This window comes from Oreochromis niloticus, linkage group LG15 (genome assembly GCF_001858045.2).
Source record: "Oreochromis niloticus isolate F11D_XX linkage group LG15, O_niloticus_UMD_NMBU, whole genome shotgun sequence".
NCBI lineage: Eukaryota > Metazoa > Chordata > Actinopteri > Cichliformes > Cichlidae > Oreochromis > Oreochromis niloticus.
In genome coordinates this window covers 16,006,959-16,151,137 of record NC_031980.2, presented here as the reverse complement: position 1 = coordinate 16,151,137, position 144,179 = coordinate 16,006,959, and the positions used below count along the sequence as shown (strand labels likewise).

Below are 144,179 nucleotides of genomic sequence, written 5' to 3'. Positions count from 1 at the left end.
GGATAAACACTTGAAGTTTTTTATACTCTTGGCTATGGATGATGTCAGAGCTGTAACCACGGAAACGTTATCCACCTTCTGTTCAAATCTTAAGAACAAAGTTAGATTAAAAAGGCTTGTTGCAAACAGTGGATGGGACTTATACAAAAGTACTTTATTTGAATCCAAGAATCAAATATGGTGTTGGAAATTACAATTATGGGTCCCTTTTAACATTAGCATTGCCAGCATTGGCTTAGACTTGTGGACACATGCAAGAAAGTCAACGAATAAATATTTTAGAAAAACAAATGAGTGGCAATAGGTTTTAACAAAGAAAACCTTCTAAATAACATGATGTAAGAAGTTGTACCGGCCAACTGAAAACCAAAGTGTAAACATCTCCTAGAAAAATTAGTGAATAAATAAACAAATGGCCTAATAAACTAAAAGAACTGTTCAAAACTAATAAATAAATAAATAAAATCAGTCTGTAAAAAATAATCCTACTCAAGCAGAACACTCTGTGCAAAGTTACAAAGATAACTGACATTTGGATAATATCTGTACTTGGTGTGCTTTCTTGAATCTAAATGGATAACAAATGGATCTGCCAGGGAGTGATGAACACTGGCTCAACAACCAAACTTCTCATAACTTTTCATGTCTGTCCAAAGCGTTTACTCTTATTATTAACGCCATACGACCAGCTTCTCGCAAGGACAAACACACATTTGTCAAAACTGTCCCACATTTAAGATCTTGGCTAAAGCAAAATTATGCTGTCATGCTTCCTCTTTACTGATTAAGCAGGCCAGAAGAAAATGTAATTATTTGCAGGCAAAGCAAGCGGCCAATCAGAGGAGGTAAAATTATGACATCACTTCCACAGAAGTTTTTAAGACTTTTCTGTTTATTTCAACAAATATTCAGCCAGGTCTGTCAGGAGATCTTACAATATATGAAACAAGAGAAAAGTTTGAAATGCATGAGCTGGAAAACCAATGGACAATTAAATGATTGGGTTAATAGATTTCAGGCTCCAGTAGATCTGTTGGTTTTTTGTTTTTTTTTCACGTCATTTCAAGTCTACTAGGTCAGAGCTGTTTTCCACTTTCCATTTCACTTTCTGCATAGACAGTGTTAGGTGACAGACTTCAAAGGCTTGAATAAACCTCAAATTTTACCCAACTTTCCAGTGAATTTTGTTAAAGTAAGCTTATTACACTCATTTATGTTTATGTGTTTACAGTTGGTCCTACAGAGTAACTCACAGGTCAAAATAATCCCCATTTAATAGGTCGTTTGTGCAACTCCTCAGTTCAGCCTACATCTGAAACAAGCTGCTTTAGCTTGTGATCGATGAATGCCACTTAAACTTTAAGTCAGTTCTCTTCTGATGCACTTGATTAGGATCTCACATCTGAGGAAAAATTTATTTTGCTTGAAAGAGACAAAGATAAAAACTGTTGTAGTGTATCAATTATAATGCTCAGTGGTACATGGCATGCATGCAAAAAATGCTATTTAAGTGTGTACTACCAAGAGGTGTTCAGCTGTCGCAGTAGTACTCTACCAGGGCAAACAAGGCAGGCAGGACTTTCCCAATTAAATCTAAATACAGATATTAGTTAAAACCTGCAAAAGTGAACTCAGTCTCTCTTTCCAATCAACGTTCTGTCATAAAGAACATAAGCTTTTCTCATTGCCATCCTTTAAATTACTGCCTTCTTGTGTATGCAGCTGGCTATTATTTCTGGAAGCAGGCTTAACTATGTTTCCGTCAGACTTTACAAAACATATTTGGTATGCGTATGTCTCTGTCCCACTAACAAATGCTGGAGTTGGAGAGCTGAGAGGACAGCAGCCTTATACGGTTGTTTGGTTATAAACGTCTGGTCTTTGATGGCAAAGTGACATGTGAGACAAGCCACTGGCTCTGCTTTCACTGCTCTGAGATCATTTATGATCTGTGTGATTTGTGGAATCAGAGATACCATTACCAAGTAAACAAACATGCTATGATTTGTCATCTTAAGAGACAGGTTTCCTGTTACTGATGACATAATACTGATAGGTCAGTGCAGCTAAACAGCTCCTTACTCTGGCCTATAGGTCAGCAAAACTTTGAGCATAAATAACCTGCAGGACTGATGGACTTGCACCTGGTGCCAGTTTTTAGATAATTATGCTAGTTAATCTTACTCATTATAAAGCTATCTAATACAGTAAAATAAAGCATAGAATAACCTGGGCCCTAGTTCAATTAAAAAACATAAGAACACAGATGAAAATGTTAAATTTCTTATTTTCTCTCTCTCCAGTTGTTGCACTTCATAAAGTTCTGTTTTCTTGCCTATAAACAGTCTATGATACACCAGCAGCGGATGTTGTTGTCATCTATTTCCCACTTCTATTTTGCACTCCACAAACCAACCTGCCATTATCATATAATGTATCCATGAAATCATATTTCACCACTTATTACAGAGCATAAAACCACATGGGTCACAATTTTAAATCCACGAGGTTCAAAATGTTTCTCAGTGACTCACGATTGTCCCCGGTGTCATGGCTGAGAACTACGCAGACAAGTTGTGTTCATGTAAGGCCACACAAACACAACCAGCAAGGGATTCATTTGAAATCTGCATGGGGAAGCCAGATTCATAATGAAAACAGATGGTTACTGATATAAAGTAGAAAACAATTACAGCATCACATCATAAAAAGCAAGATTTAAAAAAGTGTGTTCCCATTTATGATTTAAAAAGTCATGTTTTTTGGTCAGTTTCAAAATGTTTGCCAGCCACAGACAAACATGGTGCATTTTTACACATTCGTGTGCACTTTGAATACAAAATGAAAATTTTGAAATCACAGCCACCCACTGATAAACATTTCTATCACTACTGTTGTTAATTTCTTTGAAACTGCTGGGGTGATAAGAATTTTTCACCCCGATTGTCAATGTGATTGATAGAGCTGTTGACTAAAGCACAAAATGCAAAAAGGCCGATAGTTTTTCAAGTCCTGAGGATAGAGTGGAAAAACCCAACTGCTCGAAAACATTTCATACACTGCTGATTAGCGACTCAACAATCTATTCAACAGACTTTTCTATTCAACACTCTTTTAGATGTGTCATTTTAAATAACTGTGCTTGTAGTATTTATTTGGACAGAAACAATAAGTAAAAGTAACTATTCCTTTTGGGATTCTTCAGTGCAAACACACTAAAAAGCATTATGCTGGATTCTTACTGTATTTCTTATTTTTCCAGTTACCAGCCGAGGTTGTTCCGTGGTTTATTCCTCCATAGTTCAAGCACCAGAGCTGAGAATGTGGGTTAAATTAACTGTAAAATGAGGTAGTAGTTGCCTGCAGAGACTTTCCAGTCTCCTGATATAAACACACTTCATATCAGTGATCCTAACACTGGTGTGACCTGAACTCCTGTGATCTAAGTGGCGTTTGTAGTGCATTTATAGGTCATGAGTGAACCTTTTTTTTTTTCTTTAATTATTTCACCGTCCATCCAATAGGTTTCAGGGACAGGCATGATTCTGACCAGATGCCGTCTTCACCAAGCTGCTCCAAGAATCTGACAGAGAAAATGAATGTATTTTTCCCTGGCTGCCCAGAGTCTTACTGCCCCTTTCAACAGCAATTCAATTTGCAGTTGACCGGAATGAAATCTTAGAGAATCAGAGTGAAATGCTGCATTTCTGCCTTTGATGGCTACAGTTCTGTGATGACTAAAAACAAAAACAAAAAAAAATTCCATTACAATTTGTATCAGATTGACAGGTAGGAGATACTATATGTTTGAAAAGCTATAAACTAAGTTTTTTTTCTTCTTTCTGGTTCCAAAAGCTGCTCTGTCTATAAAGTATGTTTTCCATGGTGGCTATATCAAATAAGTATGTTGCTACATTCAATTCAATTTTATTTATATAGCGCCAAATCACAACAGAAGTCGCCTCAAGGCGCTTTATATTGTACAGTAGATAGCACAATAATAAATACAGAGAAAAACCCAACAATCATATGACCCTCTATGAGCAAGCACTTTGGCGACAGTGGGAAGGAAAAACTCCCTTTTAACAGGAAGAAACCTCTGGCAGAACCAGGCTCAGGGAGGGGCGGGGCCATGTGCTGCGACCGGTTGGGGTGAGAGAAGGAAAACAGGATAAAGACATGCTGTGGAAGAGAGACAGAGATTAATAACAGATATGATTCGATGCAGAGAGGTCTATTAACACATATTGAGTGAGAAAGGTGACTGGAAAGGAAAAACTCAATGCATCATGGGAATCCCTACGTCGGCACCCTACGTCTATTGCAGCATAACTTAGGGAGGATTCAGGGTCACCAGGGTCCAGAATCTGCTATTTAGCGGTTTTTTATCTACTTTTAACCGGATTATTCATCCAGAATTGCTGTGCGTTGCTGACCTACAGCAGACAAGAGATTCTGGACATCTGGACTCATAACTCCAACAGTTTTATCGCCGATCTCCGACTCATCCCAGAGAGCTCCAGAACACCGGAGGCTGCCCACTCTCCCCGGCCGGGCAGAAGTGCACGCAGACGGCGCCGAGAACGTAAACAAAGGCGAGGTAGGCGCGGAGGGCTACGGGCTAAGCTAAAGCTACCACCACATCGGCTGCCTTTACCCAGTATTTTCCTCGCCAATGTCTGTTCTCTGGCAAACAAAGTGGATGAGATACGGCTCTCCATCACTAACAACAGACGGATTATGGACTCAAATGTCATGTTTTTCACCGAAACATGGTTGAACAACAGCTGCCCGGACAATGCTATCGAGTTAGCAGGACGCCACACACACCGAGCCGACAGGCTAGCAGATGACTCCGGCAAGACCAGAGGTGGAGGTTTGTGCATTTATATTAACAATGCTTGGTGCATGAACTCCACTACTACTGAGAGTCACTGCTCACCTAATGCGGAGTTTTTAATGGTCAAATGCAGACCTTATTATCTCCCCAGAGAGCTCACTTCGATCATACTCACTGCAGTATATATCCCCCCCGACGCTAATGCTAGGTTGGCCATGAAAGAACTTTCTATAAACACCCCGAGGCTGCTTTTATTGTTGCTGGCGACTTCAACCACACCAACTTAAAGACAGTCCTCCCCAGATTCCACCAACATGTCTCCTGCCACACCAGAGGAGACAAGACTTTAGACCATGTTTATTCCAACTTGGCTGGAGCCTACAAAGCAACACCCCTCCCCCACATTGGGCAATCGGACCATCTCTCCCTGTTCCTCACACCTAGGTATTCACCACTCATCCAACGTGTGAAACCTGCTGTGAGGACAATTAAAGTGTGGCCAGAGGGGACAGACGCAGTGCTCCAGGACAGATTTAAAAACACAGACTGGAATATGTTCACCAACACAGACCTGGACTAGTACGCCTCATCTGTACTGGATTACATCTCCGAAACCACAGACAGTGTCACCACCCAGAAACGGCTGGGTGGTGATGAACCGGGAAGCCTTGGATGAACCGGGATGTTCGTCTCCTCCTCAAGGCCCGCAACACCGCCTTTAGGTCAGGAGATGCACACGCCTACAGTACAGCCAGGGCTAATCTAAAGAAGGGCATCAAAAAAGCCAAACACCATTACAAAAAGAAGGTAGAAGAACACTTTTCCAACTCCAACCCCCGACGCATGTGGCAAGGACTCCAGACCATTACAGACTACAGGACCACCAAACCCTCCCCCACATCCTCTGATGCCTCCTTCCTCAACGAGCTCAACAACTTTTATGCTCGTTTTGAGCGAGGGAACCCCACAACCACAGCCATAACAGACATTACGCCAGACCACCAACCTCTGACTCTCTCCCCCACCGATGTAGGAGCGGTGCTGAGCAGGATCAATGTCCACAAGGCTGCAGGTCCTGATGGTATCCCCGGGCGTGTTCTCAGAGCGTGTTCTGGGGAGCTTGCAAGAGTGCTCACAGACATATTCAATTTGTCCTTGGCCCACGCTGTGGTACCGGCCTGCTTCAAATCCACCTCCATCATCCCGATACCCAAAAACTCCAACCCATCTAGCCTCAATGACTACTGCCCAGTAGCACTCACCCCCATCATCACTAAGTGCTTAGAGCAGCTGGTCCTAGCACACTTCAAATCCTGTCTCCCCCCACCCTGGACCCCCACCAATTTGCATACCGCCAGAACAGGAGCACAGAGGATGCAGTCTCCATCGCACTGCACTCTGTCCTCTCACACCTGGACAACAACACCACCTACGCCAGAATGCTGTTTATAGACTTCAGTTCAGCATTCAATACAATCCACCCCTCACAACTCATCAGGAAACTGACAGACCTGGGCATCAGTTCCCTCATCTGCAAATGGTTACTGGACTTCCTGACCAACCGCCCCCAGCATGTCCGGCTGGATAACCACTGCTCATCTACAATCACAATGAACACCGGTGTACCACAAGGCTGTGTGATGAGCCCTTTCCTCTACTCCCTCTTCACCCACGACTGCAGACCTGCTGATGGTTCCAACACCATCATTAAGTTTGCAGATGACACCACGGTGATTGGCCTCATCAGCGACAACGATGAGACTGCCTACAGGGAGGAGGTGGATCATCTGGCTGAGTGGTGCGACACAAACAACCTGCTGCTTAACACTGAGAAGACTAAGGAGCTCATCGTGGACTACAGGAGGAATGCTGACCCACATCCACCCATCCACATTAAGGGGACGGCTGTGGAGCGTGAGAGCAGCTTCAAGTTCCTGGGAGTCCACATCTCCGAGGATCTCATCTGGACGACCAACTGCTCCAAGCTGGTCAAGAAGGCTCACCAGCGCCTCTTCTTCTTGAGGACTCTGAGGAAGAACCACCTGTCCTCAGACATCCTGGTGAACTTCTATCGCTGCACCATCGAGAGCATCCTGACCAACTGTATAACAGTCTGGTACGGGAATTGCTCCGCCTCGGACCGGAAGGCATTGCAGAGGGTCGTGAAAACTGCCCAGCGCATCGCCGGAGCACCACTTCCTGCCATAAAGGACATCTACAGGAAGCGGTGTCTGAAAAGGGCTGGGAAAATCATCAAAGACCCCAGTCACCCATCACATAGACTCTTCACCCTCCTGCCCTCTGGGAGGCGCTACAGGAGCCTCCGGGCTAAGACAACCAGGTACCGGAACAGCTTCTTCCCCACAGCTGTCAGACTCCTGAACTCTGCCTCCTGACATCTGACCCACGTTAAACTCATGGACTGAACATACACACACCCACAACCACTAGCACTTTACCACTACTGTATAGTTCTGTGTAAATAATCATTCTGTACATACGATAATTTTTAATCCTACAACTCTTTATAACTTACATAGTTCACATTTCTGTATAACTGTATATCTCAGATTTCTGTATAGTTTTTATTTCATATTTATATCCTGTCATAGCTTGTACTCACTACAGCCTGTACATACTTATAGTTATAGAATATTCATAACATACTTCACACTGTGTACATTATAACATACCATAATAGACCCATTTCTGTAATATACTTACACATCTCTATTATTGCTAATATATATTGTAATATATCTATATCACGGCTAAAGCACTTTCTGGATGGATGCAAACTGCATTTCGTTGCCCTGTACCTGTGCATGTGCAATGACAATAAAGTTGAATTCTATTCTATTCTACCTGGTCCAGCCCTAACTATATGCTTTAGCAAAAAGGAAAGTTTTAAGCCTAATCTTGAAAGTAGAGATAGTGTCTGTCTCCCGAATCCAAACTGGAAGCTGGTTCCACAGAAGAGGCGCCTGAAAACTGAAGGCTCTCCCTCCCATTCTACTTTTAAATACTCTAGGAACAGCAAGTAGGCCTGCAGAGTGAGAGCGAAGTGCTCTAATAGGGTGATATGGTACTACAAGGTCATTAAGATAAGGTGGGGCCTGATTATTTAAGACCTTGTATGTGAGGAGCAGGATTTTGAATTCAATTCTGGATTTAACAGGAAGCCATTGAAGGGAAGCCAAAACAGGAGAAATATGCTCTCTCTTTCTAGTCCCTTTCAGTACTCTTGCTGCAGCATTTTGGATTAGCTGAAGACTTTTCAGCGAGTTTTTAGGACATCCTTATAATAAAGAATTACAGTAGTCCAGCCTGGAAGTAATGAATGCATGAACTAGTTTTTCAGCGTCACTCTGAGACAGGATATTTCTAATTTTAGAGATGTTGCGCAAATGGAAGAAAGCAGTCTTACATATTTGTTTAATATGTGCGTTGAAGGACATGTCCTGGTCAAAAATGACTCAAAGATTCCACAGTGTTACTGGAGGCCAAGGTAATGCCATCCAGAGTAAGAATCTGGTTAGATACCATATTTCTAAGATTTTCAGGGCCGAATACAATAACCTCAGTTTTATCTGAATTAAGAAGCAGAAAGTTAGCGGCCATCCAGGTCTTTATGTCTTTAAGACATTCCTGCAGTTTAACTAATTGGTGTGTGTTACCTGGCTTCATGGATAGATAGAGCTGCGTGTCATCTGCATAGCAGTGAAAATGTATGCTGTGTCTTCTAATGATGCTGCCTAAGGGAAGCATGTATAATGTAAATAGAATTGGTCCTAGCACTGAACCCTGTGGAACTCCATAATTGACCTTAGTGTGTGAAGAGGACTCTCCATTTACATGTACAAATTGGAGTCTATTAGATAGATATGATACAAACCATTGCAGTACAGTACCTGTAATACCTACAGCATGTTCTAATCGCGCTAATAGGATATTATGGTCAACAGTATCGAACGCAGCACTGAGGTCTAGCAGGACAAGCACAGAGATGAGTCCACTGTCAGAGGCCATAAGAAGATCATTTGTAACCTTCACTAAAGCTGTTTCTGTGCTGTGATGAGCTCTGAAACCTGACTGAAACTCTTCAAATAAGCCATTCTTCTGCAGATGATCTGTTAGCTGTTTGACAACTACTCTTTCCCTACTTATGATTGCTCAGATTCTTTCCACAGACACTGGTGCGTTCTCAACTGGTAAAATAAACAACTACTTAACTATGGTGGGTGAAGGATGAAGGTTATCCAGTGGATGTTTTCTGGCCATGACCCTTATACCTGTTTTGGTGTACTGTCAGCTAAAATGAAAAAGTGCTGCTTCACTCATATTCCAGCTTTCTCCAGTCCTGTGCCTTTTTGTGAGAGCCACTGATGTGTCTCATTTACTGCCTGCACCGGGTTAGTCACACAGGCCTGTCTCACGGGGTACCTACCTAAGTATCTTGGGGTGTTGTTTACGAGTAAGGGGAATAGTGGAGCGGGTGATGGACAGAGCGGTTGTTCTGGGTGTCAGTGATGCAAATACTGTTCCAGTCTGTTGTGATGAAGAGAGAGCTGAGTGTGAAAGCAAAGCTGCGAATCTACCAGTCGATCTACACTTCGATGTTTTTACCCTCGTCCATCATCACGAGCTTTGGGTAGAATGAGACTGCGGATTCAAGCAGTGAAAATGAGTTTCCTCTCATGGGTGTCTGGGCTCAGTCTTAGAGATAGTGTGAGATTGTTTATTTGGGAGATGGATAGATGAGAAGTTTCAGGCATGTCCTAGTGGGAAATTTGTTTGCTTGGAAACATCTCAGTGTCCTACCAGAAGAGCTGGAAGAGATTGGGGACGGGAGAGGTTATGTGGGATGGGTGGATGGGCTGTCACTACAGGGGTACAGTTCTGAAACAAAGTGTTAACCTACAATCTTTTATTAATCTTAACCAAGCAGTTTTTAGTGCCTAAACCCAACTCTGTAACTTAAAGCAAAAGTGAACATTAAAAAAAACTTGTTTTGTGTATTACATTCAGCATATAACAAAAGTTTTGTTATTTGACCATTTGGGATGAGAACATAGTTGATTCTTATTCATTTGGAACTCACAAGGACTACTGTTGCATACACAGGTGATATTATCCAAGTGTGTGCAGCTTTAATACTCATGTCTTAAGGTGGGGACTGGGATTAGGCCTATAAGAGGAAACATTTAAAATAATATCTAAATAGCATTAGCAATATTTGAGTTACAAAGCATCATAAGTCCCCTTAAAATTAAACTCAGCCCAACTAAACCCAAAGTGAAATGTAAGTTTAAGACATACACAACAACAAGTAGACGTATAACAGTCAAGCTATTTAAAGCAATTTAATTTAGCAAATTTTGTAAGTAATTTGAATTTAATAACACTGTATTGTCTTTACATGTTTTGTTTGTTTGTTGCGTTTCTATGAAGATTTAAATTTCAGACCCATCATTATGGTCAGCTGGAGTCAACTGTTAATTGGGTGCTGCCAAGCCGTGCTTCCACCCACAACCCCATTCACTGAGCAGGCAACTGTGACTTCCTAACCACATCAATAAATCCCATCAGTAAGAAGACGACATCAACAAGACTTTCACATAAACACCTACTTGTTTGCTGGGAATTCCCCAATGCTTGGGCTATGCCATGAAGCAGTTTATAAATTCAAACGTGCACAAATGTGACTCACTTCAACCACTGGTGTATGTTTATGCAGCATGACTTTTTCTTTCCTATAATCGGATGCTTATGGTTGTTCAACGTTTAGTTCTGCTACACACGTTTATATGAAAAGACGACCATCTTCTTGAGCTATATTAGACAACAGTCGCATCATTACTGCTATAATGCGTTGGTTATGGTGACTGGCTGAATATGTGCAACAGGATCTTTTTCAAGCACACTGTGGGAAGACTTACATTTTGGGGGGAAAGTATGTGCTATTTGATCTCCAGTTTGCAGGGTTTTTGGATAAAATGTTAGCAATCTATCACTTTGTGTTGCTTGTGTGTGGTAGGCCTGAAATTTGAGAGTTCACAACCCAAAGACAAATGTTAGTGAATATTATTCACTATTCTCAGTCTGTTCTATGAGTTTTATCAGGTTCTGGTTTTATCAGTAATTGGTGACAATCTTGATACCATGGTTTCCTCAATGTCACAATTGGTGGGATTCTTTTTTTTCCCCCTGCTACTTCTCTATATCCATTGCTTTCTCATTGCCAGCAAAGTTCTCATCTGGGTACAGCCAAGTTTTTCAAAATAGAAGCCTAAATGTGGCAGCACACCACCCAAAACCAGCAGTCAGCCAGTCGTCTCAGTGTTTTTCCCTTATTTTACAGATTTTGTCCCCTGGCTTGATGTGGCCCTTAACAAGAGGGTGGTGGCACAGTGCTTCTGACTTCTTCTGACACTGTGTGTGAGTTTAACCATCAGAGGACAAAACTTGCTATATTCACGTATAGAAGAGTTTGGAGAGGCTTTGGAGTGTAAAAGCGACTGATAATTTCAACTATGACCAACTATGTTTTCACTGTGGCTCTGTGGGGCACAGCAAGTTATGAACTGCATTTAGTTTTCATTTTGAAAAGCAGTACTAAAGCCTCCGAAGGGAGTACGACTCAAAATCATATCCAAGGAGTAGCCTTGACTCAAGTAACACGATCAGATCACAAATGAAAGGCGGTTCTGGAGAAGACGATGTGGTTTCACTGGCTTGCAGTACCATAACGTTAATGTCCCCTCTGCCTTGCAAATCCGTCTCTCTCAGACGCCATGTGTATGTGAATCTCTCTTATTTAACCTCTATTCACAGTCCCACAGTGATGGGAACTAATTGGCATAGACAGTTAAAATTGATAATGATATGAGGCAGCTCCCCTGGACCGTTTCAACAAATCCTGATGTTATGCTGTTTGTCACAGCACTGGGGCTGGAATGCAGGGCCTTCTTGAGGATGAACACAAAAATAACAAAAAATGTGAGGGAATTTTTTTTTTTTTTTTTTTTTTTGATTAGTTGCTTTTTACTTTGTTTTGTCCAGCTAGACCTGAGAAATAACAATAATATAGTTGTGTTATGTTAGCGAAATAAAAGAAAAATTCAAATATTTTCATGCATTCTCTGTTTTTAGGATAGCATGAAACAATATATATCGTAGATCAAAAGTTCACACCGAACTGCCTAGTAACTGCCTGGTAGCTGTAGTGGTAGAGAAGCTTGTCCATTAATCACAGTCGGCTGATCCCTGGTGCTGTGATGGACCAAAATGTCCTTGGCCAAGTTATTAAACCTGAAGGAATGAGAGTGCTTTGCATGGCAGCTCCATTAACTTTGGTATGACATAACAACCATGTAAAGCACTTTGGAGTTGCAAAGGTTTAAAAAAGTGCTTTATAAGTATAGTTCATTTAATCTAAACATTAGCTTCTTAAAAACAACAAAGACAGTCAAACCATTCTGTGTATATCAGTGGTACTTGGGGCACTTTGTCCTTCTTCAGAGGTCAAAGGTCTTAAAGAAGAACACTGCTCATCACAGTCCACTGGGTGCATTTAACTGATCAACGGCTGATGACCGCTTGGATTCAGTCACTCTGCAAGCTGCCAAATAATGTCTAATGACCTGCTGGGTAGTAACCCTCATAGATGAAAGGGCTCTCATGGATGATGCTTCCAGACTACTGGGGTTAAAGTGTTTTTAGAAAGTTCCTTTGTTTTCTTAGCCACTGGAGCTGCACTGGAATTTACCTACGAACTGTGTCTGATATTTTTTTGTTAAATGCATTTTTAACAAAAGAAACAAAATTCGTTTCGGCCTTCTCTTCTAACCATTCACATATTTGCACAGCACTTTTAGATACGTACATATGGCACATTTCCTCTTACATTAACAAATTCTGCTGCTTTGTCTGTAGCAGCTGTGCTGCTTTCTGTCATTTTATAACATAACATACTTTTTACCATATCCCTACTTATGATTGCTCAGATTCTTTCCACGTACCTCCCACTCTTTCACACACACACTTGTTTTGTTTTGGTTCTACTGAATGTCATTTCTCTTACTTCCAGAGCATACCTCCACCTCTCGTACACCTTCCACCTCACTACAGATCACAATTTTCTGCAAACATCATTGTCCACAGAGACTCCTGCTAGACCTCAACTGCCAACCCATCCATCACCACTGCAAAGAAAAGGGGCTAAGTGCAGATTTCTGATGTAATCCCACCCCCACCTTGAACCCATCTGTCACTCCTACTACACACTCACCTCTGTCTCGCTATCTTCATACATGTCCTGCACCACCCTTACATACTTCTCTCTTGGCACTGCACTATGTTCTTTCTCTAGATCCATCTCCATCAACACTCTCAAAGCAAACCTCAAATCTGTAGAGCTCTTTCTAAGCACAAAGGCACACTGCTGCTCACTGATCATCACCTCTTCTTAAGCTAGCTTCAACAACGTTTTCCTATATCTTCATGGTGTGGTTTAATTTCATGATGTCTGAGTTCCTGTTCTAGTTTCTGCTCTTTGTACTCTAACGTCTCCTAGCCCCAGTGATTTTTAGTTACTTTGCTCTTGGGCTTTGTTTCCGGTTTGGATTTGTGTTTTGTCTCTGTGACTTCATCAGCTCTATAAAGGACCTTTTGTTTAACTCCACCTGCTTCTCTGTGTCTGCATTTTGGGTCCTCATTCGCCACACTCTAACAGTCCCTTTCAGATAGTACCTTCAGCTTAAGATGTAGCCCACTTGTGTGCACTTTCCTCCACTCTTCTCTCCTTAACACCCCACACCACGTTATCACCGATGTTCCCTTTACCTACATATCCACTGATGTCTGCTCCATTCACCACTCTCTTCCTGCTGGGACACTCTCCTCCGCTTCATTCAACTTACTGCAGTTTACTTCTTTCTCTTCTAGCAGACACCCAACTTGTGGGGCATCCTCACTGACAACATAACAACACACCTTCAATTTCCAGCTTCAAATTCATGTTCCTGCTTGACAGTCTCTTCACTACCAAAACACCATTCACATACTCTTTCTTTAAGCTTATCCCCATTCTCTTGTTATCTACACCATGGTAGAACATTTTGAATCCACCTCCAATGCTGCTGGCCTTGCTTCATTTCCGCCAGGTCTCTTGAAAACGCAGCCTTCCTTCTCACCATAATATCACCAAGCTCTCTCACTTTACCAGTCCCAGCCCTTACATTTAAAGCCCCTACTTTCACCTCGACATTCCTGCCTTTTCATCTCCCTTGCTGCCTCCAAACACAGCTTCCCCACTCCTCCTTTGTCTTCAGCCAACAGTAGCACAGTTTCCACCAGCACCCTGTTTGCCAACAGCACCGGAGTCAGTTGTTGTTAACACCGGACCTGACCGATCTAGTATGGAAATCTCATTCTTGATGATCCACATGTTTGCTTTGGCAAAGATTTTACAGTGGTTTCTCTTCCTGACGCAAGCCTCCCCATTTGTCCAGGCTTGGGACCAGTACACTGGTTTGTGGCTCCCCCATGGCTGAGACTCACACACAAAAGAATGAAAAACTTCAATAAGACTAGAACAGCAATGAAATCAGAACAAGGCCACACACACTCTAGGAACAGAAAACATTCCTTCACTGTGATATTTATTATATGGGCTGCCACACCGTGTATTTAATTTTGAACTGCAGAACTGCAGCTTTGCTCAGTTTTGCTCACCTTATGTTTAATAAGCCTTAAGTCATTTACAGGAGGAAAAACAAGCAGATAAAATGGACTCACTGTTGTTCCTGTGCTCCCATTGGAATATCTCTGTAACCACTATAGCAGTGTTGTGTATTTAAACTACATTGCACCTCTGAAGACAGAACAAAAAACTCTCCCTTCAGACTGAAACAAGGCCACAGCAGTTTTAATTAACGGCAATAATATCCTGACATTATCAAAAATAGATCACCACTGACCTGCAGCTTAGAACAGTAGCAAGAGTGTCCTTTCAACATGTTTGAGATATTACACAAGTTTCCCGTTCGCCAAAGAGGTGATTGTTAAAAAAAATATTTAAATTATTTTCTTTAATGTTGAACTTTTCTGATCTGTTTCATGGAAGGCTGTCAGATTTGACAAACACTTTGACTGTAAAGTGTTTTTTGCTGACTTTAATTGGAAAAAAATAATTTGTATCTCAGCTGCTTACTGAAGCTTTGATGAACCAATTAATTTAATAAGCAGTGATCATTTATAAAGCACTTCAGTTTGAAAAAGTGTGCAGCCAATACCAAATTAAAATAATGCAGAAAGCTCTATTTAAGCATTTAAGACCCTCTTTACTGTGCAAAGAGAAACACATTCAGAGTTTGACCTTTTCAACCTACAAATCATCTCGTAGCTCCCGCTTATGATCCACGCTACTTACCTCCTATTGAACTGTTTTTGCCATGAAAGATCCATGCTTAGAATGACACATCACAGACACAGCACATACCTGTGGATAAGGTCTCAGCAGGTCTGAAAACAGTCACGGCCCTGATCAGGATCCTGCAGAGCAGAGAGGCCACGGGCTGCTCCGTGTTGTGACTCCAGCTGCAGCCAGACGTTTCCTGGACGTCCTGCACGTGAGATGGAAAAACACATCACTGTCCGCTTCCAATGTGAAATTCACTGCCCTTTACTAATCCACAAAAGTATGTGGATGACGCATTAAAATCACAAAATTAACAGACAGACATACCTGGAAATTAATGGAAAAAACAATAAAATGGGGACATGAGAAGGTTAGATCTTTAAGATGTTTTCAGTTTTCAGAGTGGGTCATATGATGATTACTGTTGAAAAAAGGGGAGAATTCAGTGTAGAGCCTTCATTATTTTATTAGATTTTTATTTTATTAGATTTTCTCGACAGAACACCTGCATAAAATGCAACCATAAATTACACAGTGTTCTAGTGGCATCATCATTTTACATGATTCAAAAAACTAAATAACAGATGATTAATGGGCCGTCTGTCTGCCCCACTTTAATATCTAATTGGATAAACTATGGCAGCAGCTCAGTAGACAAGATCAAGGTGACCTGCTGAGATTCAAACTGAGCATCAGAATAGGGGGAAAAAAAAGGTGATTTGAATGACTTTGAATGCAGCATAAAAACATCCAGTGAGCTGCAGTTCTCTCGCAAAAAAAAAAAAAAAAAAAACTTGTTGGAACAGGAAGTCATAGGAATAACTCAGTAACTCAAATAAACCCTCATTACAAATATGGGCTGCAGCAGCAGACGACCATACAGGGTCACACACGGATAAACATTGCCTGGTCTGATGAGTAAGTTTGTGCTATGACATTCCAAAGATAGGGTCAGAATTTGGTACAAACAACAATCATGGATCCATCCTGCCTGGTATCAACGATTTAGGCTGCTGGTGGTGATCTAACAGTGTGGGCCCTTTACTAACTATTGGACCGCAAAGTATGGCTGCTTCCAACAGGTTAACATACCATGTTACAAAGTTCAGATGATCTCAAACTGGTTCCTGTGATTGTCCTGGGATGGTTAGGATTCCTCTGTTCTCTTCACTAATGTTTTGGCCTTCGTTGAGGATGAGCAAGTCCTGCCTTAGATTCCACCTGCTGATTGAGCCCCCTGGTTTCAGCCTACACACCTGATTCTCATCAGACCATCAGTGACAGTATTTAAGGACCAGCTGATGTTCAGTCTCTGCCAGATTGTTGTTTATTGGTTGCAAGACCTCTTTCATCAACAGAAGGATGCGCTCTCCTCAAATTTTCTCCAAGCTGGTCTGCATTGTCTGGTAAGGAATTGCTGAATACTTGCCAGCCTGTCCACCTTCTGACAACACCTACTACCTTTGGAGTCCTAACCAGTCACCCCCCCTCCATTGCCTTGTTCTTGGAAAATCAAAATCAGTCCGCACATTAAAACTTCGCCTGGTCAGATCACAACGACCAACACCGCTTGTCTTTGACAGAAGTGGCCTCCAGTGCTGTGTTCCCAAAATCCCCAATGAATTTTTAAAGCTCTGTGTGAACTCTCAATAAACCATTTAAACATCACACTGTTGGTTCTGGGCTTTGCTTTAGAGACCACAATCATAACTGTCTTATTTGCCTAGTTTGTCGAACACAACATAAAGTCTTTAAATTAATGAGACAATAAGAAATGTTTCTGGCACCTTGTTTAATCTATGTCATTAAAAAAGTACTAGCAAGAGATATCTAAGAAAGTAACCTAACACAGTCAAGCTCAGCCACTTACCCCAGCAGATAATATTATATTATTATAAGGCATGAAATTTAAGTTGCCTTTGCTCTGAGGTAGACTGGTAACCTGTCCAGGGTCTACTCATCCTTTTGCCTCGTGTCAGCTGGGACAGGTATCGGCCCCCATTCAACTTTAAATCAGATGTATGGACGGACAGATGGACTCTACACTACACTAACTCTAAAATACACTTTAACTCTATAAACACACTGAAGAAGCAGAAAATCTGAGAGTTAAGTTATTCTTTAGATCACCATCAATTAACCAGTTGCATAATGAATGGAATGAGTCTGCTATGTTGAAATGATGGGGATGTTTTTTTGTTTTGTTTTACTTTTTACCTTTTGTTCCTGATCCTTTTGGATTACTTACGGGTATTAATAATCTTCTTTAGCATGTCGAGATGATGTAATAACAGCAAGCAAAATCTCAGATAAGCCGACTTTGTCGTTTGGTGCTAATGACGGGAAGAAGATGAGGTTATCAGCTACTTAAAAAATTTAATGAAGTTAGTGGAGACTTAAATCGGAAGGAATCCATCTACATGGTAAAGTTGCTTTGTGTCTTTCTTTGTAAATAGGCAACAATTTGTGAAAATGCCTAGTATATCAACTTTATGAGGCGATAATAAGCAATTGTTGTGTTCACAGCTGCTCCCAAGTCAGTAAAAAATTATTTATAGTCCTCATAAAGATCTCAAAAAATTGGCCACAGAAGTTTAGCAGGCTATCAACATGTTTTTTTCTTTCTTTCTCACTTTTTTCTTTCTTTCTTTATTTGATCGCTTGTTTTCTTTTTATTTCTTCGTGGATCAACTCCTTGGGAGGAGGGCCTCACGTGGCCACTAAAGGAACTGCAGTTTCTGGCTTCATTTTTCATCCCTGTAGATTGCCAACTGGTGGGGAGGCAAGGGCTAGTCTGCAGTTCTGTATTACAAGTTAAACAGTCAAGATGGTTGTTAATGTATAACTCCAAACCTTTTTGCAGGTATTTCTTCCTGAAACATAAACCCACATAAAGCACAGTGCATCTGGAGTGCACTCTGAGGCAATGCGTGGCACAGTGGCACAAGTGAGTCTTTGTTGTTTAGTGGGTCTTACATCATCTCCAGACTCCAGTTCCTGGATCAGCTACTGAAGGGGTTGGTAAGCGATCCCAGAGGTGCACTTTACCCTGGCCTGAACCCACTGGATTTCTACCTGTCTCACAAAAGCTGCTGTTAGCGGCATTTTAACAGTGCATGTTCCCACGCTATGTTTTTGTGATTCTGTCAACCAGTGAACTAAAATCTCACCTTAATGTCCAGTGTAAGCCTTTGAGCCTTGCTGTTTTCAATCAGTAGCTGCGGGGAGCCCTGCTGGCAAGCAGGTCAACAGTTTCAGTGCTGAAACAGTTGTTGCACGGCAGTATGGCTACTGCTGCTTCTCCATCTCAGCCCCATCGCCTGCCTGAGCTCAGCTTTTCCACCCGTAACTCATTCCTGCTAATTAGGACAAAGGCTCTTGCTGGTCTGTGAGGGAACCACTTTCACATGGGAAGCCCTTCGTTTGTTTCCACCCCCTGTGCCCAAGCACGAGTTAGCCGTGTTATGAGACAAGACTCCAACAGAGAAAAACACAGACAAGAAGAATCTTTCAGCTCTTCCCTGAGGTCACCTTCACTTGGCAAAATAAAATTCCCCTCACGTGAGTGCTGCTCAGCCAAATGTATAAACATAAACAATTGATGGAAACAGCTATGAGCTGCTCATCCTTCATCCAACAGACACTTCTACGCGATCGAACTTGACACACACACAAAAATGAATATGTAAATAATTTTCCTAAACCGCACAAGCTTTGAAACAAGGTGCTATTGATCAGAAGCTGACATGTAACGACTTACTGACATGTAAATGATTCATCATTTCCAAATCTACACTTTTTTTGACTTTGCTGAGCAGTAAAAGAGTTCGGTGCAAGTAACCTTTAGTCCTGTGCTTGCTGAACACACCTCACATTGCCTTGTAAATTAGTGAGGTGTAAATGACCCAATTTAATTTATTTAATTGGAAAAATCAGTGCAGATGGGCGTGGAAGTAAATGAAAAATGCAAATCAGTAACAGGAGTCAATACCCAAAACTGGGTAACTAGTGGCAGGGTAAAGGCAAAAACAAATGTAGGTTTGTAATGCAAGTTTACACAGTGCTTTTCACAGGTATGAAGCCAAAAAGTGCTGTGCAAAAATGTAAAAAACTAAGAATAATCTAAAAAAATATATCATAGAATAATATATATTTTAAAAAAGGAATGAAGGGACATGAATGCAGAATCCCAGAGACCATTACACATTTTTCAAGAGCTTTATTTTGACAGGATTCTCAGGCAAAGAAATGGATACGTTCAACTCAGCTAAGTTGCCTTTCAGCATAGGGACCAGGTGCAAAGTCACCAAGGAACCATCATGGGGAAGAAAGTAGGTAAGTATTGATGCAGAATTGTTAATAAACCTGATTGGAATTAACACTTAATTTTGTCTCCCTTTGTGATCTGCAGCCAGGGAAGACAGGCATAGATCCAAGAAAGTAGAGCTGATGGAGACCAGGCATGCCCAAATAGCTGATCACAGACAGTCGGGAACACCCCACCCCCAGGGCAGGGCAGGGCACCGCTCTACCATGTTTGTACTGTTGGTGCCTTTTTGACCATTTTATCTCTGACTGATATTTTGGCTTGTTGTGTCATAAAAAATGTCCAACAAGTCTGGGTTGTTGTTTTTTTTTGAAAGTCCGTTTTTTGTTTTTTTTTACATTAACCCTCTGGGTTCCAGAGTATAATTGGCAATTCCTTTTTGCACAACCTCACATGCCTGAATTTAAAGTTATTTTTTCATTTTGACATACTGTATTTACACAATTGATCTAAAATAACACAAAAAAAACATCAAAGCTGAGTTGGAAAAAGTTATATATTTTATTATAAAAACCACAAACATGTTTAATGAATCATTTTCATTACTTGAAATGCAAACATGTAAATCTTACATGTAATTCACACACAAATTCTGCAAACAACAAAGTTATGTAAAACTATATATACAACAACTATCTGTGTCTGTTTGAGATTCTTGCATAGAACTATCAGCATTGGCTGATAGCATAGCCCTCCGCACTGCTGTCCAAATCCCATTACCAAAATGCTATAACTGAGGCGTCAGTTAGTAAACAAACCAATGAGTAATATCACAGAGCCCAGTCCATCTTCGACATACAGTCTATGTTTCAATATGTTCACTAGCTAGTTGCTAACATTGTTTGTCTCTGCAGATGACATAGAGCAAGGTTATCAAAGATAAAAACAACTGTACATGGTTGAAAATGACAGCAGCAACAGGGGAACTAAATCACAGCAATAAACTTCTTGTCCACCTAGTCAGTGGGCAAGTATACACACGGCCTCTTTAGTAGTTACACCTTGCTAGTATCAGGTCAAGAATTCAGAACTGCCTGAATTCTTTATGGCACAGGTTCAACAAGGTGCTGGAAACATTTCTTTGGTCCACATTAACAGCGATAGCATCACACAGCTGCTGCAAGTTTGTTGGCTGCACATCCTTGATGCAAATCTCCTATTCCACCGCATTCCAAAGGTGAATTGAGATCTGTGACTGTGGAGGCCATTTGAGTACAGTGAACTCATTGTTATGTTCAAGAAACCAGTTTGAGATGATTTAAGTTTTGTGACATTTTGAATTATCATGCTTGAAGCAGCCAGAAGATGGGTACGCACCATGATCATAAAAGGATGGGCATGGTCAGCAGTTATATTCAGGTAGGCTGCGTTGACTAAATGATGCTCAGGAATAAGGGATCCAATGAGTGCCAAGAAAACATCAGAAGCAGCCTGAACTGTTCATTAAAGGCCGGATCGATTCATGCTTTCATGTTGTTTATGCCAAATTGCACCTTTACCATCTGATTGTTAAGCTCTTTTTCTCTTTTTTGTATCACTTTCTGTAAACCCTAGAGATGGTTGTGTGTGGGAAAATCCCAGCAGATTAGCAAGCTGGGCTGAAATGCTCAGACCCAAAAAACCATGCCATGCAGAGTCACTTAAATCACATTTTCAGCAGGCCATCTTGACAACGTGTACATTCCTAAATGCAGTGAGTTGCTGCCATGTGATTGGCTGATCATCCATTTGTGAAATCAGGGTGTTGAACAGGCAGTGAGTGTACATAATGTTCATATGAAAAAAGAAAAAAAACAAAATTTTTGTACAATTTATTGCACAATATGGATTGGCTCTTTTTTATATAAATACTAAATGTAAGTAATATTTTACTCACTCAAACATGCATTCTTTAGGGGGTGATCAATTTAAGAGTTTTAAATTCAGAAGATTCCCGGGAAATGATTTAAAAATCCCCAGGAAAATAATACAAAGTTATTCTATGAACTCGTGCAGTTTTGTTTACGTTCTATGAAAATGTGGGCCAACAACAAAAAGGTTATAACCCTGTGGACTTCGCTCCTTCTTTTTTTAATGTGCCACAAAATCTGCAAGGTTTCGTGCTGATAAAATTACACTTGGGTAGCAACAACACTCTGAGATTGTGAGAGCCATTGTGCATGTTTTTATATGAGACACAGTAAAGCTGGTATGCAGCAGAGCGAGGTGACTGGGCGGAAAAAAAAACACAAGGAACACGCAGTCTGAGCCACAGTGGGGAATACAGAGAAAGCTGTAAACCAGAAAATCTCCCCTTAAATTACAAGAAGCCAAAGGAACAAGAGATGCGAATAAGAAGCCAAGAGCACGACGGGCAGAAAAAGAAACAAAGAAAAAGAAAATACAAGAGCCAGATAGAGAAAGGGAATAAGTCCTGCAAACATTTAGACAAAAGGTTCTTCCCTGTATAAATTGAAAAAAGAATCAATAAATGTATTTATTTGTGGCACCCTGGAGAACTGTCTGCTGTTAAAAATATATATTGCCCCATCTGGCACCAGCAAATATAAATAAAGCTTATCTTGACAAACAGCTCAGGCTTTCTCGAGCTTCTTTGTCCTGAAACAACCCACTGAAGTGTTTGTTATTTTAAGTGTAATGATTATTATATTGCACGATAATAAACACATGAAACACAGAAACGTACATGCATACACAAGACAAATAAAAAAACAGTCTCAGGGTCTACTAAAAGAGTAACTGTGATGTTGATAAAACTGATTTCTGTTACATTTTATGAAAAGAGGTAATTTTACTGTCACTTAGTCTTTTCAAAAGTCCAGCAAGTCCATCTTCCTGCATGGTTCCTTTGCTAAAAATAACTCTTTTTGGCACCCAGGAGGTGCATCTGGCACCTTGTTGCAGGCAAGTTGCACATATTCATTCTGCCCTCTGCCCCGAAACAACACATTTTCTTCAAATAGACTTCTCCCCAAAGCAAAGCACTGGTAAATCTTTCATCATACTCATGCAATAATGCCATAAATCAGCAGCCTGCAGCTTATGAGCCAGTGCAAGTTTTAAAACTGGGGTCACATACAAATATTTTTATGGCGTGCACTGATGTTTACCCTTTTTTTTTCCAACCCCAGCATATTCTCCTTGCACTTAAAGGAACATGAACGTAAAGATGACTGAAAAATAGTCGTCAGTCCAAGGGAAAACTTTAGCACCTCTGTGTGTTGCAGTGTTCTGCCCTGTTGAATCCAGCAGATGGGGTCAGAACTCCAAGCACTCTTTGATTGGGGTAATTGTGACTTCGGTCTGCTGGGAGAATATTGTTACAAAGCCTTCAGAGCTCAGTCATTTAAGGTATTTTATCTTATGTAGTATATAAATATCATCCCTGCTGAACCCAAACAAGCCCACATATCTTAACTGAATTCAACAGTGGCTTCTCTGCACCATTTTAACCTCAGCCCTTCCATAAACCTTTGGTCAGACCAAAGCCCTTCTGGTTTTATTAGGTCTCCCTGGATGTGGATAAAATAAATACTCAAGTCTATGAAGCTGGACTCAGAAGGAAGACAGCATCTCTGTGTTTGCTGTCTGTCAGCTACAGGCAGGCACAGGGTCTGATTTCATGGATCATGTTGATTCTTAATTGAATTAATATTTGTGCAATCATTTTAAATTCTTTACAGCAAGATTTTTAACTTTGCTTCATCAGAAAAAAAATATGGTTGCAGACTATGTATTTCCTGAACAATGCATCCATCTGTTTTCTGACACATCTATATATGCATCCATCCAAATGCCTGCTAGTTTGTGTTTCTGTGATCGCTGGTGTGTTAAACGAGATCGATGGGCGTCTGTCAGCACATCAGCCTGCCTCTGTGTTTGCCGCCTCTGTCCCTCACAATCCTCCAAGACACTGAAGCTTTGATGCCTGCTGTCACCAGAACATGAGAAACTGTCATGTCTGACAGCTGTTTGGTCGCATGGCATGGAGGAAGTGCCTGAAGGAGGGGACAGCCTGCTGTCATGGCTGATCATCATGAGCTAGATGTCCCTCACACAATAACCTGGAAAGATTTCTGACCAGTCTATTACAATTTGTGACTACTGATGGTTTTGTTATCATGACTCTTTAAAGCACAACAACTACTTGCATAATGTCAAGGTGTTTCCTGTGAGGCACTACTGCCCTCTATTGGCAAATCAGCCAACATTTCCTTTTTTTTAAAGAAATGTGTGTTCAGATCTCTGTCACTTAAAATCTTGTATCATTTTCTATAAAGAATCTCTATTTTTCATCATTCTAATTTGCTGCAGTTGAAGGTACATTCGTTTATGCTTTAGTAGGTACGCATCCACATAACCGCAATATCAGTCACGCTTGAGTGTGACAAAGGGGACAGCAATGCAACAATTAGTCCTCTTTTCAATGTAGCACTCTCCTGTTTTATTACCTGTGAGCCTTGTTTGAACGGTTTTGCTGATTCTCCTGCCTCAGTAATAAAGTCAGCTATAAATCTGTTTAAACAAAGGTCAAGTAAATTAAAGGAAAATAATAAAGCACTCAATGTCACCTAATGCTTCTGCTCAAGTGGGCAAATTTAGAAAACAAAATGTCACATTATATCAACGCCGGTGTGCCAAGTGTCTGCGCGATAGGCTCTCAGCTGAATTAGAAATTACAGTCATGTTCAACACTAAATGTCAGCTGTCTGCACTGGTACATAATGAGAAAGTAAAAATGTTAAGCCTTTTGAATCTCATTGAAGTTAAACTACAAGAAATACTGACTGTGAAATTAAATAATGGAGCTGCACAGTGCATGAGCATTTTTGAGCTGCTCTGCGTACGCTGCATTCATTAACAGCGCTTCTCTGAATTAAACAAGAACTGAATGAATAAACTTGCCTTCTTGGTTATGCAGTACTTAACATTAATGGAGGGAAAAGATTTATCCAGACTTGCTATAATGCAAACTTCTTTTTTTTTGGTTGAAAAAACTGACCCCAAATTGCCACTGTTAAAGCTTGTGTACTTTTTGAAAGGTAATGTAATGAAATATCTACAGCATAGAGGTCATAGCTTTGTCACTTTTTGCCACAAGTCTTCATTAGATTTTAAACAACTAACCAAATCATCGTTATTTCCATAATCTCTGCTTTTGTAAATGCCCCACAAAACCATGTGACTGCTGTAGATATGCAGTCGCTAGTCACTTTATTAAGTACACCTGTTCAACTCTTTGTTAACACAAATAACAAATCAGCCAATCACATGGCAGCACCTCAATGCATTTAGACATGTACAGATGGTCAAGAGGACCTGCTGAGGTTCAAACCGACCATCAAAATGAAAAAAAAAAAGTGATTTCATTGACTTTGAATGTGGTTCTTGATGTTGGTCTGAGTATTTCAAAAACTGCTGATCTGCTGAGATTTTCCCACACGGCCTTGTCTGGAGTTTACAGAGACGGTTCTGAAAACCCACCAAACTAAGAACAGGAAAATTAGCCTCACCAATAATTGGACCATACAAGATTAGAAAATGAGTTTTCTGATGAGTCTCAATTTCTGCTGTGACATTCAGATGGTATAGGCTCAGAATTCAGCATAAACAACATGACAGCGTGACTCTATCCTGACTTGTACCAGTGGGTCTGACAGCTGGTGGTGGTGCAGTGGTAAGGGTTATATTTTCTCTACATACTTTGGACCCCTTATTACTAGCTGAGGATCATTTAAACTGGACTAGGTGAGGCTAAATCCTCCCTTAGTTATGTTGACTTAGGCCGAGGCTTTTAAGCTGTTTCTTCTTCACCCACCTTTTTCACTTACTATGCGTTTATACACCACTCTGCCTTTAACCATGAGTTATTATGGTCTCTGACTCTCTTGCTGTTTTCCTTCTTTCACCCTCGTGGCTGCCCTTTCCTGAAACTGTTTCTGCCTAAGGTTTCTTCCTGTTAAAAAGTAGGTTTTCCCCTTACGCTGTTGCCAAGTGCTTGCTCACAGGGCAGGGGTGGGCAACTCCAGGCCTCGAGGGCCGGTGTCCTGCAGGTTTTAGATCTCACCCTGGGTCAGTACACCTGAATCACATGATTAGTTCATTACCAGCCTCTGGTGAACTTCAGGACATGTCGAGGAGGTAATTTAGCCATTTAAATCAGCTGTGTTGGATCAAGGACACATCTAAAACCTGCAGGACACCGGCCCTCGAGGCCTGGAGTTGCCCACCCCTGTCACAGGGGGTCATCTGATTGTAGGGGTTTTCTATATATTATTGAGAGGTTTTACCTTACAATATAAAGTGCCTTGAGACAACTGCTGTTGTGATTTGGCGCCATATGAATAAAACTGAATTGATTTGAAAATTAAACCCCCACAGCCTGCTTGTGTATTGCTATTAATGGCCATAATGTACCCATCTTCTGGGTGAATACATCACCTCACAAAGCTAGGATCACTCAAACTGGTTTCTTGAACATGTTACTCAAATGGCCTCCACTGTCACCAGATTTCAATCTGATAGAGCACCTTTGGGATGTGGTGGAACAGGAGAGTCTCATCATGGATGTGCAGCTGACAAATACACAACTGACAACGGTGTGATGCTGTCATGTCAAGATGGAGCAAACTCCCAAGAAATGTTCAGTCTATGCCACGTAGAATTAAGAAAAAGGTTGGTCCAACCTTGTACTAGCGAGCTGTACCTAATAAAAGGCTGCTGAGTGCACGCCAACAAATAAGATGTGTGACCCCAATTTACTATCTCCCTTTATTGGACAGTAAATTGAAGTGAATCAAATAAAGAATGTTGAAGGCATGCAGCATGCACTCAAAAGAAATCAATCAAAAATGTAGCTAAAACCTGCTTACATTTTTTAAAGTCTGTACATTATGTTTACAAATTAAAGTCCAAACACCTTTTGTCAGACTGCTTATTAACAGTTCACAATAAGGGGTCTAAATTTTCATTTATTTTCCTCTGCATTTCAGCCTTCCTACAACAGCAGCTCAAAATATTTAACATCAAGTGTGTCACATGATTCACTTGGACAGGGCAAAACTGCAGCAGGTTACATGACAACTGAAAATCTACAGTTTCGTAACCACTAACTATCTCTGTGACCACCCATTTAAAACATCTATTATTGCCAACCACTTCGTGTACATACTATTTTTTGTTAGCCTGAAGTATTGCTGAAAAATTATTGACGTCATTTCTCGTTTAAGTAGCTACAGGGTTGTTAAAATTGTCACGTTCTTCCATGTTGTGTGTCGCCTTGTTTAAGTCCTTCACTGAAACTACTTAATTCACTGACCTGTGACCTGAAGAAGCAGTCATGCATTTCTATGTTTGATTTAGAACAAAGGTCAGAGCACCTGAGCTTACACTTTCTATTGATTATTGATTTACAACTTCATTACAATACACTGACATGTCTTGGAGTGAAGCCTCTGCAGTTTCCGATAGACTTGTTGAGTGTTCAGCTGTCATCGCTCCTTGATTCGCTATCTCACCCAACCCTGCATGAGTCGCAGAGAGCCGGAGGCGCCCCAGGTGAACGCCGGCCTCCCAGAGGGATGATGCACTGCAGTCTGAACGTATGTGACAGGCTGAGAAAATCCTAGGTTATCTCTCCGCCTGTCTTAAAATTTTAAACAGCAGTGACAAACTTTAGATCCTTTACAGGTGATTAATTTTTAAAAATGCAGTATCAAGAGCGTCAACCATTTTTTTTAGGGTGGCATTAAGTACAGGCTGCAGGAGACAGAAGCAAGCACAAAATGTTGAACTTTGAATATTAGATATATTTTCTCTGGACAGTGTTACAGTTATGCATTATACAAATTACATAAGAGGTCAGCCTCCTTTTGCATCCGTCATCGTCATGATTCTCAGAATTGGGGAAAAGGTTGCCATGGGGATATTTGCTGGCTACCGTTCACCAGTACAGGTAATTGTTCCTCTTCACTGTCTCTCGCTCATGTCCTACTCATTCAGTACTTTACTGGCTGCTCCAAAAAAAAGAAAAAACATACATACAAAAATGAAAAAAAAAATGTTGCCTCTCATTTTTGTGGATTGTTTGTAATACTTGTTTTTTCATGTGACACTTGAGATGAAACAGAAACATGAGATTGAGGATTCTTAGTTGCTTGCGTAAATGTCAGGAAATTAAACTCGGAAGATAAACAAGAAGTAAAATGTAAACTAAACCTCCAGCACTGAAAAATGAGGCCGACAGAAAAGAGCCAAAAACGGAAATGCGTTTCATCACACGCCCATTCAATGGGCAGTTTATGACCACATATAAGAGGCTTGACCAAAAGTCCACATTCTTTTATTCTGAAACACAGCTGGGACAGATCCACAAGCATGTCAGCATCAGGCATTTCCATGGTGTATCAGTCCAAGAGCACAGAGATTTTGCAACAGTTGCTCAAGACGGGACATTCTGCAACAGACTGAAATATCCTCTGCATCTGGTTTGTTTCCTTTTTTGTTTTCCTCTGTTAAGAAGGCATCACATCCACTATTTGAGTCAACAAATCCGATAAAACCTATCCCAGCAGTCAGGGGTGAAACAAATAAATGACATGTAGGTCACCTGTCTGTTGAAGGAGTGAAGAGAAAGTTATTATAGATATTTCCCAATTGCTGAAATGTTCCTACATTAAAAAGCTGAAACGCAGTACTTTCCAAAATTTCTTTTTTTTATACCTTTATGGTTAATAGTTGAGGAGATGGACCAGATGTATCTCTCAGGTTCTGTGTCAGGTCTTTGCTTGACTTTTTTCTATTTCTTAAGGACATGATGTTCAAATGCTGTTCATCTGCTGCACTTTTTCCTTTGTTCTTCACTTGTCCAGGTCCATCAGTGTTTTTTAAGGATATACTGCACACTATGCTGAGATGTGCTGAAATTTAAGCTAATAGCTTTTTAGAAATCACAAAAATAGAAATCTATGCCTGTCAAACTGTGTAATCTTTGGCATTTTTTGTAGATTCAGCTAAACACATTTTGCCTTTTTGCACTTGGCTGCTAGTAGCAAAGTTTCTAAATTACAATTTAAAAGTTGTATAAACACAACACTGGTTCATCTTTTCAAATAGGTGCCTTTAATATGCTTGAATGATTAATTTTGTTGATGATTAGGCTAGGGTTAGACAATGATGAGGCTAGCTTAACAAAAAAAGTCATCATTAAATGGTCAGGTACAAGGGCTGGACTGAAAATGATTGAAAAAGCAGCCAATTCTCAAAGAAAAGCTTTGGAAGACCAGTAGAAAGTCTACTGCACACAATACCCAAAGAAGATCAGCTTTTATGAGATGAAACTGTAGACTGCAGTGTCAAAAGTTTGAAAAACATGCGTCTTTACCTTCCCAGTTGGAAATTTATTCTGTTATTTTGCTCACAAGAACATCAGGTGTTGTTTTAAAATGTAAACACATCTGCACTTTAGACAGGGGAGAAACAGAGTCCTTCTGAGTAGGAAACAGGAGTCTAAGCGGTTCTACATCACCACCATCACCTCTGACAGAACCTGTCAGGTTTTATGCATCAATGAAAATATATTACTGATGAAAGACGAGAAGCACAGGTGAGGACTGCGAACAAAAGGTGCCAGCTGAGCCCTGGGGCCAAGTCTGCATTGATGCACATTTAAATGACACTGAAGCTTTGAGGAATACATCCTAAACATATTAACACTTAGGATTTTGGAAAGACTGATGAAGAAATGTCAAGCTTTCAGATGTAACCATGATGACCTGACACTAACAGAGATGACACCTGTCATTTTCACACCTACACACTAAGTCTGCACTCACAGGAACAACCCTTAAAACTGAAGGGCTGAGTGTGATTGCGTAAGCCGGCTCACTAAGAAAGTCCAAGCAATTTCCATTATTTATCTTTAAAGGTTTGGCCAAATTACCATTTAGTCATCGCTTGTATACAATAAAAGAGCCACGTGACATCCTGCTGATGGGTTTCAGGCCGAGGTAATTGCTTTGACTCACTTAAACTCATGCTAAAAGAAAAAGAAAAGGCTGTCGAGGCACACGACTGTGACTGTTTCTTTTCTGGGCTGCCAGGCAAGCTGAGCTAAGCTGGGTGGAAAAATTGGGTCTCTTGGCCCTGTTGCTCCCAAACAGCTGCCTTCCACTTGTCACACAGGCTTCTTTTATTTATTGAGACCGCAAGAGACACATTTCAGATATCATAGACCAAAGAAAAACCCTGTTGCTGTGCTGTCCTTTGTTACACACACCCCAAGTCCATGAGATGTGATATAAGAAAGAGAGTGTTCAGGGGGTAATAGTAGACCAACGGGACGAAAACGAAGACAAGACCAAAACATTCAAACTAATCAAAAAAAAAAATTAAAAATTTGCAAGTCAAAAGAGCCCTCAAAAGCTCTCCCTCAGGTTATGTACTCCACTCCGAGTGCTGACTGCTGAGTTGAGTCAGCCGTGCACAAACCGCTAACTCCACAGGATAAAGCAGCAACCTCTGGAGCTAAAAAATGAAGTGCCAAAAACTACGGTTTCTCCAATGGCCACTTAAAGCTGGCTTTAAAAGTGAGTCAGTCCCTCCTGTAGTTGCAAAAAAGCAAAGTCCAAGAAAAAAGAAAAGAAGAAGAAAAACTACTTTCAAGTCATTGAACAGAATATTAGGTTTATTTTTAGCTCCTACGATAAGCTTATAAAATAGCTAGTCATCCATTGTCTGTCCAACCCTTCAAAATCCACAAGAATCGTTGCACCTCCCACAGCAATGCTCAGACTTTTACTAATAGGTTTTGATCCAACTGTGCTTCTGGTCATGATTATGTTTGCCATTGTCATTACTGCCAGAGTAATGGTCAGGTTTTGGTGAAACAAGATTAATTTGTTCTGGATATGACTGTTTGCGAGGCTCACCTTCTCAATAGGTTCTCATTGGTTTCTTTCCTGTGATGGGTGAGCCGAATGAGCTACTAAACTACCGATATTCTGGTTTAAATTATGTTCATTCTGAAAGTCAGAAAGGAGAATTATCCAGAATATATCCTATTCCAAGTTATTAGCCAATGAGAATATAGTTTCCTGAGTTTCTCAGTGAGTTTGAGTGTTGGGCATGACACATTAAGTTATTGCTGTACTAAATTCAGAAATTATAATAAAGTTATAATTGTGCCTACAGTAGAATAAGAGTGGTGATTGCTTTAAAATCTCTGACTTTGCATCTGTTTGCCTGCCATCATTTGGGCACTCCAACATTAGCACCACCACTCTATTCATGTGCTTAATACGTACTCACACTTGTTCTGTCCTCAGCCTCCCATTTGAAACCAGCAGTGAGGGAAGCATTGGAGCTGCTACAGCACCTGCACTAAAGGAACTGGGTTATCAGTTGCCTAGCCACCAAGTTAACTAGACATCATCATTTGATTCCACTTATTACCAGTAATGGCTACAAAAAATTAATTTTAAGTTTGTTTGTTTAAAAAAACAACAACTTTGTGCTGTGTTTGTATGTGAGTTCAATTTACATCTGTGTGCTTGTTGTTATTTAATGTTTTAATGATACCAATAATGGCTCTGTGGACCACTTAGTGACTCATTTCTCAAATGAAAATAAGGTTTGACCGCTGCATAATGACGAGGAGCATATTAAATTATCATTAATGTTGTTGTGCATTTAAATGAACTAATCACCTCTAATGCTGCATTGTTATGTGCTGTGTTTCTGAGACCTCTGTGGCTGTGGCAACATTTCTGTTCATGTACAGGATACACCTAAATGATGAGTGATGCACAAATATAGTTTTCTTTGTGACGCAGCAGAGAAGTCCATGTTCCTAAGCTTTCTTTTATAGCATGGCTTCAAGCAGGAAGGCAATTATCATTCAAATGTTCTCATCACACTGAGTCTCCGGCTCCCAATTATTGTGTAATTGAAGTCTCTGGGTTTATGTTCTCAGGCCTCTCTGTCAGCCAAGCACAGAATAGCTGATCAGTAGTTAAAAGCAGCTTCAGCCTTTCTTGTTTTCAGTCCTACATTCTACCAAAAACCAAAGTCCTGATAAATATGATGTACAATCAGGTCATTGTTCTATAAATCTTACACTATTTTTTTCTTTACCATAGTTTCTGTTATTTATTTCACCAACTGAAACAACTTACAGTTGTGGTCAGGAGCTTACATACACTCATCATGGGCATTAATGTCATGGTACTTTGGGGCTTTTAATGATTTCTTTGAATTTATTTTTGGATTTCCTTTAATCCACACATGGCCAGAAGTATAGATACAGGCTCAAATATATTCCGATAGTTCTACAATATCCTTTCACTTGACAAGGCAAAGGCCTATTAGCGTTTCTCTTTGCCAGCATGAAAAGGGTTCCTCTGGAAGCACTCACTGAACTAACAGATTTTCAGAACAATGGGAAGGTCGTAAAACTCAGTAAAGATCTAAGAAGGAGATCTATACATTTATATAAGTTATTTGAATGTCTAAGCACTTTGCTAAACTGTGAAGGAAGACCCTCAGATGTGAGGAAATTGGGTCGTATGTTCAGGAATAACCCAGGAACCACCAAAAGGTTCAAACCTGCCATAAACTGGAAAATGCTTTTCTGGCCGTAATGCCAAAAGGTGCATTTGGAGGAATATAGGTGAGGTTTTTAAACCTAAGAACAGTGTCACAACTGTCAAGCATGATGATGATCATCGTGCTCTGGGGCCATTTTGCTCCCAATGGTACTGTTACGTTGCACACAAAATATGGAATAATGAAGGAGGACGAGTACCTCTAAATTCTTCAATTTTTGCTTCAATTAATAGCCAGATGACCTAAATTTGTATAAATTTAGGTGTTCCAGCAGGACAATGATGCCGGTTGCCGGTTCGAGCCCCGGTTCGGACACTCTCTGTCGTTGTGTCCTTGGTCAAGACTCTTCACCTACCGCCTACTGGTGATGGCCAGAGGGGCCGATGGTGCGATATGGCAGCCTCGCCTCTGTCAGTCTGTCCCAGGGCATGCAATCCATTATTATTTAAACCAACTGTTAACTGTATATTTCTGTGCATTTACGTATTATGGTTCATATTGCCACATTCATTGACCTTGTTTATAGGTAATTTCATTGTTTAATCACGTTAAAATGTTCCTAATTTAATGTCTAAAAGCACTTGGAAAAGGCAGAATCCCATGTAAAATTAGCGCAACAAACTCTATTGTCATTACTGAAAATAACTGTATTTTTATGAGGAAGTTATTTTCTGTTATTTTACGGTAGTATTTTGGCGCCCCAGCTGCCGGAATATTACTGTCTTTTTAGGATTCGTTTTTTTTTTCCTATTTATAGATAATTTCATTGTTTAATCACATTAACATGTTCCTAATTTAATGTTTAAAATCACTTGAAAAAGGCAAGATCCCATGTAAAATTAGCGCAACAAATTGTATTGTCATTACTGGAAATAACCGTATTTTTATGAGGAAGTTATTTTCTGTTATTTTACGGTAGTATTTTGGCGCCCCAGCTGCCGGAATATTACTGTTTTTTTAAGACGTTTTTTTAACAGTGTGGCTACCAAAAGCTTCTGGTTGAGGTACAGCTTGCTAAGAAACATTTAACTAAATCTTAGTGGGATTTCTCGTATTTGAGTCTGTATGCATATTTATTTACCCTGTTGGGTTAGAATTAAATTGAAAACAAATTCCAAACTGTGCAACCAATTCTTGTTGGGTCTTTTGGGTTTTTTAAAAAAGTCATTTAGGATGTATGCTGGACAACCATTCCACCCTGGGAAAAGAAAAGTCCACAATTACCGTGACATTCATGCCCACGATGATGTATGTAAACTTATGACCACAACTGTATATTACATTTTCCATCACAAACTACCAGCTGTGTTTAACAAGCAAAGGCAGAAGTAGTTTGGTGCCTTTATATGCCCTCAGACTTTGACCCAAGAGGCTACTTGTGTTATTTATAGTCAGTGTTTATTTCTTGTAGAAGATTATTTTTATTACTTCCCACAAGCAGTGTAAGTTGCTTAGAATTAACAGTTAAATGTCACACATGTCACATCATCAAAATAACATCAAAATTCCATTCAAGACCATTCTTCCCAAACGGGATGTTGCATAAAGTTTGAGGATGTGACACAGCCAAAAGGATTCAATTTGAAGTCTGCTGTTTGCTATTTTAGCCACTCTGGGAACCCATCAGCTCGTCTGCGGACTTAGCCTCCGAGGTCAAAGGCCAGTTTTTTGAGGCTTCAAGTGTAGCCAGCGGATATACAGGCCAACTTTCAGTTTTTCCACTACATTTTTTTTTCTAAATAAAGCTATGAGCAACTATTCAGATGATAGATGATGTTTTTAAGATTGCATTTCAGCTAGGACATTCCCTTTTCTGCTCTCTTCATGGCCTGTTTACCTCTATGCACGCAACAGCCTGCTCAAACCTGGTGAATAGAACTCTGACCACAAAGTCCTGCATATTAATATGCAGATTTTAATCTAATTTCATTGAGTCTAGTTCACCAGTGGTCAATATTCTTTAATGGATGATCACTTTCAGCCCTTAACCACTTAGCCAATTAGCCTTGAAGCTGAATATATTTTAACCCAAACCCTGATTGTTGACTAACTATAATCTACATCATCTTTTTACATAAGATACTACAGTTTCTAACAGTATAGACAAGTAATATTGTTGTTTGGTTTGCAGGACTTGTTAAAAATACTAAACTAGACTGGGTGAACTCTTAAAACAGTCTTACCTGTTATCTTTGTTGTCAGTGTGTTGTTTCTACTCTTCACCAGCAGCTCACTTATGGCTTTCAAACTGTGTAGTCGATTGATTCCTTTTGACAATGACAGCATGATATTACTTTAACTACTTTTTAAGGATGTTTTGACTAGATTTCTCAGCTATTAAATTGAGAATTTTTCCTTCTGGAAGTGCACCACACCAGACTTTCTAAAACTGTTTTTTAAGCTAAAGCCATTTGCAATCATGAACTGATTTTATTTAATATGATGGTGGGTTATATATCTGCTAGAAGAGCCTCTGCTTTTGGCTGTTTAGGTTCCAGTTAATAATAGTCCTCCCATTTTTTATTTCAAGAGAGCATCTTCTTGCTCCTCTGACATTTTACCTGAATCTTTCACTCTGGTCGGGTCCCTGTCTATTTTAAGAATGCCATCATCCACCCACTTCAAAAAAACATTCTAGTTACAGACCAACCTTGTAATTAGATTTTATTGCTAGGTTTCTAGAACAGGTTTTGAGAAGCAGCTTACAGCTGTTCTAGACAAATACAACATTATTGATCATTTTTTTATCTGACTTTTGTGGTGCTTATTTCTCTGAAGCTGCTCTTCTTAGAGTCTCCAATGACATTTTGGTGTATGGTGATGCAGGACATTGCTCTGTTATACTTATCTCTGTTGATCATCACATTATGCTTGATTATCTGAGTTACTGGATGGGTATAGCTTGGCCTGCTTTTGAGTGATTGTCTTTCAAAAAAATCCCATTTTTACGACTGCTTCTAAAGTACAGGTCATCTTTCAGTTTTGTCTACGGTGTGCCCCAAGGTTCTGTTTTGGGGCCTTTACTGTTGTATCAGATCCCTCTCCAGCACATTTAGAGCACGCTGAAGGACATTTCTTTTCGCTGCTATGTAGGTGACATCATCTCTCTCTTATGAGACCCAAGACGTTTCTTAGTTAGAGAACTTGCATAGGTACTGTAATAAAAGTTGAATAGTTGGCAATTATCGTCAACTTACTGAAGAAAAATGAGAAGAACTTGTTTGTGGCTCCAACAGACTTGTGCCTAAGGTAATGGAAACTTCAGGTTCCCTTGACACATTTGCTCAATCTTCTATAAGGAACCTTGAGTCAACTCTTAAGAAGGAGCAAACTTACAAAATATCGGTAAGTTTAGTTCTTTTGTATCACACTCTGAATTGGAGATGATTCATTCATGCCTTTATTTCATATTATTTGGATTTATTCTCTGTTTACTTGTCTGAATAAAACCTCCTCAGAATATCTGAAGTTCTGCTGTAAGGCTTCTGATCCAGTCTTATAAATGCTTGTATCGCACATTTGATGATTCTGTTACACTGACTATCCACTTTGAAATTCTAGGCCAGTGAACTTTTACTTTTACTTTTTCCATACATGCTCAGGAGGTCCCCTGAGGTTAAGTGATTAGGGCCTGCTGGCTTTGCATGATACAAGGCAAAGAAAAGAGAGTTTTAGGGGTTTTTTTTAACTCTCTCCCGGTGAACCCAGAAGCTGGAGGCTCAGTGGTCTCTTAAAAAGTAGGTTAAGCTTTTTAAATCTCTTTAAATTTGCTTTTGGGTAACTTTTTGTCTTTGATTGTCATGTACTTTGTAATATTTATCTTGAAATGTGCTACATAACTACTGTTTTATTTTAATGAAATACATGAATTTAAAATTATATGACTAAACAACATTTCCATGCTACTTTGTCATAGCATTTCCATCATTATCTTTGGTTTTACTTCTTAATGGCACCACCGAATTGATCGTGTCCACTGACTTGGTAAACAGCACCTAAAATCCAATACTATCTTCCATAAAAGGGAAAAAAACAAGGACGGTAACCAGTGACGACAATTCGTGGTTAGATTACAACAAACCAAAGCTGATAATAAATACAGACTTTGTTCTCTCGCTTCAGTTACTCAAAAATCTGTCATGTGCTCCTTCTTACAAAGACGGCAAAGAAGATTAAACTCTTGCAGTCTGGATTGAAGCTGCTATAATTTGCTGTAATTAAAAATGTTGAAGCATGTTTTGCTTAGTTTTTTTCAACTATCTTTGCGAGTCACATAACAAGAGACAGTTTCAGACTAATAAAAGACGAGGGGGCTCTTTGGTTAGCATGCCTAAATTCAGCAGCTTTTCAAATGACATAATACATTAGAGTTTTTATGTAGGTGGTAATCCACTGAACTGCTTCTAATACATCTAGACATTGACCACCCCGTTAGTCACAATAACAAAATCCTTGACAACATGACTAAAGCTCAGCCACAGCAGGAGTAAACCGAAAATATTGGTATTTTCCTGCAAGTGCAAGGAGTCCTCTGTACATGGTGCCTTATGAGTTGATTTTCCAAAGAATACAAATGGAGCACAAATCCTGTTGCCCAAGGACACCAAAGGGAAAGCCAAAATTTTAAAGCACACCTGCATCATATTTATATTGGTACAAAATATCCTCTTTTGATTGGATGGTGAAACAGAAGCACTTTTTTCGTGGCCCATTTGGACCACATCAACCTACCACGACACCTGCAGCTTCTCTGCATGTGTCACTCCCTGTATGATTTTTTTCAGTTTTCAAGTTCCGCTATGACATGAATTATTCCCATAACCTTATCAGTAAATTTTACATTTTATTACATCTGATTCAAAGACACAGAACACTTTTTTATAGTTTTTCTCAGAAGTGATGTTTGGTTTTCGTTCGTTCTTTTTTAGCATTAGCAACTTCTCCGGACAGATGATGGATCCAGCCGAGGCCATGAGAAAAGAAAAACCTTCTGATGATTTCAGCCAGACACTTCTATTTTTATGCTTTCTTTAAATTGAGAGTTGTCTGCAGTGGTATTTAGCTGCATCTCACACAAGAACATGACCCAATTTTCTGTCAGAGATTAGGTTATCCCCCTCACTGTCAATCACTGCCTATGAAGCGCTTTCAGTATCACACTCTCTTATGTCATTTCCACTATCCAGCAATTACTTGAACAAACTGGGTTTCACTTTGATAGAAGTTTAAATTATTTTATGTTATTTTTTTAAGTAAGCAGAAATTACTTCTCTATCTATAGATACAGAGTACTCAAACAGTAAATGTTCACTTTATAAATTTTTTTGCAGTTGTCCAATATCGTGCAAAGGTCTCGAGCCAGATGTTATCATAATTTTCTTAAATGGTCTTGTACAATAGTTCTCCAGGCTTTCTGAAGGACCTTGAAATCTTTTCTTTGGCTCCTTTTCACTTTCAGTCCAGTCCTTGGACCTGATAATTTTCCGGAGAATTGACCAAGGAATGTTTTTTTTTCTGTGTTTGGTTTGTTCTTTTGTGAAGCCACTTAACACTGAGTAAAGAGCTATTTTAAGTTTTATTTTTAGGCACTTAGTTACCAGAAACCAGCTGCAAATTAATAAGTAAATAAATTAATTAATTTAGATTAAATAAAAAGATATTTTTTACTAATTCTTTGGGTGAACTTAACAATATTTGATTAATAGTTTGGGGAGGTTTAGTACTAACAAGGTGAATCGCAAAAAATTACTAGCCAAAAATGTGGCATCTTTGACCTTGGTGTGTAGCATATCCTTAATAAAAATAATGAAACTGAATCACTGGAAGACAAAAGAAGAAGTGACAAGTGCCTAAAGTATCAGCAGCAGATTAATAGTATCTGAAAGTGATGCCCAGCAAACAGCAAAGACCTGACACTGGACATGAGAGATTCATCTGCATTTCAGCTGATCCATCTACTGTTCACTGAAGCCTCAACAGAAGAAATGGTCTCAGTGGAAGGGTGGCTGTCAAGAAATCAGGAAGCAAGAGAAACAGGGAGAAAAAGTTGATATATACCAAATTTCACAAGAACTGCACAGTGACAACAGATGTTATGGAGTGGTGGATTTAAATTTTTTGGTACAAATCATTGTACACGGGAGGTCAAGAGGTACAACACTGAGTGTCTACAGCCATCTGTAATACATGATGGAGGTGCTGTCATTTCAGTCAGTGGTATTGAAGAATAAAAGGTGGTCCTACAAAATATTGATTTTCAAGCTCGTTAGAATTGTGCAAACTCTGTTTTTGCCTTGCATACCAAGTTGCATATTTATGTTTGCAAATGTTTCAATAAATCACTGCACCCATTTCCCATTTTCTTAGCAAAATATAAAGAAAAGGGAGGGGCTGACTCAAGACTTACGCAGTGTACTCTACAAGTTACAAAATGCAGTGGCACACATGGACTTGCCTCACGGAACAGCTTAGGGAAACCAACACTGATTTAGTTTTCTGTGGGTTTTGATTGTATAATTCAATATTTGACCTGAATTTACATAACTCCGCTTTTCTTTTTGTCTTTCTTCTTCAGGGCCATGTTAGCCTAAGAGCTTAAACTAAAAATTCATTACTGGCACTGATCAAAAGCTTCAGAATGGCATTTTAACCAACCTGATGGTAAGACCTTCCCAAGGTCAAGAACTACAGTATTCATTTAGGAAGCAGACTCTAAACCTTAGTGTGACTACTCTTTTTACAGTTATAATATTTCTGTTGTCAAACCCTTGATCATTGCAAGAGAATCGGGTTAGGGTATTTGAATAAGCCTTGAATCAATTTGGGTGGGAAATACAAGTCAATATTCTAGGAAACAATCAATAATCTTCCCCTTTGTGCAACACTGAATAACATTTTCAGCTCGGTATATCCACTATATCTATTACAGCAACTACCACACACAGCCTGACCGCTCAAAAAGTCACTGCTGCATCCAATGTATTTGAATAAAGCTATTACTCATCTCTCTCTTGCTTTTAAGTAGCACCGGTGGATATTATTTCAAGTCAAGCATGAGTGAACGATTCGCCTGATAACAGCATGGGTAGGATGCAGCATAGATTCAGCTCCTCTGTGGACATAGCAAGGAATTGTGGGTAGCCCCGAAGGGAGTCACGGCTTGACAAATATTTGAAGTGTAGCCCAGCTCTGTTTACCTCAGCCAAAGGTGCAGGTCAAAGCTGTTACTGATGAATTCTGCATCACAAAGGAGACAGAGCCAGAAGTGTCAGTCAGAGATATTTAAAAGGAAACATGTTTTACAGAGCGTCAGATGATATAAAATGTGCACTTGGTATCTCTGCTCTTACTTATTATACAACATTTTAATTGAGCAACCGATTTTCAGGAAATCTGTGAGAAATCGTTAAGATTGATGTAAGGGTGGCTAAAAGATCCCCAGTCTGCATGAACCTGCAGATTTCAGTATATGTGATGCACTTCCAGAAACCAAGACTGAACACACAGTTGAACTCTGATTGTTTCACATTGTAAACTTGTATTTGCATACTCTACGTCAGTGTTTTAATCTTATGAAAACCATCCACATCGAAAGTGAAAATCACGACAACATCTATAGACATTACAAGAAATGTTCAGAAAGTGGAATTTGACAAAAAACAAAGGCGGCATACAGTTTGTTAACACCCAAAACATTTCGTAAAACTCATCAAACATAGAAAAGAAAAGTCCCACAATGGGTTAAGTGAAAGGACCAACACTGAGATGTGTTCATATACAGAGTGCAATCAGATTAGAACTATTTTTAAAAACTGTTTTGTTAGCAGGTCCATAATACTTGCTTGATTATTTGCTGTGGAAATATATTATCCATTATCAGTGCATCCCTCGAGATAATTGGATTTGTACAGTGTTGTTTGACTACTGATGTCACCTCCAATAAAAAGACAGATTTATGAAGGTATCTGTGTTCCTTCATCATGGAGTCATTGTGGAAGTCCTTTATTATAAAACTGGACCTCTCGAAAAGCTGTGAAATTGGATGGAATGGACATATTTGTCAGACTAGAAATATTATATTGATATCAAATTGATTCACAAATGGAAATACAGTGCTTCAGGGAACCTGCTTTTATGCAGTAAAATGTCAAACCTGAACTTCTACAAGGGCTACAACTGCAAATCAGAAGAAGGAACCAGAAGAAACCATGCAGACATCATTGTCTTCTCCCAGGCCCGGTTGGGGATATGGAGTTCTGATTTTTCCAGTGTTGCAGATCAGAAGCCAATGGTACAGTTCATGGATCCACGGTGGGAATTGTGCTGACCTTGTTGTTCCTGCTGATCCTGCGTTCTGGCTTCTGCTTTGGCACTTTGGTCTGGATCAGCTCCTCAGGCGTGTTACCCAGCGGCGGCAGTAGCCTTTTCTTGCTATTCCTGGTCTCAGGTAACCACTGAGGTGGCAGCTCAAAAGGTCCAAAACCAAACTGTGGGGAGTCCTCTGCTTCTGTAGGTGTAGCAGGTGCTACTTGTGATGAAGAGGCATAAGCGCATGTATGGACTGGAGAGGCCCGGGGTGCTATAATTGAAGGAGGTACCTCCTTGGTGATAACCAGCCCTCCTCCTGTGCCCTGCAGAGAGTCCTTTTTGGTAATCACTTCACCTCTGAGGCTTCCCATTCTTGACCCACCTTTCTGGTCATCTTTGGGCCCTGAGCCTTCTCCTGATCCTTGAGATGGGATCTCCACATCATGCTCCACATCCTCCTCCTCTTCTTCTTCAGACGGTCTGAAGATCTGCTGTTGGCCAATGTTAAACATCTCTAGAAGCTGGCTTCCAGATCGACCAGCAGTCTCCAGTCCTACTGGTTCCCCAATCACGCCATCTGGTCCTAAAGAAGCCAGACCTCCAGTGCTAACCACGTTACGGCGGCTGTAACGTCTGTGAATCCTGGCCAGCAGGTCCAGACAGCTGTGACGCGCTGAGCGGTTAACAGTCAGAAACAAAAGTGGGTTGGTGAGCAAGGATACCTTAGGAAGCCAGAGGGCTGTGAGATACAGTGAGACAGGCAGCTCTTTAGCGTCTGCCAAAATAGTGCGGTAAAATACTAAGGCCCCATAGGGCGCGCTGCAAGCTGAGAAAGCCAGTACCACAGCCAGAAGAGTTACATGAAGTTCGGCTTCCCTCTGGGACACGTATGGGATAGAGATGCTGTTCTGGGGAGTTCGCAGGGCTGCGATGATCACCTTCTTCTTCTGGCTGGCACTTAGTGCTCTACGGATCAGAAGCATGAAAAGGAAGACCAGAGCCAGGGGGAGGATCACTGTGGTGATGTTGTAGATCAACACGTACACCATGTGACTCAGCGAGCGGGCGGGGTCATTTGAGCAGGATGAGGTCACGTACACATCGGTCACATTGGTCACAGCAAACACGGGGAGGCTGACCACAGTTGCATGGACCCAGATATAGATGACCAGATCTCGAGATCTTGCGTCTGAGATTTTCCTCTCCAGTGGGTACAACACTGAGTAGTATCTACAGACAGAAAGATAGTAATTCAATGCTTAACAACATGCATTTGATATTTTTATCCATTTCCAATGTTATAAACCCACTCAATGTCCATTATGCGTTTCCTACTTCACCTTCTAGAGGCTTATTCAGAGAAGGCTTTCTTGCCTTGCTGAATGGAAGAAGTAATGAGTAATCTGTTTTCAGGCTAAAATAGAAGCAAAAATCCACATCTGGGGCTGTGAGGAAGGCTTTATTCCACTTTACTCAAGTGCCACACATGTTTGAGATGCCTCGTGTTAGAACATTTCTTACAAGCCATTTCTTTTGAGTTATTTGGAGCTAGCTTGCTGACAAAGCCAACTAGCGTTAGCTGCTAATTTAGCAATCTCTCATCCAAAAAGTTGTGACTTCTGGCTCAACAAAATAAATAAACCACTCACAACTCTAAGCACTTGTTACTAAGCTATACTTGCTACTTAGCTCTTCGATGTAGTATGTGTTTTTCCTTCTGTTTATCACTGAATACAATAGCGAACTGCCTTCTTAGCCTGATTGTAGAGGAGAGCATCTATTGGCAATAGCTACAGGGCTGATAACAGCTGATAATGGTTATTAAATGGTCTGATAACATTCAAATTGGGCGCTTTCCCCAGGGGAGAATTTTTTACATCCTGAGACCTGTAGCAAATCAAAGGAGGCGTAGTTTTGGTGATGTTCACACTGTGAAAAAAGCTTTTTCCTAAGCCAGAGTATCACCTGGAGTCCAGGCATACTGAAAATGCTCAAGAAAATCCATCTTATGGTGATTTATGTGAAAATTATTTTAAAATAAACGACAAAAATACTGACGTATGAGCTTGAAGGGGTTTTAGTAGAAAGGTAGTGCTGGTATAAAATTAATGAATCCATTATACAAGCTCCAAATAGACAAAAAGGTGAGAGGTGCAGTTTTCTGGGGGGTTTTATGTAGTTACTAAATTTATCCTGCAGTCTCTTCACATATTTATTGTATTACATAGGCTTAGTATTTGTCACAGCCATTTTGAGGTATTTTATAAACAGGAAAAACAGGAAATTCCACAGGAATTGGACAAAGCTCAGTTATCTAAAAATAAAGCCATATGTGCCATTTTTAGTGGCCACTTTGGAAACATTCAATCATGAACATTTAGCCCTTTTTAGATCAAAGAATTTTCATTTATCCATGGCATATTAACTTCTGCAGAGGTTAAAATTATATGGGTGATCTCTTGATAACTGCAGTGCAGATAATAGGATGCAGATTGCCTCACATCCTTTTGTTTTTCCTTACTCATAAGGAGAGTAAACGAAATGAAAAAGTCATTACTACGATGTCCCTTGACTATCTTGTCTGTGCTGCAGTATGATTGTGTGTGTTCGTGTGTATGTACACTGCAGTCCCAACCTGTGTACAGAATATCTACAGCCTCGATTACCCTCCTGGAGAATAAATAATTCATTGGTTTGATATCATTCTGACTGTACCAGTTGCTATGGAGGCAACATAATCTCTATAGCAGTGAAACGAGGGCTAGGAAGAGGTTGCAACAATACAAAGTCTCCCTGCAATCACCATAAAGTTGGTAGAGGATATTCACGTACTACTGCAGTCATCCATATTATCTATGGTATATTTTAAAATTATAAATTAATATTCAGAAAAATGTGGCTTCTGTGCACTTTTGTGTTCCATTTTGAACATGTCTATTTATGATACTTGCTATTTTTTTCTGCACTATATACAGAAGCTGCGTTATCTTAAGCTGCAACATGCAAAGAGATAAAAACATGATTCAATAAATATCATATCATAATATGTCATGTATACAATTCTGAAAAAGGAATTCTTTTAGGTTTTCTCAATACTTTATAAGTATATTTTTTTATATTTCATATAAGTCTGTGCATCTGTACTTAGGCTACCCACTGTTTTCTATGCCAATTTTCTATTTTCTTACTGGATTTTTTAAAAATTAATTTCTTTAGGCAGAGACAACACTGGTGTGGAGAAAATACAAACATTACAGCCACTCTGACCAACTACAGTCATTTTTACACATGAGTTCTGTACAAGAGAATCAGCTGGGAAAATTCTGTGAGAAAGGTCAACTGTGGACAAAGTGCACAACAGGAAATAGTCAATAGTCAGCTTTAGGCACAGTTTTAGGAAATATTATACACATAACCAGCACCCACTTCCAGTAATTAATGAAAGTAAAAGGTTAATTAAAGGGTATAGCTTGAGAAAATAAAATTAAACTAGTTAAACAATATGCTTCAAATACTTCAGCTGAGATACAGTGGGGAAATAATTATAACTATCAGCTGTTGATTTTATAGGTTTGCTCATTTACAAAAATGCAGAAAAGTAAATTACATAAAGGTTCAAAATTGATTTGCATATCAGTGAGTGAAATAAGTATTTCATCCCCTACGAGCAAGTCAGAGTCTGTGTGCTAATGTGGCAGACAGATTGCGTTCAATCATTCAAACAATGACAAATACTCCTGATCTCAATTTATGTGTACAAACCACACCTGTCCAGAGAATCAATTTCTTCTATTAAAACCTCTCTACCACCACGGGAAACACTAAAGAGCTGTCAAAGGACATCAGGGACATGATTGTAGACCTGCACAAGACGGGAATGGGCTACGAGACCAACAGCAAGAAGCTTTATGAGAAGGTGAGAACTGTTGGTGTGATTATTTGGAACTAGAAGGAATATAATGACCATCAATCATCCCATGTCTGGAGCCAGATCATGCCTCATGGGGTGAGCTACACAGGAGGAGCATGTTAATGATCTCAAGGCAGTTTGGACCAAGAACATCATTGGTAACACACTACGCTGTAATGGAAAGGATTCAGAGAAGGTTTGGAAGAAAGTCCTGGGGTCAGGTGAAACCAAAATCGAGCTCTTTGGCATCAGCGTGAGCCGCTGTGTTGGGATGAAGAGAAATGCTGAGGATGACCCAAACCACCCTATCATCCCCACAGTAAAGCACGGAGGTGCTAAGGGTACAAGATGACTTCACTGCATCGAGGAGCCAATGGACAGGGCCACGTACAGCCATTTTGAACGAGAATTTTCTTCCCTCAGCCAGAACACTGAAAATGACCTGTGAATGGGTCTTCCAGCGTGACAATTACAAACATTAACCCCAGGTTAACAAAGGAGTGGCTAAAGAAGAAGCACATTAAGGTCATAGAGAGTCCTAGCCAGTTCCCAGACTTCAGTCCTGTAGAAGATCTGTGGAGAGCGCTGAAGCTTTGAGTTGTCAAGCGAAAGCAAAGAAACCTAAAGGAGTTGGAAAGTTTCTGTAAAGAGGAGTGGGCGAAAATCCCACCTGAGATGAGGTTCAACCTGGTGACCAACTACCAGAAGTGTCTTATCACTGTGCTTGGCAAAAAAGTGTTTCTCCACCAAGTACTAAGGCGTGTTTTGCTAGAGGATGAAATACTTATTTCACTCAGTGACATGAAAATCAATTTAAAATCTTTGTGTAATGTTTTTTTTTTCTGGATTTTTGGTTGGTAATTTTTCTTTTCTCCATTAAAATGAAACTACCATAAAATGACAGACTATTCATTTAGTTGTAAGTGAGCAAACTTACAAATTCAGCAAATTCAAAGTGGTACTGGGAGGCCTGGGACACACGCTCCACCAATCACAACCCTATACCCCCTCTTAACAGGGTGTTAAAAGAAGGTGTAGAGATGTTTGTCTGCTTTAAAAAATCTTTCCAGGTGTTTAAGGAAAGAGAATTAGCTGAGTTGACTATGCTAAGCAACATATTGACAAACTGATCTGAGCTGATATAAAGGACCCACTTTTTTTTTGCCCCAAGCGGTCCATCCAAATACAGAGAGGTGAGTAGGAGGTGCATGTTAGTGTCTTTCAAAAGCATAATTTAAACGCAGTGATTCTGGCTACAAACCTGAAGTGAGAAAAAATAAACACATCACTCATTTTACTGAAAGGATAGAGGGCTCTTTGGGTTTTGTCATTTCAAGCGCAAACCACACTTGATGACTGAAAACAAATTATGCTGCCCCTATCTACTTTAATTCTGTGTATACACTGAAAAGTATCATGTTTTTGTGTTTACCTGTCCAATGCAATGGCGCTGAAGCTGAGAATGGTGACAGAGCAGAAGAGTTTGTGGAGGAACTTGAGAGCTTTGCAGAGCACCAGCGTGTGAAGCCACAAGCAGCACCGAGGATTGGCTCCGAGTGCCACATCAAAGGGGATGCACACCAGGCCGGCGCAGATACCAGACCATGCCAGGTTCTTGATGAATCGATTGGTCACTGTTTTAAAGATGTTTGTGCAGCAGGTGCACCACAACACAGTGGCATTACCTGTCGAGAGAAAGAAAGATGTTTAAAGATTTAGAATAAAATTAGATTAGTAGTTTGCCTACTAATCACCTATCCTGCATCCAAGCAAATGTGAAATATGGTCACAACACAATATGGTTTTCTAATCTTGAGTTAAAGTGTAGAATTATGGTCAGATTATCAGTTCACATACAAAAACTTGAATTCTACAGTCTGTGTTGTCATAAGCCTAACTCTGTTTAAATAAAGACTGGAAACCTGAATGCTGGTACAAGCAGCCCTTTCCTTTTGTTGTGCTGGTATGAGTTTCTACCAGGCACACCATAGATCTCAAAGAAAAGACCTGGTTAGCTTGAAGACTAAATTGCCCATTGACAGGAAGGAAGGCTTATTATCTTACTGATCTGCTATAGCACAGATGAATGATTTCTCAGCTGCTTATTCCTGACGTCCATCCAGCACAAACACTGCGACTGAACGATGTAAGGAATGCAAGTACTTCACAGACTGAAGAGTAAGAAGAGATTTAAGCCAACTGACAGATGAACTAAAGAAAAGAAAATGTTTCACTTTCAATCTGCTTGTTTTACACTTGCCATCAATGAACTCATCTGTGAACTGGAAGTCTTTACACATTAGATTAGAAGCTGCCTCACAGCAGGACGAGGCATCCGCTACCAAGAATACTGCTTAAAATCAAAATCAAACTCATTATGAATTTGACAAAAAAAAAAAAAATTGGGGGGAAGTTCAATTTCAATGTTATTATTTGCATCTGGACACCCTTTTTTACCTTCATTTTACTGCAAAAAGGCTGTGTCGTTTCAAGGAGTTTCAGCTCCTAGACTTGCTCTTTCTTTTCTATTCTTTTTATTTTTGGGGGGTTTTTTGAAAAAAGTATGAAAATTGTTCGGGGGACAGTGCCTTCTTGTAAATACTTGATGGCAGAGAACAGGACAAAATTAGTGATGCAGGTGCCACTAAAGCATAAAATAAAAAAATAGCCAAATGAAATAAATTTACATCAGCAATAACAAATTCGTGCTATATGTCACTTGTACCAGGTTCAAAGAGGGATAAAAAAAAAAAAAAACAACAAAAAAAACAGTCCACCCTCACAAGACATCCTCCCAATCATTTACATCTAACAGCCTGCAAGCTGGAACTTACTAAAACAAAACTGCAACTGCATCTAACTCGAAAAGGACAACAGGAGACAGTCATTGTAGACAAATTCAACCATAAAACCTTGTGACCTCACACTAATCATACCCACTCACACCAGATTAAGACCATCGCCTCCTGGAATTCACACAGAAGAGAACTGACCCCACCCCACTCACACACTTCCTTTTCAAGACTCTTCTGCCAATCACACGACAGAAGGCAACAAACTGCCAGGTGGCACTGGTTAAATCAGGTTATGTTTTCATAGAAAAGTCTTCCACTGTACTTCACTAAATACCATCTAATAATGTTTTATAAGGCATATAAGGATTGAAATGGTTTTAAACATTGGTTGATTTCTATCATAATTATTGATCATACTGATTATCTTTGCAGTTTTGCAGGATCAGTTCCACCTGAACCAAGCGAGACCACAATTGACGGTTGCAAGGAAGAAAGAAACTACAACATTTTTATGTTTCTATTTCTCTCTGCATAATTTGGAGTGACAAAGTGGTAATGAATGGTAATTAAGTTTCAAAAGGTGAACTTTTTCCTTCTTGCACTGCATTAACTCATGTCAGGTCACACGGGACCATGTGTGATTTCAGCTCCTTCAAAAGTAATTACCCACAGAGTGTTAGCTGCACTCTGGCTGAGAGCAAGATGTTCTGCAGTGAAGGAAACCGTTTCACGTCTTCCCTGAGACCTGTGCTTAAAAAAAGGCCTCAGGTTGTCAGAAGAAAAACGCACTCATCATCTGGTGGATGGGGGAATAGAAAAGTAACCATAGTTTATAAAACTAAATGAAACAGTCGTGAGAGAGAGAAAAAAAGACCTTTTCTATGAAAGCAAGGTCGTATATAACATCCCTGATTTCTGTTGTTATGTACCTCAGGAGGTTTCAAATGGAGGCGGAAGAAGCTGTTTTCAGCAGGACATGGTGTGCTTTAACTATGCAGAACTCAGTTAACATGCTGTGATACAGAATAGCACAGAGGCGTGGTATTTCGGGGAAACCCTGGTAAAAGTACATTCTGCTAGGCTGACTAATGTGGAATAATTAAATCAGCACAAATATTCATTATTTCAAATGCAAACTACATAAAAAGAATGTTTATTACAAATGTCTGTTCATACGGTATGTTGACATTTTATCTTGCTGCCTTTGGTCTCTAATGTGAGGCAATTAACACCCAGTCTTTCAAAACAAAAAGAAAGAAAGAAAGTGGGATACTACATTTATAAGGCTATAAAACTGTTACTTAAGATATTTTTGTCTAGAGTCATGCTACCATGTAATGTTCAAAGCAGATTTCAATAATCAAAATACAAGAGTTGACTTTTATTTTATAGATTTCAGACAGAAAATTAAAACCAAATTTAATCTCTGTTAAATACTCATAGAAACTGGTAGCTGCCAAAGATTAAAAACTGCTGTGACAAAAAACAAAAATCGTTTTATGGTTGTTTTTTGTTTTTTCAGGACTTGTATTGTCTGAAAAAACAACATCACTTTGTACTTATGAGCCCAAAATGCTCGCTGGGCATTTGAGAAACACCTTGGTAACCATAGTCAGAGCAGCCAATAGCGAGAGAGCGCAAACAGTACAGATGATTATTTTGCCCGCTTAACAAATGGCACCCTAACTAGTGGTAGCAGCAACGTGGTCTGCTTCAAATTGAGCTGGATCATTTTGCTATTGATGTCTAAACACATGCTGTTCGACATGCGAAGCACACTTAACAGTTTTTTACTTACATCCTGGTGCTTTTATAATTACCCTATAGCTTTAGTGACAGGCTCATTTAGGAGCAGTAACCGCAGAGCTAGTCAGCCACACAATTCCCCACAGACCTTAATACAACTGTTGGCAAAGTCAGCCAGTGCCATGCACACTGTGACACATTAATGAGATTTGCAGTAAAACTCTGACCTTATCAGTGAAACTGCATAATTATGACTGCAAATGTTATACATTAAAAAAAATCTAAATTTTGAGGAATGCATTCTCCCTTTCTAGGAGAGTGAGATAAGAAAACTGGAATGGCTCGCACATCTGTGCATTTAGACGGGGGGAAAGGCCATTTCCTGCTGATGCCTCTCTCTCTTCAGTTCAGTTTAGTTTATATTTTAGGAAGAGTTACAGCTTTCTAATGGGGCCTATCTAGGTCTGTTTCTGTAATGAAATGACTGCGTAAAACTAATTTCCTCTTTATTTATGGTGTAAACAAACAAGATTTCCTAACTGGTCAGCTTTGTAGGTATTAGGCATGTTTGGAATTTAGCACTTTCCCCTCCTTCCAGGGTTTAAGCGGTTATCCTTAAAGACATGAGACAGAAATGACCTTCTGATCCAAATCTGAAAACAGAACAAGTGTTACAGAAACATTTCTGAAACTTGACAAAGTCAGAATGAGATTACAGTCACCTTTGAGAAGACTGTGTTTGTACACAACTTAAAGATAATAATGTAGAGCGTTACAAATGCATTAACAGTGGTTAAGTGGTGTAAAAATAGCTCCCCAACTTCTAACGCCTTTCACCACACCCATCAACAAGTCCCCATGATTCTCTGGCAAGCTACACACTTCCTATCTGGACACACGTGTATCCAGGTGGGAACACTGTGGAATTAAATGGGATATTTACAACCTGCCAAAGTACTCAGCAAAGTACTTTTGCTGAAACCACTATATGGCTATATGTCATTCAACTCCCAAAACAGCATTTTACAACAGAGCGTGGCTCTACAGACCCGTTAATCAGCAAACCGGCTCAACCAGCTTCCACTAGAGAGGCTGTTTTCTGGCCTAATTTGTGATAGAAAAACCCTTCTTACATATCCATATCCAAGGGTTCAAATGCTTCACATTCATGCATTTTAGCTGAATGTTGTTCAAAGCTTCAAACGAGATCCTACAGTTATAACTTATTAGTCTTATTAGTGTTGTTTTGTTGCACACATCTACAATGTGTGTTAAACAAAATCTTTTAAATAAAAGAAAAAGTCATTCTTCTCGAGTTTGAGTATTTCAGACCTAGAAGGTGGTTGATTCAGCGAGTTAATACCAATACAAAGTGCACAAACTAAGTCAAAACAATCCGCATCACTGAGAATTTAATGAGCTCTGGTTGTTGCCACATCAAGGCTTTTCAACAAATGTGCAGTTTGTGCAACATTTACTTTCCTTCACCTTCGCATATCTCTCTGTGCCATAAGAGAAGAAGTCATAAGCAGATACAGAAGGCAGTTACCACACATTTATCTTTTCCATGTCAAATGCCTCAGGTAATAAACATGAATCCTTCAACGATTTGTACTGATGTGCCCAGTGTGTTAATGACACAGATGCCTCCAAAACAGACATCTCCCCATAAAAATTGCATGGGTTTTTTTCCCTTTCAGCCAGTGATGCAGGTTTTCTTTTGGGCACTAAAACCCCCATAGAGACAACTAAGTGCCTACATAATGGAACCAGCATATCCTGCTCATCCATGATAATATTTGATGTCTGAATATAAATATGATGCAGCTAGGCTTTTATCATACAACCAAAGCCTATTTTGAAATCATTAAAAGCAGCTTGAGAATTGACCACAAACATTTTTTTAGGGGACTCAACTTCAAAAGATAGCCCTGTGGAACCGTCATCAGTTTAACACTCATCATTTTATGCTGCAGGTAATATAATGCTTGTATTTAAAGGTGCCCACTGATGAAGCCTTGCTTGAGTGTTCAGTTTCTGATTGGTCCTGAAATTGATTCAGATATCTGATGCTAATTATCTTTATTTTTTCCAGTAATAATTCTGCCGACATGATTATTTCATTAGCAAAGGGGAACCTATTACTGTTATGGCACACACAGTCTGTTTGTATTTTATCACTCATTGTCTTTTGACAGCTGTCATTAATGTCTCCAAGAATCTTAACGATCATGCAAAGGTGCTCTGTTGTATTGACATTAGAGAATTTATGCTATTCACCTTCCTGGAAGTGGGTTTGGTTCGTTGGTGTATATATTCCCTGCGACACGTAGAGCATGCAGAGAGAAACAAAAAGGCATTTTGAGCCATGCTGCCAGAGGGCAATTTTTACAGCTAGTCAGGGCACGCTTCTCTGACCCGGCACATTGCACTGCACAGCAGGAGGTGGCACTGGATCAAAGCAAGTCATTTGGACTTTTTTTTTGTGTCCGTTTTGTGTCAGTTGCACAATATTTCATCATGGTGAGCTGTTCTCCTGCTTCTCACTGAGCCCATATGTTTCCATACAACACTAAGGCTGTGTGTGTTTTCTGTAGCAGGGCAGAGAGGGCAACACAAAAACATTTGTGACAAATAACACATTTATTTGTAGCAATCATTAGAAGCAGGTTAATTATGCTTCTGGCGGTCTATATGATAGAGATGGGATGTCAAAGCCAGGAGTGTGCAAGAGCAGAAGATCACTCTACACAGCTCCTTCTACACTTATACCACCATCATCATCACTGGTGTCAAGTCAACACATATTCAACTCTAAGGAAGTTTAAAATATGTAAATTACTGCTACTATTTATCGGTTTTCTGGTGAAAAAAAAACAAACAATAAAATTCTTCTTTGCTGACCTAAAAATACAGCAAATTTTGTATGTCTGCTTATTTTAAATGGAATACATCCATGTCATATTCACGTTCCAGCGCCAAACCAGAAAATGACAAAATCAGAAGTTATGTGTGAGACTGGTTTAGTATTATTTGAATGGTTTTAGCACCTTGATCAAACTTATACATGACTGCAGGGGGCTGAGATTTTTTTTTAAACAGCCTATATTCAGAACACATCATGTGAAGCCTAGGGGTATGTGGGGATAACTAAGTGATAACACATCTTGGCATTTTTAGTGTAGTGGACTGTGAGGCAAGGTAAGCAGGTGACAGTAACGGACAGTGGGTTGTTTACATTTGGCAGCTCCTGGTGGTTTTAACGGGATATTAGATTAAAAATAATAATAACGTAGTACACTTGTAGCAGTTTTGTTTGTTTCTAAGAAACTGGCCTACGCACTCATTTCTGTCATGCTTTTCTTATCCTTTACTCTTTAGTCGTAATTTGACTTTTCTTTTAGTAGAAGATACTAGTTTACTATTTCATACTGACCAAAAGATGATTGATTGGCTGACTGATAAACGTTGGAAAAAGTCTCAGATATTTCAAATACATTCTACTGGCACACAGGTTGTCCGCACAGGGAGATCCTCTTAACACAAATCTGAGAGTCTCACTGTTTTCAATTGAATTTGAAAAGCAGTGCCCTGTAGTTCAAAAACTGTGCAGCTGTTTAATCTAAATTTAGCAGAATTGAATAAGTAATTAAATAAAGGAGGCTGGGTTTTTTAAATATGTTTATGATTCCCTATTGAGTTTGCATTGAATGTGTGGGAGCACTGAGCGGACTTACCGATCAGCGAACCTAGGAGGATGAAAACCTGAACGGTAGTGGTGAAGTCCCGGTAGGCTTGCTCTCGCACGAGTCGCTGCCGCTCGTCCAGCCCGGTGCCCTCGGCAGGCGGGCTGCTGTCCCACCGGGTCGATGGGCTCGAGGCGTTCAGTAGATCCAGCCAGAGGTGGGCTGCTGTGAAATTGACTGCACCGTCCCCCACCATCGCTGCCCGGCTCCCTGCACTATCCATGTCGATTCACTCCGAGATCCTTGTGGGGGTTTTCTGTTGTTGATGTTTGTTTGTTTGTTTTTCAAGAAAGCTCACAAAGAGTCAACAGCCAAGAGTAAAGGGGCATTTCTGACCTGCTTTTTTTTTGGTAGTAAAAAGGGGGATATCGACATATCACATCTTATGTTGCACGGGAGATGTCCATGAAGATTTAACGCGGACACAGGCAGGAAATGCGTTCCTCTGCCAGCAATGAGATGGTCTTTTGTCAGTAATTAAGTCTGATAAATTAGGGAGGAAAATACATGTTAAAATAATCCCAGCCTGTATCAAAGCACGGGGAGATGGAAAGCCTACGCTGTATGCCCCATATTTCCCCAGTAATGCGGATGCACGGCAGAAATCGGTCACTGAAATCCGTGCGCAGTGTGGCTGGATGGATGCTGGACTATCTGACACCCAGTGCACCTAAAACCACACCGGTTTGCGAAGTGTCCATTCCGGGAACGACGCCTGCAGCACCGAGAACACAGCACCATCACCCCTCGCCGTCCAGAAAATAAATAAATAAATAAAAATATGTGTGGCTGACAGACTGTTACTCCTGCTGCCGCTGCCAATCGCACTGTCAGAGGCCGTTTATTGGTAGACTGGATGGTGCGGGGAGCCTGCAACTGAATATTTAACAGCGTGAGGTGCAAGACTGAAGAGGAGAGCCCTCCTCTTCATGTAGCACTGAGAAACTCCACTTAATCTTATGAATGACAAGCAGCATGGAGGAAGAGGAGCCTGGCTGATACCGAGAAATAAAGGTAACAGATGGCTACATTCCTAATAGGCTGTTAAATCACAATATATATATATATATATATATACATAAGGAAATGCTTCATTACATTACTTCACCTTAATGGCCATGTTTCTAAGCACTATAAACCTTTATATTGGTAAAAAAAAAAAAAAAAAAAAAAAACGGGGATTAAGGATTTTAAAATTCAAAAACAAGGGTAGGTTTAACTTCAGTCTTTTCACACTGACCCTGTTGTCTTGTTCAGTCTGTACTCTCATGGGAGCTTGCGACATTCCTCTTATGGTTGCTGAAAATACAAAAAATAACCCCGTACCAGAGGACATTTCATGATCACTTAGCGTTTTAATCAATAAGGGAGTAATACTTTCTTTTGGAAAATACCATGGAAAAATGTTTAAATGTAGAATTGGTGCCATTTAAGTACACTCCATGTTTTCCTGTTTGTTAAAAAAAACATAAAATCCAAATTTTCATGTGATCCAAATATCAGTGAGGGACATATGTCTGTATGTTTTTTCCCAGCTTTAGAATAAGAATCCCTTTTCTGGTGCAGTGTACTCTCAGATCCTCGCTCAAATCATTACAGTATATTCACATCCTTTGAAACAGGCATGGAAATAAAACCAGCACAGCGGGATTTATAATAGTATTTAAATATTTGCTTTTGCTTTATTATAGATTATATTGTATATGACAACAAATTTCATTCATTTTTTGGGGCAAACATCAAATATTTTTTACAAAGATCACTTTTTTCAGCTTTCTTAAAATACAGAATTATTCAAGTCCCTATACAATTAAAATATCGCATTAATTTCAAATACTGCTAGATAAGTTCTAGAAAGATAAAACAACATTAAAACAACTTAAGTTTTGGTTTTCAGTAGGTGATTCCATAACATGCTACTGTTTTGTTAATTTTCCACTCAAGCTGAAGTTACAAACTGCTCCATGCATTTTCACCAGCTCAGATGCCCAAAATCTGGCACCAGCACCATGATTTCCTTCCCACATATTTACCCCCCCCCCCCCCCCCCCTTTATTTTTTTGCTATACATTAAACACTAAAAAAATTAATATTTTTTCATGTCCAACCCATGTGGACATGAAGTTACAAATAGCACAAAAGCAGAACTGGTTCTGTACCAACATCATGTCATTGGAGAAGAAGTAATCATATGTAGGTTATTTTATAGGTAGACATTATGTCATGTAACTGCAGGAAAAGTCCAAGTGTCTTCTACTTTTGTGAGATACTTCAACAAAACAATCAAGTTTGAGCTGATGGCTGTGGCTTATGATGTAGACCACTACTCAGACCTTGAGTCTGCAGCAAGAAGTGGGGATGACACTAAATTCAACACCCTACCCCAACAAAACTCTGTAGTTTAAAGCAGCTTTACGTGCAGTCCATTTACATTTCCTTCCCATGACAAGTCAAAATCTCTGTTTCTTTTTGCTATAGAAAATCTTTGTGCTACAAGCCCGTGACATACTGAAAAAACCTCAGCTAAAACCAAACGGTTGTGGGAGTGTTTCCAATGCAGAACACTAGAAGGTTAATGGAGTTCTCACAATTTTATTAATTAGAAAATACAGGCACTGGTAAGCATTTCTAAGAACAACCATTCAGAGATGCTTGATGGATTAATACAGTATCAAGTGCTCTTGTTGCCCAAGTGGGTCTTGAAGAACTCCTGGACTCTTTCCCACAGGTCCAGCTGAGCCTCAGAGTGGGCTTTTGGCTCCCCACCAAACACCACAACATGCCCTACAGCTGGATGAAACCCAGATGAACAATAAGGCATGTACGGCACATCCAGAAAGTGACCAGCTTTTGGATAAGTAACAACCTCGTAGGATTTTTTGCCATGCTTTTTCAAAATTTCAGCAGCCTGACTGGCAAAAAACATGCTGTTCCAGTTGTGGTCATCTTCAGAAGCAGCAAACAGGAAATGGCAGGTAGCTCGTTCAATTGGAATCAAAGACGCCCTGTTCTTGCCCTTGGTGGGGTCTGGTAAGGCGTCACGTATATCTACAAGCCCAGAATCTGTGAATTTCACATTCTCCATGACAGGGGGCAGTGGCGGGAATACAATGTCTTTGTAGTGTAAAGGAAGCACAGTGTTTGCATTACAGGTATTAATACAGACAGTCGCTGAGATCCCAGAGAGAAAAGATGACATGCTCAAAGCCAAAGCACCACTATGAGAGATCGATATGACGCCAATCCCAGGACCTTTCACCTGAATCAAGAGGTATTATGTTAGTTAACCTGTTTAAAGTAACAGGTGTACATCTGCTAATACAGTGCAGATCACAAACTAATGGGCACTAGCATTTCTTTGTTCTTTAGGCTCAGCTTCAGTTAGAATGGGTTTACTTCAAAAAAGAAAGATATGTGAAAAGAGGAGAAAAGGGAGCAGCTCATATTGTTATCTGTTCAAGATGCTGGAAGTTCTGCAACGACTGAGAGACATTTAATTGTGCAGCAGGACAACAACCTTAAGTATATATATCCAAAGAGGGAGATTATCCTTAGCTGCCCAAGTCAATCAACTAATTTTAGTTCAAGAAATATGAGAACAGGGTGTTTGCTATTTTCTTTAAAATATAAAACTAAATTTTGCTTGTTTCGTGTGTTTCTACCCAATTACTTTTGAACCCCTAAACATTTTGTAATTTTATGGAACTATTACTACTATATATTATTACATCTTGCTGTAAACCTCCAAAATCAAAATTACTTATGGCCAATTAAGTATTTCAACTAAAGAAAAAAATGACAAAAAGCTTGTAATATTTTAAGACTTAAGAAATATAGAGGTTTCATCATTAATCCATGATGGTGATATCAGAAGAAAAGCCAGCAGGTGGCAACATTGACACACTAGACACAATTACAGGCCTCTATCTCAAATCCACTTCAAATGCAGATGCTTGAACAATATTTTCACAACCTTCACATACATAAGATGCATAACATTGAATTACTGCTAATAAATATGTTCTTTGCTGTTTGCTCTTCAACACTAACCTCTGGTCGCTTCCTCAGATATGTGACCGCCTCCTCAAAATATTCCAAATCCAGGTTTTTAGGGTTTTTTGGGAGATCCTGGTAACGCAAATAAGCCAGTGCCAGAACAACAAAGCCTTTACTTGCCAAGAGGCTGGCTCTGGGTTCAGTAAGACCTCCACCAAAAGTGTACATATCTATAATTCCTGGGAATGGGCCATTTCCTAAACGGGGGGACAGTTAGACAGTTAATGTTGACTTGATACCTAATTTTGTGAATAATTCGTTAAAATCCTACTAACCTGGTGGTATGAAGAGGACACCTCGTATTCTGCCCTCTTGTAAAGGTATTCTCTTCATCCCCTCAATCATGTATCCTCTCTCATTAGATTCAGATGCTAAAACCTTGCCAGTCTCTCCATTAAGAGCCTCCAGGGTCACGCGTGTTGGGCTGAGCACATCCTTCTTCATGAGTTTAGTGTGTGGTGCGTCTGGTGCCAGGGCCCAAAACAAACCCATGGGCTCCACGCCGGTGTAACTGCCACCCAGAGAGGGTGTGCGGAAGACATCCACCTGACCACTTTCATCTGCTTTGTACAGGGCAGAGGCTTTGAAAATGACACCTTTGTCATCAACCAGTTTGGACCTCAGCTCCACTGGTTTGTGAGGAGTGAGTCCCTCTACTTTTACCCGCACCATCTTGTCAAAGAAGCTGCGAACACTGGGGAGAATTTTCAAGTGGATCTGTGATTGCGCCATTTCAGCTGTTTAAGATGGGAACGGTTGTTTCCCTGTAGCCTGGAATGGTGTCACTGCATCTGTCAAGGCAATTGAGAATTAAGTCAATGTAATTGCTTTCACCTAGAAATCACTTTTATGTGCTAACATCATCATTTACAATAGAAATATTCACAAAACAACAAAAAAAAGAGATAAATCTTAAGAAAGACTATTTATACCAAAATACGAAACCTAACAGGGCTCATGAGATATATCACAAATCTCATTTTGCATTTAAGCAGCCTATGCATGGTGCCTAGATGGAAGATAAAAGACAGTCTGTATTCAGTAAGAGGTCTTTAACATAGCCATTGCTCCAGTTTAGATAATTTATTTTGGAGATTGACTACAACAACCAAACAGGGACCTAAGCCATGAAGTTAAATTGGAAAAACAACAACAAATGTAGGTATAACTACTAAACTTATGATTAAACTTGCTTTTTACTAATATATATACATATATATATATATACATATATATATATATACATATATATATATATATATATATATATATATATATATATATATGTATAAAATAGCAATATGCCGGGTATAGAATTTGGAGACTACATGGGGTATTGTAGGATGTGTTCCCTCCAGTCTACTGTACATAAGGATGACTACAAATGAAATTTAAGAGTAAAATGGATAAAGAATTTAAGGAAAGGTAACCAAATAAACATTATAATGTACACGTTGTTATTAAAATTAACCTTTTACGCACATAAGAGAGTGAAGAGTCACATTGGTACCGTTATCAGGGGACACTAGGGTCTGTCACACTTTCTAGCTGTTAAAGTAAGAAATGGTTTGAGGGTCATCGATTCATGGGAAAGACTGGTGTCACGCTGAGATTGAGCAGCCATACGGCGTCACACAGTAATGTTTAACTGGGTGAAGGGTCAAGAAATTCTTTCGTTTTCTCCGGGTAACAAAACAACAAGGGTACAAAACACAAACAAGCTAACTTGAGTTGCTTTCATTGTTTGGGCTAGCTATAGTTGTGGGCAACGAACAGCCCAAAACCAGGTCAAAATGTTTATACCAATATCAGAATTAACACACCCCCTCTCCAGTCTGACCGTACCTGTCCAACCTTGAAGCTTTAATGTACAAAATCGACGCTAACGACGGAAGTCGCACTGTCCAAGTAGAAAGCAAGCGGAAGCAGCCACTTATTAAAACGGGGGCGTCGGGGGTACGATTTGAGATCACCTGTAGCTTTGTCGTGTTTGTATTACGTTAGTGTAACACTCTTTTTTACCCTGGTTTACTAAATATGCCTTTCAAAATGTCAAAAGTGAGAGACATTTTTATTTCATGACAGTTTGAGAAGAAATGTTATCACCACCATCCCCACCATCCGCAATGTAACCGTCCATAATATTTTGAACCAGGTGATCTGTCAAAAAGCGATCGTCTGCTATAGCGTGATTTCTAATGTTTCTATGCGATTTTATGCCTAATATATTTGCTTATGTTGGTAAATAACCTGTAGTCAACTGGATTTACAAAGGGTTTATATAAAAATAACGAAATTGCATGTTTTGCAAGTGTGTTCATGAGTCTACGTTATTGTACCTACTCATTTTTCTACAGTATAATCTGTTCAATCATTTTTGGCTACTTAAAATATCCTTACAGAAAAGTTATGTTAAATTTGTCGCAATTTCTGCTGCACATTCATTCACATAGACATTCACATTCAGATACAGTTTTAATGTCAGTTCCTGTTTTTATATGGATAAATAAAGGATACATACTTACAATTTAAAATCATTCATGAGAAATATGTCTGAGATGTGCTTGACAGATTATGGGCAACTCATTTATCACAGTTTAAATACCAGTAATTATCCATTTTTTTTTATCACGACACTAGTGTGTAAATGAGTGTAAATCAACACATTTCTAATGATAAAGTAATTTATACGGAGGTCTTTTTTCCCCCAGCAAATATCATGAAGTAAAATACTTATACATGTAGGTAAGTAGTCGATGGAGCCACTAGATGTCAGCACTAGTACAGACTTCTAATGCTGAGTCTCACTCAAAGATAATACAGGCTACTTTACATATAGCCTGCGGTCTTCTGTACAAGACTAGCACACCTCATGTACATATATCTTAACACAGAATAGACATTTGCATCTGGAGCATGCCCCAGTCTTATCTGTGTGAACACAAAACCAGAATAGAACATGATAAGTCATATCTCATTTACTTATCTAATGTATTTCAATGTAGAGCGAGAGATATTAGTTGTTAAACCACCTTATTGCATACATTTTCATTTTAATGAACAAAGCGGTTGGACAGTGGGTGTCCTGCCTCTTGTTTCTCTCCTGGGTATGTAGGAGTTTCTTTACAGGACTCAGTGGCATGTCTAGGTGTCAAACTGGAGTCTTAGCATAATCCTATAACTGGCTGACCTTTACTTGGGCCTCTGTTATCAGGGAGATTTCTTCTCAGGGAGAGGAGAAGAGAAAGGAAACTTTTATATGGAAAGAGGGGGAATTAAAACATGACATGGGTGTAAGTAGGGATTAGGACGGCATCCAAATATAAGCAAAATTGGAGAGGGTAAATTTTAAAAATGTGTTTTAAAAGCTATGCAGAAACAACATGTTGGCAAAACATTAAACAATCGTCAAAGTTAGTGATCTCTTATTGGACTTTGAGGGATTTAAAAGGAAATTATTCACGTGACTCGAATGGATTTAAGAGGATAAGAGAGATTACTGTACGATAGGGATGAAATTAAACTCACATTAAAGATAAATCTGGTTAATATCATCCAATTTAAAATCACTCAGTGAGACCTTATTTGGTTTCCATGACTTCTTTATCTGGTATCTCATTTTTTTTCTTTAGGACAACCATTCTTTAAATGTGGATGACAGAAATGGTTAAATGTTTTTTGATCTATAGCTTTGGGGCAGTGATGTTTGCAAGCAATTGATCAACTTTCTTATGGTAAGCTGTAGTAACATAAGGAGTTTAAAAGGAGTGACTACCCTCTTTCATCCATATTTGCAGTAAAACTTCATGATCTGCAGAGCTGCAGTGAAAATGATGAGTGACGTTACAGTGATGAGTAAACTGCATTTAGCTATAATGAGCAATCTCAAAGATCTCACATTTCTCCTCTAAGCGAATGAAAACAAAATTTCTCCCACTCGTTTCCTGCCTTCTTCTACGGGCATATTGCATAAAGGCAGACATTTAGATCATGTGTCTATTTATGCATTGGCTCCTCAGTTTAAGAACCAGCCATCTGAGTTAATACACACTGGGATGTTCTTTCTCTGTAGCATCAAAACCAATAAAAAAATCACATCAAAAGATCTAATGAAACACTCACAGAGGCACCAACCAAGGCACTGTTGGTTGCCTCTGCAGAAATCATCAGGAAAAATTTTCATTAGATATAAACCCTGGGAGATAATTCAAATACTAATACATTTACATAATCTCACACTTTATCTGTGATATAATGGTAATGTCCAGAATGTATTTGTTTTTAAAGCATGGTTGATGTTTATAGAGTCTATTAACCCCAGTAAAAGGGAGACAGACAGGCACTAGCATTCTGTTAAAGAGATCATCAGAAAGAGCAAACCTTTAAATTACACGAAAAAATAAATTAAAAAACACCTATGCATGAAAAAAAGTATAATAATTCAAACATGAGTACGGCAAAATGCAAGGCGCACACAAATGAAGAATCTATTAACATGTCCACAACTCCTCTGGACTATTATTTTCTATTCTTAGCATTTTAGATTCTGTGGAAACACAGGAACATCACATTATTCCATTCTTTTGTCATAACGTTAAAATGTTAATTGACAAATAGTATGTTACAAAACTAGATATTATATACTAGATATATTATAGAATGTTAACAAAATGAAAAATATTTACAGTCATTTTTACAGTATTTTAGAGTCATCTCATAAAGCATAACTGATAAACAGGTGAATATTATTTTTCGATTATTACTAATTCTCTGATAATATTTGGCTTTTTATCTCTTGAAGCTCATCTAGCAGTTTTATTCTTCGGGATCTCAGATATTTATTAACCTAAATCTGCATACTATATCGATCTTCTATAACGACTCATACGACTTTATAAAAACTACATGCAACTGTAGCATGAACACAAGCCATTTGCATTTTTATTGTCCTTTTGTTTGATTCTTTTTTATTGATTCTTTTGTTTCCCCTCACCAAAACTCTGCGCTTTTATTTTGAAATCCAGCCCAGTGACTTGACAACCCATGGATCCGCCCTTTTTTTTTTTTTTTTTTTTACAGAGGTAGCCATGGACACCGCGCAAGAGCGAGTCAGCCCCGTAGAGTTCTCACAGCGAGTGTTTCCGCTCACCTAAAATAAAGAGCTGGCTGAGTCGAGGACGGGGGAAAAGCGGAGCGGCACTGACGGAACTTGACGCCGAGGACGTCGTATTTTTATATTTCTATACTCAGGTCCGAGCGTCTCCATTTACACAGCCCTTAATGTCTCGAATGTGAATGTGAGAGAGGAGGGCTCGCCGCCGCTGGTAACCTTTACGTTGGTGAGTCTTGAACGTATTTTCGCCAGCTAAGCACACATAGGCCACACGAGAGCTCTTGCTCTTCTCTCTCTGTCTTTCTTTCTGTCTCTCTCTGCCCGTCAGTATTTGGTCATTACATAATAATTATAATAATAACCAGGAAAAAGCGTAACTAGTCTTAGGGTAACGCTTACTAACTCGTTAGTGGAAGTAATTAGTTTGATTTTTTCCTTTTCTTTTTTGTTTAACAAACGAGGTGTATTATTAAACTAACCTAGCGTGTCATAAACGTAGTTAACGTTTGGCTAAGTGTCATACGTTTTTTTCTCTGTCTGTCTCTTGGATATAAGTTTGAATCTGTGGGAATATCTCACCTTGACTTGTCAGATACAGTGAAACAAAGAGCAAATTGTCTGTGGTAGCTGGTCAGTCCCGTCTAACAGTTACCCACTGTAACAACGTTACAGCTGGTCATGTGAACAAAAAAAGGAACGAGGAAGGAAGAAGTGTGCTTGTATTGTGTTGTTTATGGTGTATACGTAAGAGGCTGAGTCGGTGAACAACCGGGTACATCCAGATGTATTCCTTGTTTGAATCGTGTTGTTTTCTCTTTTTATTCAGCTTTTTTTTTTGTTCCCGTGGCATTGGCAGACCACCACACTCTTTGTTTAAATACCTCACTGTACAGTTGCACGTGTCGAAGCGTGTGACTGCCGTAGGACGGCTAAAAAGAGCCAGCTGACCACATTTGATACAGTTGAAGACATGCATCTTTGAGCTATTATTTGTCTCTGTGTGTGTGTGTGTTTGCGCTGGGGGGCCTCTCATTCCCAGCAGTGCAGTTTCCCACCCCACGCTTTTGTTCCAGTAAAACTTTTTTTTGAGTCGTTTCCTGTTACTAGGGAAAGGGTAAGATGTGACACTTGACCCAAAGCGGAGAGCAGGGAAGCCCAGATGTGAACTGTTGTGTTTATACCGAAGATCAGAGTCTGGGAAGTATTCAGGTTCAATTTCCTACTGTGGTCTCTTGATAATACAAGGCTGAGAAATGTTTTGATCCGATCTCTGTGCGCCACCTTCGTATTGTTTTGGTCGTTTCATAACATCTACCATATACAGTAGCCCTTTATTTAAGCTCAGATTTTCAGTACAGCTATCATATTTTTAGATAATTTTAATCAGTTTTACCTTTCTATTTTTGTTTTAATATAAATACAGCATTTCATATCATGTAGACATCCCAGACTTGATAAACATGCACCAAAGTTTTCGTCTTTTTCAAAAGTTTTTGTTTTTTATTAATATGTTTCACTTATGTGCAAAACATTTTTATGACGCTTAGTTAAATGATTTACTCTCACATGTGTACAACATGCTGTGAACAGCACTTTCTTGCCTACTGGCTATTTTATTGAGCAGGTCAAGGTTCAACAGTAAGTTGTTTGCGCCCATCCCTCGCTCAGTTTGCTTTTTAGAAATCCAGCTTACATGCGTTCTGCTGTCAGCTCATGTTTAACGTGAAAAGACTTCAATACATTAAGTAATATGATGGGCTTATTGCCCCAAAATTTCCCGATATTTCATAATGCTGTCACACCTGCTAGTTGTTGTTCAGCGATACCCAAATGTTTGCGTCTAATTCCTAGAGCTTATTTTTGTTGGATAGGGTTTTTCAACAGAATTAAGGCTTGAGATGAAAGGTTGTTTTTCTTTGCTGAACTCACTCATGTTCTTCATTTATTTATTTATCTCCCCCATTGTTTAGACTGACTGGTTTTGTTTTCATGCATTGTACAAGCCCTAGCATCCGCAGAATAATGGATATACAATGTGAAGCTTTAATGGTTCTTAGTTTAAAGGACATTATGTAACTGCAGTGAAATTTTTATAACTCCGGGCCCTGAGTTTGGGGGCGTTTTCTGTTTTGACAACATACCTAGAGAAAACACATTGTGAGTATAAATGAGAGTACTGCTTTTGCCTTAAATCCTTTCCTCATCTTTCACCACTATCATATTTCCCCCTTTTTTCCCTTGTTTCTTCTTCCTTCTCTCCCTCATCTTTCTCTGTCACTCTCTCTCTTTCCTTGCGGCAGTACAGAGGGATGCTGAGGCACTGTGGGGTTTAACACTATCGTGCTTCATAACAAAGGGTCCTTTCTCTTCTGCCATGCAGAGCCCCGTTTCTGGGCTCCCTTCATAGGCCCACGCAGGCTCTACCAGCAGCAGCAGTAGCACGGAGGGCTATCGGATGGAAATCTCTTCTGGGCTGTTTCTTTGGCGCACTGAGTCCTCTCTGTTCCCGGACACATGCCTGTGCTGCTGCTCTCCTTGGCTCCCTTTGCATTCCAGGAGCCTCGGGCAGCTGAAAAACTGCAGTAGCAGTCTGCTGACTGCCTGGTTGGCTCATTGGTGTCTCAAGTGGAGAGTTGCATAGTTTTTTCCCCCCAAGTTCAAGACTACACACTCTAAAAATGTGTTTATGTTTTTAAAACCTCAACTTCTTTAATGTGCTAGACCTAAGTATGGCCTACAGATGTAACAAATGGAATGAGATAAACGACGAAGAAATGTCCAAATGACTCATGAAGTGCAGTTTTAAACTTGAGGGATGTTATGACCCAGTTTTTTCCATTTGATAGCCATTCCTTGGTTTTGGGTATCTGCTGAGACAGAGTACTGATCCAGGTCCAGTGTTAAATTACAACACTTTTTTTCCTCACACTGAAAAAGAGACTGGGAATCATCCTTTTATTGGGCTTTACACAAAGATTTTATTTTCTAATGTTGTAAAATAAAATTTGATGGATGAATTCGTTGAAGAATATAAACTTACCTAATTGTTTTTTTTTTTTTTAGTAAAGTAATGCATAAAAGAACAGACCAAACACAACTGAAGTTACAGTTTTATATATCTTATTTGCCAACATCTCATTTCCACTCAATTAAAGAGAAAGTCATGGTAGTTTCTAGTTACTTATTTTTTGTCTTTTTTTAAGCCTCTTTGTACACACACAATGCGGAACTGACAAGAGATAGTTGAAGTGAAATATTAATCTAGTTCACAGTGTGTTACTGTAAGTGTAATAAAAGCTTACCAAAACAACATCCTTCTAGTTTCTACCTTATATAATGTCTCTCCCAGCACAGATAACGAGAGCAAAACTAAAAGGGAGAGAAGACAAAAACCTTTTCGTTGGCTGAGCTTTTCACTTGACCACAGTTTGCATTTAATGAAAAACGTCTGCAAATGTATAAAGAAAAGCTGTCAGTTTAGCAGGCATGAAATACATCCAAACCGCTCGCTCTTTTGCTGTTAGCTTTTTTCAGCTCTGCTGCCGTCGCATGGCGACATAAACACAGAACAACAGTTAAAAGATTTGAATAGATTGCTCCAGAGACTGGGAAGTTGTCACTGATATGCGATCCAGCTTTACAAGTCAATATCTGATTATAATATTGGATCGTTGCATCCTTAGTCTTCTTAATCAGACTTTGTGGTGCAGATTGAAAATTTTGGTCAATAGACTCCCTTGTCTATTAACTTAATGGCAAGCTAGAACTGCCCATACCAGTTTTGTTGGTTGGCTGTTCTTGCCACTTCATGTCCTCCTGCCTCAGAATGCTGTTACAGTATTGTTTACTGTATCTAATTTTTATGGGGGTTGGTATGTTTTCTGAAACTCACACAGTTTTTTCCTTTTAGTTGCCTTTTTGTTGGTATATATAATTTGATAGTGATATTTAGTATAATGTAAAGTAGTTATACTCTAATAATTCCTTTTGAAGTCAACCATTTATATTGGTTTTGCAGTAAAACTGAAATACGCAGTGATTTCTAATATTTGCTATCTTTAAAGAGACTTTACTTTAGTTTCGGTCTCAATTGCTTTGTTAGTACTGTGCAGCTTCTGGCAGGAAGTGTTTTTGTGTGCAGGTTGATTAAAAAAAAAAAGGTGTTTCAGGAAACTTGAGGTTGAAAATAGAAGCACATTCTTTAATGTGATGTTTCAAGCGCAGCATCTTTTGCTGCATTTGACAGGAAACCCACACATTTGCAAGGCATGTTGACATCCAGACTTAAAGTATTCCTGTGCTTTTAGCTGTCAACCTGCCTGCTCTGTTATTAATCAATTAGATATGTGAACATAAAGTCAGTGCATTAGAAGATGTGCAAAAATTCCTTTCATGTTGTGAAAATGTCTTGTTATAGCTAATTGGAAGCTGTGCTTTTTAGGATACCCTAGAACAGACTTAATGACTTTCTCCTTTTTCAGACTCTCTTGTGTGAAAGCAATTAAGCTAATTCTGCTTTAGTTTTCACTTTGTAGACGTTCTGGCTGGTCAATACTATGCCCTCAGCTTTTTCAGGAGGTCAGTCCTGCATTTTAAATGCAGCCCTAAGCAGTTATTTAAGCCTCAACAATTGCAGTTTTTTGTCTTTCCTTTGTTCAGTTTGTCCTTGATACTTCTAAAATTGACATTCATCTGTCAAAAAGATAATGAAGGGCCTCTATATAACCCGACAATAGCAGCCAGCATGGACAAATGAGAAAGCATCTATGGATCAAATGGCTGGCACAGATCCATTGCATGTGCTTTTGACTAGCTGCCCTTTGGCTCAATGCAGTGCCCAGACTGTCCTGCCAAAATTAACTTACGTCACTGTTTCCCACTGGCTTGCGCCACAGTCAGGTACGACTCTTCATCCCACTCTTAGGGGCATCAGAAAGATGGCAGGCAGTGGGTGGGCTGCTTCCCCTTGTTTGTGTTGGAAATTTGGAATAGAGCCCTGTCCAGGGCACTCAAATGCTAAAACACAGGCGATTAGAACCTATCTAATCACCTTGATGCAGAAAGCAGACTAAACAACACATGACTCTCATTGACTTCTTAGTGAAGCAATGAGGAAGCAGCTATATTTTAATTGAACTGTCATGTCTGCATCCTGTACCTGAAAAACTTAATAAGATTCCAGTATATAGTGTATATGTGCTTACAGTTATTTTCCTCTACACAGTCCAGATCATCTGCTGTGTCAGTGCCAGTGGCCATCCAGCAGATCAGCAATTAAATTTGCGGCTCTCTAAGTGCAGCCATGCCATTACTGTAGGCATTAGCTTCACAGCCTTGTGGAAATGTAATGGGCCCTCTGCCTCCTCTTGAGAATATTCTGCCTGCAGGCCATCTAGTTTCCCACAGAACAGAGCCACTTCTACTTCATCCTAATCCCTCTGATGCAACATAAACAGCTCTATGTGCACCTGCATCTCATTTACGTAATGGTGTGTCGCATCGTATCACCTCAATCAACCAACAAATGCTTTTAGGAAGTTATTTAAGTTGGTATCACGGAGAGATATTGGTGGAGAGAGGATGAGGTTGTTGCTCTCTATTTGCATATTACTGTTTAAAGATGTCTCACAGTAACTCTTGATGTCCTTCATGCTTTTCTTTGCTGTCTGCCCAGAGAACTAGGTGTCTGATTTTTGCATTTGCATCTTACCTTTAAAAAAAAAATACATGTACATATATATATATATTATATATGTATATATATATATATGTATATTTACAGCACCAATTTTGATTAAACTTTTTTATACAACTATTATTTCCCGTCTTCATGTAGTACAAGGAAAAGAAATTTGAACAAACTGATATCATTGCCAATTTACAGTATATGGTAAACAAAATATGGGAATCATTTGTGAATGCATCACCTATTGCCATTATCTTTGCATATATTTTCCATCACACTCCATTGTAGTAAACAACCTACAGGATGGGTTAGAATCACAGTTGAGGTGCACATATAGCATGAAAAAATCTTTTTAGATGTATAAATAATATAATGAAATATAAATAATATCCTTACAAATGTCTGAATTTTTGCTGATGTTGACTGCTTTAACAGCACAGTAGAGTCTGACTCACGATCTTCTGGAAATTAAACTTCTTTCATGATGAAGGTTTTCTTAGACAAACTCCTTTTTTCCAGTCATCTGGGTCTTTGCAAAAGTTGCAGTTGTAATCACGGTCAAATTTTTTGCGCTTACTCTCTCACACACATTTTTAGCCTCTGTCTCCACCCCCGCCCAGCCGCCAGTGTTGCTAACTCACCAGCAGCAGTGATCTCGTTACATCATCTACAACGGAGTTTAACGTCTGGTTTATTTGGTTAGATGCTGTGGCAGAGCCAAGATTAGGGATCGAGAGGAGATAAGAGGAACACTGGTTAATGCTGGATGATCCTGTTCATAGATCAAACAAATGAGGAGGAAATGCACGTAGAGTCATTCATGCAGTTATTAATAACAGGAATTCAGCTGCTGTCTAATAAGATGCAGGTCAGGCCTTCACTTTGTGACTCTGTCTTCCAGCCTGTGCACTGTGGTTATCTCTTAATTCCCTCCTGTCTCTCTGTGTTGCTTGTGGTTACGTAATCCTCGCTGAATGTTGATAGTAATCCGCACTCTTCCTCCCCCCTCCTCATACCTCTCTGTCCCTTCCTGTCTGTGTGGCCTGCACAGGTTAAGCCATAGAGGACTCTCCCTGGTTGTCGGAGGAAAAGATGTGCGATGGAATGGTAGCGTTTCAGACGAGAGCCCTGTCCTCCTCTTCTTCATCCTTTACCTCCTCCTCCTCTCCAGCTCACAGGCTGGCTGCCTCCGTGCTTATCCTCCTCTTCATCCTGCTCCCTCATGGTCACGCATCAGGTAAGTCACATGCTCACGGCTTTTTTAATTCACTGCCTGTTCTCTCACACGATACACATCAAATAAACTGTTATCTTTGCCTGTCTCTTGTGAATTGATTGAGGTTATTTTCCCCTCCTCCCACAGGTCAGTTAGATTAAATCGACTTCCTTTACCCTTGGGTTGGTCAGGTTCAGAGCAGCTAAGAGCTCAGTCCCACACGCTCTGTGAATCCATTCACTGCCCTAATGAGTCACAACAGTTTTCCTCCTCTATCAAGTGAAACAGAGAGATGATGTCGTTTGCGGTCACATTTCTGTCATAAGGTTTTAATCAACCATGACATTTAGAATCCTCCGAGAGCTTTTGGCACGGCTAGGCAACTTTTGTTATTGCCCCACAACAACCCTCAGATCAGGTTTGGCGTTTTACCCTGAGGTCCTACATTTTTTGGGAAGTGTCAGGTTTTTAAACTGAATTCATTGTTGTCTAATGGAGGGAAATGTGGTCTTGCACGTGGTAAACAGTAAAGCTGATGTCCTTTGTTTCTTCTAAAGAAGTGTAATGTCGATGCTGTGGACTTGCTGAACCCCTTCACTTGTGCCAGCTTTCTTTTCTCTTCCAATCTTCCAGTCCCCTCCCCCCTACATACACACAAAACACAACCACACACACACTCACATGCACTTTCCACACATAGCCAGCTTGTGAAATGTGCCAGATGTCCTTGCCACAGAGAGCAAGCATACTGTGTGAGCGTGTGTGCCTGTGTGTGTGTGTCTGTGTAAGGAGTGGTTTAAGGCTCTCAGATGTTTATGAGCGTTAATTGATTTTCTTCTTTAATTCCTTAAATAAATAGATTGTGTTAATGAGAGTCAGAAACAGCAACAGTAGGAGTATAAACCGATGGAGATGTGCCGTTGAGCAAGGGAGGAGGGGATTGCTAATGGCAACTGTATTATCTCTCGGTATGCCTTATGTAACACACATGACTCATGTTGAGCCCAGGGGGGCTGGTATCGCGCTCACGTTCTGCGTCCAGCACACTCGCACGCATAGACTGTCTACCAATACCAACAAAAGTGTGTCCTCAAATCCCTAGCTCACGTGCTCAGGGTGCTGTAGAAGATTGTGTGTGTGCACACGAGTGTGTGTGTGTGTGTGTGTCTGTAATCAAGTATTTCTGTTTGCTGTTTTGCCTCCTGTAGGGCTGAACACAGATATTCGAGCCACTTCATTCTTTTTGACACAGAAAAAGGAACTTGCGTCTTTAATACCGTCAGTCAGCTTCTGGGAAGTCACAGCTAGTTCTCTATACTCCCAACATATATTTGAGCAAAACATGAAGTGTCTTGATCCCTGCGACATACAGAAAAGAAAGCAAAACAATGCTTAGAAATGAATTAAAGGACAACATTGTGTTAATGAATCTCAACGTGAATGACTGTAATGAGTCTGTACTGCTGTTTAACTTGGTTCCAAGTGCCACTAATGCTTGCCATGGCCATGTCAAATGATTCAATATTGGTATATGTGTACAAAACAATCCCTTTTTTTAAATAGATGGTAAATATTAACCTAAGTCTTTCATCCTCTTACTGCAAGCATATAAATGTTTGAATTAGGAGACAAATATTACTTTTTGATGAGTGTAAAACAGTCTGATTTGAGTCTGTGTTTGACCTCTGCAGTGATACATATTAGACAGAAGGATTTAGGCTCATTTAGTTGTTTATGCAGCATATCAGAGGATTGTTTTATGTAAGTAATCTTTGCATGACAATCTCAGTCAGCTCAAACATAAATATAGGTAAACAGCCTACTGTAAAATAGTCTTCCACGTGCACTACATTTCATGGAGTTTTACCGTAATTCTGAAACATGTGTGTCATCTGTCCAATCCATGGCCCTTCATTTGCTTCTGGAAAACAAATGTTGCTCACCCCTGCTTCAGCACTACACTTTTAAGCTCTGTAGCATTCTAGTCTTGCTGTCTTTTTAGCAAGTTGTTTGAAGGAATCGGTATTAATCAAACTAACTGTTGAAGTTTTATACTGATTTTGTATTTACTTTTTTTTCTTTCTTTTTTTTTTTTTTACCTCCACTTTTATGCAAAAAAAATGTTTGTCATGGTGCAACTAGCTGTTCAAGAATGTAATGGAACATTTTATACGCTGCTGCGTGTTAACTGATAAAAATCCAAAGGTTATTTTTAACTGTTGTAGCTCTGTGGGAATTTTTTTTACTTGTGACTACTTCCTCAAAGTACAAGAGGCAGTGTTTATGCTGACTCACAGTTCAAATGTTCAAGTGTCCTATAACACTTAATATTGTCCTCTTTGGCATTAATTAAGTCCAAATGAAGAATGGCTTATTCACAACTTTTGGGGGCTTTTTCATCCTAAGTACAATATTTCAGATTTCCATTGAGTTTTCTGGGGTATATTTTCAATTCAAGCACTGTATTATAAATTTAAATATTTAATCACAATCTCAAGGAGCTTGTAATGAACAATGAAACATTTAGAGCCTTGGCTCCTTAATAAACAGAACTTGAAGCTCATTTCATTCTTCTTAATTGAGCCCTGATCGCACAAAGCAAGATGAACCTGATATTTATTGATGAGACTCTGGTAATTTACATCACGATTAAAAAAAGAAAGAGCGAATTCAGCCAAGAAAAGTCATTGGAAATAATGGTAATACAGAGGGCTGGCTGTAAACATAAGTGCCATTAGAGCAAGGCATTTACAGCAGAAGTATGGTGTTAAATCTATAATTAGACAAATTACCATAAAAGCAAAACACTCATGTTAAAGTGTTAACGTCATCATTAGCTACTGGCCATTTCCTTTCGCTCTCCTGCTTGACATACCTAATTCACACAGGTAATCCCTTGACGTGTTCCAGGGATGGAGATTGCTGTGGAAATTTCATGAATATAAAATTTCATCGCAGCCAACAGGCCTATTCCAGACTCCAGCAAACAGCAGTGTTGATGATGAATAGAAATGGATACTAGAAAATATACTATAGTCCATTTAAATAGAAGTTTACACTATAGCAGAGAGCAGCGTCAGATTTCTACTTCTAGTCTGTGTAGGTTTTGTGGATATAACTCTTTTAGGAAATTTGACCTTTAGCTGATGGAGAGAGAAAATGATAGACATTAACCGTTTGAATGTGCTTTGCCTGTCTTTGGTTCCTTTAACACGTCCGGGAAAAGCTTTAAGCTCCTATATTTTCAGCCTCATGTTCTTTCTGGAAAAGGTCAGGACAACAATTTCTTGTAACTGCTAATACAGCCTGTTAGAAAGTAGTTGCAAAGCCTGCAAAGTCTAGGTATTTTTAACACTGGCTTTGTTTTGTCTTTTGTCATGTCTTTTATATCTGTCGTTCAGCTGTTCGTCGTAAACAAGATTACCAGGAGGTTATCTTCTGGGTTAATGTAAATGGCTGTCTGGGATTTGTGTTTGTGATTGCTTCACATGATTACATTGGTGTTTATGATTCTTGACATTCTTCCCAAAGTAGCAACATACTAAACAAAACATCCTATTCATTGAAGCAGGGTGCCAGTAAACAAACATGGCTACGAAGCAGCACCTTGGGTTTTGTGTATGCAAAGGATAAATAGCATCAGTCTGGAGGATTTTCAGGGCACAGTGCAAACGCTGCTTGTTTCATGTCTTTTCTGAGTCTATCTGACATCCCACTATGCTGGCTCCACAGAGCTCAGTTCCTAATATGGTGTCAATTCCTAACAGTAAGCCTTTGTGGTTTGTTTCAGAGGAAGTGGGTCCAGACAGTGAGTCAGAAGTGAAAGAGTAAAGATGGAAGCTCAGAGGGTCTATTCACATAACCATACTGCATGTTTTCTGCTCTAAATGTGTTGTGTATCAGGAGCCAGAAAGGCTATAACTTTCCCAGTTAAATAGATAAATATTGCCCCCCCAAAAATATTATCCTCTGAAGTTGAGTTAAAGCTGTACATGAAAGCGCTAGCAAGGACCAGAAACAAGCCCGCTGTGTGCTCTGTGTAGCGGTGACGTTAATATATGTTCATGTGTGAGAACAGGAAACGGCTCTCCAGGGCTCTGGGAAAAAAAAAAAAGGTATAGGATAAAGAAAGTGGTGGAGGGAAGAGGGAATGAGAGCAGGACAGGGTCCAGAGGGCTGCATTTCTAATTTCCTTTGTAATTTGTGTTTGTTTTTAACAGTCGATTGTTGTGCATTCATGGAGTAAATACATTTTTCTCTGCCTCATCAAGAGCTATTGTGCTTATAAATCCATTTTTCTTGGCACGTCATAAATCCGTCCAACCCAAGGAACTTATTTTCTTGAAGGCTCAGTTTTAAGTCTTAAAGAACAAGACTTGACAACTCTCCTCTCTCTATAATAATGGAGTAGACTCTAGTGGCTAACATAGCGTCATTGCTCTGACCACAGAGGAAAATATCTGAATGGGCCATGCCCTACTTCTTGCATCTTCAAACAGCTTAAGTCTTTGAAACTTGTTGCTTTATGTAGCAACAAAATGTTGTGTGTGTGTGTGTGTGTGTGTGTGTATGTGTGTGTGTGTAACAAAAAGACCACAGTGTGTGAGTCTCCTTCCACACTATTGGTTTTCAGCTATCACAGAAAGTTTGCTAGATAGGCTGGGTTTACAAACAGTGCAGCCTAAGGGAGGGGGAACAATTGTTCCTATGCAATTAACTCTTCAGAAAAGCCCCCTAAAGTCCTGTTAGCAAGGCGGTTGCAGGCAGGCAGGAGTAATCCAACACACTGGCTACTGGCTCCTTACTGAAATGTGAGAACAAAGAAGGCTTTTAGCCCTCTATAGCCCAAATCACAGCAAGCTGCACCTCTGCTAGATCACCACTCAGCAATTAGAACTGCTAACTCAAGTCTGTGTGTGTATGTGACTGTGTGTTGAACACACTACAGCCTTTTTTTATATGATGTCTCTCTTCTTCTCTCTCTCTCTTTCTCTCTCTTCCTCTATGTGTAAAGCCAGCCATTAGCCAGGTGAGACTGGAGCCCATTAGCAGCAGTCTGGTCGAATGCAGCAGCCTTTCTCTTTCATTACCTGTGTGTTTATCACTTGAGCCATCAATCTCTGCTCTCATCTTGTGTCATTTAACAGCTCTACCAACCAATCAAGCCCTAAGGGGAAACTTTAAATGCCTCACCAGACAAAGAAATACTTCATGAAAACAGATGCTGCAGTGTGGACAGGCGATGCAAGACTATCTCATTCACTTTAAAGTGTTGACCAGACAGTTCCATTACTGGTACACATCCCAGATGGCCAGGATTATTGTTAGCTACACAGTGCTGCCTCCCAGCTTTTTGCCACTAAGCTTGTCACAATGTGTGATTTACATTTTTTTTTGTCTTTAGTGTTTATCTGTATTTTAAATTTTATTCCCACTGGTTTTGGTGCAGTTTTGGGTTAACATGTATATTGTCCTGTTCACCCTTAAGATGTTTGACTAGCCCTTTGCCGTTGACAGATGTTTCATCATAAAGGTTAATGAATGTCAAACAAGGAAGTAGTGGTACAAGCGCACCACCAGTCACATTTGATAATGTACAAAATGTACAAAAAGCTGCTTCTACAATGTAACCTCATTCTTACTGGTTACAGGCTGATGTAGTGTGTGTTGTGTTAAAACCTATGCAGTTGTCGTGATTAAAACATGCCACTTTGTTGTTTAAAGCTTTGGTTTTGGGCCTCTTTTCAAAAACTGAGGATCATTTTAAAGCAACATTAAGGCTGTGGAGAGGAGAGGCGGTTTGTAAATTGTTTTCCACTGAGATGTGTGTGGTTGTCTGAAGCAGCAGGCAGTCATAATGATTTCCAAAGGGCCTCATCTGAGGGACCAGCCTGCTGAGTAGAGGACATCTCTGACTAATGAGCTGCTAAATATATCCCCCAGTCTCCTGTCTTGTGTTGCTTTTGCTTCTGCTTTTTTCTTTTTGTCATTTATTCACTCTATTTTTTTTAACGTGCATTAACTCACAATGTTTTTTCTGTTTCATGTTTTTTTTTTGTTTGTTTGTTTTTTGTTTTTGTTTTTTTGACTTTGCATTGTCAAGCTGTCAAACCTTTATGTTAATCTCTTTCTGTCGTTGACTCTTTTTTTTATCCAAGTTCAATCTCCTTTTTTTTCTGCCTTGTCTTTTTTCCCTCCTGTCTCGCCTTAACTTTGATGTGTGTTTTTCAGGCCCACTGAAACGGTGTGGGCTGGGCTTTTTTTCCCTCCTTTTTTTTTGTGTCACACCGTTAGTCAACAGCAACATCCTGTTCAAACAAGTTCATCAGCTTACACATAAGGCTCCGAGCATCCCACACACATATGCTGAAGCTGCCAATGGTTGAGACATCCAAGCTGTGTCAGACTGTGAACAATCGTCATGAGCGCACATGACGTGGGTGCATCGTGCATCGTGAATGGTTTTCTGTGTAGCAGTATGGAAGGGTAAATGGAACTCACACTTAATCTCATGAAAATGTCGGCAGGATCAAGCATTGCTGCAAAAGTGTTATCATTACTAGAAATACTCTATATGATTTAGGGAACGAAGCTGACCAGGTTAGCTTTCACTGGACTAAGACTGATGTTCTGTTGCTGACTTGGACAGCGGCAGACAGTACAAACTGGTACATCAAAGTGGAGTCTTTACACATCTGCATGGAGCCTTGCACTAAATGTTTGATAATGACCTTTATCTCATCAAGATCCTAGCGTAATTGAGGAACAGAAACTCTAGCTCGGCTTCAATATATGCAATGTCTTTACAGTGTGCACAATCTGACACTGTGAGTAAACGTCGAGAAAAGTTCAGGAATTTGGTTTTAGTGATAAGGGCCAATGATCAGCTTTCTGCTGATTTGACCAGTCCCCATAATATAATTGGAAAAACATCGTTATCTTGCTTTGTAGCTCAGTTGATCTCTGACACTGTTGGCAAATAAAGCTGCACTTCCTGTTGTTGTGTGTCAACGAGGCCTTCCAATGCATCGCCATTTGAAAGCTTTTAATGTGAAGCAGAAGCAGTAAATGCAACTTAAAACAGTGACTACAACTCCAAAACATAGAAAGATACTTGGCTATACAGACATTTTTTTTGTCCATTTACCTCAGCGGTAGCTCATTTAATGGCACCTATCATGTTTCAACCAAAACTGCAAAAGTGAAGTACATTGTAGATATGTGCAGTGTATGTTCAAGCCTCAACATGTGGAGCTGTGGCGAGGCGGTAAAAATGGGAGAATAATGCGCTGCCTCCCACACAAACCCTAACTGTTAATTCAGCTTTACTGCAACTCTTCTTTAATCTCCAGCTTTCATTTAAAAAAATCAACTGGTTTAATAACTAAATAACTTCTCCAAAGTGCATGATGGCTGCTCAAACACAGTCACTCTCATGCAGAAAAGTGGAGAGCAAGATAAAATTCGTCTGACAGATTTTTGAGTGTTTTTGAGCCAAGGGGAAGGGCTGGGCTGTACATGTGCTATCCTGCTGCATGCGTGCCGCTTGTTGTCATGGGTGGAGGTGCTGTACAGCTGTTTCTCTTTAACCAACTGAAATGCAGTTGGTTAAAGAGACTCTTATCTGATGTTCCTGCACAGAGAAATCAGAGAAATACCATCGCTTGATTTTGCACATGCTTTCAGTATTGAAAGCGCTTCAGTATTATTTGTGGTTACTGTTTTGCAGGCCTGAAATGGGGTCTCACATAAAGCACACCCCCTTAGTCTCACCCTCTTGACACGGCTACTGACTTTGCAGTGAATACATTGTATGAAACTTGGCTGTGGTCTCAGGAGAGTGTCCCAATTACCAATCAGCATTTCCTGTCTATTTCTCATTATTTCGTGTTTTTTTTTTCTTTTCTTTTGTCTTGATTCATCACTCAAACTTTAAACAGCCCATTAGTTGGAGTGTTGAGATATTTCGTGGCCAGTTGGCTTAGGTCCACTCTAATGCCCTCTGTGCTTATTACGTAATTTGTAAACAGCTCTCTGTGACAAACAGCAGCCAAATGGTGGAAGTGTTTGTATATGCTACCCTGGAATCCATTTGGATAATTGTGTTAGCATTTACAGGAAGCCGGCTTGTGTATATCCTGAATATCATATTTCTGTATTTGCATATCTATTTGTATAGGTGTCTTCCATCTATCAGAGTCAAGAAATGTCTTTTAAATTGCTTATTTTGTCTGACAAAGTGTGAGCCAACACACCTAGATTTAGAAATTATGTGTTGTTTGGCTCCTCGTTTTCATGCAATGAATTTGCTAAATATGTTTAAATTGAACAGCTTGGGTTTGCATATGTAGGCTGAAGTTATTATTACTAGTTGTTCATGTCGCTGCGCTGGAGTCTCACACTTTAGTTTTGATAATGCATTTGGCACATTTTAAAATAACTAGAAACTTGTGACTTTCTTGATGACTGGAGGCTTGGCTAACTCCTAAATAAGAACAATTATTCTATTGTTTGTGTAAATAAATGACTTATTTGTTGTTCATTGTTTTGTGCTTCCTCTTTGCGTTCTCATTCACAGAGCTAAAACGTAGTGTGGGTAAAGTTGCCCTCTTGGCCGCAGAGCCATTCAGGCTTTGAGTTTTATAACCGTGTTCATGTCCATAAATGGCTATGTTTTAGGTCTACCCAGCAGTATAAACCGTACTTTGTAATTGCCTCATGATGATACAGTAGTTATCTCTCCTTCTCTTTCTGGACCACTTAGAAATAATAAAATCAACCTGTGTTTCTGGCTTGAAACTGTGTATTGTCGTTTTTACACTTTTTCAAGCCATTATGTTTCTATATTCTTAGAAATACATCGTTATATATTCAGTGTTTTCCATCAGGGATGTTTGGCCAAAGAAATCAATTTAAATCTAAAGACTAGACTGGAATCATTTTGTATTTATCGCTGTTTCATACCACCCTGGTATTTTTTGGTCGTGAATCATTTTTGTCTGTGTTGAATACAGGCAGGAGCATCTTTGCTTTATTACTCTATTCAGTAGGACTGGCAGTAAGTGGAGATGTCATTATCAAGTTTATATTGCCCCTGATGTGTATGCAGTTTCTGAAATATTTAGCCTCTGACACACTGAACACAATTCATTGCTTGCTAATATGTGAATTTAAAGTGCTGGCTGCTGTTTCTTTGTAACAGTTGTATCTCTGATTAGGAGATAAAGTTGCTGCTGCTATACACAGAACAAACAAAGGGTAATAAATGGATCAGGCTTTACAGTAAATAGTCTATCAGAAAGTGTCCGGATTGTTCCCAGGGCAACCTTACGGGAAAATTAACTGATCGTTACAGCAGAGTAAACAGACTTGCAGTGTTTCTTCTTAGATTTGCCATAGACATCTTTTGAAGTTCTTAGCTTGTTATTAAGAGTGTTTGGTAACAGTTTAAGGTTTTATGCTGAGGAAATATGAAACACTGTATTGTCAGCTAAGTATGTTAAGTATATGGGCCAACTGTTACAAAAAATGTGAGGCACACACGGACAACAAACAGCATACCACTTCTATCAGCAGAGCAGGCTGCAAGTGTTAAGAGGTTACACACACTCATGCTTGATGCCATTTGTCCACCCTCTCAGTGACTTGCTCAAGCAGTTGCTCTGTCTTCGTCCAGTTGGACTTCATTACATTGGTGATAAAAGCGAGGCTGCAACAGTGACTGCATTGTCTGAGTGTGGGTAACATTGTTTCTGTATTCCCTGCCTTTCTCCTTTTGACAGGTATAGGATACCATAATCCTGTATTACCCGATGTTGACATAACAGAAGTAAACATTTATTGTTCTTGCTAAGTCTTCCAGTGCTCTGCAATACGACTGCTTCATTTATTCGTGCTTTCCCTCTAGCCCAGAGGTGTCAAACTCATTTTAGTCCATGGGTCAACTACGGTGCAATTTGATCTCAGAGGAGCCAGACAAGTAAAATGAGTGCATTAAAAAATCCCTTTCTTTCACTGAAAAGATGTTTAAGTTACTTGTGAAACCACTGAGATTTAATGAGCCATTCATTCACAAAACACCCTGAAATTTCTTAATAAAAATAAGTGCAGTTTCGTCAGTATGTCTCAGATTACAAAGCCGTTCAGTGGAATACACTGAACCCTTTGGCCATATGTTGGACATCTCTAGCTCTAGCCAGTGTGTTGTCTGTAATAAACTTGTGTCCTGTGCTTTTGCAGTGAACCTGTTAATGAAACAACTCACGCGGGACTGAAAGGATGAGTTGGCCAGAAAAGAGCAGCCAGCTGCGGATTGAGCTTATGTCACGAGCACGAGTTTTATGTAACATTTCTTTGCTATTACATCTCGTACACTGCTCTCAGCAGTGGCTCTGCTACTATTAAAACACCAGCATGCCAGCTCTGGTGAGCAGGGTTGGTGATTTCACCCTGACTTTCACCTTCAACAAATGTTCCGGGCTCAGCATTCATACCTCTTCAGGCTGTTAAGCTCACACTGTTGAAATATGATCAACCCACAGTTGCACTGACACTGCTTTGGTTAGGGGGGTTTATGTGTGTGTGTGTGTGTGTGTGTCTGAACACATGCACGTGTATGTAGGAGGGGTCCCACACACTCTTTTGTTTTCCTCTGAAAGCTGAGAAGAAGGAATGTCTGCCTCCCAGCTGTCCTCAGCAATGAGGGTAACAGCAGAGCGAAGGGGGAGCTCACTGTTCGCCTCCTCTAACATCCTCCCATCTGTTACATGGAGGCTGAGAGTGAGTGTGTGTCTGTATGTTGAGGTCACACAATAGGGGTACTCCCCCTTGCCCTTACCCTTAGTCGCCTTGGCCTCTCATGCATATTTAACCCTTTAGATGCAAAGTTGTCTGTTGCCCTATTCAGAGGCACGCTGCTTAAATCTGTCACTGTGCCCCATCCCTCAGTGAGCAGGAACAATGGGGTGTATTGGCAGCACACGTGGCTTGCTAAATGCATTGCAGCAGCAGGGGGGTAATGGGTGTGGAGGGGGAGGATGCCTCTACCTGCTTAGAGGCGATGCAGCATGGGTTTGTTGCTCTGGGGTGCAGCTGCAGGAAGAGACGTGGCGACTGGATGGCTAAGTTTTCTGCAAAATGCTCCTTTGGAGGCTGGCAGCTGTTTGACTCATGTTTTCTGGCAAGTTTCCTGTTTACCCTACAAATGACAACGTTTGGCTTTAGCAGCAGTGTAGATAACCAATAGTGGTTGGCCTTGGAGAAAAACAAGTATAGCCTGACTGATGCTGGATCAGGGATGGGGTCGGGGGAAGCTGTGTTTATACATAGGGAGTAAAAATTCTGATACTGATTGATATTTACACATCCATCCACTTCCTTAACCCCTTATCCAAGTTAGGATTGGCCACCAGCTAAAAATAGACGTGCGCATGTGTGTATTGAGATTGAGCCAAAGTAGCGTTTGTTTTTATCAACAATACGGTTGATAACAGAAGTAGTGAAGATGATGCTGTCGTCGATTATAGTGGAGCTGGAGTCTCGTCAAAGGGAAGCATATAGACAGCGCTGCAATCCACAGTTTTCTCAAGCTAACAATAGCAACGCTCGTTACTATAATCACAATCAAAGCCTTTGAGGCGAGGAAAACTCTGATCTAGTTCTGGACAAATGTTAGCTTGGACAGCTCTCACCACAGGGATAAAATGTATGTGCAAGACACCTTGTGATATACCTGCAACCTCCGCTTGCATAGTGAGTAGACTGCTTGTATTTGTGAGTACTAAGGCTATTGTATAAAGGCGACATCAACTCCCTAACAACACCTCCCTTTTCTTCATCCTCCACCTCCTTCCTTTCTTTGTTAAGTCCTTCCATCTTCCAGTTAAAGCTCAAGACATTGATCAGCAGCACTTTTAAAAAAAATGTGTTTCATGCTTTGAGATTTCAGCTGTGTTTGGAATTTATTCCTATGCTACAGTAATAGAAGTTCACTGTTTTTTTTTAATATGTTTTTTCTTTTGTTTCAAGTTTCATTTCCACTAACTTTTTCTTTTTCATTTTTTGTGCTCTTTGTTTCTCTTTAAGCCCAGCTTTTACATATTCTAAGTGGAGTATGATTTGAGTAGGACTGTGTGTTTCAGTGTATCAGGGTTTTTGGTACAACAGGACACTGCTATTATCTGTCACTCACATAACAAGCATCGGATGTTACATATCACCCACCTAGGTCGGCGTACTCATTGTGTCACTGTATACTGTGTGAGATTTCTCTCTGCTTTGCTTGAGTGTGTGTGAAAGAATAACTATTACACATAGGATGCTTTGTCACATTATGCAGAAGCAATGACTCATCTTATAACTTCTAGTTTCGTGTCTACATGACGAAATTATGAAATGCTTTCACTGTGAGGACTTCACAATACTAGGGTTTTTCCCAACACGTGACAACCACTAAAGACGTATTATCCTCCCACCAGATGAAAATAACCAAGATGCTGAAAAAGTTTTGACCTTTTTAAGTGGAGTTTAATTTACTAAAGCATAGAATACATTTGATTAGCAAATGGCCAAAAATGACAGGAAGATACACAGACTTCTGTTGCGTAAGGCACCCTAGACTAATTGATGTAATTATGTGCAGACCAGTCATGTTTATGAGGTCCATTTTAAACCAGGAAAAAACTTTTACACATACCACATTTGGTAAAGTCAAAACATTTACTGACCAGTTTTCTATCAGTAATCATTTTAGTAATATTTTTAGTTTTGTTAGACCTTTCACAGTGACCACACTGTCAAATTTTTATTCTTTTTGGATATTTAAAATGAATCATACCAGATTTTACCAATGGTAGAAATGAGTTGGCGAGACCACTAATTCTTTCCAATGCTACCCTCAACACGGGCTCTGGTGTACTGTACTGTACTCTAATAACAACAGCTTGGGTAAAAATCCCACGGATTAGCAGGAGAGACAGGGGAACGTGGCGAAAAACAAAAAAAACACCCGTCCCAAAAATGACAGCAACGTCGTCAAAAACAACAACAACAGAGGACTTGGAGGGAGGCCAAAAAATGAACAAAAACATATTTACACAGCTAAAGAGAGCATCATCATCCCCTCGGTTTTGAGCTTAATCCAATGCACGGCCCCCCCTCCCCGTAGCATATATCCATGCACACAAATTCCCTCGCTCCCTGACACACTTAAACATGCACACTGGAAAACACACCCTCTTTTATGGCCCATTGTTGCATAGAACAACCAGACAGTTGGCTACAGAAGTCATCAGTATCTGATTTGCTTTAGAGCACACCCAGCTTGTAATGGAGGATAATTAGAAATTTAATTTGCTGGGGCAAAGAGGGCTCAAACCCTTTTCCCCACTTCTGTTTTCCTCAATCCATTCCCCACCCCCTCCAGCTCTTAGCAGACTGACTGCCGTCAGTAACAGATGGGAAAAGGGAGATATTCACAGCCAGTCCGACACTTTAGAGCAAGGCAGGCGATATTAACGCCCCCCGTGGTCTTAGTCTCCTAGAGCATAGCCTTAAGGTGTTGAATGTTGGGATTAGCAATCAGCCTCATGGGTGCCCTGTGTGGGCCCAGTCCTCCCACAATACGAAGTGTTCCCCCAACCTTTTAGCAACTAGGCTCTTTCGTCAGCTTACAGCTGCGTTCTCAGATTTATTCTAATATTTTAACCTTTTCATATGTCCATTTTATTTAACTCAATATGGCAAATGTTGGAGCATAATACTGCTGGGGTCTTCAGTGGATAATGAAAGCAAATACGGGATAATCTGTTGGCCACATCCTTAAACACAAATGTATTTTCTGTATTGTTTGAAATTCTGTAAGTGTGCTTTTTACACTTGTTCCTTCCACTTTCTTTCACAAGGCACTTGTGACTCTCCTTTAGTCATTGTTGTTTTTCGACATTTCTCAAAAACCTGCTCTCTTGAGCAAACTCTTAACATCAGACCAGCGAGAGAACAGCTTGTGTTTAACTGTGACTCATTCCCTTCTTCATAAGCACAAAACGTGGTGTGCTGAAATCCACTCTGGCATTGCTTAGTGCTTTAATCATTTTTCCCAGTGTGTGCTTTCAAAGCTAGTATTCAATTTAGGCTGAGAGGCTGATGGAAAAGGGGGAAACAGCAAGGTTATACATTATCTTTACCACTGCACCATCTCTGGGCACCAAACGAGTGTTTATTCTTTCCTTTAACGGCCTCTATCAATTTTTGCTTGTCCGAGCACAGTGTGGTATGAACTGAAGACTCGTCTCCCCATTGCTCTTGTGCAGAGCCTCTCCCTCACATGCTTACCTGCCTCAACATGTCTCGTTGTGGATTGTGATTGCTCAGAGCCATCATGTTCCACGGTAATGACGTATTTCTGCGCTCTTCCTTCTCTCGCCCTTCCTCCCTTCTCCTCCCGTTCTGTTTATCTAATGATGAGTGCATATTCCTGTCAGTATTTTTCGATTTTACTGCTTCTCGGTTATTTTCTTTACCGCTTCTAGACGTCACCTCTGTCTTCTTTGGTAATTTTCAGAAGTACTTCTTTTCCCCATCTGCGCTCTTTTTGCAGTTGACTATAATTATATATTTGACCCTCAGGTAGGCTCAAACTAGTTTTGACAAGTACAGTCCCATGAGGGTATGGGTTTAAGTCAAATTTCTTCACTGCTCCACTTTCTTTTGACGTTTCTTTATTTTCCAGATCTTTTTCATCATTTTCACTTTTTAAGCTGTCATCCGTTTGAGTTTCTCTATTCCCAAAGGATGCAGTAAGGGAAAAAGTGTGTGTGTGCGTGTGTGTGTATTTTACCCATACCTGAGTCCATGGTAGCACTATAATGCAACACAGAATTACTTTTATTATCACTTGAACAGCTAAGTAATTTCATAGCACCGTTTTAATAGTTTTGTCTTTAAGCTTTATACGAGAACCTTCCGTAGACCCAAGCTGACATATTGAAAAAAAAGATACATTTACAGTCTTTTCCACAAATTCTTACTTGTGTTGTTTAATATGGGTAGATAATAGAAGTATCTGATGCTGTTAAATCATCCTTACAATAGTATAGCGAACCACACTGTGCTTCTCTGCAGTTTGTAAAAATATTCTGGGCTGTTTCTGTCATGACAAGCAAAGGCTTGTCACTGATTTTCTTTGTGAATTCTAGTCTTGGTGTAGCAGATGCAAATGAAAAACTCCAATAATGGAACTCTCACAGAGCTCATATGCAGTTCAGGTTTTTCCTGCCTTGACTGAAAGCACTTAGTTTGCTGGGCTTCTTAATGGAGCAGGAGTTCCCACATTGACATGCATTTCATTGCCTACGGGGTTCATTCAGACTGGCCTGACTTCAGTAAACTGTGTGACCTGAACAATGTAAGCCTGTCATTGGAACAGTTTCTTACTGCTCTGCCAGCTAACACCATGATCACGCAGGAGCCTTGTTGACTTACCAACAACATAAACAAAAGTGTATTTGCTTAAAGTTAAAAGAAGAGCTAGCCTCTCATTCTGCACTCACAAGTGTTATACATGATGAGAAGATTTGAGATAAAGCCAGATTAAACTCATTCTCTGGTCTCCTCTTTGTTTCTCAGCTCATTATTTTTTATCAAGCAGCACATTTAAATACAGTATGCTATCTGAACTCATTACTATAGAATAAAGAGAGAGAATGGAGGAAGCCTTTATTTTAATAGATTTAAGGTATTGGCATTATGCATCTTTTTTTAAATCTGTCTTTGTCTAAGAATAGCATTAACTCAACTTACATTAATATGCTCATGCATTTGTATCTGAAGCAGTCCTGCAGATAAGAAAACATTCAAAAGAACAAAAGGATGAATGCAATTACCACTCATCTGTCTTCTGCACTGCTATTGACTGCCTTGCAGTGCACCACAAAAGATCAAAACAGTGGCTAAAGGCTTTTGCCCTAAAATGCCCCCTCAGGCCCTTTTTTTGTTCCCTGCTGCCTTCCAGCTTAGGGTCATTAATTCATCACCTTACCACCTCCGTTACTACCATCCTTTACTCAGAGGGCCTTTAATCGCCCACAAGCAGTTCAGGGACCGAGTCATGGTGTCAAATGGCATCCTGAAATAAGTACAGACAGTGTTTGTATGTGTAGGAGAAAGCGTGACTGTGTGTGAACACTTGATACTACTTTAACACACAAAGCTTGGTATTTCTTGTAAGTAAACTCCAGCTCATTTTAAAGGTCTGGTTATTACTGGTAATCTCTTTCAGTACATTAAGTCAGCTCTTTAAATATCTCTTTACAGATCCTGCCTATCAAAGCCAACATGTTTGTGTTTATGGGATTGTAGATTTTAATTTAGGTAGCTGCTGTAGTCATGGATTTGAACTTGAGATTCAGGATGGATCATCTGATTAAATTTTGAGATGTGTGTTCTGTATTAAATCTGTGTACTATAGAAGCTAACTAGAGCTTAATTAGCATTTGATTAAAAAAATAAGCAATCGAGGAAATGAATGTAGGAGCAATTATATTAAAACCAAATGAGACGTTTCAGTAAAACCAAATGTGAAACATTTGTGTGTTTCTTTCTCTTACATCATCTTTGACTTTGGTTTTGGACACTTGACAGGATGCAGCTGCTAATCTGGTGATATCATCTGTCCTTTTGGGAAACTTTAATCAGCATTTTTCAGGGTGCTATGTTCTAAATAGTTAGTTATTCAAGATAATAACAATGGTTATCTTGAGATTAAGCCATAATGAAAAATAATTTCTAGCTTCTGCTGATAAAATTAGATGATTTGGAAGTAAAGAGGGTTTAATGTCGACCTCATTATCTTCAATTTTATATCTAAAACTGTATTTATAATTTTAGAATATACCTACAATAATGTTATGGTAACTGCATGTTTTGTTCTGCTCAAAACACCCAAACACACACACCCACGAGCCCAGGGTGTGCCTTGTTTCTGGGTGTTGACTTTGTTTGTGTGTGTGTGTGTGTGTGTGTGTGTGTGTGTGTGTGTGTGTGTGTGTGTGTGTGTGCGCGCGCGCATGTTTGTTGTGTGTATGAGTAGGCACTCGCACATTTAGAGTGTTTGCATTTAATCTTGTGCTGCCAGCTTAGAGCGGCATTTCTCTCCGGAGATTAGAGGATGTTCGAGGCACTGCTGTGGAAATAGTCTCTCTTTCAATCTCTATACACACACACACACACACACACACACACACACACACACACACACACACACACACACACACACACAAGAGGCAAGACAAAGTGCCTGTTTGCGGTGTTGGTGTGTTTGTTTATGTCAAGCAAGTGATAAAGCACTGCATTAGACCATGGCTAATATGATTTTATAAATACTCAGACCAGGGATTAAATAATGAGCCATATGGTCATTAGCGCTGATGGCATTATTAATGTTTTTGTGTTGAGTGTTTAATTTTACTTGTTAGTAAGAAAAGCCACAACACAGTGTATAATTCAAATCAATAAATCAGACAGATATGATGTACGGATTAAAAGACTAAAAAAAATCCTTCACTTATTATGACAAAATTAATTTATATATTATTGCCCAAAGGGGTTTAAGTGTTTATTGGAAAAATACTTGGCTTCCACTGAAGCCAAGCCCGACCTCTTCCCAAATGGGTCACATGGGTGGTAATAAAAATGTCTGTGTATGATTTCCACATAACTTTTTTCAGTCAGTCTTCCCGAAAGCAAAGTCAGTCTCCTGCTGTCTCAATTTACACAGGTGTTGCAATGTTGATGTCAGATCGGCTGGATTTACAGGCTCTGCTCTCGCCAGTAACAGCTCCTGTTGCCTGTGTGTATTAACATGGCAGTGGGAGTGCAGCACAAATTCACTCTAACACTGTGATTAAACATTAGCACAGACGCAAAGAGCAGTTGCCGTGTCACTGCAGTATGTATGTGTGATATATGGAGCACAGGAAGGTGGATCAAAGCTCGATTAACTTTAGGTCTTCTGACTCATCTTGTGTTTATTGGCTGGCTTAGAGCTTCAAGTCTGTCATTAGCACGGAGTAAATGAGCCTCGCTAAAGACTCTGTCTCTCCGCCAGACAGATAGAACCAATGTTAGCGTGGGCTGAAAACGGTTTAATGAACAGCAAATAATCAAGAGAAATTAGATCTGTATGCAGCTCCTTGTGACATTTTAATCCACTGTAGGCTCTTGAGGTATTCTCTAAGATGCACAGCACGGCTGTCTCCACCTAACTTGTCATGTTGATACAGTGCTTCTCTCTTGCTGTTGTAAAAAGCAGCCTAGTTTCAAGTAACAATACCACAGAGCTTTAACTATAAGCTCAACCTGTCAATTTGACAGAGGCTCCCTCTGAAAAGTTGTTTGACCCTGTGGCAGTCGCCTGCAGGGGAGACCAAGATGCAGTTTATGTCAGAGTAATGAAAGGACGGCACTATATTCCAGCAGCATTAATCTACCACTAAAATTTTAGTCACCGGAAAATGGTTCCCTGTTAAACTTTGATGGAGTTGGACAGAACACAAACTGTTTAATTCATAAATTTGGCACAATAATGGTAAATTATTCTTCAGATAACCCAGCAACTTCTCAGTCAAATGCTTCCTGTTTCCTTGTAAGCCCTATAAATTGGAAATTTCTACATGAATTGATAATTAAGATGTACATCATTTCCAGAAGGAGTCTCAGCTTCATTTAGTTACATAATTTATAATCGCTTTATATGGATCAAGATCCCAAATTGGATGCTGGCCTGCAGCTGGTAGTTCCTTAAGTAAGTGAGGGGAAGAGTTCTCAGATCCTGTTTACGTCCTGCTCAGAAAAGGTTCTCCACTGACAACTTTAAGCAGCCCACTAAAAATTCTTTTTTTCACTTGTTTCTGTATCTTCAGGTTGTCAGGACCCACCTGGTGTGCAGCACGGATACCTGCTGAACCAGACTGAATCCAACTCGGGCTCTTTCCCACCCGGCACCGTGTTAATGTATGGCTGCGAGTCTGGATACATCGCCGAGTCTAGATCCAGATCCATCGTGTGTACCACTTCTGGATCCTGGTCCCTACAACTGCTACGCTGCATCAAAAACAATGGTAAATAAGCCTCAAAAATGCAAATATACCTGTGATAAAGCAGACAAGCAATGCAATTTAGTGTTTTTAATGCGACTTCAAGTAGCGTACTGTCCATTTTGTGGTCAAAATCCACATTTTTAGCTGATTTTGCACATAAGAAAGCCACTTTTCTTTATGCTGATAAAACATGCAAATTATTTTTTAATATTGCGTATGCGCTTATGTAGGCAGGGGTAGTCTGGGAGGATGTGTATGGACATTTGTATTGCTGTCATACATATTTGTATTTTATAGTTTATTTACTCTTAATTTCTTCCCTATAAGGCAACTTTTATGGCTTCTAACATTGATCACGTGTTCATGGCTGTACCAAATCTGAAGTGTCAGACCTCTTTGGAAAATTGAGCTTAATTCCGAGAACCAGTGAACACATTTTCAACAACAAACATAAAATCTCTATTGCCTGTCTCTCTCTCCAGTATGTTCACCCCCTACCGAGCCAGAAAACGGGGGCTACCGTTGTCACCCGACTCACTGCAGCCCTCTGATCGAAGGCACCGTCATCGAGTACTTCTGTGACGAGGGTTACGCTCTGAAGGGAGAGTACAAGTTCCTCACCTGTCGGAATGGCGAGTGGGACCGTCCCATGCAGATTAGCTGCCGACTCACAGAAGGTCTGCCATCTCGGCTAATCTCTGTTAGCTGTTATCTCTGTTCATTAGCATGCATAACCAGTTGCAGATATGTTAAAATCAGCAGATCACATTCTCACCTCCTCCACGTCTTATTTTGTCCTTTCAGAGAAGGAGCCGAGTTCTCCACTGGGTACACCTACTCTGACTATTGTGATAATCACAGCCGGATCTGTGGCATTGGTCCTGCTTTTAGTGGTGCTGTTTGTTCTTGTACAACCAAAGCTCAAGTCTATTCATCACAACAGGTAAGACACATAAACTTTACTGCAGTCTCACACCAGCAAATACTTCACCATAAAAAATTAGTTGGATATGTTGCTGATAATAAATACTCCACTTCTACGCAATTGTGTAGTTTCTCAGTTGGCTGAAGGCATTTTTAGTTGCGGTTTCATAAATTTCAGGACAAATGAATAAATTGTGTTTATATCCTTGTTGCAAAATATAGTCGCTCATCTGTTCTTAATGGACTTCATTGTAAAGCTGGTTTCAGGGAAGTTGCTCCTCTTCCTCAGAAAACATCAATAAAATAGGTCAATAAAGTGTGATTACTTGAAATGACATCAGCCTTTAGATTTAGTCACATTTTACAGCCTGGTAAAGACTTTTCAGCCTTCGTGTGGCTCTGTTTGTGTTTTGTTTGTTGAAAATATATAAATATATCATATCAGTCTTTTTCTCTTACATGGAAACTTTCGAAAGCTTAACCTCTGTGTCATAAATTAACACAATCTTTCTGTGACACACCCAGCATTCAGAAGTTTTGGTTGGCTCGAGTCATAAAAAGTTTATGTTTGACTAGTTGCGCAGGTTAGCATTTCTTGAATTCCTTAGTAATGAAACATAGCCCATGTTATGAGTTAATGCCATCTGCATAACTGCGTAGCTCTGTGATAAAAAGGACAGCAGGGTTTGATCTAATGATCATTGACACTATTCCTGATTGTTTAGTGGTCTCAAGGGTTTAGTGTAGCCTGCTGTAAAGAAATTGCACAGTTAACACTAATCAGTAATCGCTTTAGAGGATCTACTGCAGCATACAAGATACATGACTTTCAGCTTGAACATGGACTTGGTTTAGTGTTCCACCTGGTTCACACGTTTCATTCTTTCTTCATGTCTGTTTATCAGGAGGGAGCAGGGCGTGTCGGGCCAAGCCAGCTCCATCATGGTGGAGGGTGTCCAGGTGACCCTGCCCTCCTATGAAGAGGCAGTATATGGAAGCAGTGGACCGTGTGGCCCTTCCGGTCCTCCTCCTCCTTCACCGCCGCCTCCAGCCCTTCCAGAGTCTCGAGTTCCTATTGTGCTCTCTGAGGGGCTTCCTCAGGGAGCCACAGGAGGTCAAAGCTCCAGGAGAACCCGCCACCACAGAGACTTAGACTTCTGTCTCCCATCCACCTCCTCCTCTTCATCCTTCTCCTCCCGCCGTCATGCAGAGACGGTGTTGGTTCACCAGGCTCCCTCTTCCTCCTCCTCTTCATCATCATGGATTACAGAGCACCCTGGGGGTGCATGCGCAGGCCCCCTACCTCTCCGTAGAGACTCTGAGAGCAGCGACCAGCACAGCCTGCTTTCTGTCACCTCAACAGATGATTTCTGTGATGGTAAGACGAAGCAGTCTTCTCATTTTTCTCTGATTTTTAAGTTGTAGCTGCAATGGTCTAACTGTGTTCCTGTATATTCCATAGACGGAGTTGCAGCTAAGATTCTGAATAAAGACAGAGGAGCACTTTAGATTAAAAACTCAACCTCTCTGCATTGGATTAAGTTTGTAAATTTAAATAACTGAAAATTGTTTCCTTTTTTTTGTTTGTTTTTTATAGAGGATAGCATTAAAAAGTAGCCAGTGTGACACCTGAGAACGTACATAGATTTTATTTTTGAAAGAACAAGTTCATATCAAGGACAAGAGTAGACAAAACCAAAAATGACAAATGAATAAAACTCAATATAAACTTTGATGTAATGTATTTTACGTGTGATGGGTTGAGGACTGCACTAAGAATGACCCTTAAGGTATTGGTCATTTCCCATATGACTCTTCTCTTCTCCTGCAGATATTCCCCTGTTGAAGGAAGCATGAAGCCTGCTGGCCTGCTATCAGCATCAGCAGCAGAACCCCTCTTTCCCTTTCTCACGCTGCTGGCCAGAACTGACTGTGGCTGTCAACCTTCTTCCCTGAACTTGTCCCACCTGCCCCACTGCAGCCAGCAGAGAAAAGACTAGAACTGTGCCCTTTCCCTATCGCAGCCTCTTCTGCCATTGCTAGACACGCAGAGCAAAGCTGACAACCAATACCCGTACTGCACTGTAAGCAATTATGGAGCACCACAGGACCCACCTGCTGGATCAGACTAAAGACGAGCCAGACAAGCAGAGTGGTGCAAGTTCAATTTAAATCCTGTAGATCCTGTGTATATGAGTAAAAAACATACCTGAGTCAAGGTTGTGTACTATAGGCTATGTATTACCATACACTTGCCTCTACCCAGATGTATTTCTCTATATTAACATTGCTAAAAGAGGCTTCTTCAGAGAAGGCTACAACAATCGAGACACGCCAGCTGCATCTGACACAACCGCGGATACAAAAAAAAAGAACAAGAAGAAGAAAAGAAAAAAGGTGTGATTTTCGCTCCTGATGCTGTCGGCACTCAGTCTTCCCACCATACTTGAAAAGTTGTGAGTGATGCCTGAGTTCCTTGTGAATGCTGCATGTGGTTTTCAGTTGTTTGCTGTCACGGCACGGCGGCCTATTCTGAATGAAGCATGAAGCCTCCTCTCTGACTGTCTGCTTATCTGTGCATCCGGTTGGCGTCTAACGTGTGGATAAGTAGGAGCGACAACCACTTCACCAAATCACAACTATAAAAAGATCTGCTTCTTTTTCTTTCCTTTTTTTTTGTTCTGTTGCTCGCTGCACCCGGCATCTGGAAGCTGCTCCTTCTGTCGCATGAGTGGGATTAATTGGTGTTTTGGATCCACAACTTTGCTACACATCTTAGCTGTACAGGGAAAGAAAAACAAAATGCAACATTTTATCTGAGCTTAAGAGTGAGCTGTTATTGTTGTTGTTGTTGTTAAACAAGGTGATTGGGCACATGAGTAAAATTTAATTTCTTCCCATCGTATTTATTGCGTGGCGTGTGGCTCGGTTTGCTTTAAGTTGCTTGATTTTGAGTGCATGTGTGTGCGCGTGTGCGTGCATGTTTATGTGCCAGCGAGGCCACAGAGGACATGTCCTCTTATTGGTTAGGCCTTGATACAGCCATTTCCTGATTTGCCTCCCTTCTGATCCAAGGCTGGCTTCACAATGTCCCCGTCAGTCACCATAGGAAAACATCCCTCCCAGCATTGAATAAGTCACATGAACAAACCAGCTTCACTTCGGGCGTCGAGTCCACAACACAATGTGTGTATTATTCATTCGCTCTCAAGCTAGAATAGTTATTATGTTCTGCTGAATGGCTGTAAAACACGGGCCTCCTCAGAGGAACTGGCTCATGCCCATCTTCACACTGAACTAAGGACTCTCCACTTTTGTGCATTATTGACACAAACTGCAACTGGTTGCAGTGAAGTAAATAAGAGTTTTGTTATAAATATAAATATATACAGCACCCTGTCACATGTACTCACTCACCCCTCGAATGCCAAGTGCAAGCTTAAGAGAGAATCTTGTTATTCTGTGAGAAGTCATCCTCTGTTTTCGTTGCCACTTGAAAAGCTTAGGGGGTTGAGCTGGTCACCCTGACAACAGCATGACTCGGATGGATCCTCAGAGCTACTTTTATAAGCTTAACTGCCTGGGAAAAAATACAACAACACAGCAACCTGTCCGAATTTCTATTCTCAGTTTTATTTTGACATTCGTTTGTCACGTCAATGGCTACATTATTAATGCAAACAGATGTTGCCTTAGACTTGTAAATTTTTTTTCTTTTTTTTGATGTATAATCTTAAGCCTCTGCATTGGTTGCGCCACAGTACTGCAACATGTTCTGTTTTCCCAATGGCCTTACTCTGTTCTTTTCTATTCTATGCATAAAACTGTCTGTATATGTATCAATGAGTTTACTTTTGTTGTGGACACGACTAAATGAATGTCCATCCTTCTCTGTCCTCCCCTAGCTTTTCCAGCTACTGTGATGATGATGATGATGATGGTGATCCTTTAAGCACCTATGTTTTATTTGCCCTTGGCTTTCTCTTTTGTTACAAGGCATTAAAAAAATCATGGTAAAGGGGCAAAAATTGAATTCATTTGCATTCAGAAGCACTGTTGTACAGTGTTGCTTTCCAGTTTGAAAAACATCTGGATTTTTGTTTGTTTCAATGCTTTCAGCTTTGGTTTTTCCTCTGTACATGGCAGTGGGTGTGAAGATAGTAATTTAATATTTGTATAAAGTTTAATTTAATTTTACAGTGTGTATATAACTTTCTAATTAAAGCTTTCTTTTGAATGTGTAAAGTAACCTGTCTCTTATTCATTACCACATCGTGCTGGAACTCCTCTGTGTTGCCGAATTTATGCACTTCCAGGAAAATATTGATCACATTGTCATGTCAAGACATTTCCAGTGCAATGTGTATCTGCTTGTGTTACTCGGAACATGATTCATTTTCCTTTGGACTGGAAAATGGAAGACCTGAATCTCGTTTTGCACATGGATGGCCAGCTCCAGTCTGAATGAATGCACAAGCAGACTTCCTAGAACCATCTGATATTTTTTAAGCCTAACAGGGCTGTGCAGTGAATCAGATTTTGATTTAAATACAAGTCTAGCTTCCTGCAATTATTAAAACAAGATAATCAAGATGGAATTCTTGTTTAGGTTTAAGCATCCTTTTACTTCACTTTTGCCTCTCCATAAAAGTTCAAATTTAATTCACAGGCTGTGGCAGGACTGCTTCTTTTAGCTTTTCAGCTGAATTATAATTAAAGCTAAAGGAATCATTCAGTATTAAATAATTCTGATCTATCCATATTGAGCATATATATTTTTGCATTACCCTAGCAGCTCAGTTTTGGGTGGTATTGCATCTCCTCCAAATCGGTAGAAATAAAATTTAAACGTTAAACTGATGGGAGATGGAAATACGTGTACTCACGGTTAAAGGTTATCGTGGTTTCTTTGATCCATATGTGGTGTCTGCTGTGGTTGATTGAAACCTGAGAAGCCTATCCTCCTTTAAAGGTGTGGCATTGCTTTTTTATTACCTGTTTTTTTGTTTTGTTTTCTGCTTGATTTCTGTAAAAATTATTCCGACTTGCGCTTTATTGTTATGATCTTTTGTCCTGCTGCTCTACTAGTGTTATGCCAAACAGCCTAATTAAACCGTAGACATAATGCTCAAAATGAGAAAATTGATTTTAAATGTTTTCTATATAGTTGCCGAGTGACACCTAGTGGTCAGACTCCAAAACTACATGAGTCGGATTTGTGACGTCATCTCCGTAGACGTTCTCCCAGCACTTCGGCTTTTTTCGAGTTCTGCAGTGTCAGGCTGCGTCACTGGTCACGTGGGATGTACCCCCCCTCCCTCCTCCCAAACTCCCGGAGACAGCTGAGGTTCCATTTTGTTTTATTCTGGAGTTGAGGATCACTGTTGTCAGTCATTAAAAACAACTGCTGCTGCAGTCCTCTTAAAGGTACGTGTACATCGACTGGAATTCATTATATCTACATTACAGACGGGTGTCATTACTTGATATTATCTGGGTATTTAGTTATCTTGGACCGAAGGTTGACAGGCTATCGTTGCGAAAGCGGGCCACAGGCTGAGTCACATAAGTAGGTCATTTGTATTCCTCTGAAGCTGTGTTAGCTAAATCCTTAGAAACTAACGCCAGTGTTCTGCTTGTAGCTAATTAAACGTGACCAAAATCATGAGCGGATGTCGTATTTTCATCGGCCGGCTGAGCCCCTCGGCCAGAGAGAAGGATGTGGAGAGGTTTTTCAAAGGATACGGCCGCATCCGAGATATCGACCTGAAGAGAGGATTCGGCTTTGTGGTGAGTCACCGAGCGAAAGTAGGTCAGAATGGCTGAAAGGTATTTAAATGTACTCTGGGCGCCATGCACAGCTCTGCAGTTAAATTTAGACTCCATACTGTATTTTACAGACCTGATGTGGTTTTTTTGAAGCAGGCTGCCGCAGGGAATCATCATGGTTTCATTTTCACGGCCTACCTCTTGTGTGGTGACACACCCACCAGCAAATCAGGGCCAAATCGAGACTCGTTTATATGCTTGGAGCGTTTTCTGCATACCAGAGTCATAAAGAAAGCAATTCAAAATATGTGTATTTTTTTTAAATCGGAAATTCCATAATAAAAAATCCTAAATTTCGAGGTGGAACAATGCTCGACTTTAAGCGGTTTTTGTATATATTTCAAGGTGACCATTGAAATAAAGGTATTTTGCATAATGCTTCTAAATACCTACCCAAATAAGGACCTGGGAGCGTTACAAGATGGCTGCCGAGTGTCGAGACTTGCGTCTGGAAAGAGTTTTCCTGCATTAAAAATGTTATGGCACCCCCTAAAGAGGATTTGGCCTTCCCCCAATGAAAAATCACCAACATTGTAATGACGTTATGATTTTAACAGTTTATTCTACTTAGTAAATGGCCCGGGCTAACAGATTTCTCAGAGATTTTGCTCCGTATCGACGTTGACAGCATCACACAGTTGCTGTAGATTTGTTGGGTGATGATGATGATGATGATAACATCCCAAAGGTCCTGTATTGGATTGAGGTCTGCTGACTTTGACATTTGAGTACAGTCGTGGTCTCGTTGTCATATTAAAAGAGCTGTTTTAGATGGTTTGAGCTTTTTGAGATGCAGCGTCATCCTGTTGCAAGCAGCCATCAGAAGACGGGCACACTCTAGTCATGTAAAGATGGACATTTATCGCTAGAACCACCAGGAGGTGTCATTCTTGAAGTAGGGTTACTACTTTAACCAAATTTTAACTAAGATTTGACAACACGTGCATGAATTTAAGATGAATTTTAAGGGGTTTTAATCAGATTTCTAAAATGTTGTAGATTATTTCATTACAAGTTAAAAATCCACATTAGAATAAACTGAACATGGCTATATCTATCACAAAATCTACATCTGTCAGTGGGGTCTCTTTTATTGAAATAATAAACACTTTCGTTAAAGAAATCCGCAGCTATGGAAGGAAAATTCATAGATTTGATTAGACAAAGTAATACCTACTGAAAAATCCTGGCATTAGCCACAACCTCTAATCTAATACAGTTTCCCCTATTTTCATGTCCTTGAACACAATTTGGTCTCATTTGCTCTGATTTGTGTCCACTTATGCAACATTAATATTTCCCTCTCTAGAACGACAGAAAAGTCCACATGTGACATTTGGAAGGGTTGGAGGTGGACTGAATCACTTTACCGCTCAGCCCGGAGACAAATTTTGAGTCATACGTGTGATGAATTTTTACACTTTGTAAAAGAGTCATGTATTTTCTTAAATGTTATTCATTACCATTCTTGGTATTAAAAGCTATTTGATTAGTCATTAAACGTTTCAGTAAAGTATTAAAAACAGCTTGGTTAGGTTTCAGTGATTATGGATTGAGTTCAAATGAACCTGTTGCCCTTTTTGTTTTCTAGGTGTCATGGTGATGTCTTCTAGCTAAAATGTCTATCTAGCCATGTTTATGAAGGACACATTATTGATGATGAAAAGGATAAACATTAAGAACTGTGGATGTAAAGGGTGTTGTGTGCTTGGTCCACAGGAGTTTGACGACCCCAGAGATGCAGAAGACGCTGTTTATGAGCTTGATGGCAAAGAGCTGTGCAATGAAAGGTAATGAATTTCCTTTGTGAATAAGAGGACTCGTTTCCTATTTGTTGCCATAATAAAATATATTTTTAATGCTTGATACATCAGGGTGACCATTGAGCATGCTCGTGTGCGTCTGCGTGGTGGCCGCGGACGCGGTGGCGGCGGCGGAGGGGGACGTTTCTCTGATCGCTACGGCCGCGGCTCCCAGAACAGCCGGAGGTAACAGCTCCCCTTTTTAAGATGCCATGCAAGTTTCCTTTAATTACATTCAAAAAAAAAGAAGGGATGCACACGAAACCTCAGCAAGCACGCTCTGTAAACAGCTTCTGTTATTTGGTGAAAGGTCAGTCGTCAGATTATTGCAGCAGTTTAATGGCCTGCGAGCTGGAAATGTTCAGCGCCACGATTAACATGCAGCACAAGTCTTGTCTTTGCTGATCTGGAAAGCTCTTTAACATGAGTTAGCCTTGTAATGACAGTTTGCTAATGAGAGCTCTTAGACTCTGGGTAAGGTCTGTATCAGCCCTACACTGTTATTGCTCAGTTGATTCTTTTATATCTTTCCATTTCCAGTCGTAACCCTCCTCCAATGCGCACCGAGAACCGCCTGATTGTGGAGAACTTGTCCTCTCGAGTCAGCTGGCAGGTTAGTATTGGCTCACGCTTCTTTTAAAAACCAGAACAAAAGCAAAAAAAACATGACAAGCCTTTGAAAGCTGCAACAAAACACAAATGTTATCACCTCCAACAGTCAAACTCCAAAAATACACATTAAAGTTTTAGAATTGCTGCTAAAACCAGACTATGTTACTGAAATCAAAACAGTTCGAACAGTTTTACCTTGTAATATATATATATTTATATCAGTCAGCCCAAGTTATTCTTTTCAGAATGATTGCTCTGATTAATCTGCATATCATGCAGTTCATTAGTGATGCAAAGAGCAGCAGAAGCAGCAACAAAACACTTAATTTGTTCCTGTTTTCAAATTTTAACCAATTCTTCACCCCTTTATTTGCCAGTCATATGGAAGAGCTCGCTTATGGTGGAGTTAACCCCTTCAGGGTCCTTCTGTCTGGGTTGAGCCTGTGGTGTCAGCCAGTCTGTCCTACTCCTAGTTGATGCCTGCTGGTCATGTGAGCGCTCGCTCCACACTAGAGGCGCTGGCGGCCCCCTTCGCTCGCTCGCAACGCCTGATGTGTGGTTGAGGGCGAGAGAGAGGAAACAGAGGGTTGGCAGAGAGAAAGCAGAGGAGAGAGCGAGAGTCGATGGTGATGGTGGTGGCGTATTGATCGATGGTTCGTTAATTTGAGGGGCTTCGATCGATATCCCCCCCTCCCTTCCCCCCTCTGGTGTTCCCGCACGTCGTGAGCGAGAGAGTGTGAATTCCTGCCAGGTGCCCGTGGATATAATCTGCTGTTTTCCCGGTTATGGTGGGCTCGGAGAGCCTGCGGCCCACCCCAAAGGGTTTCGCTCTCAGGTAGTAGTTTCCTCTCTTCCACCCTGTTCACTCTCTTTACTGAGGTGGGGTGCCGAGGCAGGGATGATCCCGGCGCGGAGCCCTGTGCCCTCCTTCCCAAGGAAAATGGGGCTCTGAGTGCCAAATGCTGCCCAGGCTGCGCCTCTGCAGTTCTTGCAGATGGTGTTCATCTCTCTGTAGTTTTAACGAGCGGTGCGTCCAAGGACCTCAAAGCTGCTGCAAGTAATCGGCCAATCACAATTGGCTTAGACCTTAATTAGCAATTATGAAACCCTCTTCTTTGTTTTTTTTTCCCCTTTTCCTTTCCCCCCCTCCTCTTTTGTTTTTGTAATTTTCTATATTGTTGAAACACTTGCAAGCTGAACAGACTGTGAGGTTCTTGGACTCATTCTCCTTATCTGCAGTAGTCTGTGTAGTCCTCTCAGAGAATCTAACCATCTCTCTTCAGTCCTGTTTGTGTCTCAGCCTGTGCTTGTGTTCTGAGGCGCTCCGTAAATTGACCAAAGTTTGCATGTGTAGGACCTGAAAGATTTCATGAGGCAAGCTGGAGAGGTGACTTTCGCAGACGCACATCGTCCCAAGCTCAACGAAGGGTGAGACTATTAACCGGTGCCCAGTGTCTGTTTATAATAAAAAAAGGAAAGCGAGGTTCTGACTAACAGAGTATCTTATTTGTTTTCAGGGTGGTTGAGTTTGCTTCTCACAGTGACCTGAAAAATGCACTTGACAAACTCTCTGGAAAGGAAATTAATGGCAGAAAAATCAAGCTCATCGAAGCTGCCAAGAAGAGGTGTGTTTGTGGAAAGCCGTTCACTTCAAATAACGCCAGAATTTATGAAAGATGTCTTTTTTGGCTGATGAACTCACTTTTTTCCTGTTTTTCTTTTATTTCTTTTCTTTTTAAAGTGTGCTTCAAAATGATTTCACCCAGTTGTAACAAATCAGTGCTGCTTTCAAGGAACTGCATGCGCTTCTATGAAGAACAACAGCTTATGTGTTGAAAGTCAAACATGTTTGAGTTTTGATGATAATTAAGGAGACATTAGGTTAACCATTCAATGCACCTGAACTAAATGTTAAACCCTCGTTTTCAAATTCTGCCGTGTACAGACTGGTGGAATGTAATGCTGTACTAGTTTCTGATTACTGTGTGATGAAGGCAATTGTCAGTAAAATAGATCTGTAAAAATGGTTCCCTTGAGACGGATTTAATTAGTTTGGGTTTCACTTTGAGCACTGCATAGACTCTTACTATGTTATTAAGATTAGTTTTCTTTTTTCATGAAACTGAAAATGCTAATTTAAATAAAAGCTAATAATCTAATCTTTTATGAATATTGATATGAAGCTGATGTAATTTTTGTTTTTCTCTCTTTCAGGTCGAGAAGTCGCTCACGGTCTGAGAGCTCCTCTCGTTCGCGGTCCCGTTCCCGTGGTCGCTCTGCATCACGCTCCCCAAGACGCTCCCGCAGCCCTGCCAAAGCCCACAACCGTTCCCGCTCCCGTAGCGGCTCACCTGCCGGCGGCGCCTCCTCCCCGACCTCCAAATCTAAGGAGCCCGCCAAGCGCTCCTCCAAGATGAGCAAATCGGCGACCCCGCCCTCCCCCGCGCCTGCCCAGAGAGCCTCCGCCTCCCGATCCCGCTCGCGTTCACGCTCCCGCTCTCGTTCTCCTTCTACTGACAGCCAGCGCTAAAGGCTGGGTGTAAGTTATCAGGAGTCAACAGAAGACACGGCTTGTTTCATCAGAATCGGCTCGGAGGATTTGGCACACTGGAGCTCCTGTAAACTCTCTTTTGAAAGAGTTTTCCTGGAGCAAGGTTTGCTTTTTCCTGTCTGGACTTTTCAAGTCACTGTTGCTTCATTTCCCCATATTTACAGGTGTTCTCTGAATCCAGAACATTCTCGAACAGAACTTCTGTGGACAGCGATGCTGTTTGTCCTCTTCCTCATTAGTCAACAAAGCCCGGACGCGTATCTGTTAACACCCTGTGGCTCAATTTCAGGTGCGGACATGCACCACCTTTGTTTCTTCTCACAAAACGCCCGTGTGAGCCAGCATCTACATCAGTTAAATGAATCTCTCCACTATAATAAACTCTGAACAGGGATTTGAATTTCTGTTCAACTCTAGGATGCTTTTGATACGTCACCACTTAAATCCTTTTGTGATACCTTTTGCTGGTCAGTGGCAGAATTTGAGATCATATTTCCTGTGGTTATTGCTCATGTTTTCTGAACCCCACAGCTGCTGCTGCTGTATAACCTCTGATGGTTGCATGTGCTTTTGTTTCATCAGAATATAATATTTTTTTTCCTTTTTTTTTTTACCCATTTGTGCTTAAAACTCTAATGTAACTCACTCTGGCAGCTCTCTATCAAGAACAATTGTGTAAAATTAAGCACAGCATCAGTTAAACAGCTGTACAGAAAAATTAATTTAATGAATCCCACTTTTTTTTGCGGTGGCTTTCTTATTTTAGGAGGCAAAAACTCAAGGATCAAGTCGACATTTACTTTCAGTGGTTTTGCTTACAGAATGCGGTTTTCTTTGGCGTTGTACTTGTTTTTATTTGGGATTTTGTGTACAGATTGCAGACTTTTGTTTTAAATGTAATTCCAGTGGCCCTTGTTGGTACTGTGAGAGTTTGGTTGGGAGGTAGATTTTTGTACATGAGGATTTTATTTTCAGTGAAAATTATAATGGGTGTTTGTATGGTGTAGAAAGACAATAGACTTAACTAATAAAAGAATTTTAATTAAAACTGGATTGTCATCATTGGTGCTTTATAACTAAAGTTACTAATACATTTACAAGTTTCAGATTACAGTATGCTATAATAACTCTTCAGTAGCACATTTTTCCCTTTGTATAGTCAGCTTTAGGATTTACTTGTCTGAGAATTCACATCATTGATTGATGTTATACAGTAGACTCTTTCAGCTCCTCCCCAGTAGCTGTGGGTTAGAGAGGCAGGTTCATTACAAACCAAGCTCTAGCACAAGTTTCTAGTGGTTAGACATGAAATGGTAAGGTCTGGTTATTCGTCTGCCTAGACAAAACATGATCACACGGTTATTCTTTGATTGTTCTTTTTTGTGTTTGTGTGAATGGAAAAATAAGAACAAACGTCAAACTGTTTTCTCAGTATCTCATTGGTGGTTTGAGAATTTTAACGGCAGACATTTTCAAGCAGGAAAATTCCATTTTTAAAAGAGACGGTTCGTGCTGCCTGACAGAAAAATTGTAAATGTGCTTGTAGCTTCATAAGTCACCCGATGGCTTAGATAAGTGTCACTGAATTTTAAAACGCATGCATCGAAAAGATATACAGCCAACTATTTTGACAGCTGATCAATCTTTTAGTCACTTATTAAAGAAACTCCAACAGAAAATGAAGCTGTGATGTTTCAGTTTTCATTGGTCTTTATGTTTCTCCCCTCTGTATGACGGAGTCTTAAGGCCATGTTAAGAAAAAAATTATTGGTGATCATTTTTGAGAAAAAAGTCAAAATACGGAGATTACCATTGCTGTTTCAAGACAAACTGCCACGGCTGCTATGCCCTTTACAAAATGCCTTGTGTAGGTGAGTTGGTAAAACAAATTGATCAGCCCTCTTGTGATACAACATATGTGTCCTCTTTATTGCATGAAGGTACAAATATCTCTTATCAGTCAGGGTGGTTTTCCCGACTGACCAGATGCAGCTTTGTGCACATCTTTTAAAAATCCTTATTACCACGCTGGAGTTCCTGCCATTTAAGGTCCTTGTAATTAGTTAAGTGTTAAATAAAGCTGTTGTTAAGTTCAGTCTATCCTGAGAGTCCTGCATTTGGGTCCTAACCTGCCTGCTACACACAACGATGCATGGAACAATACATTTGAACTATTACCCCTTTGTGAAAATACAATATTATGCTGTTAATAGACGTAAAAGGCCTTTGTCAACATGCAAACTCTGAAACCTGCTATCACGCTTACCTTTCTACTTTCTCTTTTAGCACCTAAACAGCACGGTGAGAACCATCCCCTCCAACAGCTGAAACACCATGTAGACCGCCTATCACTTCCTGGGGGAAAGCAATCTTCAATGTGGTGGAGCCCAGCATGATATTCTGGCAGCCTGTTTCCATAGAAACGGTCCTCCATTCCCTGAGGGCAGATAGAGTAATTCACATGTGATATATATATATATATATATATATGTATATATATATATATAGTGAGAGAGAGAGAGATACAGAAAGGCTCATATGACCGCTAACAATATCTGTCAGTGACTGAATAAACCCACTTACGCATGGCCGAGTCTGAAGATCCCAGAGAACAGATATCCAAAGGAGAAGCCCATGAAAGGCATGAGAGCACCAGTGGCCAAGAGTGAAGGAGACAGCACAGCCTTGGCAATGTCTCCATTTTCAATGCATGTTAAGATAAAGATCGCCACGAAAAAAAAAAATCACCATTATACACTCAAAAAAAAATCTGTTGTTGGATGAACACAATTTAATCATGGCACCTATTTCCACGTGATTTAACCAAGTACAATAACCCATTTTTGACCATGTCAAACCAACACATTTGGCATTTGGTGGTTTAATGTAATCAGATGTAGTATTCTTACATTGACTTGAAGTGATTTAATGAATGAATGAAATGAAATCTTGTTGTTTGAACAACTACTTTGTTAATCAAGGGAATAACTGCTAGTCTTGCTTAATGAACCAATATGGGGGTTGATGATTTCATAGCAAACAACTATTTGCACTTACATTCATGGGTAATTTAGAATCACCAATTAACTCTACTTACACACTGCAAACCAGCTGGATTGTGGATTTGAACCCAGGCCCTTCTTGCTGTGAGGCAACAGCACTAACCATCACGTCACCAAGCTGTCAATCCAGGCTTAACAAAACTAGGAAAGCTATGATTACAAGGCTTGATGCAGAATTCTCTGTACGTTTTTGTCCTCGACAGGTTAAACCACAATAAATAGCGATAGCATACACGTGGTGTGGGTGTTGTTGTCTGCCTCTTAAAACTGCAGCGATTTTCCTGCAGTTTGACATCTAATGTGATCTTGTGAATTTCGTGAGTCCAGGCAACTAACCACTCTTACTAGATTGTATCATGTCATCTCAACAAGAACAAATTAAGTTGCTGAATTTCATGCAGATGCTACATGATTTAGTTACTTTCACCATAGAAACATGAAATCATTTAGTTCAACTTACAAGTTTGAATCTTGTACATGCAACAACCACCCAATTTCATTTTTTTGAGTGTAGTGATACCTGAGAACAACAAGATAGGAAGCAAATCATTGTTTAGCTTCTATTCTTGTTTTATATCTTTAACAATTAATTAGGAACGCTGTTTCGCCTCACTGTGTACAAACTGTATATGGCTGAAGTGACAATAAAGCCAACTTGACTTGACTTGAATTATGTTGTTCTATATTTTAATTATTCTCATCAAACTCAATGAAAAGAAGAATAAACGGATACACTAAGAAGTACAGAAGTTATATAGAACCTTGTTATTGTCCAAAAACACTTTAGATACACACTTACTGAAGTTTGTTTTGACCTGGTTCCTCCAGTTCCCATATGTACTCATCAGCCACTTTATTAGGTACACCAGTAAAACTCCTCATTATTTCAATTCAGTAACCTCAAGATGCTTTATATTGTAAGGTAGACTCTACAATAATACATTCAGAGAAAAACCCAACAATCATATGATCCCCCATGAGCAAGTAGTTTGGCGACAGTGGGAAGGAAAAACTCCCTTTTAACAGGAAGAAACCTCTGGCAGAACCAGGCTCAGGGAGGGGCGGCCATCCGCCAGGACTGGTTGAGGTGAGAGAAGGTAGATTCTGTTGAAGAGATTTAGAGATTAATAACAAACATGATTCTGTGCAGAGAGGTCTATTAACACATAATGAGTGAGAAAGGTGATTGAAGAAGAAATACTCAGTGCATCATGGGAATCCCTCAGTAGCATTTTAAGCCTAAAAGCAGAGATCGTGTTTGTCTATCTAAATCCAAACTGGAAGCTGGTTCCATAGAAGATGGGCCTGAAAACTCTGCCTCCCAATCTAATTTTGAATACTTTAGGAACAACAAGTAAGTCTGCAGTATGAGAGCGAAATACTCTAATGGGGTGATATGGTATTATAAGGTCATTCAGATAAGATGGGGCCTGATTATTCAAGCAGGATTTTGAATTCAATTCTGGATTTAACAGGGGGCCAATGAAGGGAAGCCAAGATAGGAGAAATCTGCTCTCTTTTTCTAGTCCTTGTCAGTACTCTTGCTGCAGCATTGTGGACCAACTTCAGGGAGTTTTTAGATAATGCCATCCAGAGTAAGAATCTGGGTTGGATACCATATTTCTAAGATTTTCAGGCCGAATACAATGACCTCAGTTTTATATGAATTTAGAAGCAGAAAGTTAGCAGTCATCCAGGTCTTTATGTCTTTAAGACATTCCTGCAGTTTAACTAATTGGTGTGTGTTGTCTGGCTTCGTGGATAGATAGAGCTGGGTGTCATCAGTGTAGCAGTGAAAATGTATGCTATGTCTTCTAATGATACTGCCTAAGGGAAGCATGTATAATGTAAACAGAATTGGTCCTAGCACTGAACCCTGTGGCACTCCATAATTAACTTCAGTGTGTGAAGAGGGTTCTCCATTTACACGAACAAACTGGAGTCTATTAGATAGATATGATACAAACCACCAGTGCGGGTACTGCACTGCAGTGGTTTGTATGTTGACAAGAGAGGGTTTTCAGGAAACACTGTTAAATGTTCAATTTCTGTGTCATATGTTAAAACAAGAGCTAGAGTGTAAATAAAGTGCTGGGTGGGTTCTTTTACATTACTTTTACATTCTTTTACATTAGATTAATACAAATATGAAATAAGTAAAAGCAACTGAGTGAGGGAAAGCAACTGAATGCATTTAGGCATGAGGGGTTTACAGAGAAAAGGAAAAGATTATCCAGCAAGCGGCAGCTCTTTAGGGGAAAATCCCTTGTTGATGCCAGATGTCAGAGGAGAATGGCCAGACTGCTTTGATCTGATAAGAAGGCAACAGTAACTACAGTAACAGTAATCATTTGTTACAAGAAGCTATGCAGAAGAGCCTCTCTGAACATTCAGCAAATTAACCTCCTAAGACCTGAACTCTTTCATGGCATGCATTTTTAATTTCTCTTTGATATTTGGGCAAATTAGGACCCGATGAATGTCAAAACAAGGAATCACCAGATATTTTTTTTTACCTGATTTTTGTTTCTAAGAAAAATGAGAGCCACATATGAGGATATTCGTTTTAAATTTCTATAAAACAGAGGCAGTATAATGTCCTTGTAAGTGGATATCAGGCCCTTGTAGAGCAAAATTTAGTATTTTGGTCTAGACAACCCAAAATGTGATGTCCACATATGTGGACGCCAAGTCCTAGGAGGTTAAAACATGAAGCAGATTGTTTACAGCTGCAGAAAAGTAGGAAAAGATTGCCTGTTTGATGAGTCTCAATTTCTGCAGACATATTTGGATGATATTGTAAGAATTTAGCGTAAACAACATGAAATCATGGATCCATGTTGTTGATGCAACTGTTGCAATTTGGTGCTATATAAATAAAACTGAGTTCAACTCAATTCAACTCAATTCATCCTGCTTTGTAGTGTACCCATTTTCTGATTGTTTCCTCTAGCAAAATAATGCACCATGTTAGAAAGCCTAAATAATTTCAAACTGGTTTCTCGAATTTGACAATGGGCTTGTTATACTCAAATGACCTCCACAGTCACCAGATCTCGATTGAATAGAGCACCTTTGGGCTCTTATGGAGCAGAAGATTTAGAGTCGACAAATCAGCAGGAACTATGTGAAGCTATCAAGTCAATATGGACCAGAAGCTCTAAGAAATGTTTCCAGCACCTTGTTGATTCTGTGCCAAAAAGGGTTAACGTTGTCGTGAAGACAAAAAGGACTCTGACCTGATACTACTAGGTGTACCTAATGCAGTGCCCAGTAATTGTATACTCCCGTCCTTATTGTGTATTCATGTGAAAAAAGGACTTCTGACTGGGAACATTCACTTTACCACTAAGTTCCTGACATCGTACACAAAAACATGGCAGATATTTCCCCCGTGATGACGAACATTTAATTGATGTTGCAACACAGATGTATTGCATCTTTTTTTTAATTTCTATGGCTGATCAGGTAATAATCTTGACACTGGAAATATCGGACAATAGTAAGAATGGACAGAAAGTGCAATTCATTTCAGCATTTAATAAATACGTTTCGTCACCAAAAGTAGGAAAGGTGTTTTTTTGGTCCTGAAATCCATGCACTATTGCTTGACAATGAGTTCAAAAAGAAAACTGATTGAGTCAGCAGCACAGAAAGCATTAGTGCAGGTTGCCAGGAATTTTCTTGGCATTTATAGAGCATATAACAATGGTGAACTCATGGATAATGTGCTGAAAGCATATCTGCTAATGGGTGCCAGAATATCACTAAAGATTAACTTTTTTCATTCTCATCTCAACTTTTTTTATTTTATCAAATTTGGGCATTTTCAGTGATGAACATCAGGATATAAAAGTGACAGGCAATGGATATCAGGGAAAATTTAATCTGAACATGATGACTGACTGCTCTTAGTTCTTACTTGAGTCAGTGTGAAAAAAAAAAAAAAAAAAAAAAGATGTAGAGCTGGTCTGAATTCCCAGTAACAAACAAAGGATATTTTTGTAGACCGGTGAGATTAGACAGAAAAGCTAACATATCAAGTCAATCAGTTATGTTAGGAAAATATATCAGTGTGTTATTTAAACATTGACCAATTAACTGCATAACTTTGTGTATGCACCTGAGGTTCATGTCCACCTGTAGACCCAGAGTCAGGGTGTTAGAGAGAGTTCCTCCAGGACAGCAGCCACAGACCAGATTAACCACAGCTGTTATATCACTGAACTGGAACACCTGTGACACAAAATCACACTAACCTCTTACAGGGTGCTGCAAATACCAGTAAGAATGTCTAATAGTAATACAAATGCCAGTCTGGTGTCAGCTATGGAAAATGTATTGAAATAAAGTACAGTGACATAAATGAGAGTTCATGGGAGGTATAATAAATGGGCGTGGAAAAAAATTACATTAACCAAGTAACTGAACTAATCTCTGTCCAAATTTTGTAGGAGGCACAAATCATAACGAAATATCCTTATGTGAAGCTTCAACTATATGTAGACATAAATAAAAAGTGCATTATTTAACTGGTTACTGTATAATCTTTTTAAAATTTTGCATAAATACCAACCTTAGCTATGAAAAAGGCTGTAAGAGGCATGATGACATACTGAGCCACAACTGCAATAGCCAGTCCTTTAGGTTTCATCATGTAATGCTGGAAACTGGGGAAAGTACACAATTATTAAAATATATATACACTCTAGTGCACCTCCACAATTTACAAAAATTTGAGGTCTTTTTTTTTTTTTAAAGTAAACTTTCATGTGTTCTAGTAGTCTTTGAGTCATGAGGAAAAGTGGAGAGCCAAAGAATCAAAGGTGTTTGAAGTCCGGTGTGAAGTGTGAACTTTATAGTTCTATCTGCTAACAAAAACTACTACCATTTAGGCTGCTGATCATTTTATTAGGCTACTTTGCTTGGCTGGCCATCTAACTCGCCAGACTTGAATCCCACTGAGAATCAATGAGGAAGATGAGAAACAGGCAACCCAGAAACCCAGAAATAGAGGAGCTGAAGACAATTATCAATTCATCCGGGGCCCCTAGTAATACCGCAGCAGTGCCACAAGCTGATTGTCTCCATGCCACACCACCATGAGGCATGAATTTGTGGTAAAAAAAAAAAAAAAGAAGCTCTACCTGACCGCATAAATGAAATGAAACTGGACATTTTTGCATTGTAGATGCTTTTCTGGATCTTAGGAAATATTGTGCTATTTTAACACTGCATTTCTGATTTTCATGAGCTATGATGCTCATGAAAATCAGACTCCTTTAACCATTGTGGTTTAGGTATCTGTTTTGCATGCTTCCTGACTGACCCCCTGGGGTTTTTTTCCAGACACACTTCGTATTGGAAGGAAAATCCAGAGTAAACCAGAACCTGCTGGAGAAATTACACATTATTTTGGCTGGGAACATCTCATAGGATCTGCAAAGTGTTGCTGAAGATGAGGGCATCTGGAATACCTTACCTGCAATGAATATAAAGTATGTAAAAGTGACGGACTTAAAGTGAATGGTAGTTTAGAATTGAACAAATTCCTTTAAGCTTCAGTATTACCAAATACACTTATAAATTGTCTTATAACTAACAGCATTTGTCTAAATCATCTCCAACACCCTGGAGAACAACGGGGAGAGTTTAGAGGCTCTCCAAGATTACATTGATCAGTGCTTCCAGGATCTCGTAATGAAGAAGGCCCTAGTGCATCTTCCCCGGCCAAATCAGAGACGCTGTCGGTGTTCCAGATTAACTGGCGCTTAGATTAACTGGATTTGGTCGAACAGACGTGGGGCACACTTGCGTTTCAGGAGCTGCTACCGACAAACCAGCAAAAAAAACCCCGCCAAATGTGTCATCTGTGACACTTGTGAGGTTATCTCAAACACACTCCGTCAGTCTTGATGCTGTTGAACCACAAAATGTTTAAAAATGTTGCGAGTTTACCTGGTGATATTCTCATGCGCGACGCGATCGCGAAAACAGCAAACAATTAACACTACGCCGATGTTTTTCACAGGACAGCAAGGGTAAACGATCGGGAGAATCTAGTCGTCGTTATCATCCCCTTCGTACGTGCTATTACTCCGATTTCAGCGCTTTTGCTTCACAACTAAAGCGTGCAGTTTACTAACATGGTCTCGAATCAACCAGCGCCACCTCTGGCCAAGTGCCATAGCCTACAGCCAGATCAACTTGTGACACACATCTGCACCACGTTTGAATTCGTTTCATGCACAATACATTTGTAACTTTCAATTGTGTCTGTTCGTGCGTCATGCAAATAAACCTTTGAAATGATATCATGTATCTATTTTTGGCTCACATTTGTAAAAAATTCCAAATTATATGCACAAAGTCATAGGAATCACCACCCCTGTTCATCATGATTTTAATATTTTTGCCCATAAGAAAAATGTCTTCAACAATTTTGACACATCAATATTTCATTAGTGTTGTCACATCACATCCTGTAAGCATAGTCTGTCTGTGTCTTTTCTCTGCAAACAAACATTTTAGAGTTGGTTGTTATATACAGTCTGTATAAGTGTGGTTAATCCAATAAACATTTGTAAGGAGATGGCAGTTACTGTGAATGTACAACAGTTACACAGTGATTAGTAATAAACAGTCTCCAAAACTTGCATATGATCTTCAAGTTGGAACCCATCTACTGACTACCACATAGCAGATGGAGCAGTCTCAAATGGAGGTTGCCACCTGTGGCCAAGTACCATAGCCTACTACTAGATTAACTTGTGACACACATCTGCACCTGCGTCTATGATCACATTGAGGCTGAATGGCTGCACTTACACCTGGTACATCCAAATCTACCCACAAACCTGTTGAAAGACGCAATGCCAGCAATGTGGATTGTCAACACTAAAAACAATCAGCAAGCAAAGACAACAGGGATCAGTTGTTTCTGTTATTATCCAGCCAGATTAACTTGTGACACACATCTGCAGCTGGCTCTATCACCACGTTTGAATTCGTTTCATGCACAATACATTTGTAACTGTCATTGTTTTCCATCCTTTCCAAAAAACTGTTCAACTACATGATATGCAGTTTTGCTTATTTTGAGCTTATCAGACTGTCAATAGAAAATTGTATGTTTTAGTCAGTATAAGCTTTTAATGATATAAGTTTGCTTGTGATAGAATGCTGCATGATGATCATTTCCTTGCTTAGAACTGGTTGTTCTTTTCATTGTTCAGGACTGATTGTTCTTTATAAAACATGTTCTGATATTTGTATCTGAGTCTTCTCACAGCGATAGGAAGAAGTCAAACAAGCAGTTCTGACCTCTCACACACACACACACACACACACACACACACACACACACACACACAATCACATACGCACATGCTCACGTCAAATGTATTCATTTTTCTTATGTATAAATAAAGACATGTGCAAGAACAGAGCGCGCATCGCAGGGCCCCCACTCTGGTGTGAGCGTTCTGTGATCGCCCTTGTGTACATGTAAATGCTGCAGCGTCTGTGTGTGTTTCTCCTCTTAGACTCTCAGCTGAAGAAGTGTCTTTAGAATAAATCTCTTGACATTTATTTTGGTCCTTCGAAGCCGGGGCAGAAACATCAGAACTGTTATCTGTGACTCTGTTCCAGGATCCAGCACTGATTCCTGACGCCGTGGGAAGCCAGCACCGAAGTCTGTGCACAGCCCTCTTAGACGAGGCCGAAAGACCTGGGACGCTAAAATTCGGGTCCAGGCCGGTGTTTTTAGTCTGGTCCATGGCGGTGGGATTCAGTCTGGCGATCCGAACCACCAGTGAGACATCTGAGGGTGAGAGAAACACTATTTTGGTTAGGAATCGCCGTAATGAACCGAATAACAAACAAAATAGAAAAATAAAATAGGTTAGGATTCGCCAAAATGAACCGAATTAGACTTAGGTTTTAGAAGTAGCCGTAATTACTTCATAACAAATTAAAATAGGGTTAGGATTCGCCGTAACGAACCGAATTAGACTTAGGTTTTAGAAGTAGCCGTAATTACTTCATAACAAATTGTAAAAGCGCGCAAATGTCTATGTGTGTATGTGTCTAGAAGTAAGTTAATTTTACAGCACAATACGCTGCTGAACTACTTCTATTTTATTTTGTTCTTTGCTTGAGGCTCACGTACTGGTGACAGAGGAGAACGGTTGAGCTTCATCTCATAAAACTGATACCGCTTCACCTCTAGGGTGAAGTCGAAGGCCGTATCAGTAAACCACTCTGAAGTCAAGCGTGCCAGCGAAGGCCCAGCAAAATCTTTAAAAACGGGGAATAAACAAGCAAAATTAACACCTGATGAGGGATGGTTAGAAAAACAACAAACCGGAGCAGGAATAATCCAAAAGAAGGGGAGAGGAATGGAGAGGACGACAGGCAAAAAAGAGTAAAAGCATTAACAAACAAAGAAGACAGTGACTCAGAACAGGATAGCAGCTCAGGTGAAGAGAATAGTTCAGATCAGGAAGAACATAATAATCCCTCACCAAGTGAAAAATTCAAGATCAAAGCAGAAGTTTAAAAAGGGCTGGAAACAGACCCGACTGAATACATATAGATACAAGAGGAATAAAGTAAAATAAACAAAAGGCTAAATTGATTTAGAACTTAACTGTAATGTATTCAAGTTGATGATAGCAAGGATAACAACCTGTAAACTGGTATTAACAATGACACATAGTTGGGATGAAGACCATGCCCTGAATGAACAGAATGATTTACACAAACACATATTAAATAAATTAGAGAACTGCATAAGGTATATTAAGGTTGTGTCATTGTTCAGCCAAGGAAAGTGTGTGAAAATGTAAATGTCTCCAGCTTGGGAAAGGGTGAAACTGCAGATCACCACCCTTGGTGGATACAAATAAAATATAAATAAATATTGTAATATACTATTGCTGTTATATAAAGAGATAATAGCGTTAATAATGAAATAATATTAATATGAAGAGGCACCTCAGTCAGTTATGATGTGAGGTGGATAATTGCTAAAAGTAGTCTGCACCAAGCTTAAGGTTTGCTCAACTTCAGTACAATGACATATGAGATGAAGAAAATAATTAGTTTAGATATTTTCTTTAAGTGCATAGAAGCACTTGACCTGCTTGAAAACCTGTCATCCTAGATAAGACATTGCTGAAATATAGAGCACACCTATACTAACAACTAATAAGCTAAACCCTGTATATAACAGCTAAAGCTACAAGAGTGAGAAGCTGAATTAAATATGTGGTCACTGCAAGCTGATGAGCAGGTTACACATATTTTAGAGCAGGAGTTGCAACATGCAGCTGTCTGTGAGCTCAGTTTTTTTCCCTCATACTACTGATTTGTTTTTGGCAGCAGCCTTTTTGTTTTGTTTTGTTTTGTTTGTTTTGTTGAATTGGAAAAAAATAAATAAATTTGTGATCACACTAGTGACACATAATGATTAGGCATATGATTTACTAATGCAGATGAAGTTTATTCTAAAATTCAAGGAGAACGAAGAAGAACAGCATTTTCAGTTGTGTCTTTACTGTTGTTCTCTGTGTAGTGTGTGTAGAGTTTTTTTGCTTTTTGTTTTTGTTTTTTTGACGTGTTGCTTGAGTGAGGAGTACTTTGACTTCTGAAGTAGCTCTCACCATGCGACCTTGATGATAAGTTCAGAGCCAGCTGAGAGCTGGGTTGTCTGTTTTGTTTTAGGTGATAAGGCAGAAAAGTTAAAACTTAGTTTCTTGTCTTGGGAAAAAAAGAAAAAAAAAGAAGGGGTTTTGTGTTTCTCAGCCAAGAACAACTACAATTTCATTTTCTGTTTTTGAGAAAGGAGAATTTAAAATAATGATAATAATAATAATAATAATAATAATAATGATAATAATAATAATAATAATAATAATAATAATAATAATAATAAAACAAAGAGTGATGTTTTGTTTAAGTGGTGAAGAAAGCTAATACTGCAAAATACCGTCTAGTGCATGATCTGCGAGCAATAAATGAAATCACTGAAATGATGCCACCAGTAGTAGCAAATCCCCACACTATACTGAATCAAATCACTCCAAAATAAAACAGTGGTTCTCAGTGACAGACTTATCAAACGCTTTCTCAGTGTTTGGCTTCACTTTTGAGGGGCAGAGACAGTTTCTACTCTACGTAGATGACATTTTAGTGACTGGTCACCCAGAGGGAGGGTGTAAGCAAAATACTATGGCTGTGTTACGTCGCTGAGTTAAGGCCACAAGGTATCTTTAAATAAACTCTAATTATAAAGTCACATACTTAGGGCACACCCTCTCAGGTGAAGGCAGAAAGCTACTAAACAAAAGAAAAGAAGCCATACAAAATGCACCACAGCCACAAAACTAAGCATTTACATTCTTTCTAACTCCCAGTGAGCCTGAGTTATGACCTTGGCTCCCTGTTTATCTGCTCCCGTGCAATGTGCTCTGTTGTCTCTACAATGAGAAAAAAAAAAAAAAAAAAAGGCCCTGACTCTCTGAACACAATATTCTCTTTATAACTCAGCAGTATGAAATGACATGAAATAGTGTAACTCACTCACAGCAAATCAGCAGTATAGGATAATACCAACCTATCTAATTAATCTAATGATTTTCACATTCTTTTAACTCAGAAGTATGATGCAAACTAAAACTACATACTGATTACACAAGAAGCATGATGTGGCCTACAGCAGTATCATGATTCACTCATTTTGATTACAGGTATAATGTAATATATAACAGCATAATAATCTCACAACTGCTACAAGCACATTTGCCTTTCTGAACACATGCAAGAGAAAGGCAGCTGTTAAGAAAATGCCCTTTTTGGGTGAGAGAAGCCCACAGGCCCTACATGCAAGCGTACTAACACACATACATGCAATGAAGGACAGCTTATACTATAGCACACACTATACATGCGCCTATATTTCTCATTGGTGTTAAAGCAGGAAAAACTTAACAGAGTTTTGTTATCAAATGCTGAATTTATCCACTGCTGACATTTAACTCTCCAGCTTGCAAGACAATAGGTGAAACGTTTGTGAAAACAGAGAAGAAAAAATAAAGACACAGAGAGAGTCTGGTATGACCAAGCAGTAATCAGACAATAAATTTAGTTGGTAATACAATAAATTGTGGAGTGCTTTCTGTTTGATTGATGCAAAACAAGTAATTTATTGTATGAAGGAAATTCTCTTTGAACGTGCATTTCTGTTGACCTGTCAATTTAGCGCATTATGAGCTGATATGCAAATTAGTTGATTGATACTAGATTTGAAAAATGACTGGATTATAAAATAAGTATATAAGTATAAGTATAAGTATAAAATAATAATAATAAAACGTAACAGAGGGTTGAAATTAGTTTCTTGTTTCTAGTGTGTGGAGGAAGATTTTATCATGGCACACATCTGTTTACATGGGAGAAAACTCGTCATGTGATACGACATTTAGCAATATGCTTCTGATGTTCAGCACATCAGAAGGATGACTCTGAAATTAGAAAGGGAAACAATTTTGCTGACAAAGCTGAAAAAACAGCAGCAGCCATAAAAACCACAGTCTTATTAACAACTCAACCTTGGACTAAATGAAGAAATGGATAGGCTCAATACAGCAGGAACTCAGCGTAATTGGCAGTCCACAAATATAATCAAACAGTATATGAGCGACTTTGGCCTTTGCGATGCATGGCGCTCCCTTCACCCCAACAGTAAGGAATATACTTTTTTCTCACATGTTCATCACTCCTACTCTCGTCTGGATTATTTTTTGGTCAACAGCTCACTGCTGAGGGACATTTCAGACACTGAGATTCACTCTATAGCTGTCAGCGATCATGCTCCTGTATTTTTAACACTAATGCACAAGAATAATACTACGCCAAGTAAAAACTGGAGATTTAATACATCACTGCTTAAAGATGAAGACTTCATTCTTTTTTAAAATATTTAATATTTTAAGGAGTGTCATTATAGTCTAAATATAGAGATATTTAGACTATAATGACACTCCTGGAACTTCATCATCTGTTCTATGGGAAGCAGGGAAAGCTGTGATGAGAGGTAAAATAATTTCTTTCTCATCACATAAAAAGAAAGAAGAAAACAAAAATATTCAGGAATTAGAAAAAATCATCAAATCCCTAGAAGAAGCCTACGTGTCCCACCAAGATCAGGAAACATTGAACAAAATACGCAAAAAAACAAAAAAACAAACTAGAATTAAATGAAATTATTAATAAAAAAAACAAATTTCTTAGTACAAAGACTACGCTTACAAAATTATGAACATGGTAATAAACCCGGTCAATTTCTAGCAAACCAGCTAAAAATAAATAAAGAAAAAACTATATGTGCTGTTCAAGATTCATCTGGGAACACAATATATGACCCGAAACAAATAAACAACATTTTCAGGGATTTCTATAAAACGTTGTATTCCCCACAAATAAATCCATCTAAAAAGGAAATTGATCAGTTTTTGGACAACATAACTCTTCCAAAATTATTAGACACTCAAGCAATGGCACTGGATTCACCACTGGCACCAGGTGAACTCCAGGAAGCCCTGATAAGCATGCCCAATAATAAGGCTCCAGGTCCAGACGGCTTTCCTGCAGAATTCTACAAAGAATTCTGGACGATTCTAGCACCAGTTTTTTACAGATTGTTGTTGGAAATCAAAGTAAAGGGCAGACTACCATCAAATATGAATTCTGCAAACATTAATCTCCTGCTAAAACCAGGCAAAGACCCTGTATATCCCTCAAGCTATCGTCCAATATCCCTTATAAATGTAGACCTTAAAATAATCTGCAAAGCTCTCTCAAAGAGATTAGAGAAAATAATCCCCCTCTTAATTCATCCTGACCAAACTGGTTTCATAAAAGGTAGGCACTCATCAACAAATACATGTAGATTACCTAATTTGATAGACTACTCGTACAGTAAAAACATCGAAACTACATATTTTCTTTAGATGCAGAAAAAGCGTTTGACAGAGTTAACTGGAAATTTCTGTTTGCAACTTTACACAAATTTGGTTTTGGAACCTCTTTCATTAACTGGTTAAAAATATTATATAATTCCCCAACAGCTTGTGTCAAAACAAATGACCAAACATCCTCCAGCTTCTGTCTCCTGAGGGGCACCAGGCAGGGATGCCCACTCTCCCTTTCACTGTTTGCAATTTTTATTGAACCACTAGCAGCAGCAATTAGACAGAATACAGTAATTAAGGGCATAAAATGCAAGAACACGGAACATAAAATCAGCCTTTATGCGGATGATGTGTTACTTTTTCTCCAAAACTCACAAACCAATATCTCTGGGGTGATTGAATTGATAAACTCTTTTGCAAGAATTTCAGATTACTCAATTAACTGGTCAAAATCTACAGTCCTCTCGATTAATTGCTCCTTCCATAATTCTTCTTCTACACCACTGCAATCGGGAAATATAAAATATTTAGGTATTAATGTTTCTCCCAAGCTTGCAGATCTGACTAAATTAAACCACATCCCACTGTTAAAGAAAGTAGAAGGCGATCTGGCTGGATGGAAATGTCTACCCATATCACTCATGGGAAGGGTTGCCGCTATAAAAATGATGGTCTTACCAAAAATAAATAATTTATTCTCAATGATCCCAACTAAACCGCCACAAGATTGGTTCAGATCTCTAGATTCACATATGTCCAAATTCCTTTGGAAAAATAAACCCCCACGTATAAGCTTAAAAACACTACAAAAGACCAAGGATAAAGGAGGATTAGAACTACCTAACTTTCAGCACTACTTCTTAGCCAACAGGCTTCAATTTATCTCAGGATGGCTAAAACATACCTTCTTAGACGAACCTTGGCTAGATGTAGAACAAGCACTTTGCAATAATGTAGAGATTTCAGACCTACCATTTATCAGCTCAAACATCCAACGACATGAATGCTTCAAAAGCGTCGGCATCAGCTCTTCTCTGACAGCATGGTGGGAGTTTCTAAAATTGCCGGAGTCTTCATTAATCCCATGCAAACGTACACCTATCTGGAACAACCCTGACATATTACAAAACAATAATATGATAAACTTTCCAGATTGGAGTGGTAAAGGAATCAAATACCTAGAACATATATTAGAAGGAACAGAATTTATGACAGACTAGTTACACAATATGGGATCAACAAGAAAAGATTTTTAGAATATCAACAAATTAAATCCATAGTAAAAAAGAAATTTAAACCTGGTCAAGTTGAACTACAAACACCACCAAGTGTGGTACAATTTCTTACTCTTAAAACCCCCAAATTACTTTCCAAAATATACAGAATGCTTTCTAAAACAGATGAATCAATATCACTTCCTATTGCAAAATGGGAAGCGGATTTATCCGCAGGCGCAGGGTGCCACCAGTGCATCGAGCCATCGGGGGGGCTCTTCAGCTGGTGGGGGAGGCTGTTACATCTTGCAGGAGGTCTCCTCTCTTCAGGAACTCACTCTGCAGGAGGGGGAGATATAGGAGGGGTGGAGGAAGATCTCAGCCTGGGCGTCTATTGTCTTGTGTAGTCTGGAAGATGAGTGGATGACGGGTCGGCTGTCCCGGGCTCTGTGGGGCCGGGCGGCGCTGCTGAACTGGGTCCCGGTCCGGATGGGCCTGGGCCCCCTTTCCCTGGTGGGTTGCAGAGTGTGGGGGTGCCTACTGGGGTCAGCGGGGGAGCTGGCCCCAGGGAGGGGTCACTTGCCCCTCCCTTCCTTCCCTCCCCATCTCCAGCTGCCTCCCTCTTCCCGCTCCACCACAATCACCCACACATGCAGGGCCTTGGGGTAAGGGGTGTCACCAGGGTGCAAGGGAGGCATCCCCCCCTCTGTCCCCTTCTGGCTGCCTGTGCCTCAATTTTATCCCACAACTTAGACATTCACATTACTCACACTCTCATAACACATACATATAGGACCTTGGGGGTGGGCACGCTACACGGAATCCAAAAGACCATCAGGGTGTACAACCTCACCCCTGGCGTCGTTGCCCACCTCTCAATTTTAAATACACGTAGACATTGAGGGCTATCAGGAGGGGGCTATGCGCTTACATAGCCCCTCAGTCAAGTCTGTCCCGCATTTAGCAGGTTAAAATAAAAGAAACAATAAAAGGCGAATCAAATAGACCAATATGGCAAGGCTGGGTTGGTCCATTTGGCAAAGTAAATCCGTTGGGCATCTTTCTTTGCCTTTAGACAATAATTCTGATGGCAAAAGAGCCAAACGGGACAGGCAAAAAAAAAAAAAAGTATGTAAAAGTTAAAAAGTGTTAAATCATTTTTTAAAGTTTTTTCACAATACTCTTATGCTTTAAGATGCGCTGGTACAGAACACATATACACTTGAATTTACTGTTAAAGTCACCTTCATCTTCGACACCTCCATGGTGCATCCTAGTGAAACCATGGTGATGAAGGTGATGATTAATATTACTAACTAATATTATGATGCCTTTGTTCACTGCGGGGGGCATAAGAGCATAGGGCACCGAGGTGGCGTTTACAGCCGTCATGTTGTCCCACCAATCTGGATGAGAGGTCAGGTTTGCTGTGTTGTTCATGGTGCCTTCAAATCAAGTGAAACACCTGAGGTTCTAAGCTGTGAGTGAAAAACCAAACATAGACATGAAGGAAGACAGAGAGAGCAGAGTAAAAAAATAAACAGCTAATCAGGCAGTTAGCAGTGATTGATCACCAGCATCTTCAGTGTTTTACAATCTGAGAAACTTTTACTTTCTGGGGCGATCGTGGCTCAAGAGTTGGGAGTTCGCCTTGTAATCGGAAGGTTGCCGGTTCGAGCCCCGGCTTGGACAGTCTTGGTCGTTGTGTCCTTGGGCAAGACACTTCACCAGTTGCCTACTGGTGGTGGTCAGAGGGCCCGGTGGCGCCAGTGTTCGGCAGCCTCGCCTCTGTCAGTGCGCCCCAGGGTGGCTGTGGCTACAATGTAGCTTGCCATCACCAGTGTGTGAATGGGTGTGTAAAGTGCTATACAAATACAGGCCATTTACCATTTTACTTAGTTAAAGGACATAACTAAAGTCAAATTAAATCAAATACATTTGAAAATCAAGAGGTCTGAATCCCGACTGCATCCTTGTTAATGGTTACTACTTTTTCTTTTACTTGTTCCAAGAAAACTGAATGATGTGTTCCAACGAAGTCAGCGTTTCAGGATAGCAGTCAATAACACTCCGTTTTTTAATGTGACCATTATATGTGCAAGCTTGTAATGCACAAGTTTGAAATTCCTCAAAGTTCTTTTACAACATCTTTCAACATTAGTTTTAACCGCTTTGTGTGAAATAATTTTAGTTAAGAGCATGCAGAAACCTAAAACTTGTTATAGTTATACAGACTAGAAACTTTATTTAAAAGTATTTGCCCACATGGTGCTGTAAACAGAGGAGTACACGATAGATTACTTGAGGCTGGCTGTAAGAAAATATTCAAGAAAAGAACAAGTGGTGCAAATAATGTGAACCTTTTGCTTGACTTCTTATCAAAAACACTTAAATAAAACATGTTTAACATGACACAGCTCCTGACTTAAAGCCACTTAAATCAGGTAAATCTGTGTATTAATGAGTAACATCTCACATTGTTTGCTTGATTAAAATGTCACACTCCTTTGTCCCTCTGTCTCTATATGACAACCAAATCGTCCCTGCTGGCATGCTCACATGCTGTATATTGCTTTTTCACATGTCTGTTTTCTGCACATTTAAAGAAGAACATGTATGAAAAAACCCCTACAGCACAGCAAAGCTCCATAAAGGTGTCAAGCATCCCTTTTTGACTGTACTGAAGGTGAGAATTGCACACTTAAACCTAGAGGTCAGTCTGCAGAAAGTAGAAAAAAAGACAAAATGAGGAAAATTCTGAAGATGATTTCCAAGAAATAACTAACTGCAGTTTAAACGTGACAGATATAAATATCGCTGTATTCAGTGCTTGCTTTACCTGCTGGGCCAGATTCTTCCCTTCCTCGTCTCTTGTCTCTTTGTCATAAAATCAACTCTTTTGTGTTGACGCTCCTGTTATCTGTCACAAATGACACATGGAGGCTTCTGTTTACACAGAGGTGCCATGTAGCGCACAGCTGACTTCAGCACTTTAAGAAGAAACAATCCTCCTTCATTGCCTTTGACAATGAACGAGTCCGCACTGTGGAATTCTTCGAAGAGTCCCTAAAGATGTTTTCTGCGTATCCTGTTGGTTAGCTGTAGTGAGAGAAGCAAGGTGTTGCATTTTTCCAAAATCTCGATAACAGAAGATGAGCGAGTGAACAAATATCCAGAAAAAAACATACCTGTGTGAGGCTCTGCTTGTAGATGAAAAATAATGAACTAAAAATCATCATTTAGTGCTTAAAATATCAGAATTACTGACAAGATGTTTAAGGCAGAAGGGATTGGTGTTTCCAAAAACCTCACCGTCATTTACTATAAATCCCTCAAAGTGATCTACAGCTGACGTACCGCTCAGACTGCATTCTGCTGTGAGATGATTACTGTGAGTTAAAAAGATGCTGTTTGAAATGTCATTAATTGTTTTGAAGTAGAAACCTCTGTGTGTGTCACTGCTACAAAAACAGAATAAAAATAAACTGGGGCACAAAAGCCACAAAAATCTCCTGTGAAACTGTTATGGTCCTGAGTCTGTTGACTCAGTGTTTTGTCATCCATCCATCCATCCATCCATCTTCATCCGCTTTATCCGAGGCCGGGTCGCGGGGGCAGCAGCCTAAGCAGAGAAGCCCAGACCTCCCTCTCCCCAGCCACCTCCTCCAGCTTATCCGGGGGAACACCAAGGCGTTCCCAGGCCAGCCGAGAGATATAATTTCTCCAGCGTGTCCTGGGTCTGCCCCGGGGCCTCCTCCCGGTGGGACATGCCCGGAACACCTCACCCAGGAGGCGCCCAGGAGGCATCCTTGTCAGATGCCCGAACCACCTCAACTGGCTCCTTTCGATGTTGAGGAGCAGCGGCTCTACTCTGAGCCCCTCCCGGATGGCCGAACTTCTCACCCTATCTCTAAGGGAGAGGCCAGCCACCCTTCGGAGGAAGCTCATTTCTGCCGCTTCGGTCACTACCCACAGCTCGTGGCCATAGGTGAGGGTAGGGACGTAGATCGACCGGTAAATTGAGAGCTTCGCTTTTACACTCAGCTCCCTCTTCACCACGACGGACCGGTGCAGCGTCCGCATCACTGCAGCCGCAGCACCAATCCGTCTGTCGATCTCCGGCTCCCTTCTCCCATCACTCACGAACAAGACCCCGAGATACTTGAACTCCTCCACTTGGGGCAGGAACTCATCCCCGACCCAGAGTGGGCACTCCACCCTTTTCCGGCTGAGAACCATGGCCTCAGATTTGGAGGTGCTGATCCTCATTCCCGCTGCTTCACACTCGGCTGCGAACCGTTCCAGTGCGAGCTGGAGGCCCTCACCTGATGAAGCCAACAGAACCACATCATCCGCAAAAAGCAGAGATGAGATTCTGAGGCCACCGAAGTGAAAGCCCTCCGCCACTTGGCTGCGCCTAGAAATCCTGTCCATAAAAATTATGAACAGAACCGGTGACAAAGGGCAGCCCTGGCTGTGTTTTGTGTTAATTAATATTATCTTATGTTTTAGTTTATTTTGGTTATGTCTTCTGCCAAAATTTCGAGTTCCTAGGTTCCCATATTGTCTCTGTTTCAGTTAAGTCAGGTCTCTGTGTCAAGCCCGTGTCTCTGAGTCTGTCTCTTTGCATGTGTGTTGAGTTTCCTGTTTTATTGTGAAGGTCCGTGTCTTATGTCAGTGTATTCATTTTTGCGTCCTCCCTGTCTCGTCATGTTCATTAGGTTCAGCCGTGTCTCCCTCCTGTGTGCAACTTCCTCTTTTCCCTCCCTGTGTACATATAGGCCGTTTCTCAATTCTCAAGTACGCGAGTACGTACTCGCGTTCTTGGTGAGTACGTACTCGCCGAGAACGCACGGGAGTACGTACCCGCCGAGAACGCGAGCACGGACTCGCGATATGTACAATTGGAACACCTGCGTACGTGATGATGTCACAGGTCCGGAGTTTTTACTGCCGTCCCCTCTTAATTTAACTGTGAGTAACATGTTATGAAGCTTAACTTTAATCACAGCCAAACCGGTTTACTCAGGAACAAATAAAACACTGAAATAAACCAAACATTAACATTTAGAAGTGATCTAAGTGACTTATATATCATTTTTAACCTCAGTAGTGAAACCTCTATTAATAAAAATAGTGTACATGTACATACGTGTACATACCTTAATAAAAACAAGCAGGTGAGATGTTAGAACGCTTTTATTTCTATTTTAGTGGACACTCAATACTATAGACAGCTGCTGGGGTTTCTTTAACCTGAGTAGTGAGAAGACCGCGAGCGGGAGGGGTTGAAAACGATGTGCCGGGAGTCCGCTGTTGAGTTTTGGACAAAATGCATTCTGGGATATTTAGCTGTACCAAGTCCACACCGATGCATGCTCGATAAAACGGGCGGAGCGAGAACACATCCGGGACTTTTTCGCGTTCTCGGCTTGATGCGTACTTCGAATTGGAACAGTACTTGGTCTCCGACTGATGACGTATCACGAGTACACGAGAACGCAAGTACGCACAAGTACGCATATTGAGAAACGCCCATAGTGTGTGCGACCGTGGCTCAGGGGGTTGGGAAGCGCATCTGTAACCGGAAGGTCGCCAGTTTGATCCCTGGGCTCTCTGTCCTGGTCATTGTGTCCTTAGGCAAGACACTTTACCCTACCGCCTACTGGTGTTGGCCAGAGGGGCCGATGGTGCGATATGGCAGCCTCGCTTCTGTCAGTCTGCCCCAGGGCAGCTGTGGCTACAACTGTAGCTTGCCTCCACCAGTGTGTGTGAATGTGAGAGTGAATGAATAGTGGAATTGTAAAGCGCTTTGAAGGTCTCAAAAAGACCATATAAATGCAATCCATTATTATTATTATTCTTTGTGCTTGTTGTCGGTAAAGCGCTTTGGGTGCCTTGAGAAACGCTATATAAATGCAATCCATTATTATTATTATTATTCTTTGTGCTTGTTGTTGGTAAAGCGCGTTGGGTGCCTTGAAAAACGCTATATAAATGCAATCCATTATTATTATTATTATTATTATTGTTATTCTTTGTGCTTGTTGTCGGTTCGTCTGTCTGTCATGCCCCTGCTCTCTGTCTCCTCTTCCAGGTATTCAGGTTTCTCGTTTTCAGTTCTGGCTCTGTCCTGGTCGTTGTGTCCTTGGGCAAGACACTTCACCTACCACCTACTGGTGATGGCCAGAGGGGCCGATGGCGCGATATGGCAGCCTCGCTTCTGTCAGTCTGCCCCAGGGCAGCTGTGGCTACAACTGTAGCTTGCCTCCACCAGTGTGTGTGAATGTGAGAGTGAATGAATAGTGGAATTGTAAAGCGCTTTGAAGGTCTCAAAAAGACCATATAAATGCAATCCATTATTATTATTATTATTCTTTGTGCTTGTTGTCGGTTCATCTGTCTGTCATGCCCCTGCTCTCTGTCTCCTCTTGCAGGTATTCAGGTTTCTTGTTTTCAGTTCAGGCTCATGTTAGGTTTTAGTTCTCCCAGTTAAGGTTCTGTTAGCTCCACACCACTCATTTCCTGTTTTTGTTTGAATGTCATGTACTGTAAATAAAAGCTCACTCGCATCAAAGCCTGTGCCTGCATTTGGGACCTTCTCTTATAACTCCACACATCTGCTGCCACTGCCATGACAGAAACAGTGATTTACATAGATTTTTAAAAATTATTATTTTTAACTATAATGAACTAATACTGAAATTAAAACCCAGCATTGTGAAAACCTGTGCCCTTCTTTAAAAATCCTTTAGCTATTTGCTGAATTTCCAAGGAAAATGTCAACATGCAGATGAATTATACTTTTTCACATTGCTTAATATTCATTCAAAACACTGTGCTATTGAGAGAGAAAAAATCATTCAAGTGTAATGAACCACTGCTGCTTTTAAAGGACTAATATTACTTGAATGAAGAAAAGAAAAAAACTTGATCTGAGTTATAATTTCATAGGTTAGATAGATGTTAGGACAGCCAGAAGTACTAGACGCACCATACACCTGAACTAAATGTCACCATTACTCTTCGCCAAGTGCTCAGCGTGCCACAGTCAGTGTTAGTCGCTACAGTTTTGGTTAAAGAGCTGATTTCTGCAGAAAGCTGTTGACTTTGTTTGTTTCTACAGACCTCCAGTCGGCTGTCAGGTTTCGTCTTAGACAACACTTACTCTCACCCAGCTGCTGGTCTAAATGTGACTGTTCAGTTTCTCTATCCTGTCACTCATTCAGCTTACCTGCCTGCCCTCCTGTCGCCATCACAGAACCCTACAGATCACCTGCTCTGTAATCAGCTCACCTGGACAACTCATCCTTCCCCCACCACCTGCAAAACTGTAAGATTAAGTAATCTACACTCTGTTTCTCCATCTCCGGGGCTCTGGGTCATGGTCCCTTAATCTCCTCTTTTTTTCTTGCAGTGTACTGAGACTCCCGGTTGCATTTCCTGGTGCCCATGCCCTCCACCAAACCTTGAACTTTGAGTGCACTAATGTCTGGTGATGTTTCCGACCCATTCTAGCCTTAGTTTCTCATTGTGACCTTAGATCTTGAAAAATACCCAAGTTATAGTTCTCTGACCTTCTCTGACCTTGTTTCTCATTATTGTTGATAATTCTGTTCAGAGTTCATGATTCATAGTCTTGTTGTAATAAAGTTCTTGTGTTTTACGTCACCCCTTGTCTCCGTGTGTTTTCCGTTCTGAGACGGCCCATTTTGCGCGGCTTCAGCTGTGACAAATGTGCTGTTTTTGATTGCTGTGGCATCTCACTAGAGCATTCAAAGCATGGTTTCTCATAAACCCTTCAAACCAGCAGCACAGACACAGGCAGCACTTTGCACTGAGAGTGCAGTGCAAAAGTCTTAAGCCTCCCCTTGTTTATTTATATTTTTGCTTTCTTGGGATTTTTTAAAAAGTGGTCTTGAGCAATATTTCTCCAGGCTGCTCAACCTGTGGGTAAATGTGAAATCCTGACGTCCGGTCAGGATCTGCCAAAAACAAAACACAATTGCACAGTTACTCTTTGATGGAGGTTTTTGTATTTGTTTTGCCTTTTTTATGGAAAATGGAATACGAGTACAGGCAGCAGAGACTCTTAGCCAGAACTTTTTTGTTGCCACTGTTTCCCATTGTCATTTAAAATGTCATTTATTTTTCTTTGACATCAAATACAAAATTTGTCCATATGTCTACCCTATTCTACTCGGTGAAAATAGGAAGAAAAAACTCATTTAACAGGAAGAAGCCTCTAGCAGAACCAGGCTCTGGGAGGAGCGGTCATTTTCCATGACCAGCTGGATCTTTTGTTTTGTCCTCCTCCCCTCCACCCCAATCAATTGCAGGAGATGGATCTGCCTTCCTGTACCTGTGAGTACCTAGTGGAGTACCTGGGCATCATCCTATCCCAGGACAGTGATGGTCTATGTAGCTGTGGGTTGTCGAGCACCATCATGTTTACATCTAACCGTTCTGTGGGCACCATGACCTTGAGTTCTACTGAAAGTCTAAGGTGATCAAGGTGAACAGGAATGAAAACCGGACAGTGCTCTGTGGAGCTCACGCAGTGCATATCACAAACTCAGAGCTCTGCTCGTCTCACATACTGCAGCCTGTAATGTAGTAATCCATGAGATGGTGGACGTGTTTCCTGGCATTTCCTCAGTGGTACTTATTGGTACTTAGTGGACAAGAGCTTGAAAAAACTTAAATGTACATAATGAATTTATTTTGAGTGGAAACTTTGTAATTGTATGATGTAGGAAAAAGATAGACTCATCAGATTTTTCAAAAATTTATTTAAAACTGTATTTTGTCTTCATTAGTGCTTTATAACTGAAGTTACTAATACATTTACAGGTTTCAGATAAAAATATGGTATAATAATCATGCACATTTTTCTGTTTGTTTAGTAAGCTGTAGGATTTTTGTTTAGTTCGTTTGGAGCCCCTTTGGTGTAAGAGTTCATGCTAATAGGGAAATATAGCGTTTACAGTGGTAATTGACATCACACATCAGACTCTTTCAGATCCCCTCCAGTGGCAGCAGCCTGGTAAGTTTCTGTGGGTCAGACAAGCAGATGCATTAACACAAACCAAGATTTGGCACAAAAGTTGCTCAACCTGTGGTTAAATGTGAAATCCTAAGGTCTGGTTATTCATCTGCCTAAACAAAACACAATCACAAAGTTATTCTTTGATTTGTTTTGGTGCCGTTTTGACAATTTTTTTGTGTGTAGAATGGAAAGCAAGAACAGGCAGCAGAGACTCTTAGCCAGAAACCTTTTTGTGGGCTCATTGGTGCTTGCAGTTTGTTACGACTCAGGTCATAATTTCGTGTATTGTTTTCGCTCGTCCACACCTGATGGTGGAATTGTTCATTTTCTCTGCTGCTTCTTTTTTTTCTTCCAACCAGGCTGTTGTGTTCAGTAATGTACTGTGTGTGTTCAAGTTCCTGTGACTAGAATAACTTAGTAAACTAGGTTTTCCTCCACTCCAACCCAACCAATCATGGCAGATTGCTGCCGCTCCCTAAGCCTGCTGAAGGTTTCTTCCTGTTAAACTAGAGTTTTTCCTTCCCACTGTGGCCAAGTGTTGCTCATAGGAGGGTCGTTTGATTGTTGGGGGTTTCTCTGTATTATTGTAAAAACCTAGATTGTAATACCTTAATACATTTATATTATATATAATATACTAAGTGCCTTGAGGCATCTACTGTTATGATTTGGCTCTATATAAATAAAATTGGACTGAAATCAAATTAACCTGAATTTAAACTATTGAGAGTGCCAGATGTTAATAATAATTACTAATGCTTAAATGCAGAATGCCATAAATCTGCATTTAACTGTCTCATACCTGTAACTGAGGCTCAAGTGTGCATTTATTGTGTGTTCGTCTCAGGTCAGAGTGGTGCAGTGGTTAGCACTGTTGCCACATAGGGCTTTTGTTCTTGTAGAGGCAGATATGAGGCACATAATGCTTTCGGTGATCAATGAGACCACTCAAAGGACTAACAATCAAAGCAAATTCATTATTAATAATGAAATTATATAGAATAAATTACACTGTATCTAACGTGGCACCTTTTTAAAAGGTCAGTTTGGGTGCCAGTACATGAGAGTATAATATTGTCATTAGTGGTTCTCCACAACCTACAACATGAACGGGTACAACAGGAGTACCTTAGAAGGCATCGCCCCTTTTACAAGCCCATAAAGGTACAATAAAGTACTTTGGGGAGAATATATCTGTATTATTATTTTTTTTTTTTTTTGCTCTATACTGTGTGTAGTGTAAAAAGTACTGTTTCTTCAAATACAAAATCTAAAAAATGTTTGATCTAAAATATTTGAAATATAGCAACTGCAGTAATGCAAAACCTCCAATCTGAGATGCTGCAACCTGGATGTAGTTCAGTGAGTTAACCCAAACTTTGTTCTAGCATTGCCCACTTCAGATGTCCACACTATCCAAACCCACACTAGATCAAGTCCCAGTTGAATCGATGTGAAATAACGACCAGCCAGACATCTGTAGACTCTTGTTTTTTTTTTCTATCTTGTGTGATAAAAGGCTTGTGTTAAAATGTAACCTCTGAAACCTGCTGTCACTCTTACCTTCCTCGTTTCTCTTAAACCTTTGGTAGCACCTAAACAGCACGATGATAATCGCCGCCTCCAACAACTGAAACACCAAGTAGACTGTCGGGAACAGATACAGAGGACCCACCACATCTTCAGGGAAAGCTACCTTCAATATGGTTGTGCACAGCGGGACATTCTGACAGCCCGTTTCCATGGAAACGGTCCTCCGCTCCCTGAAGGCATGGAAGGATATATATATATATATATATATATATATATATATATATATGTATACCTTAAAATATCCATTGATGACTGAATTAAACAAATTAACCTACCTGTGGATGAGTCTGAAGATGGAAGAGAAGACGTATCCAAAGCAGTAGCCTATCAAAGGCATGAAACCAGCGATGGCGAAGAGCGAAGGAGACATCATAGTCAGGATGATATGTCCGCTTCCAACACCGATTAAGATCAAGGTCCCCACAAGAAACATCAGCATTATAATCATGCCTACCTAAGAACAACAAGACAGGACATAAATCAGTGTTTGACTTCTCTTCTGGTTCTGTGTTGCTCAAAAAAATCTGAGTATAGCATCAATTAAATTACACTTCTGGGATATTGATCTGGTCAGTTAAGTAGAGAGGGGGTTGTTAATCAGTTCCAGTGGCTTGGATGTTGATGACATCAACAACAGGTGAGCCAGAGATGCAAAAACCAGACAATGTTCAAAACCGGAATAGTTTCAAAGGTGGAGGCCGTTGAGATTTTGCCCTCCTCATCATGTCTGATTGATTTAAATTTCATTCAACTCAACTTAACTCAGTTCAGTTCAATTTTATTTATAGCTCCAAATCACAACAGCAGTTGCCTCAAGACACTTTATATTATAAGGTAAAACCCTACAATAAGCGAAAACCCCAACAATGATATGACCCCCTACGACCAATCGCTTTGGTGATAGATGAAGTAAAAACGCCCTTTTAAAAGGAAGAAACCTCCGGCAAAACCAGGCTCAGAGAGGGACGGCCATCTGCTGCGACCAGTTGTGTGTGAGAGGAGGAAAACAGGACAAAGACACACTGTGGAAGAGAGCCAGAGATGAATAATTAAATGCAGACTGGTGTATAAACACATAATGAGTTTAAAAGGTGAGTGAGGAAGAAACACTCATTGCATCAGGGGAAGCCTCAGCAGCTAAGACCTATTGAAGCATAACTAAGGGAGGATTCAGGGTCACCTGATCCAGCCCTAACTATATGCTTGAGCAAAAAGGAAAGTTTTAAGTCTAATCTTAAAAGTAGGGATAGTGTCTATCTCCTGAATCCAAACTGGATGCTCGTTCCACAGAAGAGGGGCCTGAAAACTGCAGGCTCTGTCTCCCATTTTACTTTTAAATACCTTAGGGACCACAAATAAGCCTGCAGTCTGAGAGTGAAGGGTTCTATTAAGGTGATAGAGGTGATATTAAGGTGATCTTGTTAGACACCATAACAGCTGAGAAGATCATTGAAACCACTCCTCCCGCCATCATGGACACTTATTGCACCCACTGCACCTGTAAAGCCACCAGCATTGTGGAGGACCTCACACACCCCTCACATACACTCTTCATCCTGCTGCCTTCTGGCAAGAGGTACCGGAGCATTCAAGCCCTCACTGCCAGACTGCAAAACAGTAACTTCCCCCAAGCTGTCAGACTCCTGAACACTCAGTGACTGGACTGACACACACACATGCACACCTTCATACACCACGTTACTTTTTGCACAATACTCAGTCTTTTTCACATTTTTTTTGCACTGTTGTGTCTGTATCGTTCTGTTCTGCCAGGTGTTGTTGGGTGTCATCTGTCCAGTGAAAATGAATGCTATGTCTTTAATGTTATTGTCTGTATAATGTAAACACAATTGGTTGTAGCACAGAACCCTGTACTGAGGTCCAGCAGGACAAGCACAGAGGTGAGTCCACTGTCAGAGGCCATAAGAAGGTCATTTGTTACCTTCATTAATGGCTTTTCAGTACTGTAATGAGCTCTGAAACCTGACTGAAACTCTTCAAATAAACAATTTTTTCTGCAGATTAGAAAATAGCTGTTTTACAACTACTCTTTCATGAAGTTCTGAGAGAAAAGGAAGGTTTGACATTGGCCTATAACTTGATAAGGCAGCTGAGTCAAGTGTTGGCTTCTTAAGTAACGGTTTAACTACTGCAGGTTTGGAGGCCTGTGGTATGCAACCAGTTAATAGGCCCTGTCAAGGAGAGCTGGGCAGGGCCTTAGAGGGTCCTTAACCCATCAACAGGATAGGTAACTCCTTTGTGCAAGAAGGAACAGGATGAGCACTGTCAGAGCCCTAAAAAATTCTGTGAATGTCTCTTTCATAAGGGTGGTCTGAGGGCCAGTTGTCCTCTAGTGGACCTTGTACTCATTCCCTGACACTGGAGAATCCATGCCAAACATGCTGCCTGTAATATTGTTTAGTACGGTGGTGGGTCAGTGATGGTCTGCAGAAGCATATCAAAGTGACGCACAGACCTCTACAGGCTAGGCAACGGCTCTCTGACTGCCATTAGGTATCATTAGGAATTATTTGAGTTTAGAGAAAGATGTTTAGACTTGTTTGAAGACAAAGTTATTCAGTTTCTCTGTGTCAAGTTAAGAAAAAAATCAGCAAATTCTAGAATTTGTAAGATGATGTAATCTACAGGTTTTGCATTTTGTTTGGGTTTTTTTTTGTTAAACAAATATTTAAAATATGAGTCATTGAAGTCTTTATTTGCCATTCCTGTACCAACTGACTAATCAATACTGTTAATCAGTTTTAGTGATCTGTCTGACCTTCATTCTCTTGTCAGTATGCACAAACCTTTGTGAACCTCTTCGAGTACTGCGGCCTGTAGGTCTTGATGCCGATGCCGACGCTGCACGGGACAAGGATCAATACCAACGATAACATAATTTCACCATAAGGGACAGCGTTCCGCACGCTGGGGAAACCCTGGCAGTAGATGAAGAGCAGGAGAGGCATCATACCCAGAGCCAACATTGTAGAGCAGGAAGTCATCACGATGCTGGAGAAGACAAGGGTGAGACCCTATTTACCCTTCTCATAACTGCACAACACTAAAAGTGTCCCTGTCAGCATGATGTTCAGAAAATTTACTAGAGATATTCCTGCTTCCAGGAATATTCCACTGACCTGCTGGACATCAGGTAGAGATATGTCAAAATCTAACTGAACTGTCTGAATTGTGCTTGTCTTGGTGTTATATTCAAAAACTGCACAGGCATTTATATTGTGAGAAAGTTCGCAAACACAATCGAGTGGTATAACTGTTGTGAAGTTTTCTGCCTGAGCATTAATCACTTCAAATGACATTTTAAGCTTTTTTTTTGTCATTATAAATGTATTACAACTACATAACTTCCCATGTGTACCTGAGGTTCATGTCCCCATGTATAGCCAGAGCCATGGAGTTGGAGAAAATTCCTCCAGGACAGCAGCCACATACCAGAACAACCACACCTGTTATATCACTCAACTGGAACCCCTGTAACACAAAATCCCAATAACCTCTTGCAGGATGCTGTAAATACCAGTAACAATGTCTAATAGTCTAAAACACAATGTCTGGTGTCAATTATATACTGGTACATCAACACAAATTCAATTATACTGGGCAACTTTTGTCATGTGCCTTGGGAGTGTCTGGGAGGTGTTCCTGTTTGTTAGAGGAGTTCCAGATTTCCGTCCTCTGGGGTGGAGTTTCCAGCACCTCACCTGCTCCTCGTTTCAACGGCAATCAGCAGTAGGGTTCTTAAACCAGCGCCGCCTACCACTCTCCACCAGTTTGTCCAGCTACTGTTGTGGTAACTTTGCCTCCTTGTGATCAAGTTCATGCTCGTCTGTCCCAGGTTTAACGTTGCCTTACTGTTCTCAGTTCTATCAGATTCATCTCCTGCCGTGTGACTCTTCAGCGCTTGTCCTGTTCGATTCTACTACATCAGTCAGTCTACAAACCATAGGGTTCACACTCACCACGCTCCTTGCCCTGCCTTCCTGCCTGTCATGGCTCGCTTGGATTTTCCTCCCTCTGGACCTCCTGGAAACCATACCGTCTCCTCTCATGTGCCCACCTGCCATGAATCTGCCTGATTGCCAGTTTGCCTGAGCTGAGTTGAGTAACGGTGTGTTCACACCGAACGCGATAGGCGCGAGCGAAAACGCCCCAAACGCCCCTAATTTGACGCGTGCATATTCGCACCTCAACGCGTGTCCAAGAAAAATCCATCGCGCGGCAAAATTGCATATTTTGACGCGCATGAACTGGAAATGTGGGAGGAATGTGGGAGGAAGTTTTATTATGCTGTGCTTTTTCTCCGTCTGCGCGCCACTTTCGTGCGCCTTTTTCCCTCGCGGTGCAGGTGTGTATCTCCGAATGAGGGTCATAGTTATGAGTGTTTTTGTGCTGTTTTTTCTATTGGACGTGATGGTTATCAAAACCAAACATGATAAGTTTGGCAAGCGCAGGAGACACGACACAGAGGAGATTTGTCAATCAGGCTGCAGAATGCAATGCGCATTGTTGAAAGCTGTACGGTGCAATAACAAAAATCAGCGAAATGTGACGGGTGAACAGCAGGACCACTGTATACTGTTGTATTAATAAACAAAATATATTCCTATATGACAACACGCATAAATTAACTGCCTACATTAATTCACTGTAAACCTTGTCCTTCTGACTGACACTCCCCTGCTGCCTCTCCGGGCTGTCCCTGGTCCTCGGGGGGGGGGGGGGGGGGAGTTCTCCACAGTCCGCACCATATTGCCGCTAGTCTCCCGCGGGGTGAGGAAGGGGTCCAGAAACCCCATGACCGCGAAGAACTTCCATCTCTTCCCCGATCCTGCTGCAGACCCACTCCTCTTCTCCTTCTCTGTCCTCTTCTCCTTATTATATGTGTCCCTGAGGCTCTTCCACTTTCTCCTGCAGATGTCCTCTGAATAAACACATTATATTGTTGGCGGAAAGGTATTTGTACATCAGTGGGAAAATAGCGGGACAGTACGCGTCAGTACCTAGGTCAGAGCCACGTCACCAGCCTCCTGATTGGTTGTCGCGGCGCGATTTGACGCCGGAGTTCAGATTTTCCAACTCGAGCGGTTGGCGCGATACGCGTGTGCACAAAATGCAACACACAATCTGACACACGTGGTTTTCTTCGCGAGTCAAACGCACCCCACGCGCTACACTGACGCGCGTTTCAGGCGTTTTGGCGTTTTCGCGACGCAAATCTGCTTCCGAATTTTCGCCGGACACGCAATCGCGTGTCATCGCGCTCTTTCCATTGACTTTACATGTAAACCTGACGCTCTGGCCGCCTCTATCGCGTTCGGTGTGAACGCACCGTAACACTTGTCAGTACAGCTCCGTTAACCTCTGTTTTCCATGTGAAGTTCTAGTCTGTTCTAACTACGTTTCCTTGTATATAAATCCCTGGACCCATCCCTGTTTCCTGATCTGTTCCCCTGAGTCTGGCAGTGAGGTGTGGAGTGAATGTGAGCCTGAGTGCTGAAGAGGATTGTGAAACTGGAGAGTCAGGGGCGGACTTGCGGCCTGTGTTTTTTGGACCCGTTTCCCTTCCATCCCTGGATCCCTAGAAATCTCAGTCCCATGCACTGTAAATAGTTTCACTTGGTGTGATTGTTAATAAACTTGTGACTTTTATTCTAAATTCATCTGGTCTGCACCTGAGTCTGTTCCACTCTTCTGACAGTTGAATTTAAAATCATTTTCCTCACATAAAAAATCTGTTTTTGGTTCTTCTTTTTGGTTAACACAGTGTAATTTTCACATTTTTTATTATGAATCCCTGTAAAAAGATTTTTGTGGGGAACACAAATCATAAATCACTGTCTGTATTTGTAACTTTGTAACTTTGCAAAGACAAATGTGTATTATTTATACTGCATGTTAGTAATCTTATTTAACTTTACATAAATACCAACCTTAACTAAGCAAAAGGCTGTAAGAGGCATGATCCCATACTGGGCAATAGCTGCAATAGCCAACCCCTTAGGTTTCATGATGTAATTCTGTAAACAGAAGAAGTTAGCAAAATTGATCATAAATTTACCAAAAATATATCATGCCACTGTGTTTATATTAATATGAACACGGCGGCATGTCTTCCCCTTCTCTCTCTGCCCCCACTTTCCTGTCCTTTCTTCACTGAGTCTATCCAATAAAGCAGAAAAAGGCCAAATGAAATATATATTTAAAAAAAACTAAGATTACTATAAAAAAAAGTGCATTTTAATTGAAAAAGGTAAACTTTCATATATTCTGTATTTATTACAATAGGTAATGTTCAGAAATCCAGTATCTCAAAATATTTCTATATTTTATTCCAGTTTGAGTAAATTACTCAAATTATTAAATTCTTTGTTCCATCCATCCATCCATCCATCCATCCAACCATCCACTTATTTTCTGCTGCTTATCCAGGTTCAGGTCATGGGGCAGCAGTCGGAGCAAAGAAGCATAGTCTTGCCTCACCCTGGCCACCTTTTCCGGCTCATTTGGGGGACACTGAGCCATTACAAAGGCAGCTGAGAGATATAATCTCTCCACTGAGTCCTGGGTCTTCTACAGACCCTCATCCCAAAACGGACATGCCCAAAATACCTCACCTAGAAAGTAACCATGAGGCATCCTTGTCAGATACCCAAAACATCACAACTAGCTCCTTTCGATGTGTGGGAGCAGCGCTGCTACTTCAAGTCCCTTTTGATTGGCTGAGCGCCTTATCCTGTCGCTAAAGGAAAACTCAGTCACCCATTTCTATCCTTGACCTCATTCTTTTTGAGTCATTACCCATAGCTTGTGACCATGGGTGAGGGTTAAACAAAGATTAACTAGTAAATTGACAGCTTCACTTTTATGCTTAGCACAGAATGTGCCAACCTGAAGAGAGAGGTATCCGTGAGGCCAATTTAGACTACAAGAGAAAGACCGAAGAACACCTAGACAGCAACAAAGGCAAACAGGTGTGGATGGTATTCAGCACCTTACCAATTAAAGGAATAACTTCGGAGCTGTGAGAGGATTGCCTCCAGGGTACGACCCCAGTAACCCTGTCCCGGGTAGGGTAGAATGGCCCCCTGTATCAAGTATAAGGGTATACTTGATACAGGGTTTGTCTGAACAAAAACAGAATCAAATCGACTTTATCAATTGTAAACGATATAACTTTAAGGTTTTTACTTTACAATATAAAGTGCCCTGAGGCAACAGTTGTTGTGATTTGGCACTATAAAATAAAATTGAACTGAAAATCCAAATTCAGCTAAATACCAGGAGATTTTAGAGGACTTTGAGCTTCAATCTGTTGACAATCTTTATGGAGATGTAGAGTTCTTTTTCTAACAGGACTTATTACCTGCACACAGAAATAAAATTGATAATTTTTATGATGACCATTTTATTAGGCTACTTTGCTTGGCTGGTCATCCAACTCTCTTGGGTGAATCCTACATAGAATCTATGGGGTGTTGTCAAGAGGAGGAGGAAAAAAACCAAAGCAAAATTACAGGTGAGCTGAGGTCCATTATCAAATCATCATAGCACCTCAGGAGTGCCACGATGCACTAATTAATGGAAGACCCAAGCAGAGTGTATAAATCACGAACTGTTCCAGAAGTTGCAAATAATTTGCTGACTGCTCTTAGGTAATGGTATAGTATTTTGAGACACTGGATTTGTGATTAGTATCCCTCCCTTTGGAGGTTTTCTAGGCATGCCCACCTGGAAATCACTGGAGAAATTATCTACAACAGGTAAAATAAGCATTTCTAAGTAAATATATTTCTAAAGGTGCTACTGACATGAAATTCTCATCAGATGCTAACAACCCATCCGATCCACACATGCAAAGAAATCCAACCATAGATGTCCATTAATTAAGTTATGTATAGTAATGAGAAATGACACAGGGAAAAAGTATCAAACGCGCTCACTGAAATGCATTTAATATTTCGTACAGAAGTCTTTGTTGGTGATGACAGCTTCTACGTGCATTCTGTATGGAGAAACTAGTCGTGTGGATTGGTCAGGTGTGATTTTGGCCATTCTTCCACACAAATGGTCTTCAGATCCTGAAGGTTCAGTGGGCCCCTTCTATGAACTCTGAGCTTCAGCTCTTACCACAGATTTTCAGTTGGATTCAAACCAGGTGACTTGTTGGGCCATTCTAGCAGCTTTATTTTCTTTCTCTGAAACCAACTGAGTTTCAGGGAAAGAAACTCAGTTTCCTTGGATCTGTGTTTAGGATCACTGTCTTGCTGAAACGTCCACCCTTCATCATTCAACATCCTGGTAGATGGCAGCAGATTGTTATCAAGAATGTCTCGGTGCATTTTTCCATTCATCTTCAATTATATGAAGGTTGCTAGTACTGTATTCTGAAAAACAGTCCCACTCCATGATGTTCCCACCTTCAAACTTCACTGTCGGTATGCTGATTTTGGGGTAATGTGCAGTGCCTTTTGACCTTCAAACATGGTTTTGGTCTCACCTGACCAGATTACGTTCCCCCAATATTTCACATACATGTCTAAATGCAGTTTAGCAAACTTTAAACACGCTTTAACATGCTTTCTCTTCAGTAATGGAGTCTTGCGTGCTGAGGTATGTATGGTGTGCATACAAACCATGGCAGTTGAGTGTTTTACTTCTTTTCTTTGAAACAATTGTGCCTGCTGATTCCAGGTCCTTCTGTTGCTCTCCACAAGTGGACCTTGGCTGTTGGTCTTGAACTCTTCTGATATTTCTTCTCACTGGTCTGTCTGGTAGCACCTGGTCATGTGCGGTTTATGGTGAAATGATGTTCTTTCCACTTCCAGATTATGGCCCAACAGTGCTACACTGGAACCTTTAGTAGTTTAAACATTCTTCTGTAACTAATGCCATCACTATGATTTGCAACAATAAGGCTGCGAAGGTCTTGAGAAATCTTGTTGGTTTTACCCTTCATCTGATGTTTCTTGTGTGGTAATGAGACACCTTTTTAGAGGCTATCAGTTGGGACTAAACCAACTGAAATAAATTTGCATTAAGCAGCAGGATTGCTTTCTATTTACTGATTTCAGTTGGCTACTTTTTTCCCTGCGTCATTTCTCATGAATGGATCAAATGGTTTTCTACCAACATCTGGTGAGAATTTCACATCAACCATATTTACTTAGAAAAAATGGTGATGTTCATTACGTATTTTATCCATTATATTTCAACATGGCCAGCAATTCCTTGCAGGAACTGGAATGTGTTGTCAGGGATACAGACATTTGCAAAATCCTGCTTACGTGTAATTTTTTCAGGCTTTGTCACAATACTTTTTTTTGCATATACACAAATCACATATACATTCGCATTCACTGCTGATCTTGGTCACCTTGATCTTAGACATCTCCATGGTGCATCCAAGTGAAACCATGGTGATGATGATTATGATTGTAAACATTACTGTAATGACATTGCCAATCACTGGGTCCACAGCAGGATGATAAACCCAGGTGGTGTTTGCAGCCGTCATGTTGCGCCACAAATCTTGATGAGAGGTCAGGTTTGCTGTGTTTTTCATGGTGCCTTCAAATCAGAAGAAACACGAGGTCCTGAGCTGTGAGTGAAAAACCAAAGATGGACATGAAAAAGGTCAGAGAGCAGAGTAAGAGTTAAGCAGAATACCAGCATCTTTGATTGTTTACATTCTGTGTTCAGATTAACTTTTATCCTTAAACTTAGTGAAGAAAACTTCTGTAGCAGGAAGTTCACACTCTGTCTTATTGAGGTATGCTTATGATATAGAATCTGAGCTGTGGTAAGATCATTTTCAGATACAATTTGTTGAATTGTATTTAAGTAATAGAACCTAAAGAAGCCAACAAATTGCTGAAATAAATGTAGAAAATTCATGTATATGTACTTTATATTTGTTGTGCTTGGCTTAATGTTCTGTCAAAGCTGTTATATGTTACAGCACTGTAGTAAAGAATATTCAATACAGAGAATGATTTTACTTTAATTTGTCCAATAATAAAAGAAATAAAGCTGTTTGAAAATCTCTGTGCGCTCTCTGTAAGAGTGTCACACCTGAATGCCCTCTAAGAACTTGTGCTCAAATTGATCGAGTTTAAAGTTTAACAGCTGACACTTTGGGAATGAAACAGCAACTGTAACAGTACACTCTGGACTACTTAAAACATATCCCTGGTTTCCGAAGCATTGGTCTTCTACCTTTTCGTCGGGACCTGTGTTGACTGAGGCAGAAAGCCCGTGTTAATAAAAAAGGTTGATAACTGGAGGTTTTAAGGAAAGCACTTTATAATACGGCTCGCAACTAAGGGGGAAATTCCTGCAATTAAATGGAATTTCAAAGTGTTACATTTAAAATTATAATGTAATTGCACTTAAATACTTAAACGTAGGCAGACCAGAATAAAGGGTTATGGTTTTACAGGAACAAGGAAATAATAATACTGTAAGTAAACTTAAGTCGTGGATAAGTAATTTGAAGTATTCTCTAATTTCATGGCAATTTTGCAGAAAAACAAACAATATTTTCCTATCTTACTCTAAAAAATATGTTGTATTTTCCAGGGTGTTGGTCATATTATGAAATGCATTAATTTGACCTTTTACATCATTTGTTTTAAACATCTGTATTTAATATTCATTACACTGATGTGCATGTGATAAGGACTGCTTTCCCTTACCAACATTTAAGAAAAACCTAATACCAACAAAATTTGCAGGCTCATGACCTTATAATGATGGAGCCAAGTCTAATTTAATTTGCTTGTTTGTTTTTTACAATCACTGTTCATAAAGGAGGGTCTCCTTTCATGTAAGAAACCAGCAATGTTACTCTGCTCCATTATACAGCCCACATCTCGGAAATTATGACGCATTTACAAGTTGAAACAACAACAGTAAGATGGGGGGATTTTCCACAAAATTAACAAGACATTGTGCAATACTTAAAATTACTTACAGTTTAATTTGTCTCCTTTCCTTAGACTACCCAGAATTTAGACACCACATAAAATTAATTGCACTACAAGAATTTTGCCAGCTTTGAAAATCATAGTTACATGTGCTGCAAACTGTCAAAATTTGAAATACCTCCAAGTTCCTTTGCAACTTTTTCGAGACATAAGTGGTGCTGTAAACTCAGATTTCGCTTCCTAATGTGAAGACATGATAGATTATGATAAGGTTGGCTGTGTGAAAATGTTCAAGAAAAGAAGTCAAGATGATCATGCGGAACAAGCTGATATTTCAGTAAAAGTAATTTTAGGAATGGCGCTGAGTTAATTTAAGCTAGAAACAGAACATGTCCTGCAGGAATTTAATTCAAGTGATTTAAAAGTTAACTTTCTTTACCATTTCTAACTGATCGCTAACATACATACATACTGTGCACATACATTGAATCTTTTCTTGACTTTTAACACTTGGGTACAACATGTTTAACATTTTTAACTAATGCTTAACTAAACAATGCATATTCCTCACTGGAAGCTACTTAAATCTGGTTAATCTGTGCATTACTGAGAAAAAACACGCAGCATTTAATTGTTTCAAACTTCACACTCCTTTGTCCACATGCTGTGTGCACACAAATTGCTTTCACAAGATTGCACATTTGTGTTTTCTACTCTGCTGCATGAAAAAAAAAAAACTACAGCCCACCAATGCTTCATAAAAGAGTCAAGACTGACTTCTGGAGTTTGCTGCAGGTGAGAATTGCACACCTAAACCTAATAGTCATTCTGCAGAAAGCCAAAAAAAAGAAAAAATGAGAAACATCCTCAAGATTATTTTCAAGAAATAAACAGTTGACAGATATGTTTACAGGTGCATTCAATGCTTGGTTTACCTTTTAGATCAGATTCTTCCTATGCTCTGCTCTCGTCGCTTTGTCATATAATGAACTCCTTTTGTGTTGACGCTTGTTTTATATGATTCAAATGACACACGGAGGCCTTTGGTTGTCCAGAGGCGCCATCTAGTGCACAGCTGACTTCAGCACCTGCAGAGGAGACCATCCTCCTCCAAATAAAACTAAAATAAAATAGAATATTATATTACAATAGCACTACAAGACACTTTATTTTAGTTTTCAAATAATGCATCATAAACTTGGAAATAATTTATTCATCTCAGAACATTTATGGTGTTCCGACCACAAGTAATCTACATATTGTGTTTGGTATCTGTACAGCTGGAGTGGTTTGTGTGTGTGCTGTGCTTGGATATTATCGTGGAAATCACGATCTATTGAAAGCTCCCGCGGCTTGCCTGTCATTGATTGTGTTCGAATCCTTGTGTTTACCCCAAAACCTCCTATTCTTGTCTATTCTTTTTTTAAAATTTTGTCTTTTTCAATAACAAATCGGGCAATTGAAGGTTTTTCTGTAACTTTCGACTACAGACAGAGATAAATTAAATGTATTATTCAAGGAGTAAATCAGGCCTTCAAGTCCCATTTTTGTCACCACTATTTACTGTGTTTTTATTAATAAATTGTGACATCCTCTGCAAAATGTTATATATACATATATATCAGCTTTTTTTGTTTTTTATTTATAAAAAAAATTGTGACAAATGCCCAGGAGGCAGATGCCTGAACCACCTCAACTGACTCCTTTTGATGTAGAGGAGCAGCTGCTCTACACTGAGCCCCTCCTTGATGGCCGAACTTCTCACCCTATCTCAAGAAGTTTATTCTGTTCATCTGGACGTAGCGTTTTCAGTGGGAGAAACGTTTCGTCACTCATCCAAGTGACCTACTGGCCTGCAGGTGTAAATAGACTGTGGTGAAGATGAGAGTCAAACCTTAAATACTGATCCGTATGCGTAGGTTTACGGTACACATCAGCTTTTAGATGTCCCCCATTACTGATGGAAATCTCACAGTCTAAGAAGGCTAACCTGCCACTCTTCATATACTCCCTGGTGAATTTAATGTGTCGGTCCACAGAGTTAATGTGATCCGTAAATTGTGGTACGTTCTGAGATTTGATTTTCACCCAGCTGTCATCCACATACCTGAACCAATGACTTTGTACAAATTGGCCACGATGGGTGAAACTAGGGAACCCATGGCACACCCATGTTTCTGCCTGTAGTACTGACCCTTGTATGTGAAATAGGTGGAATTAAGACACAGTTCCAAAAGCAAACACACTTGGTCGGTGCTGAGAGTGGTCCTGTTGCTGAGATTGGGGCCATCTGGATTCATCCAAATGGACTACCTCCAACGCTTCTGTGACTGGGGATGCAAGTGAAGGGATGCAAGTGAAGGGAGATGTAACATCGTACAAAACCATGGTTTCATCTGCCTCCATAATGACATCTCTCACCACCATGAGGAAAAATCCTGTATGAGTGGGTCTTTCTGTTGCCCCATTCTTGTTTGCTCCTGGTGTAGTTCATCCATATTAGCAGGGCTGTCTGTAATGCATCTAATTTAGCTTGCTTTTCAGTATCATAGAGCTGCTGAACTTTACGTGAAATAGTCTTTCGGTTGAAGTGTTTCAGTGGTATGCAAACTCCTTTTTGCACAGTTTGCACAAAACCACACTTTTATCAAGGCTTCTATTGGGTGGTCTTTTGGAATTAAATTTGCCTCCGATCAGTCCTAGCAACGCGCTTTGTTCTGATTCTGACTGTGTCCAAATTCAGGGGCAGCATGCTTCGAAGGCCGCATTTGTAGGCAATTACGTCACAGCGACGCGACGAAGGCTGTCCAAATTCAAAGATTCCTCCAAATGCGACGACAAATGAGTCCTCCTTACTCTTCACTAGTCGGGATAGTTACAAAGCTTTCTTCGTTATGAATGACGAATACATGTTTTTATAATATTTATTTGAAGATAATATAACACAAACTCTTGTAGAGGATATAAAGTCAGAGAGATACATGCTTTGAAATGACAAGGAGCAGGAGCATCTAGTACACGTAAAGCTGCTGCAAAAAAACGACACAGCGCAGCGGCCGGCACAACAAATTTTGGATCCTTCACTCTGAGTTAGGGGTGAGCATGTCCGTTGTGAAAGGGCCTTTATGCTGCGCAGTGTGACTCACAGCAATAGTCCCTGGTCAGCCCTGACTTTGTGTTAAAGTAATACTACTAAAGTAATAATGGTATTTATGGTACAGCACAACTTTATCCTTTCAACAGCTACCGAAAGTTAAGGGACCTAGCTTGTATGAGCCTTATGCGATATTCATATAGAGATCCTCCAACTTCAAACTGTATTACCCTTCCAGGACCTGAAGCTCAGTAAAGCACTCCACCGACAGCCAAACCTATCCGTTCTCTGATTGGATTGTTAAATTTGTGACTGACATGACATTGACCAATCAGCTAAAAGGAAGAAAAACTGGGTCAAAATTCATAGTGGTATGTCGAGAGTCACACACAGCCCGGGAAGTTGAAGGCAGAGTTTTACACATAGTTTCTTTTGCTTTGTATCTTTAAGCAGACCTTAACAAAAAAAAATTGTAACATGTGTAAATATTTTTTACAAACACAAATCCTTTTTACACACACACAAATTCTCATCTATAAATGCACAATCATAAAATTTTCAGATATTTTGGTTTACGATGTTACAAAACTCAGTTCACAATTATGCATTTGATTTACATGTACAAGATATTTATGGCCACAATTTGAGCACATATGACAACCACATCCTCGCTGCTGGCATGGTCACATGTTGTGTGCACACAAATTGCACGCCTGTTTCTGTTGAAGCGAACAAAAACACATATGAAAATACAAACACAGCACAGCAAAGCTTCATACAAGTTTCAAGACTGACGTCTGGACTGTGTTGAAGGTGAGAATTGCACACCTAAACCTAGAAGTCAGTCTGCAGAAAGCAGAAAAAAAAGAAGAAATGACCAAAATTCTCCAGATGATTTTCAAGAAATGCACAGCTGCAGTTTAAACTTGATAAATATGTTTACAGGTGTTTATAATGCTATGTTTACCTATTGGGCCACGTTCTTCCTTTAGTCTTCTCTTGTCATAAAATCAAGTCCTTTCATGCTGTCACTCCTTACTCCTTTTGTCTGCTTCAAATGACACATGGAGGCTTCTGCTTGTGCAGAGGTGCCATCTAATGCACAGGTGAGTTAAGCATCTTGAGAAGTGCTAAAGAAGCTCCTCCTCTTGGAAATACTTTCATTAAAATAAATGAGTAAATAAAAGAAAAAATATTAACTATTACCTAATAAGCTCCTCTAAATTAAGAAATTTGTTTCCTTGCTCACCCCGTTTGTGTACACTCAAATACCTGTACTCCACCACATCATCATGCTCTCCCGTCTGAAGTTGATCACCGTCTCTCTGATTTTTTTTACATTTAGAAGCAGATGATTCCTCACAGACCACTCCACAATCTCATCCAAGAGTACTCAGCACTCCTCCTACCGCCAGTCCCACACACATCCAACCAATGCAGAATTGTCAGTGTTTCTCTTGGTGGAGTGATCTGGAGTTGTACTGAAAAGTCTGAAGTGTACAAGGTGAATAGCAATAGAGACACCAGACTGGAGCTCATGTAGTGCACATCACCAAATCAGAAATCAATGATGATCAAAGCACTCTGCAGCATGTAGATGATATATGATATGTTTGTCATTCTTATAATAGCAGGAAACCTTTGATGCTTCTTTTAGATGGTACACATACTGCTAATGGTGCTGCATAACAAGTCACTGGGCAATACCAACGTTACATGGACCAAGTACATGGAGTGCTATTACATTCTTATTGCCATCATTATCACCATACAACATCAGTGATATCATTATAATATACTATACTGATTCACAATTAACGTAGGTGTACTATGAAGTAGTAAGTTGTAATTTAACCTAAAACACTTGGATAAAACATGTTTAACATGACATAGTTAACTAAACAAAGCATATTCCTCACTGAAAGTCACTTAAATCGGGTTAATCTGTGCATTCATGAGCAACAACATGCAGCATTTACTTGTTCAAACCTCACACTCCAGTGTGCCTCCACCTCCATGTGACAACCACGTCCTCACTGCTGGCAGCTCATATGCTGTGTGCACACAAATTGCTTTCACAAGATTGCACATCTGTTTTCTGCTCATATAAACAAGAACATTTATGAAGAAAAAATAACTACAGCACAGCAAAGCTCCATAAAGGTGTCAAGCATTACTTTTTGACTGTGCTGCCAAAAACAAAACATGATCGCACAGTGAAGTTACTCAACCTGTGGTTAAATGTGAAATCCTAAGGTGTGGTTATTCATCTACCTAGAAAAAAAAAAATTATTCTTTTATTCAAAGTTATTCTTTGATGCAGGTTTTTGGATTCGTTTAGCTTTTTTTTGTGGAAAATGGAAAACAAGTACAGGCAGCAGAGACTCTTTGCCAGAACGTTTTTTATTGCCACTGTTCCCCATTGTCATTTAAAATGTCATTTAATTTTCCTTGACACTGAACACAAAATGTGTCCATATGTCTACTCTACTTTACTTGGTTAAAGTAGGAAGAAAAACTCTCATTTAACAGGAAGAAACCTTTAGCAGAACTCGGAGAGGGGCGGCCATTTTCCATGACCAGTTGGATCTTTTGTTTTGTCCTCCTCCCCTCCACCCCAATCAATTGCAGGAGATGGCTCTGCCTTCCTGTACCTGTGAGTACCTAGTG

The 144,179-nt window shown here is 40.1% G+C and overlaps 5 protein-coding genes, 2 long non-coding RNA genes and 1 other non-coding gene across 16 annotated transcripts; 4 read left to right on the top strand and 4 right to left on the bottom strand.

Moving 5' to 3' along the window:
* Nucleotides 1–39,455: 39,455 nt before the first annotated feature.
* Nucleotides 39,456–53,675, bottom strand: gpr176 (G protein-coupled receptor 176). The gene is made up of 3 exons (XM_003446329.5): nucleotides 52,686–53,675; nucleotides 45,840–46,092; nucleotides 39,456–41,727 (listed from the first exon to the last, which is right to left on the bottom strand). The coding sequence occupies exons 1-3, from the start codon at nucleotides 52,915–52,917 to the stop codon at nucleotides 40,488–40,490; spliced, it is 1,725 nt and encodes a 574-aa protein (XP_003446377.1). The 5' UTR covers nucleotides 52,918–53,675; the 3' UTR covers nucleotides 39,456–40,487.
* Nucleotides 53,676–54,351: 676 nt separating this feature from the next.
* Nucleotides 54,352–63,216, bottom strand: LOC100707085 (acyl-coenzyme A thioesterase 1). 3 transcript variants are annotated; one of them, XM_013271993.3, is made up of 4 exons: nucleotides 62,443–63,216; nucleotides 57,026–57,541; nucleotides 56,745–56,947; nucleotides 54,352–55,953 (listed from the first exon to the last, which is right to left on the bottom strand). In XM_013271993.3, exons 2-4 carry the CDS (start codon nucleotides 57,480–57,482, stop codon nucleotides 55,366–55,368), a joined length of 1,248 nt encoding a protein of 415 aa, XP_013127447.1. In that variant the 5' UTR covers nucleotides 57,483–57,541; nucleotides 62,443–63,216; the 3' UTR covers nucleotides 54,352–55,365. The 3 variants fall into 3 exon arrangements, with proteins under 3 accessions (XP_013127447.1, XP_005475113.1, XP_019201255.1); XM_005475056.4 differs by lacking the exon at nucleotides 62,443–63,216 and adding an exon at nucleotides 58,596–58,711; XM_019345710.1 differs by lacking the exon at nucleotides 62,443–63,216 and adding an exon at nucleotides 58,233–58,257.
* On the top strand, nucleotides 61,830–93,028 carry susd6 (sushi domain containing 6). Its single transcript, XM_005475057.3, has 7 exons — nucleotides 61,830–62,089; nucleotides 68,601–68,786; nucleotides 87,683–87,880; nucleotides 88,342–88,536; nucleotides 88,664–88,802; nucleotides 89,689–90,161; nucleotides 90,615–93,028. The coding sequence occupies exons 2-7, from the start codon at nucleotides 68,642–68,644 to the stop codon at nucleotides 90,638–90,640; spliced, it is 1,176 nt and encodes a 391-aa protein (XP_005475114.1). The 5' UTR covers nucleotides 61,830–62,089; nucleotides 68,601–68,641; the 3' UTR covers nucleotides 90,641–93,028.
* A 1,029-nt stretch (nucleotides 93,029–94,057) lies between these two features.
* srsf5b (serine and arginine rich splicing factor 5b) lies at nucleotides 94,058–100,625 on the top strand. 2 transcript variants are annotated; one of them, XM_005475053.4, is made up of 9 exons: nucleotides 94,075–94,210; nucleotides 94,289–94,352; nucleotides 94,426–94,573; nucleotides 96,332–96,402; nucleotides 96,487–96,600; nucleotides 96,955–97,027; nucleotides 98,381–98,454; nucleotides 98,544–98,651; nucleotides 99,241–100,625. In XM_005475053.4, the coding sequence occupies exons 3-9, from the start codon at nucleotides 94,448–94,450 to the stop codon at nucleotides 99,554–99,556; spliced, it is 882 nt and encodes a 293-aa protein (XP_005475110.1). In that variant the 5' UTR covers nucleotides 94,075–94,210; nucleotides 94,289–94,352; nucleotides 94,426–94,447; the 3' UTR covers nucleotides 99,557–100,625. The 2 variants fall into 2 exon arrangements, with proteins under 2 accessions (XP_003446380.1, XP_005475110.1); XM_003446332.5 differs by lacking the exon at nucleotides 94,289–94,352 and having other exon boundaries at nucleotides 94,058–94,210.
* LOC102082770 (uncharacterized) lies at nucleotides 100,440–108,795 on the bottom strand. 3 transcript variants are annotated; one of them, XR_003214299.1, is made up of 5 exons: nucleotides 108,598–108,795; nucleotides 107,216–107,309; nucleotides 106,763–106,875; nucleotides 102,161–103,743; nucleotides 100,440–102,014 (listed from the first exon to the last, which is right to left on the bottom strand). It is a non-coding gene; the product is annotated as an uncharacterized LOC102082770 (transcript). The 3 variants fall into 3 exon arrangements; XR_003214298.1 differs by having other exon boundaries at nucleotides 100,440–103,743; XR_001224504.3 differs by lacking the exon at nucleotides 102,161–103,743.
* A 1,370-nt stretch (nucleotides 108,796–110,165) lies between these two features.
* LOC112842525 (uncharacterized) lies at nucleotides 110,166–111,188 on the top strand. The gene is made up of 2 exons (XR_003214337.1): nucleotides 110,166–110,577; nucleotides 110,658–111,188. It is a non-coding gene; the product is annotated as an uncharacterized LOC112842525 (long non-coding RNA).
* Nucleotides 111,189–123,176: 11,988 nt separating this feature from the next.
* On the top strand, nucleotides 123,177–124,498 carry LOC109194716 (uncharacterized). Its single transcript, XR_002056475.2, has 2 exons — nucleotides 123,177–124,160; nucleotides 124,245–124,498. It is a non-coding gene; the product is annotated as an uncharacterized LOC109194716 (long non-coding RNA).
* Nucleotides 124,499–125,599: 1,101 nt separating this feature from the next.
* LOC100707894 (sodium/bile acid cotransporter) lies at nucleotides 125,600–139,477 on the bottom strand. 4 transcript variants are annotated; one of them, XM_025899133.1, is made up of 9 exons: nucleotides 139,351–139,386; nucleotides 138,594–138,655; nucleotides 136,864–137,088; nucleotides 133,421–133,507; nucleotides 130,849–130,961; nucleotides 130,277–130,481; nucleotides 127,745–127,923; nucleotides 127,440–127,639; nucleotides 125,600–125,881 (listed from the first exon to the last, which is right to left on the bottom strand). In XM_025899133.1, the coding sequence occupies exons 3-9, from the start codon at nucleotides 137,050–137,052 to the stop codon at nucleotides 125,829–125,831; spliced, it is 1,026 nt and encodes a 341-aa protein (XP_025754918.1). In that variant the 5' UTR covers nucleotides 137,053–137,088; nucleotides 138,594–138,655; nucleotides 139,351–139,386; the 3' UTR covers nucleotides 125,600–125,828. The 4 variants fall into 4 exon arrangements, with proteins under 4 accessions (XP_025754918.1, XP_005475105.1, XP_005475107.1 ...); XM_005475048.3 differs by lacking the exon at nucleotides 138,594–138,655 and having other exon boundaries at nucleotides 139,351–139,477; XM_005475050.3 differs by lacking the exons at nucleotides 133,421–133,507; nucleotides 138,594–138,655 and having other exon boundaries at nucleotides 139,351–139,477.
* Between the last annotated feature and the right edge of the window lie 4,702 nt (nucleotides 139,478–144,179).

Bases quoted from the DNA above. Each gene is read 5' to 3' on its own strand.
- gpr176 (XM_003446329.5), bottom strand. From the start codon at position 52,917: ATGGATAGTGCAGGGAGCCGGGCAGCGATGGTGGGGGACGGTGCAGTC. The intron at 46,093-52,685 runs GTAAGTCCGCTC...TTCTCTCGACAG, and splicing joins CCTCCTAGGTTCGCTGATCG to GTAATGCCACTGTGTTGTGG. The intron at 41,728-45,839 runs GTAAACACAAAA...TTCTGTCTGTAG, and splicing joins AGCGCCATTGCATTGGACAG to ATACTACTCAGTGTTGTACC.
- LOC100707085 (XM_013271993.3), bottom strand. From the start codon at position 57,482: ATGGCGCAATCACAGATCCACTTGAAAATTCTCCCCAGTGTTCGCAGC. The intron at 56,948-57,025 runs GTTAGTAGGATT...CCCCCCGTTTAG, and splicing joins TGTCCTCTTCATACCACCAG to GAAATGGCCCATTCCCAGGA. The intron at 55,954-56,744 runs GTTAGTGTTGAA...CTCTTGATTCAG, and splicing joins ATCTGAGGAAGCGACCAGAG to GTGAAAGGTCCTGGGATTGG.
- susd6 (XM_005475057.3), top strand. From the start codon at position 68,642: ATGTGCGATGGAATGGTAGCGTTTCAGACGAGAGCCCTGTCCTCCTCT. The intron at 87,881-88,341 runs GTAAATAAGCCT...CTCTCTCTCCAG, and splicing joins ACGCTGCATCAAAAACAATG to TATGTTCACCCCCTACCGAG. The intron at 88,537-88,663 runs GTCTGCCATCTC...TTGTCCTTTCAG, and splicing joins TAGCTGCCGACTCACAGAAG to AGAAGGAGCCGAGTTCTCCA.
- srsf5b (XM_003446332.5), top strand. From the start codon at position 94,448: ATGAGCGGATGTCGTATTTTCATCGGCCGGCTGAGCCCCTCGGCCAGA. The intron at 98,455-98,543 runs GTGAGACTATTA...ATTTGTTTTCAG, and splicing joins CGTCCCAAGCTCAACGAAGG to GGTGGTTGAGTTTGCTTCTC. The intron at 98,652-99,240 runs GTGTGTTTGTGG...TCTCTCTTTCAG, and splicing joins ATCGAAGCTGCCAAGAAGAG to GTCGAGAAGTCGCTCACGGT.
- LOC100707894 (XM_005475052.4), bottom strand. From the start codon at position 131,860: ATGACCCTCATTCGGAGATACACACCTGCACCGCGAGGGAAAAAGGCG. The intron at 130,482-130,848 runs GTACACATGGGA...TGTCTTCTCCAG, and splicing joins CATGGGGACATGAACCTCAG to CATCGTGATGACTTCCTGCT. The intron at 125,882-127,439 runs GTAAGAGTGACA...TCTGACCCACAG, and splicing joins GTTTAAGAGAAACGAGGAAG to AAACTTACCAGGCTGCTGCC.